Source organism: Peromyscus eremicus, unplaced genomic scaffold (assembly GCF_949786415.1).
Source record: "Peromyscus eremicus unplaced genomic scaffold, PerEre_H2_v1 PerEre#2#unplaced_97, whole genome shotgun sequence".
In the NCBI taxonomy this organism is placed as follows: Eukaryota; Metazoa; Chordata; class Mammalia; order Rodentia; family Cricetidae; genus Peromyscus; species Peromyscus eremicus.
In genome coordinates, this window is record NW_026734336.1 from 425,499 (window position 1) to 569,677 (window position 144,179).

The 144,179-nt window shown below is 40.4% G+C and overlaps 1 protein-coding gene across 6 annotated transcripts; it reads left to right on the forward strand.

Moving 5' to 3' along the window:
- The first annotated feature begins 7,224 nt into the window (after window positions 1-7,224).
- Window positions 7,225-74,541, forward strand: LOC131901507 (FK506-binding protein 5-like). 6 transcript variants are annotated; one of them, XM_059252627.1, is made up of 16 exons: window positions 15,355-15,572; window positions 17,733-17,803; window positions 20,612-20,636; window positions 24,242-24,364; window positions 37,901-37,971; window positions 39,084-39,108; window positions 60,224-60,258; window positions 61,042-61,066; window positions 63,609-63,758; window positions 66,142-66,209; window positions 67,600-67,624; window positions 69,510-69,550; window positions 69,940-69,964; window positions 71,582-71,638; window positions 73,528-73,859; window positions 73,890-74,538. In XM_059252627.1, exons 1-16 carry the CDS (start codon window positions 15,548-15,550, stop codon window positions 74,007-74,009), a joined length of 1,218 nt encoding a protein of 405 aa, XP_059108610.1. In that variant the 5' UTR covers window positions 15,355-15,547; the 3' UTR covers window positions 74,010-74,538. The 6 variants fall into 6 exon arrangements, with proteins under 6 accessions (XP_059108612.1, XP_059108608.1, XP_059108611.1 ...); XM_059252629.1 differs by lacking the exon at window positions 15,355-15,572 and adding an exon at window positions 7,225-7,280 and having other exon boundaries at window positions 73,528-74,541; XM_059252625.1 differs by having other exon boundaries at window positions 15,350-15,572; window positions 24,251-24,364; window positions 73,528-74,541.
- Window positions 74,542-144,179: the final 69,638 nt, after the last annotated feature.

The window sequence follows — 144,179 nt, forward strand, 5'->3', positions numbered from 1 at the left end:
ACAGAGATCTGCCTGCCTCCCTCTGCCTCCTGGGTGCTGAGATAAAAGACTGCCCTACCACCACCACCACCTGGCTCAGGCCTCTTTTATGTTCCCCCCCTTTTTTTTGACACACTGTACATTTTATTTTGCCAAACTCCACTTGTTTGCATTCTATACACCTTTCCTTCATCATTATTAACACAAGATGATTACACTTATTTAAACAGTTAAGGATTTCTCCTCTTATTATACTTTAAAAAAATAGTATTCATGTAGAAACTCATCTGAAGCTGTTTTTCTCTTTCTTTTCTTTTCTTTCTTTCTTTCTTTCTTTCTTTCTTTCTTTCTTTCTTTCTTTCTTTCTTTTTCTCTATTCTCATTTTCAACATTAAATTTTCTCTTGAAATTTACAGATTCAGGAGAATCCAAACAGGGCCCGGAATAGCTATGATGTGGCCCAACACAAAATATTAAACATACTTAAAACATTGTGTGATTAAGATTTTTTTCATTAAATAACTATATTTATGATATTCATTAGTCACATTAAATGTATTAAATGTATTGGGTTTTTTTGTTTTTTTGTTTGTTTTTTTTTGGTTTTTCGAGACAGGGTTTCTCTGTGTAGCTTTGGAGCCTATCTTGGAACTCGCTTTGTAGACCAGGCTGGTCTAAAACTCACAGGGATTCGCCAGGCTCTGCCTCTCCAGTGCTGGGATAGAACTTCTTTTTAAATCTCGGTTAACTCAATAATGTTTTAATACGATATCTTCTTTGTTTGAGTCAAGGTAGTTGCAGCAGCAGTTTTTCTGATTCCTCTAGTTCTTTTTCATTTTGAATTTCTTTGTTTATTTATCTGTTATTTGTTTAGGGATTTAAAAACAAACAAACAAAACAAACAAACCCTGCAACTATTTGATATATAAGACAGCCTACAGCACTAGATAGAGAAACCTTATCTCAACCTAACAGGAAATCACATTAGAGATTTAAAAACACAGTGTGGCTGGTTGATGGTGGCACAGGCCTTTAATCCCAGCACTCTGGAAGCAAGAGGATCTCTTGAGTTGGTGGCCAGCCTGGTCTACAGATTGAGTGCCAGGACAGCCAGGACCACACAGAGAAAACCTGTCTTGAAAAATCTTGAAAACTGAAAAGGAGGAGAAGGAGGAGGAGGAGGAGGAGATCCTTGAACAAAAGGTCCAGAGCAGTGAAAGTACAGGGACCCAGTCATTACACCAGTGACCTCAGAGGTCACTGAAAAGGCACCTACATGCACACACACACACACACACACACACACACACACACAATCTCTTTTTCACTTGACAGATGGGGACAAAATGCTTCCGGGTTGCCTGATGTCTCCTCCCCCCACCTCCCACCGGGGTTTGCCGCTTGGATCCCTTGGAGCAAGTTAGACCCTCGGGGCTTAGGAAGAAAGTCTCAGTCTCTGTCTCAACCGGTGCACTGCCTAAATAAATCATGACAATGAAATCAGACATGTATCTATCTCGCTGTACAAAATCAAGCTCTAAATGTGAAAACTTACACGCCCAAACAGTGAGCATGCAGGCAGCCCAGCAGGCAGGCAAAACACACACACACAAATGAAATAATACAGTCAAAAACGAACAAACAGCAACAAAAGTTCAGCATGAAAGCTGGAGAGAGAGAGAGAGAGAGAGAGAGAGAGAGAGAGAGAGAGAGAGAGGAGAGCTAAGGGCAGACTCAGGGGGTTTAGATCTCTGTGACAAGCCACTGCGGTGGCACTAACACCAAGGTAGTAATAACAGGTTTTTGTTTTTTAATTTTTTTTGGAATAACAGTTTTTTTAAAACTCACAGTAGCCAGGCGGTGGTGGCGCATGCCTTTAATCCCAGCACTCGGGAGGCAGAGCCAGGCGGATCTCTGTGCGTTCGAGGCCAGCCTGGGCTACCAAGTGAGTTCCAGGAAAAGGCGCAAAGCTACACAGAGAAACCCTGTCTGGAAAAACAAAAACAAAAGCAAAAAACAAAAAAAACAAAAGCGCACAGTAAGTGGCTGAAGAGGTGGCTCAGCAGTGAAGAGCACCTGGCTGCTTTCCCAGAGGTCTTTCTGGAGTTCAATTCCCAGCAACAACACAGTGGCTCATCACCACCATCTATAGTCTTTTAAAAAATGCACAATGAGTCCAACATTACACACACAAGAGACTCAGTGCCCACCCATCTATGTAAAGACATCCCCACCCCTGAGCACCAGAGAAATCTCCTTTGCTCTTTGACAACACCACACACATACACACACACACACACAAAAACCCAAACAAAGAAACAGAAGGTCCAGAGACCCTAAAGAGCTGAAAAGATGGAGATCAGTCTCACTCCCACCCACCCCTGAGGATTGGACTTTTTCTTGATTATTCCAGCAGTTTTCCAGCTACTAAGAGACTCTTGCAAACTGTGGCTAAATATGATTCTCTGCTCATTTTGTGTGCTCTCGGTGTCCTGTCTTTTTCTTTCATGATGACAGAACTCAACTTAGGAACTTATACTCCTTTATCCAGACAGACAGACAGACAGACAGATAGACACACACACACACACACACACACACACACACACACACAGACAGAGACAGAGACTTCCAGGAGAATCAAGATGACACAGATAGACCCTGTCTCTAAAAAAACAACCAAAAAGTTAAAATTAAAAAATAGACATAAATACAAATATAATATATAAGTTGATCACTTGGGATCAAACAAACAACAGCTAGCAGTGCTGGGGAAACTGATTTATGAGGGGAAGGGGAAGCCCCGGGCTCCAGGCAACTCCATGTCATTCAGGCCTCTTCCTTTTTTATCTCCCACCCTCCCCCACCCCCACACACCACCCTTTGGTTTTTCAACACAGGGTTTCTCTGTGTAGCTTTGGAGCCTATCCTGGAACTCACTCTGTAGAGCAGGCTGACCTGGAAAGAATAGAGATTGGCCTGCCTCTGCCTTCTGAGTGCCAAGATTAAGGAAGGGCTGCACCACCACCACCACCACCACCACCACCACCACCACCAGACTCAGGCCTCTTTTATATTTTAATGTTTTTTTAAACTCAGATATCCAAGTGCTGGGATGAAAGGCATGCCTCACCATACCAGGCTTCCTTTTATTTCTGTAACTCCGGGAATGTTTTTCACTGTGCCTGTTTTTAATTTCTTATTTATTCCATTATTTTATTGTACATTTACTTTAATCTCAAAAATGTATTCATTTGTCTCTGGGTATGCCTACATGTGCATACAAAGTGTGTGTGTGTGTGTGTGTGTGTGTGTGTGTGTGTGTGTGTGTATTCATGCCTGGGGGGTGGGGGGAAGGATCACAGTTCTAAACTTTTCGGTAAATGCTCTTACCTTGCAAGCATGGCCATGGCCAATTACCTAATGAAAAGCTCCTGCAAACTATGGTAAACTATGATTCTCTGTTCATTGGGTGTACCTGCCCTCAGGGTCCTGTCTCTGTCTTTCATGATCACTGAATTCTCTTTGAACTGTGACAAAATGCACATCTTTACATGGAAACGACAGGTCACCACCCTCTGATTTGTTTGATTCTTTTATTTAAAATAATAAAGATTTCATAATGTAAAAGATTACAAATAGATCCACATCTGTCACCAGGCACAAAACTCAAGTCCAAGTGGCTCAAAGACCTCAACATAAATCCAGTGACACTAAACTTAATAGAAGAGAAAATAGGAAGTACTCTTGAACGCATCGGCACAGGAGATCACCTCCTAAATATAACACCAGCAGCACAGACACACCGAGCAAAACAATTAATACATGGGACCTCTTGAAACCGAGAAGCTTTTGCAGGGCAAAAGACACAGTCAATAAGACCAAAAGACAGACTACAGAATGGGGAAAGGCCTTCCTTCACCAACCCCCACATCTGACAGAGGACTGATCTCCAAAGTATAATAAAGAACTCAAGAAACTAGACATATAAAAATGCTGAACAATCAATCCAATTAAAAAAAAATGGGCTGAAGAGCTAAACAGAGAATTCTCCAAAGAAGGAAAGAATCACAAATGACTGAAAGACATTTAATGACATGCTCAACATCCGTCATCATTAGAGAAATGCCAATCAGGACGACTCTGAGATACCACCTTACACCAATGTCAATGTTGGAGAGGATGCGGAGCAAAGGGAACACTCCTCCTCCACCGCCGGTGGGGGTGCAAACTTGTACAATCGCTGTGGAAATCAGTATGGCGGTATCTCAGAAAACTGGGAATAGATCGACCTCAAATACCCAAGGAACGCTTAAAGATACACAGGCTGTCTTTTGGTCTCACTGACCGTGTCTTTTGCCCTGCAGGACTATCTGCCATAGCCAGAACCTGGAAACAACCTAGATGCCCATCAACCGAAGATCGGATTATGAAAAGGTGGTACATAGACACAATGGAGTAGTACTGCTCCGCAGAGAAAAACAATGACAGCATGAAATTTGCAGGCAAATGAATGGATGGAACTAGAAAATATCATCCCGAGTGAGGTAACCCAAACCCAGAAGGACAAACATGGTATGTACTCACTCACTCATAAGAGGATTCTAGGTATAAAGCAAAGAAAAATCAGACTGCAACCCACAGAACGAGGGAGGCTATATGGGGTGGAGGAGGGAACCCTAGAATGACTGTGGCTTATACTAAGTTTTGGTTTGACTCAATGACCGGGTAAGCCTCCATGAAACATTTCACAATTAGGATAGGATAAGAATTTATACTGTATCAAGCTGATACTAGAAAAATAAAAACCTTTAATCCCAGGCAGATGCAGGTGAATCTCTGTGAGTTTGAGACTAGCCTGGTCTACAAAGCAAGCTCCAGGAGAGCCAGAAATGTTACACAGAGAAACCCTGTCTCAAAAATATCAATCAAAGCCGGGCGGTGGCAGCGCACGCCAGTAATCCCAGCACTCGGGAGGCAGAGGCAGGTGGATCTCTGTGAGTTCGAGGCCAGCCTGGTCTACTACAGAGCTAGTCCAGGACAGGCTCCAAAGCTACAGAGAAACCCTGTCTCCAAAAACCCAAAAAATCAATCAAGAAATCAAAAAACAAAATAAAATAAAACTTCCAGGAGCAACATTTTTCTCTGTGTCTGTTTTTAATTTCTTCTCCCGTTAACTTCATTTTACATTTAGTTTAATTTCAAAATGTATTTATGTGTCTGTGGGTGTGCCTCTCTCTGTGTGTGTATGCATGCCGGGGGGTCGGGGTGGGGGTGGGGGGGTGGGGGTCATAGTTCTAAACTTTTCAGGCACTACTGCTCTTTTCTTGGCTATTGACCTCACCAACATGGAAGCATTAACGAGGATGGCAGGCATCTTGGCCGGAGACCTCACCAAGATGGAAGCCACCATGTCACATGCTATGCAAGGTCCTTTTTGTTCTCTTTGTTTCCTAGCCTCTAGAGGGCCAGAACTGAAAAAAAAAGAAAAAAAGGGAAGGGAAAAAAAAGAAAGAAAGAAAACAGAAGGTCACAAAGCCCCTCTCTCTGCCTCCTGAATGCTGGGATGAAAGGCATTCACCACCACCTCCCTGCAGGCAAGAAATGTGTATTTACAGACCGGGGAAAACAACAACAACCACACACACACACACACACACACACACACACACAGGGAGAGAGACAGAGACTTCCAGGAGAATCAGGATGACACAGATAGAGCCTGTCTCTCAAAAAACAGCAACAACCACAAAAAAGTTGAAATTAAATAAATAGACATGAACACAAATTATAATTCACTTGGGATCAAACAAACAACAGACAGCAGTGCTGGGGAACTGATTTATGAGGGGAAGGGTAAGCCCCGGGCTCCAGAAAACCCCATGCCATTCAGGCCTCTTTTTTCTTAAAAAAAAAAACTCAGAGATCCAGCAAGTTGCTGGGGAGGTGGTTTGAGAGCACTGGCTGCTTTCCTGAAGGTCTTTCTTGAGTCAATTCCCAGCAACCACACAGTGTCTCACAACCAACTATATTTTTTTAAAAACACACAATGAGTCCAACATTCCTTACACAAGAGACTCAGCACCCATCTATATAAAGTGCCCCCACCCCCCATCCCCCCCCATTGAAGTCCCCTTTGCTCTTTGAGAAAGCAGTGTTTTTGTGCTTGTCTCCCTGTTTGTGCTATGTAATAATAGCAGCAGCAGCAGCAGCAGCAGCAGCATATTTAAAATGATTTGGAGTAGCTCACTAGCTCACTATTTTCGTGGCAGTGCTCAGAAAGAAGCCCTGGGATAATTTGTCAGGAGCACAGATAGAGAGACAGACAGGCCCTGTCTCAAAAAAAAAAAAAGAAAGAAAGAAAGAAAAGAAAAGTTAAAATATGACGTAAAGCAAATAAGTTGTTTGTTTTGTTTTGTCCCCCCCCCCCCCCGCAGAAACCTGAAAGTGACTGGATTCTAATTAGCAGTGAAGGTTTTCCCTAACTGCAACAAGAAGGTAGTGCTTAACTGGAAGGCAACAGATATGCATATCTAAGGAGACAAGTGGAGCTGTGGCCTCACCCTTGAGCCTTTCTTCCCTAAAGTTTCTGGCACAAGGTCAAAGGTTAGATGTGACCTTGAACTTTTCTTTCCTGTAAGGCTGTGCACCAAGGCAGGGCGGCAGTGGCACACGCCTTTAATTCCAGCACACCTTTAGGCCAGCCTGGTCTACAGAGTGAGATCCAGGACAGGCACCAAAATTACACGGAGAAAACCTGTCTTGAAAAACAAAAGAAAACAAATTCTGTGTATCACACTTCTGCCTGATGCCCCCAGAGGATAAATGTGGACATCAGGGCCCATGGGACTGGAGATCCAACCCATCATTTATCACTGCATGAGGAATGGGAGAAAACAGAAATCTGAAATAAAAGAGAGGTGGGAGGGGAATCACTCAAGAAAATGAAAACATGGCACTACACAACCTCTGGAACACAGTTAAATCAGTCCTATGAGTACACTTATAGCTCTAACTTCCCACTAAAAAAAAAAAGTCTAAGAGCTGCCCAATTTTCTATCTCACTGTGTCTGACGGCTGGCTGAACCTTGGAAATCCCAAAGGAAGAGGGCTGTCTGGGCAGTAGGAGGAAAGAGGAGCCTGTGAAGGCAGAGCAGGCAAAGTCATGAGAAAGAAGATGAGGCATATATATATATATATATATATATATATATATATATATATATATATATATATATATATATCAAGAAATTCATCTGTTTCTTAGGTTTTCCAGTTTGGTAGAGTACAGAATTTTTAAGGTATGTCCTTATGATTTTCTATGTTTCTTTGGTGTCTGTTGTAATGTTCCCTCTTTTGTTTCTAATTTTATAAATCTTGATCCCCTTCTCTACATTTTAGTTCATTCGGCTAAGGGTTTGTTAATTTTATTGTCTCAAAGAACAACTTCATTTCATTGATTTTTTTGGTGTGTGTGTGTGTGTGTGTGTGTGTGTGTGTGTGTGTGTGTGTGTGCGCATGCGCGCGTACGCGTGTGCTTCTATCTCTTCATTACAGCCATGAGTTGATTATTTTTTGCTGTCTATTCCTTTTGGTTGTTATCTCTTCTCCTCCTCCTCTTCCTCCTCCCTCCTTCTTCTCTTTTTCTTTCTTTTTTCCTTCTCCTTCTTCTGTTGGTCTTTTTCATTAGGACTGTTAGCTCCCCAATAATGACATAGAAACTTATTTAATTATGAAAGCTCAGCCTATAGCTTAGGCTTGTTTCAAACTAGTTCTTATAATTTAAATTAACCAGTTTCTATTAGTCTACATCATGCCATGTGGCTCCTATCTCTTACCTCTCCTTCTGCATGTCTTGTTTGTTTCCTGTCTCTCAGCACCTCTTCCCTTCCTCCCATTGTCCTCTGTGCTCCCCAAATTCTGCCTAGCTATTGGCCATTTTAGCTTATTATTAAACCATTCACAGTGACATATCTTCACACAGTGTAATCAAATATCTTGCAACATTTCCCCCTTCTTGGGAAATAAAAAAGAAAGAGTTTTTAACTCTAACATAGTAAAACTATATACAATAAGAACAATTATCAAGTAAGGATTACATTTACAATACCCAGTCCATTTGTATTTGGCAGATTCAAAGAAAATACTCCATTATTAATCCTATCTTGGTGACTCCAAAGTTTTGTACCTAACTTATTTCTTTCGTAACTAATGAAAAGTATAAATAAAACTATGTAGTCTTCAATTTCATCAAAGACCCCAGAAGTATATATTAGAAGTAATATATACTATTACCCGAGTAAACAGGAAGTGCAGTGCAAGCCACTTCCAAATCTGTAGAAATAACAGACATCTGGCTGCCTGGACAGTCACCCAACATGCCTCTACAATATTGGATCACCCATCTTATGCCTACAGTCTATCTGTCAGACTTTTCTATGAATCAGGAATTTTTGAAGGACTGTCCTATCCTGTCTTGGCAAAGTTCAGTAGTTGCTTTTTTGTATGTCCTACTTGTCCAGTTTAGATAGTGTAGTGACAATAGTAGAGGCAAAGGCAATTTCTTGCCCAAATGGCTATTTTTTTGCCACATGGAAAGCAAATTCCATATGGAGTTTCTTGGATGACCATCATCTTCTCTGAAGTAGATTGGTGCTGCCAGGAACAGATGTGTCTCACTGTCATGAGAAGCCCTATGTTATTAAAACATTAAATACCATATTCTGTAGGTCTCTGAAATGTTGGAACACAGCTATCTATTTAAAATATGTCTCTGATTGACCCTGAAAATATACCTAACTTGACTGTAATTTTGATTGTAATAGAAGACTAACTACTAACCTGTATTTCTTTATTATCCTAAATAGCTTTCAAGGACAAGAACTTTACATTACATTTTTAAATGAGCTCCATAGGTACAATATCTTAAATACGAGTAGAAACATACCTTCAGTATAACAAAAATAACTTTAAATTTGTATCTATGTACCAAAATCCATACCAATGTAAAATATTTGAAGTTAATAATTGTCTTTTTTCACCTATATTCCTATATCCCCACTAAATTATGACAAATATCCATAACCCACTGGATTACCATAAACTACTCACTCCACCTCTTGGGAATGTGGGTGTTATGCTCTCTTAACTTCTTTCTGTTGTCTGGGGGCACTGACATCTTTGGGAGACCTTAAGAAAATTAGAATAATGGTCAAGTGCTGGCTAGAATAGCCTGTAAGGTAAGACCATCTCAGCCAGTAGCCTTGAAGCTGTTCTGGATGCAGAATTCTGAGGAAACTGCAACAGAGGCATTCTGAGAGGCTGGATCACCTGGACCATCCATTTTCCTTGGTGTCTGGTCCCCTTGCTCTGAAAACACATACGCTTTCAAAGGTAATATACATATCTAAATTAACACAAGTATGGCCTCTGTGGTGTGCGAAAGTCAGTTAAAGATAATTTTTTTGTTTTATGTTGTAGAATATTATTTTAAAATGTATTACATTGGTTTGTTCTGTGGAACATTGGTTTAATGATGCAAAGATGTGTTGCATTCTTTTATGTTGTGTTTGTTTGGCTTTGTGAAGTTGTGTTGCTTTGCCTGTCTAGAGTACTTGATATTCTGATGAAGGACTGATGTCTGGTGGCAGGCCAGAAGAAGGATAAGTCCTTCCTTCCAGAGAAGGCTAAGAGGACTTCAGGGGCCAGCCACCCAGCCACACAGCCAGCCATGGAGTAAGAGTAAAAGTAAGCTATACAAAAGTAAGAGAAATGGCCTGATTCCCCAAATTATATGTAATTTTACTTTGTTAAGGTTAAAACCTTCCTTTTTGAAAAAAAAAGGGGGGGAAGTGCTGTGGGATATATGGCAAATGTGTTGCTAATTAATCAATAAAACACTGATTGGCCGTTGGCTAGGCAGGAAGTATAGGCGGGGCAAGGAGGAGAATAAAGCTGGGAAGTGGAAGGCTGAGTCAGAGAGACACTGCCAGCCGCCACGATGAGAAACAGCTTGTGAAGATGCCGGTAAGCCACGAGCCATGTGGCAAGGTATAGATTAAAGGAAATGGATTAATTTAAGCTATAAGAACAGTTAGCAAGAAGCCTGCCACGGCCATACAGTTTGAAAGCAAAAAAAAAAAAAAAAAAAGTAAGAGAAATGTAAAAGCCCAGAGGCAAAAGGTAGACAGGATAATTTCTGTTAAGGAAAGCTGACTAGAAACAAGCCAAGCTAAGGCCAGGAATTTATAATTAAGACTAACTCTCTGTGTGTATTTATTTGAGAGCTGGGTAGCGGTACCCCCAAAAGAACAAAAACAACCAACAACAACAGTTTTCTGATTGAGCAGGTAAAAAATACATCACTTGTCTTTTTTTTTTTTTTTGGTTTTTCGAGGCAGGGTTTCTCTGTGTAGCTTTGCACCTTTCCTGGGACTCACTTGGTAGTCCAGGCTGGCCTCGAACTCACAGAGATCTGCCTGCCTCTGCCTCCCGAGTGCTGGGATTAAACGCGTGTGCCACCACCGCCCGGCTGTCTTGTAGTTTTTATAGGCTTATTTCTTTATGTCTGTAGCCAGGATTTTTATGGGGTTTCCCCTGATCAAATCTGATCCCAGTTATCTTGAATGAATCCACAGCCTTTTATTTCCTTTGGAAACAAAAGCATAACCTCTTCCCCAAAGTAACATATTTTTTTTACTTCAATTTAAGACATTTAAAAAATATACAGACTAGTTTAATGTAGTAGTTTTTATAATCCAGTGTCTCTCAGCAGCTATTGTTTGCTCATCAGCAATCACAAAATTTAAAGTCAATACAACACTATACAGGATCCAGACTTTCTGTATATTTCCCATCTCTGTGTGGCTTATTCTTTTTTTGTTTTTTAACTTTACTTCTCTCTTTAAAGACTTTATTTTATTATTTTTAAACCGTTGCTTTTTTACAACTGTCTATATCCTTTCTTTCCCTTAAGCCTTTGCACATTGTTAAACACACTATAACCTGTTTAGAGGTTTCTTGTATTTGGACCTGGCTTTACTAACCATCTGCAATATTCTCTGATCACATAACATACAGCTCAGCTTAGCCTATGGCACTGGCACATGGTACTAGAGGATGGCAACTGGCTCCATCCCACAGGCAGCAGCCTGTAGCCATGTCTTTTTACACTGCCAAGAACCAGCCTGCCTGAGAGACTACAGGGCTAGTTCTTTGCCCATAATTTTATTTTTTGTTTTCTCAGGCCCTATGTTTGGATATTCATACCCCCACATTAGACGCCATTTATAGACAGATTTTTTTGTTGGGACCATCAGCTCCCCAATAATGACACAGGGATTTCTTATTAATTATTAAAGCTTGGCCAATAGCTTAGGCTTGTTTCTAACTAGTTCTTATAACTTAAATGAACCTATTTGTATTAATCTATGTCCTTCTATGAGTCATGTCTGTTACTTCTCCTACTGCATGTCTTGTTTATTCTCATCTCTCAGCATCTTTGCCCTTCTTTTCAGCATTCTCTGGGCCCCCCAAATCCTGCCTAGCTATTGGCCATTTAGCTTTTTATTAAACTAATCACAGTGACATATTTTCATACAGTGTAATCAAGTATCTCACAATATTCTCCTACTCCTTCTGTTTTAGAGCTTCCAGGTTTACTATTGAGTTGCCAACATTAGATCTTTTTGTTTTTGTTTTGTATGTTTGATTTATATGTGGGCACTTAGTGTTATGAACTTGCATCTTAGAATGCCTTTTTTATGTCTCACAGCTTTGGGCTTGCTGTGTTTTCATTTTCATTCAATTTGAAAAATTACTTTCTTGATTTCTGTTTTGACTCAGTTTTCATCAGTAGTTAGTTATTTAGTTTCCATGTCTTGGTTCACTTTCTGGCGTTTCTGCTGTTGTTTATATCTAGGTTTAATCCATGGTGTTCAGATAAGATACAGAATGTTATTTCCATTTTCTTATATCTATTGAGACTTACTTCATGTCCAGTTGTATGGTCAATTTTGGAGAAAGTTCCATGAGCTGCTGAGAAGAAAGTATATTCTTTTGTGTTTGGATGAAATATTTCCTAGATATCTACTAGATACATATGGTTTATGGCATTATTTAACACCAGCATGTCTCTGTTTAGTTTTTATCTAGATGACCTGTGTATTGAAGAAAGTGTATTGAAGTCACCCACTATTGTTGTGTGAGGGTCACTATGTAATTCTAGCTGGGATTAAAGGTGTGTACCACCACCACCTGGCTTAATCTGTATTTTTAATTATACATTACATTAGATGCACAAGCATAATAACCAAAACAAGAGTAGAAACATACATGCAGTATTACAAAATTAACTTTAAATTTGTATCAATGTATAAAAATTCATACTAATGTAAAATATTTAAGACTGGTAGTTGTATTTGGTTTAAAAATAGATTCAATAATCTATCCTTTTATTCTGTTATTTTTATATCCTCCCTTTTTCTTTTCAGAATGGAATCTTGAATGTAATCTCCTTTGTTCAGCTTTTTTTTCCTGACCATTACCAATAACAACTTGTAATCAACCCCCTAAAATTATAACAAACATCCATAGCCAATACTTTTGGAATGTGGATGTTGTTTTCTCTAGACTTCTTCCTGTTTTCTGGGGGCACTGTTAATCTTTGGGAGAACCTTGAGAAAATCAGGATAATTGTTAAGTCTTGGCTGGAGTAGTCTGTGAGGCTGGATCATCTTAGTCAGCAGCCTTGAAGCTGTTTTGCATGCTAGATCACCTTGGTCCATCCATTTTTATTGGTGTCTGTTCCCCTTGTTCTGAAAATATATAGAATTTTAAAGGTAACATTCATATCTGTATCAATATAAATATAGATTGTGCATTGTACACAAGTCGGCCAAAGATGATTTTTTTGTTATGCATTTGAGCAGGTAAAATATACATCATGTGTCTTGTTCTTTTAGGTTTATTTCTTCATGTCTGTAGTCAGGATTTCAGAAGGTCTTCCTCAATTAAACCTGATTGTCTTTAACCTGGAATGAATCCACAGCCTCTCATTTCCTGTGGAAATAAAAGCATAACTTCCCCCCCAAAGTAACATATCTTGTGACTTAAAATTTGAAGTCAAGATATTTTTAAAATATATAAGTTGGTTGAATCTAGCAGTTTCCATAATCCAATGTCTCTTAGCAGCCAAAAAATTAAAACACAACATAATAGCATATAGGATCCATACTCTCTGTGTATTTCCTATCTTTATTGACTTTTTATATTTTTTAAATTACTCTATTCCTTTTTACAGGACTTTCTCTACACTTTATCTTTCCTATCCCAAGCTTATGCATATTTTAAAACATGCAATTATCCATTTAGAAGTCTTTTTCATCTGAATCTGTCTTTACTGTGTATCTGTAACCTTTTCTGTCTGCAAAAACCCTAAACCTGCCATGCAGTATGGCTCTGGGAGATATCTCTCTGTACCATGTCCCATGTGGTGGGAACGTACCACGTGGCTCAGCTCATAGTGTGCTGGCAGTTGCCAGGAGATTTGTCACTGTACTGCAGCAGGTATGAGAGATACAAGACTAGGAAATCATATCTGGCTCCATTTCTATATGTTTAGAACCTTTTTTTAAAGCTTGCTCAGGCTTTGTGTGGATGAACACGGCCCTGGAAGTTGGGTGCCATTTATAAGGCAGAGTTTTCCTCTCCTGACCCCCTGATCCCAGATAATCAACATGGAGACTTAAGATTGCTTATAAATGTCAGCCAATAGCTCAGGCTTATTACTAACTAGCTCTTACATTTTAAGTTAACCCATATACCTTATTTATGCTCTGCATGTGGTGGTACTTTTATTAGCATGTCACATACATCTCCTGCTCCCTCTGCATCTGGCTGGCAACTCCTCTGACTCCACCCTTTCTCTTCCCAGCATTCTCAGTTTGGCTCTCCTACCTAAGCTTATCCTGTTCAGCTATTGGCCAGTCATCTTCTTTATTAAACCAGTCACAGTGACAAATCTTCATAGTGTACAGAATGGTTACTCTACAGCAGGACTATCTTTGCAGACTGAAGGAAATACCAAAGACCTAATGTGTTGTGGATGTGTTACATTTGTTTATGCTGTGTGATATTTATTTAATAATGCAAAGATGTGTTGCATTCCTTTATATTATATTTGTTTAACTCTGTGAAGCTGTGTTACTTTGTCTCCTTAAAACACCTTATTGGTCTAATAAAGAGCTGAATGTCCAACAGCTAGGCAGGAGAAAGGACAGGCAGGGCTGGAAGGCAGAGAGAATGCATTGGAGGAGAAATCTGAGAAGAAATATCAAGGAGCAAGAAAAGGAGAGGAGAACTCCAGGGGCCAGCCACTCAGCTACACAGTAAGCTGTGGAATAAGAAGTAAAGAAAGGTATATAGAAATAGAGAAAGACAAAAGCTCAGAGGCAAAGGTAGATGGTATAATTTAAGTTAAAAAAGCTGGTTAGAAGCAAGCAAAGCTAAGGCCAGGCATTCATGAGAAAGAATATGCCTCTATGTGATTTATTTAGGAGCTGGATGATGGGCCCCCAAAAAGCAAGGGTAAAAAAACAAAAGAAACTACAGAGATCTTTTCTGGAAAAAAAAAAGAAAGCATAGCAATATAGGACTTTGGTGAGAAAGGCATGAACAGGTATAGTGCGTTCTCAATGCTCCTGTAGTCATTACCCCTATCTTAGCCAGAATTAATAAAGGCTGTACAGATGGTCAATGAGGATGTCACCTAGAAAATGATGTGTACAGGCACTGTTTATTATATTACCAATGCACCTGGCTACTGTTCTTGTCTGTTTGTGATGAGGACATATCCAGGCCTGGCTAGTGGAAGGGAAGTTCCTATTCATCCCAACCATCATGTGACAACTTGGCTTTGATTGACTTTGAATCTGAGCATCTCTAGAAAATATGGAAGCCTTGTTCACCTGTCAGTGTGGTCCTCTAACCAGAGAATCACTAACTGAGAGGCACTAGGCAGGTTGAAAATATTGGAGGAAGACCATATATTTCTGCTAAGCTAGGGCCCTTCTATAGCTCCTTATGTAAACAGTGAAGGTAAACAGTGAAAATAAATACATTCTCTACTGTTAGTTACACGAGTAACCAACACAATCTCATTCTACCTGAGTTCACTCATGTTGCTCACTCTTCTGCCCTTTAACAGACACCACAGAGAAATTCTGTAATGCATCTATTTCCTTGAGGGCAAGTTTTTTTTTTTTTTTGTGTGTGTGTGTGTGTGTGTGTGTGTAGGGAAAACATTTACTTTGTAGTTGGCCATCATGAAGTACAGTACAGTGGCATTTAAAATAACCCAGACTCTAGTCTTGGGCTTAGATGAGCTGACTTGCCTAGACAGCAGCTATTGGATGTCACAGTATGATGAGTTCACAATGAACGTTCTATGACACGCTGCTGACATGTACTTAGATACGTTCATGCCTCAGTGCAGAGTGCCAGTATACTCTGAGGTTTGGCTCATTGTAAATGTTTATAAATACAGCGATAATTGTTTGGAGTTATTAAAATGGGGAACTGCTGTAACAATCCAGGTATGACATTACTAACCATTGAATACTTCTTCAATTAGACTGGTTAATGTTTCTCAAAATATCTTTAAATATTTATAACTTCTGTGTTGTTAGAATTATTTTTATCATGTATAATGTATGTTCTATTCTCTATGAAATACTTTGTAATGCAGTCCAGAGGAGACTAGCTCCCCAGAACTGCTCCAGGGTTGTGAATAGAAGACCTCTTTCAGAGCTATAGCTGTCTTCATGAATTGTTCAAAACCTAAATATAGAGATGTTCATATTTGTGAAGAACTGTTAATTAAGGTTGTATGTTTTCAATGATCTTATAATACTAGACATTTTAATATGTAATGTTAATCCATCAAGAATTCTGGGGCTCATTTCATTAAACAGGTATACACTGACCATGGTAAAGCAGCTAGAATACTCTAGTGAACAATGCTGGCTATTTTTAAGCATGAACATTTGATTGATTGTATACTTAGGACAACATAGGAATCATTTAAAAATCTACACCTCTTTTCAATAGAGATTGGTAAATTTGAAATGTAGGTCTTTAGGACTAGCAGTCATATGCCATTGAATAACAGTGACCTGGGAATTTAAAATTCAGGACTTTGGATAGCAGGATATTTTACAATAACTAACCTTCCCAAGTATTGACACTGCTTGGATTATATTCATTAAATGACTCAGCAACAGCATAGACACATGTTCTTCTTTATTGACTATGTGAATTCCCAGGGTGGAATAAACACACACACACACACACACACACACACACACACACACACAGAGAGAGAGAGAGAGAGAGAGAGAGAGAGAGAGAGAGAGAGAGAGAATATGCTTCTAGGTAGAAGAGCCAAGATGTGAACCCAGACATATTGCCCACTATCCTGAGTCTCTAAAATGTTACTTTATTCACCAAACAAGATGTTCTATCATCTACGTACATGTCAGGGTATCTGCAAGTCTGTAGAAGTCCTAGGTACTATCTACTTTATGACATAGCCCAGGATAGGTATTGTTACATCAGTGTCACATTTCATCCTAGTCATTATAAGGAAGTACCAGTACTTCTCATCAGTTCACAGATACTTAAGGTTGGGACACTCACCTTCACACCTGGCCTAAAGACAATTACAAATGGGGAGATCTTTGATTGATGTCTAATGGCAATACAAATGTGGCTCTTACAAGTGCAGAGACCTTGTGAGCTATACACCCTGAAAGAGTGACACATAAGTACCAAGAATATCTACCCAGTTTTAAGAGTACACATCAACCTTGAAGCAACTCTCATGTAGAACTGTGTTAAAGGACTTGAATGGTTAACAGGATCCAGACAGTCATTCTTCCCCATCACTGCTGGTTTTAAATTGGATGCCACAAAACGCATGAATACAAAGGTTCATAGAATAGTAAGAAAAGACTAGAAGGAGAAACAAGACACAATATGCTTATTATTGCTTTCCACTCTTCAATAAACTATTATTATATGTCAAAGGATGAAGGATCAATACAGTTACACCATATGCCTCATACTAAATTCACTTCCCCAGTAAAATGTATATGTTATCAAGGCTAAAATTCTATGTTCTTTGTAGTGAATGCAGAATCAGAATGTATTAATTGATGGAGGTTGAAATATGTTTGTGAGATATGCTGAAGGGATTGTTAGTTCTCTGGGTTTCAAAACGATCTTAGGAATCGATGGTGATTTGTTGTTTAATTGTGAGATTTATTTTAATGGAGAGAGTGAGATGGCTCAGTAAGTATCAGTGCTTGTCACCAGACCTGATGTTTTGATTCTATCCCCAGAATACACCTAATGGAAGGAGAGACTTGGACACCAAAGGTTGTCCTCTGAAGTGCTCCCTCCCAAACTGAATAAATGTATAAAAGTTTTTCAAAACATGCATTCCATAGTTACATATTGAAACATAGACTTTCACGTTGCTTTAGATTCCTATTCTCTAGAAAGCAGAAAAAAACCTCTGTTTATTATTATTTTTTTAATCTTTGCCTATATTTGCCTTTAGGAAAAAGTCTAGTAGTCGCTTAACTAAGTCTAATCACATGCACTGACGCCATACACTTTTATCCATGTCAAGTAAAGATGCTTGGGTGGGTAAATGGTACCATGAACTGACAGTTATTTTTCTGTCCCTCTAGTTGAACTGGAATATCCAACTGTCACACCTTCCCCAACCGATGTACAAAAGTTCCCGAATTCCTTGGTGAAGGTAAACAGTTTCTTTCCTTTATGAAAGAGTGAAAAGCTGCTTTAATGATTATTCCCTTATGTTTTAGTGGCTATCACATTTGAAAAATAAAGTTGGTTAGGTTATCATGAGTGTTAAATAGTATATTTAGGAAGAGGGGGAAACAGAATTAGACCAGATTAGTGATTGGATAGAACATTCACACATGCTTATGTCAGGTATTGATTCTGAGTCAAGGGAACAGGATGTCTTTGGGAGAATGGTGTTCTGCTTTTGATAAAAGTATGTAAATTTCACTTGGAAGTTGATAGGCATATCATCCATGTAGACTTGAATATTCATGTAAGGGTCCTCTCCTTTTTTTATGACTTCTAGAGCCTCTGGTTTAGGTTGAATTTGATTGTTTCCCAAAGATCAATGTTGTGGAAGCTTCATATGCCCCAGTATAGGGTGTCTAGGTGCTCAGAACTCTAAGTCATGGGATGCACGTACATTATTAGAGTGCCTCATAAAAGGGCATAGTAGTAATATAGTAATCATAATAATCAGTAGAATACAGGAAACTTAGATATTTTTGTACCACTCTAGAAATCATAAGAGAGATGGGGCCATTTTTTTTTTCTCAACACAGAAACACCAACTCATCCTAAGCCTATGAGGTCTTATAAGGGCTATTACAATTCGGAATACCTTAAATATCCTAAAACTATGGCATGTAGGACTCGGTCTCCTACAACCCAGACTTGCCTCAAACTACTGGTCTTCTGAGTGTCTACCACCCTAGTGCAGGAGCTACAGGTGTAGACCAGTATGCCTGACTCAAACAAACACGTAGAAGTGCACGTTATCCTCGGGGACCACTAAACCCTCGGCCTCGACTGGGGTGCGTGTGCGGGTGCGTGTGTGTGCCTGTGTGTGTGTGTGCGTGTGTGTGTGTGTGTGTGTGTGCGCGTGCACACGGGTAAGGGGGTCCTACCCAACTCACGGACACACCCTCCCTCTGATCTTGGCCTCAAGAGGAGGCCGGACAGGGCCTGTTTGGGGCCCTCCTTGAAGAGTGGGGGACATTTTCCAGTCAGAATTTACGTCCTCCTCCAACACCCCGCCCTCAGGCCTAACACACTAGCCATGGGGCCATTTGGGGTCAACAATATTTCTCTTTCTGGAAGCCCCTGCCAACACCATGTGCAAATGGAGCCCTCAAGTTAACCTGGCCCCCCTCAGCTGCCGCCTGGAGAGAAAAGAGACCCCCACGCAGCTACACCCTGCACTTCCAGCTTGAGAAAAACTGCGGGAAGCCAGTGCGTGGGCGTGGCAATTCGTGCAGGCATGGCCATCCCAGAGCACCCCTGCTATTGACTGCACAAGCGCAGAGGGTGGCCCGTGCGGGGAGGCCTCGCAGAGTCACAGGGTGGCTGGAGTTTCTCTGCCTGGAAAGTCAGAAGTGGGGCGAGGGGGGGGTGGGCGGTTTGTTGGCGAGGCGCGCAGCCAGCACAGGCGTGGCACTGCCCCTTTAGCTGTTCTGCCCAGCCCTGCCATGTCAGCCCCTGCTGTGTCAGAAAACCAAGGCCTCGCTCTCCTTCCGCCTTGCCCGGTTCCTAGATGCTAGATATTTCCTAAGATGCTGCTGGCATCCTGGACCGCACGTGCCTGGAAGAGAATGACTCCCAAGGCATCAGAATAAGGTGTGGCCTTTCTGATTGGATGCCCTGGATCAGGAAGGGAATTTAGTCTCCAGGAGGCCGGTAGGAAGCTGAGGCCGCTTTTGAACTAACACCCTCCAAAGCAAACCACAGTGCGGGAGAGCCAGGCGGCGGCAGTTGTTGAGGAGAGCAAAAGAGCACGTGGTGTTGGTTTTCACCAGTGTTGGTTTTTATGTGGTGGCACAATGTCATTCATTAAGCGGCACTGTTACCGTGTGAGGAAAGGTTCGAGACACCACAAAACCCACTATCAGAGTTTATTAGGGAAGGAGGGACAGGAGAGAATGTGCCTAGGCCTATGGAAGACGTGGGGGGAGGAGAAGGGAGAAGGGGGAAGGAGTCTGTGACTAGCTTTTTATGGATTCCAGTGCCCATGCGCATATGTAGCTATGCCACGCATACGCATAGATTGCCTAATGCAGCGCATGGATTACATAGGACATAAAGCCTTGGAATGACTAATCATTTTGGCAGTGCATGCTCAGTCATGTAGCTGGGGAGTGGGGGAAGAGGGAGTGGCCAGTGACCAGGAATTCCAACACATGGGCCACAGAGGGACTCTACAAAGGAAGCTGGTGGTATGACAACCTGAGCTCTGAGCTTCAAGCCTCCTGTGTGGAAAAACTGGGAGTTCTTGGCTCTGTGACTTTGGGCAAACTTACCTTTTCTGTGTCTACATTGCCTTCCTCAATAAAGTAGCAATAACAATATTTACTTAATTGCCTTAAAATATTAAAAGATATTAATCTGTCCTTTCACATAGTAAGTGCTCAATAAAGGTTAATTCTTGTTTCAAACAAACAAACAAATCATAGTAATCAGATATGGAGTTGCTCTGTCATGTCGTGATATACCTTAGCTGACCATCAGTGGAGGTTAAACACATAGGGATACCTGATGTGGCCTCTAGTCAGCAAAAGTGAAAAACAGACTAGTGTTTGTCACAAAGGAGACGTCCTGAGATATTCTGTCAGTATCATATAACATACTAATCCAGAATCTTCCACCCAAGGGCTTGGCAATCCTTGGTGTAATAATGCCCAGCAAATAGGTGAACCAAAGTGTTGTGCAAACAGAACTCACCATAATCTGAGTCTCAAAGTGTTTTCTTTACTGTATGTTGCAGGTGGAACCTGGAATACACAGACATGGTATGTATTCTGGAGTCACTGAAGACATGTTTTAGATGTGAATTGTGTGAATACTGGTTGTCTTTTGTCTAGTGTACCACAGTAAGCAAAAACACATTCATCAATTGACAGTTGGGAGTTCGATTTCTAAAAAAAAGTGATTCCTCAAGTAAGAAACCATACTCATGTGTCTACAGTGGCTACATCTAGCTGTGACCTCTTTAGTTTGGGATTTTGTGCACCAGGCTATGTTTAAACTTCTTTTATCTAGACAGATGTCCATGTCACTGAACCCAATTTTTAGGGAAACTGTTGTGAAAAAAAAATTAAGGACTTGAGCCACTGTGTCAGCTGGCCATGAGTCAACCATGGAGGATCTAGTACAGGCTCCATTCTTGTTCTGGGAGACTTTTTTTTAAAACTTTTTTTAAATTGTATTTTGTTTACTCCATCTATGTTGATTGAGTAAACAAAATATTTTTTTTAGGAGTGGGGGAGGAGAACATAAGGAAACGAAAGGGTCAAGCTGAAACAGGGACAGAGTGGGAGGGCAGGGAGGAAGATACCATGATAGATGAGGACATCATGGGAATAGGAAGAGGCAGAGGGCTGGGGAGGCTCTCAGGAATCCACAAGGTTGACCCCACCTTGGTCTGCTGGCAGTGGTCCAGAGGGTGCCTGGACCGGTCTACTCTGGTGACCAGCCTAGCAAATAACCTAGCTGTCATCATAGAGCCTTTGTCCAGTGAGAGATGGAGGCAGATAGAGAGATCCATGGCCAGGTACCACGCTAAGTTCTGGGAATCCAATTGATGAGAGAAAGCAGAGATACTGCAGGCGAGGGACGTCGAGATCATGATGGGAGGACGTTCAGAGATGACTGGCCACACTAGTGGAAGCTCATGAACTGTGGACTGGTGGCTGTGGAGCCTCCATGGGACTGGTCTAGGCCCTCTGGACATGGAAGACGGTTGTTTGGCTTGAACTGTTTGGGGGGCACCCAGGCAGAGGGATCGGGATCTGTCCCTGGTCTATGGGCAGGCTTCTGGGAATCCAGGGCCTGTGGTGTGACACCTTGCACAGCCTTGGTGCAGTGGAAAGGGGCTTGGACCTGCCTAGGCTCAGTGAACTGGGCTTTGCTGACTCCCCATGGGAGACCTTGATTTGGGGAATGTGGGGATGTGGAGTGGCTTGGGAAAGAGGGCTGGGGATGGGAGGAGGGAGGAGTGGGGGTCTGTGGATAGCATGAAGAGTGAGTAGAAAATTTCTTAATAAAGAAAAATAAAATTTAAAAAAAGTTGTAACTGGAAATGAGCCTTTGGGGATGAATGTCAGCTGGTTTCTATTAAAACTGTAAATTTCTTGAGAAAAAATAGTATTCATAATTTATCTATAACAATGTGTTTAAAGCTCACCACAGCCATATGTAGTGGGTTGATTTCTGTTTTCCTAAACAGATGAATAAACCAATGCCCAGAATAAGTGATGAGGATCTTTACATATGCAGTGCAACAAGTGCATTTAATACCCTGCCTGCACACATTAGCAAGTATGGAAGAAAACAGCCCATGTTGTGGTGTAGATCACAGATTTTATGCTTACCACTACATTGAGACAGGATGGATGTGTGTGAACTGGGTGTGTGCTAGACTTGGTTGGCTCCTTCCAGTGAAACCTGAAAAGCTTTAAGGTGTTTAACAATATTAGTATGGACACAAAAAGCAACACAATCTAGGCACAGTGTCCACTAAGAACTCCAGTCTCCACCTGTATGTTGATCTGTGATGTCTGACTTTTTGGACAATATAGTGGTTTTTTTGTTTTGTTTTTTGCTTTTTTTTTTGAGACAGTATCTCATTATGTATCCATGGCTCTCCTGGAACTAGCTACATATATACCCTTCTGACTTGGATATCACACAGTTCTGCCTGCCTGTGCCTACAGAGAACTGTTATAAAAGGAGTTCACTACCACACTCAGTGAGACTATATATTTAAAAATGGGGTGCACTCTATTATGCTCCAGGAGTTTTCTTCTCAGTGGTGATTGGTCCTCATGTTTTCAGTGTGACCACTAAGATATCTATATCTATATATTCAGCAGTGAATGGCATATGGCTAAGTAACATCATTTCAAAAGTATTTTATGCACAGTGTGTTTACACTTTCAGTACTTTGTTATATGGTAGTTTTTATTAAGAAAAGCTAGTATGCTAATATGGGCTGGAGCTTGTGGCCCAGTTGCCTCAGTGTATGATTAGCATAACCACGGAGTTTGCTAATTAAATGCAGAGTTTGACTCCTAATTCTGCTCAAAATGTGTCAAGGATGTCTCAATCTTATTAGTCCTTGTCCTTGAAAAGTGAAAGAAGGAGAGACATAAGTTCATTATTTGCTGTAGAAATTTCAGGCTAGACTAGAATACAGATCTGTTCTGGAAAAAGAAAACTGCAATATAGAGAAGATAGGACTTTGGTGAGAAAGGCATGAACAGGTATAGTACGTTCTCGATGCTCCTGTAGTCATTACCCCTATCTTAGCCAGAATTAATAAAGGCTGTACAGATGGTCAATGAGGATGTCACCTAGAAACTGATGTGTACAGGCACTGTTTATTATATTACCAATGTTCTTGTCAATTCGTGATGAGGACATATCCAGGCCTGTTTAGTGGAAGGGAAGTTCCTACTCATCCCAACCATCATCTGACAACTTGGCTCTGAGTGACTTTGAATCTGAGCATCTCTACAAAATATGGAAGCCTTGTTCACCTCTCAGTGTGGTCCACTAACCAGAGAATCACTAACTGAGAGGCACTAGGCAGGTTGAAAACATTGGAGGAAGATCATATATTTCTGCTAAGCTAGGGCCCTTCTATAGTTTCTCATGTAAACAGTGAAGGTAATCAGTGAAAATAAATACATTCTCTTCTGTTGGTTGCAAGAGTAACCAACACAATCTCATGCTACCTGGATTCATTTAAATGTAGCTAACTATTCTGCCAATAACAGATACCACAGAGTAATTTGTTATTATATGTACATTTATTTGAGGGCAAGTTGTGTGTGTGTGTGTGTGTGTGTGTGTGTGTGTGCGTGTGCGTGTGTGTGTGTGTGTGTGCGTGTGTGTGTGTGTGTGTGTGTGCGTGTGTGTGTGTGTGTGTGTACATGCATGTATGCATGCATGTGTGTGTATTTGGATGGATATACATGTATATGTGTGTGTATATATATATATATATATGTATATTCATATGTTTTGCACTGAGAAGATTCACAGTATATAGCATCCTAGTAAACACTACTCAGAAAGGAGGGAGTTTATAAAGTTTACCATATTTATGGGTCTCCAAGAGAGACATGGACACTGTTTATCAGGTAAAAGCAAACTTAACACAGTCATGTTGCTCTTCTTTTAACAACATCACATTGACATGAGTTTAGGACTTGCCTACACCACCAATGCAATTCATGCAGGAGTGTGCAGTGCACTCAGTGATTTCCCTGAAACACCACCGTGACTCTGATGACTGTGCCTGGAGAATGGGCATGACATGGGGTGTACTAAAACAGACTGGTTTCCTCTATATTCTGCCATGAAACTGACATAACTGTCTCTGCTGTTAAAGAATTTCCAGATTCCAATGTCTTAGAAGAGAACCATCAACAGCACATGGTTGCTCCTGAGAATGCTGAAATACTGCAAGTCCAGGCAGACACTTCTGTAGATGTATCAGAAAGCGAAGCAGAAGGTACTGTTGAAATGCATTAATCTCACTGGGGGACATATGGTAGTTGTAAATCATTATTGTATGATAGGAGGGAAAGATGATGACCTTAACATTAGTTTCCTATGTAGATAATGTTGACTTGTATAGTTGCTCAGTTGAAATTCAACCACACGATTTAAGAATGAAGTGTAAATTCACCTTTTGCAAACATTGAGTAACAAGAAACAGAGGAAAGGTGAGCTCAATCTTGTCTCTGTCACCGTCCCTTCACCTGGTGTAGGCAGGAACAGGTGAGGTAATGTCTCTGTTACTTTCTCCCAGACACCTGCAGTGTGATGAACTGAATGTAAACAAGCTCAAGATTGACATGTTTATTGTCAAAACTATCAAGAGTTAGCACAAAGTTTCATACAGTTATCAGCATTTCTGGTGTGACCAAAGGGGATTCAGTCCCTGGAGTAGTGTGTCACACCCTGTGCTTATGGGAAAGAACAGAGACAAGGTCATGGAAGGAGGTTTCTGTGTTCTTCCTTTTCAAAGGCATCATGGTAGTCTTGTCAGGTATAATATTCTTGCGTTCATCTCTGTCATTTGAAGGCAGTCTTTCAACACTTAGTGCTCATCAGCATTTATCACTACCAAGTGTCCAAGCCTGTCACTGTGCTTAGTAGCTCTCCATGGAATTTGTGCATAAGGTACTTTCCCTGTTTGTGTGATGAAATACTGTGACCCAAACATGCCAAAGGAGGAGTGCTTGTCTTCCCATGATACCATGAGTATGGTGTGCATATTTGCTGAGCAACCATAGATACAGGAGCCTGAGGCAGAGGTCCAGTGCAACAGAAATAGAGAAAAGGAGTGTTTCTTTATGCTCAGCTCACCTTCTCCTTCTACAGTCATGGATCTCAGTCCCAGGAATAATGCACTAACAGCTGAACTATTTGCTACCTCAGTTAACCTTTTCAAGATAGTGCCATGCAGGCATTACCAGAGCCCTGACCTTATCAGATGACTACTGATATTTGCCATCACAATGCTCACAAACAGTTTGGAGTTTCAGTCTACGATAAAGCCAGTCTCTCTGGTGAGGGACAACTTGCTCCTGTGCATTCAAATGTATGTATAAATTTCTTACCAAGTGGTCCTGGTGATACAGAAAAAGCAGATCCTGTCCCTGGTTCCCCTGGGACATTTGTAGTAGTGCCTTCTTGGTCTTCTGTTGATCATTTAGGCCATCTTTAAAGGACAACCAAAGGTTAGACAGCCAAATAGCTAGCAGGCTTCTCTAGTACGGCCTCATTGCAACACTGGCAATGTAAAACCTCATATGTGTCTTTAGCTTTTACCAGTCTATGTTCCTTGACTTTAAGTGACATGCTAGGTGATTTCAGTCAAGGGAGGTTTCAAGCTAATATCTATCATGGAACCTTTGACTTAATGGATGAGAAAGGGTCTGCCCTTTGGGTGATCTTTCATGCTTTTAGAGGCATCCTTGCTTCAGCCTCCAATATGCAGAGACTGAGTTTGTGAGTTTCCCTAAAATACTGCCCATGTTCCTCATAATATAGGATATAGACCCAAGGGGATCAGCTCTCTAGACACCTATAGGAGGTGTCTGTCCCCTATGCTGTCAGTACTCAAATCTCTCACTCTTGTCCTGGTCTGACTTGTCTCTTCTTTCCTGGGGACATGAGCCTATGCTCTAAGGAGTCTCTCTTCTCTAAGTGGCTTTACTTTTTCTGCTTCAGTAGACTCACAGACCAGGCCCATCCGAACTACGTCTGCTTCTCTTGGATTCTCTCATTCTGCAGCTTTTTTTTTAAACTTCCTATTGTGCACTATATTTGTAGGTTCAATGCATACTGTCCTCTTCTGACCTGTGTGTGGCAGAGAGACAGGATTCTACTTCTAGCCCCCAACTTTCAATTTCCATTCTTGTTACATCTTGCTGACCTCTCTCTCTCTCTCCAGCCACTTCTCTTTCATTATTGGCATGTTTCTTGGTCTGGAAAACCTTGGAGGCCTATGTGGTCCATTTTTCCAGTTACTTTATTGGTTATTTTGTATACTGGAACATGTTTTCCAAACAATGTGGACTAATTCCCACACTGTTCTCATCTTGTCCTGGGTGTTCTAGGTCTTTCTGTAATCATTTATTGTCTCACAAAGCTCATGAGATTGAAAAGATCAATGGAGAGAACAGAAAAGAACCCTTTTCAGAAATATATGTCTGGAAAGTCAGTTGACTCTCTAGAAAGGGTATGGATCAGAACTTTATTACATGTACATAGGTAAAAGTCTGGTGGCCAGCTAAGGTTGATGAGAGTAGCAGTTATCCTGTGCTTAAATCATCTCAGAGACTGATTGAACTCTGTGATTTTTATCATAAGGTTAGCTTTCTGGGGTTGGTGCATAGCAGTAAAAGCACTTGTTGTAAAGACTGAGATCAATACTTTGAACCTGGAACCTACATGTTTGACTGAGAGAACCAGGTACAGAAGGTTCACTTCTGCTAGAGCACTGCCAGCTGTTGAGCCTCCCAAATATAATAAATGTAAAAATAAATTTTTTGAAACATTTATTTAATCTTTACATGATATAACTATTCTTTTACACTGCTTTAGATTCAGATTCCCTAGAAAGAAAAATATATCTGTTCCTAATTTCTCTCCAGACATTCACGAGGCCTTAATTTGTCTTCCTGGAAGACAGTCCAGCAACAACCCAACCATATTTTCCATTAGATTTAGTTGCCATGGAAGAATCCTCTTGTACACTGTAAAGATTTGTCACTTGAATTGATTTAATAAAAGGATAATTGGCCAGTAGCCAGGCAGGGTGACCAAACTAAGAGTGCTGGAAAAAGGAAGGGCAAAGTCAGGAGTCCCAAGCGAGACCCAGAAGAAGGAAGATGAGAATGCTGTATGGAGAAAGGTACCAAGCCACGTGGCTGCCCATAGATAAGAATTATGGGTTAATAAAAGTGAAAGATCAAGTTATTAATAAGCCTAAGCTACCAGCCAAGCATTTGTAAATAGTATTAAGCTTCTGAGTCAATTATTTCAAAAACAACTGCTGAATATTTGGGTGTTGCTGATGGAATAGAAAAGTCTGATTACAATTAATCCCATGTACTAAGTCCATGCAGTTTTATCCACATCAATCAAAAATGCCCTGTAAACAATAATAAGTCCTGTAAGCTGAGAGTTGCTTTCTTTCCCCTAGTGTACCCTGAAACTTCTACCAGTGCCAATTCAACAGCAGCAAACAAAAACTACCAACGAGGACGGTAAAGGTAAGAGGCCTTCCATTGCCTGAGGTAGAAAGGTTACCTCAGTGGTCCCCTTGTGTTTCAGTGGGTATCACATTTCATTCATTAAACTGATCTGAGTCATCACGGACATTAGAGAGTTTATTTAGGAAGAGGAAGGAATGGAACTGTACCAACTTGGTCTTGATCAAGACAGCACACATCACAATGTGGCACAACATTGTGTCCTGCTTTATGAGTGATCCCATCAAGGTGGGTGCCACTAGTTTACACCAGTCCTCATGGTTGAAAGATCCTCTGAACATCCTCAAGCTGGACACACTAAGCTTCCAACTATATACTCAAGTTCTTTGTAAACCATAATCTAGAAACAGAAAATACCTTAGTGAAACATAAAAGTTTTTATAGATGGTATGTGATACAGGTTTTGCAACCCTCTATAGGCCAGATCGGTTTACCTGATCTGCCATTGAATAAGAAAAAGTATGCCCACTACCAGTTTGTATCACAAAGGACAGAGTCCCATATCTCTGTGACATCATCGTATAACGTACCCATTATTATAGTCTCTTTGTTACTGCTCTTCTCTGTCCTGATTTCAATCACTCGATGTTAAGGGGAAAAAGGCTTTGTAGACATTGCTCAGCATGATCATGGCATTAAATATTTTCTTTCCTATTGATTGCAGATGATGACTAAGAAAAACAGACGTGGTATGTATTATGGGATCACTTTCCTAAGACACACCTTAGGTGGGAATTGTGAAAACATTGGTTGTATTTTGTGTGATACACCACTGTGATGTGAGATACCGAACGATATGAGAATTGCTGTGTTAGATTTTTTTCTTAGTTTCTTTTAAAGGCAAGGGCCACACCAAGAAAGTAATCATGGATATGTCTATGGTTCTTGTGTTCAACAGTAATCCTTTGTTATTTGAGGGTATTGTACTTCAATTTTTGTTTAAATCTGTTTTACCCCAAAAGTAGGATGGCTTTTTCACAACCCAATTTCCAGTTAGAGATACGTAAATTGAAAATCAGAATACTGGTAAACTACAAAAATGTGTTCAAACCTCATCTCAGATATGCAGGGTCAGTTACATGCTTGTGTTCCTTCATAAATGAGTTAAGCAGAACTCAAGAGGTAGTGATGAGGCTCCTTAGCTGTGCATCTTAAGAGCCACTTCCTACCTCATCAAGGGCACAATAATCCCCTTGGAGAGTTCTGCCTTCTTACATCTGCCTGCAGTAAGGCAAAAAAATAGGGATCCCAAACTCTGCAATGACTGCTGCAGTGGTTAGAAGTCCTAGGAAGTGTCATTCAGCATGCAGCAGACAGTCACTGCTTTGAAAGGTAGAGAAGCATAGTGCTTCTTTTAAGATGACAGAGTCCCAAAATTAAATAAAGGACATGGGACAGTGGGATGGATATTTCTAAAATGGGTTTTGGATCTGGAGAGAAGCATGAACAAATTAGACAACAGAAACATGGGCCCAAAGAGGAACACAATTTAAGGACAATGTGCACTGAGAACTGCAATCACCAACTGGAGGTTGATGTGTACTACCTCATTCTCTGAGAATACATTGCTTTTAGGGGTGGGGTGCAGGGACTCACAGTTTGTCCTTATCTATACTGGAACTACCTGCTTATGTACCTACCATACTGGCCTAGAACTCACAGAGCTTCACCTTCTCTGCCTACAGAGAACTGTTATGAAAGTAGTGCACTCTATATCCAGTGGGAATACATCTTTAAATGTATTGATTGGGTACACTCTGCTCCATGTGTTTTTCCTCTCAGGGTTGGTCAGTCCCCATGATTTGAAGGTGAGCACTCATTAGGTACATGTATTCAGCAGGGAAACACAACACTGTCACACTGCTATGAACTTAGAACTTGCCTACACCACCAATGTAGTGCATGCAGGAGTGTGCAGTGCACTCAGTGATACTCCTGAAACATCACGGTGACTCTGATGACGGTGCCTGGAGAAAGGGAATGACATGGAGTGTACTAAAACAGACTGGTTTCCTCTATATTCTGCCATGAAACTGACATAACTGTCTCTGCTGTTAATGCATTCTAGTTTCCAAAATTCAAAGGAGACTGTTTTGGAGAGGGAATGTTTCTTCAACGGATGTTGAAGTACCTCAAGTCCAGCTAGGCACTTCTGCACATATGACACGGAGTGAAACAGAAGGTACTGTTGAAATGCATTAATCTCATTGGGTGACATATGGTAGTTGTAAATCATTATTGTATGATAAGAGGGAAAGATGATGACCTTAGCATTACTTTCCTATGTAGATAATGTTGTCTTGTATAGTTCCTCAGTTGAAATTCAACCACACGATTTAAGAATGAAATGTAAATTCACCTTTTGCAAACATTGAGTAACAAGGAACAGAGGAAAGGTGAGTTCAATCTTGTCTCTGTCACTGTCCCTTCACCTGGTGTATGCAGGAATAGGTGAGGCAACGTCTCTGTTACTTTCTCCCAGACACCTGCAGTGTGATGAACTGAATGTAAACAAGCTCAAGATTGACATGGTTATTGTCAAAACTGTCAAGAGTTAGCACAAAATTTCATACAGATAACAGCATTTCTGGTGTAACCAAAGGGTATTCAGTCCCTGGAGTAGTGTGTCACACCCTGTGCTTATGGGAAAGAACAGAGACAAGGTCATGGAAGGAGGTTTCTGTGTTCTTCCTTTTCAAAGGCATCATGGTAGTCTTGTCAGGTATAATATTCTTGCGTTCATCTCTGTCATTTGAAGGCAGTTTTCAATACTTAGTGCTCATCAGCATTTATCACTACCAAGTGTCCAAGCCTGTCACTGTACTTAGTAGCTCTCCATGGAATTTGTGCATAAGGAACTTTCCCTGTTTGTGTGATGAAATACTATGACCCAAACATGCCAAAGGAGGAGTCCTTGTCTTTCCATGATACCATGAGTATGGTGTGCATATTTGCTGAGCAACCATAGATACAGGAGCCTGAGGGCAACAGAAATAGAAAAAGGAGTGTTTCTTTATGTTCAGCTCACACCTTCTCCTTCTACAGTCATGGATCTCAGTCCCAGGAATAATGCACTAACAAATGAACCATTTGCTACCTCAGTTAACTTTGTCAAGATAATGCCATGCAGGCATCACCAGAGCCCTGACCTTATCAGTTGACAACTGATATTTGCCATCACAATGCCCACAAATAGTGGTGATCAGTTTGGGGTTTCAATCTATGATAAAGCCAGTCTCTGGTGAGGGACAACCTGCACCTGGGCATTCAAATATACATTTGAAGCACTTACAAAATGGTCCTGGTGATAAAGAATGAGAAGATCCTGTTCCTGGCTCCCTTGGGACATTGGTAGTAGTGCCTGCTAGGTCCTCTGTGGACTATTTAGTCACTCCGTGTAGGACATCACAGACTGCTAAGTAGTTAGCATGTTTCTCTAGCAACACTAGCCTCGTTCTTACCTTAGCAATGTCCTGAAAGTAGAAGCCTCATGTGTGCTGTTAGCTCTAAGCAGTCTATGCTCCTTAACTTATCTGGCATTCTGTGTAATTTGAGTCAAGGAGGGTTATAGGGTGATGTCCTTCTTTGATCCTTTAAATTAATGGATGACATAGGCAGAAAGGATCTGCCCTCTGGGTGATCTTTGATGCTTTTAGAGGCACCCTTGCCTCAGCCTCCAATATGCAGAGACTGAGTTTGTGAGTTTCCCTAAAATACTGCCCATGTTCCTCAGAATAAAGTGTATGGAGAGGAGAGGATCAGCTCTCTATGCATCATAATGTGTGTCTGTTCCTTACGCTGTCAGTACTCGAGTCTCTCACTTTGGCATGGGCTGACTTGTCTCTTCTTTCCTGCAGACATGAGCTTATGCTCTAAGGAGTCTCTCTTCTCTAAGTGGCTTCCCTGTCACTTCTTCAGTAGGCTCACCGCCCAGGCTTATCAGAACTATGTCTGCTCCTCTAGGATTCTCTCATTCTGCAGATTATTTTGGCTCTCTCTCATAGACTATAACTGTAGATTCAGTGTATAGTTCCTGCTTCTGAGCTGTGTGTGACAGAGAAACAGGATTCCTCTTCTAGTCCCTACTTTTCTGTCTCTCTTCTTATTATCTCCTGCCCCTATCCTTCCCCAGCCACTTCTCTTTCATAATTGCCACAGAAGCTTACGTGGTTCCTTCTTTGTGTTACCTTATTGTGGGTTCTCTGTACGGCAACACACCGTCCATGCAATGGGTCCTAAGTCCCAACCATTGTCCTTATTCTCAGTCCTGGGTGTTCTAGGTCTTTCTGTAATCACTAAATGTCAGTTTCTCACAAAGCTCATGAGACTGAAAAGTTCCTTGGCAGAGATTAGAAAAGAACGCTTTTAAGAAAAAAATGCCTGGAAAGGCAGTTGAGTCTCTAGTAAAGGTGTGGATCAGATCTGTACTACATGTACATAGGTAAAAGTCTGCAGGTGGCCACCTGAAGCTGAAGAGAGTAGCCATTGCCCTACACTGAAAATCATCTCAGGGGCTGATTGTACTCTGTGGTTTTTATCGTAAGATTTGTTTTAGGGGGCCAGTGAGAACTTAGCAGTAAAGGCACTTGCTGTAGAGAATGAGATCAATACTTTGAGCCTGGAACCTACATGGTTGACTGAGAGAACTAGGTACAGAGTTTCACATCTGCTAGAGCACTGCCAGCTGTTGAGCCTCCCAAACAGAATAAGTATAAAAAGAAAATTTTGAATGATTCATTTCATCTTAACACCATATAATAGATTCTTTTACACTGCTTTAGATTACAATTCCCTGCAAACAAAAAAAAATCTGCTCCTCATTTCTCTCCAGAGCTATTCTCTGCCTTTATTTGTCTTCCTGGAAGACAGTCCTGCAACAACCCAACCATATTGTTCATTAGTTTTAGTAAGATGTACCAAGTCCATTTGCTTTTACTCACATCAAGCAAAGATAACTTGTAAATAATACTAAGACCTGTGAGCTGAGAGTCGCTTTCTTTCCCCTAGTGTACCCTGAAACTTCTACCAGTGCCAATTCACCACACAGCAATCAAAACCTACCAACGAGGATGGTGAAGTTAAGAGGTCTTCCCTTGCCTGAGGTAGAAAGGTTACCTCAGTGGTCCCCTTGTGTTTCAGTGGGTATCACATTTCATTCATTAAACTGATCTGAGTCATCACGGACATTAGAGAGTTTATTTAGGAAGAGGAAGGAATGGAACTGTACCAACTTGGTCTTGATCAAGACAGCACACATCACAATGTGGCACAACATTGTGTCCTGCTTTATGAGTGATCCCATCAAGGTGGGTGCCACTGGTTTACACCAGTCCTCATGGTTGAAAGATCCTCTGAACATCCTCAAGCTGGACACACTAAGCTTCCAACTATATACTCAAGTTCTTTGTAAACCATAATCTAGAAACAGAAAATACCTTAGTGAAACATAAAAGTTTTTATAGATGGTATGTGATACAGGTTTTGCAACCCTCTATAGGCCAGATCGGTTTACCTGATCTGCCATTGAATAAGAAAAAGTATGCCCACTACCAGTTTGTATCACAAAGGACAGAGTCCCATATCTCTGTGACATCATCGTATAACGTACCCATTATTATAGTCTCTTTGTTACTGCTCTTCTCTGTCCTGATTTCAATCACTCGATGTTAAGGGGAAAAAGGCTTTGTAGACATTGCTCAGCATGATCATGGCATTAAATATTTTCTTTCCTATTGATTGCAGATGATGACTAAGAAAAACAGACGTGGTATGTATTATGGGATCACTTTCCTAAGACACACCTTAGGTGGGAATTGTGAAAACACTGGTTGTATTCTGTGTGATACACCACTGTGATGTGAGATACCGAACGATATGAGAATTGCTGTGTTAGATTTTTTTCTTAGTTTCTTTTAAAGGCAAGGGCCACACCAAGAAAGTAATCATGGATATGTCTATGGTCCTTGTGTTCAACAGTAATCCTTTGTTATTTGAGGGTATTGTACTTCAATTCTTGTTTAAATCTGTTTTTCCCCCAAAAGTAGGATGGCTTTTTCACAACCCAATTTCCAGTTACAGATATGTAAATTTAAAATCAGAATACAGGTAAACTACAAAAATGTGTTCAAACCTCATCTCAGATATTCAGGGTCAGTTACATGCTTGTGTTCCTTCATAAATGAGTTAAGCAGAACTCAAGAGGTAGTGATGAGGCTCCTTAGTTGTGCATCTTAAGAGCCACTTCTTACCTCATCAAGGGCACAATAATCCCCTTGGAGAGGTCTGCCTTCTTACATCTGCCTGCAGTAAGGCAAATTGATAGGGATCCCAAACACTGCAATGACTGCTGTAGTGGTTAGAAGTCCTAGGAAGTGTCATTCGGCATGCAGCAGACAGTCACTGCTTTGAAAGGTAGAGAAGCACAGTGCTTCATTTAAGATGACAGAGTCCCAAAATTAAATAAAGGACATGGGACAGTGGGATGGATATTTCTAAAATGGGTTTTGGATCTGGAGAGATGCATGAACAAATTAGACAACAGAAGCATGGGCCCAAAGAGGAACACAATTTAAGGACAATGTGCACTGAGAACTGCAATCACCAACTGGAGGTTGATGTGTACTACCTCATTCTCTGAGAATACATTGCTTTTGGGGGCGGAGTACAGGGACTCACAGTTTGTCCTTATCTATACTGGAACTACCTACTTATGTACCATACTGGCCTAGAACTACAGAGCTTCACCTCCTCTGCCTACAGAGAACTGTTATGAAAGTAGTGCACTCCATATCCAGTGGGAATACATCTTTAAATGTATTGGTTGGGTACACTCTGCTCCATGTTTTTTTCCTCTCAGGGTTGGTCAGTCCCCATGATTTGAAGGTGAGCACTCATTAGGTACATGTATTCAGCAGGGAAACACAACACTGTCACACTGCCATGAACTTAGGACTTGCCTACACCTCCAATGCAGTGCATGCAGGAGTGTGCAGTGCACTCAGTGATCCTCCTGAAACACCACCGTGACTCTGATGACGGTGCCTGGAGAAAGGGAATGACATGGAGTGTACTAAAACAGACTGGTTTCCTCTATATTCTGCCATGAAACTGACATAACTGTCTCTGCTGTTAATGCATTCTAGTTTCCAAATTTAAAAGGAAACTGTTTAGGAGAGGCAATGCTTTTCCAAAGGATGTTGAAGTGCCTCAAGTCCAGCATGGCACTTTACCACCAACTGAAGCAGAAGGTACTGTTGAAATGCATTAATCTCATTGGGGGACATATGGTAGTTGTAAATCATTATTGTATGATAGGAGGGAAAGATGATGACCTTAGCATTACTTTCCTATGTAGATAATGTTGACTTGTATAGTTCCTCAGTTGAAATTCAACCACACGATTTAAGAATGAAATGTAAATTCACCTTTTGCAAACATTGAGTAACAAGAAACAGAGGAAAGGTGAGCTCAATCTTGTCTCTGTCACTGTCCCTTCACCTGGTGTAGGCAGGAATAGGTGAGGCAACGTCTCTGTTACTTTCTCCCAGACACCTGCAGTGTGATGAACTGAATGTAAACAAGCTCAAGATTGACATGGTTATTATCAAAACTGTCAAGAGTTAGCACAAAATTTCATACAGATAACAGCATTTCTGGTGTGATCAAAGCGGATTCGGTCCCTGGAGTAGTGTGTCACACCCTGTGCTTATGGGAAAGAACAGAGACAAGGTCATGGAAGGAGGTTTCTGTGTTCTTCCTTTTCAAAGGCATCATGGTAGTCTTGTCAGGTATAATATTCTTGCATTCATCTCTGTCATTTGAAGGCAATCTTTCAACACTTAGTGCTCATCAGCATTTATCACTACCAAGTGTCCAAGCCTGTCACTGTGCTTAGTAGCTCTCCATGGAATTTGTGCATAAGGTACTTTCCCTGTTTGTGTGATGAAATACTATGACCCAAACATGCCAAAGGAGGAGTGCTTGTCTTCCCATGATACCATGAGTATGGTGTGCATATTTGCTGAGCAACCATAGATACAGGAGCCTGAGGGCAACAGAAATAGAGAAAAGGAGTGTTTCTTTATGCTCAGCTCACCTTCTCCTTCTATAGTCATGGATCTCAGTCCCAGGAATAATGCACTAACAGCTGAACCATTTGCTACCTCAGTTAACCTTGTCAAGGTAATGCCATACAGGAATCCTCTGGGATCTGGACACTATGAAGTTGACTACTGATGTTAAAATGACTGGTACATTCATTTTAGGGTTTTAACCTATGGTAAAGCCAATCTCTCTGGTGTGGACAACTTTCTCCTTTGCATTCAAATGTACATATAAATAAAGGGCCAGCCAGGCGGTGGTGGCACACGCCTTTAATCCCAGCACTCGGGAGGCAGAGCCAGGCGGATCTCTGTGAGTTCGAAGCCAGCCTGGGCTACCAAGTGAGTTCCAGGAAAGGCGCAAAGCTACACAGAGAAACCCTGTCTCGAAAAACCAAAATAAATAAATAAATAAATAAATAAATAAATAAATAAATAAATAAAGGCCCTACAAAGTGGTTCTGGTGATGCAGTTCCTGCCCCTGGTTTCCTTGGGACATTTGTAGTAGTACCTCTTTGTTCATTTCTTGACCATTTTGTCTCTTTTTAAAGGACATCCGCAGGGTACTCTTCTAGATAGCTAGTAGGGTTCTCTAGTCTGGCTTCCTTGCAGCACTAGCAATGTCCTGACAATTAAGGATATAATGTATGGCTTTATATTTTTTTAATCTGTGTTCCTCATATTGGCATGCATGTTAGATGTTTGAGTCAAGGAAGGTTAAAGCCTGATGTTTATTTTGGATCCTTTGACTTAATGGATGAGAAAGTGTCTGCACTCTGGTTTGTCCTTAGTGCCAAAGCATTCTTGATTCATCCTCCAAGGCAGAGGCTGGGTTTGAGAGTTCTCCTAAAAGACTGCCCGTGTTGCTCAGGATAATAGAATGGATTCATGGAGATTGGCTATCTCTTGGTACCCATCTGGCCATAGGCTATGTCTGTTCTCTGTGTTTTCAGTACTTGAGTCTCTCACTCTTTGCATGATCTGGCCTGTCACATCTTTTCTGCAACATGAACTTATAATCTAAGGAATCATTTTCCTCAAAGTGCCTTTATTTTAGCTACTTGAGTAGGTTCACAGTCAAGGCTCATCAGAAACATGTCTGCTTCTCCTGGATTTTCTCACTATACAAGTGGTCTGGTATCAATCATAGGCTAGCCCTGTAGGGTTAATGCACAATGTTTATTGATTGTAAATTCAGACTCCTGCTTCTGAGCCATGTGTGCCAGAGACATGGGATTCCACTTCTAGTCCCCACCTTTCAATCTCCCTTATTCCTCTTGCCCCTATCCTTCTCCAACCACTTCTCCTCTTTCATAATTGTCATGTTGACTCAGGACTATAGGTCTGGCAAGCCATGGAGGCCTATGTGATCCCTTATACCTGTTACTTTATTATTGATGCTACATACCAGAACACATTGCCCATGCAATGTGGCCTAACCCCCAAGCATGTCCCCAGCCTCAGCTTTTGGTGTCCTGGGCCTTTTTGTATTCATTATATGTCCCTCCCTCACAAAACTCATGAGACTAACAAAGTCACTGGGAGAGAACTGAACAGAACCCTTCTTGGGGACAATATGCCTAGAAAGGCAGTTGAATCTCAGTAGGTCATCGGGCTCAGATCTTCACTACATGTACAAAGGTGTTGTATGATATTTTGTTTGTGTTCTGACAAATAAAGCTTGCCTGGAAATCAGAGGGTGGAGCTAGCCATGAGTTAACCATAGAGGCCAGGCAGTAATAGTTCACACCTTTAATCCTAGCACTTGGGAGGAGGAAGCAGGAAAATCAGGAGTTCAAGGCCACCCTGGGCTACAGGAGATTTACCAGTCTAAAAGAGAAACAGAGCCAGGTGGTGGTGGTACATGCCTTTAATCCCAGCACTAGGGAGGTGGAGACAGGAATATAAGGTGGGTGGAGATAGGATCTCAGTGCCTAATAAACAAAATATTATACAACATAAAAATACATCTTCATTTTTCTCCAAGTCTTCCCTCTGCCTTAGTTTGCTTTATGGGAAGATAGTCTAGCAGCAGCAGAACCATCTTGTTCAGTAGGTTTAGTCACATGTGCTAAGTCCGTGCACTTTCACCCACATCAAGTAAAGTCCAGTGTAAATAGTAAGCAGTCCCGTGAACTGACAGTCACTTTCTGTCCCCCTAGTGTCCCATGAACCTCCTGATAATACAGTTTCACCAGTAAACCAGCAAAAGTCAACAGTGAGCATGGTCGAGGTAAAAGGGCCTTTTCTTTCTCTGAGGTAGAAAGGTTACCTCGGTGGTCCCCTTATGTTTCAATGGGTATCACATTTGAATTAAGAAACTGATCAGGTACATCATGTGTTGTTGTTTGTTTTTAAAGTGTATTTTGCCTGCATGTGTATATTTGTATCACGTGCGTACTTGGTGCCAATAAGGGCAGAAGCACCATGTAGGTGCTGGAAATCAAATCCCAATATGAGCATGTATGTCTGTGTGAGGGTATCACAAGCCCTGGAACTGGAGTTGCAGACAGGTGTGAGCTGCCACGTGGGTACTGGGAATTGAACCCAGGTCCTCTGGAAGAGCAGCCAGTGCTCTTAACATCTGAGTCATCTTTCCAGCCCAGTACATCATGTTTTTAAAGATCCTCATGTTGTTGGGCACACTAAGCTCCAGACACATCAAACTTTGGGTCATATGCTCAAATTATTTCTACCATAGTCCCTAGAAACAAAAAATATCTTAGTGAAAAATATAAGTTTTCATGAGTTGGCTTTTTGGAGCCCAGTCTGTATGGTGGGATGCCTTGCTCAGCCTTGATGCAGGGTGTGTGTGGGGGTGTTGGTCCTGCCTCAACTGAATGTACCAGGCTTTGTTGACTCCGCATGGAAGGCCTTACCCTTTTGGAGGAGTGGATGAGAGGTAGGGTGGGGGTGGAGGGAGTCGGGGAAATAAAGGAAAAGGGGAGTGGAAGGAGGGATGGAAGGGGGAACTGTGGTTGGTATGTAAACTGAAAAAAACTGTGAACAAAAAAAAACAACAACATTGAAAGATGAAAAAAATAAATGAAAATACAAGTTTTCATAGACGTTATGTGATGTAGATTAGGGAACATTCAGTAGAGGCCAGACAGGTTATCCTGATCAGCCCTTGAATCAGAAAAAATTGTAAAAGGTACTAGTCTTTAGCACAAAGTATAGAGTCCCAGATCTTCTGTTACATCATCAAATAAGGAGTCAATTAATATAGTCTCCACTTGACTACACTTTTATATCCTCATTATGTCAACTACGGAAGGATCAAAGATCTTTACAAATATTCAACATGATCTAAATGTTAAATATTTTCTTTCCTTTCAATTACAGGTACTATTTAATAAATGCAGACGTGGTATGTACTGTAGAACACTCTCTAAGACACAATTTAGATGAGAATTGTGTAAATACTAGTTGTCTTTTATATGATACACCACTGTGATATAAGCTGCTAACTGATAATGAAAATTATATGTTTTTATATTTTTTTTAAGAAAATGACATCCCAAGTAACAAATCATGACCAGGTGTCTATGTTCAACTGTGATTCCTTTAGTTATTTGAAGGATTTGTTCACCAAGTTGTGTCTAAATTTTTTTCCAAAGAAAAATATCCCAACTACCCAACCCAATTTCTAGTTATGAGTTTGTAAATTGAAAAATCAGAATACAGTTTTTCTACAAAAATGTATTCAAACTTGACCACAGCCATGCATGGTTGGGTTACATGCTTGCATTCCTTCATAGACGAATAAACCAGAACTCAAGAGGTAGTGATGAGGGTCCTTAGCTGTGCATCTTAAGAGCCACTTCTTACCTCATCAAGGGCACAGTAATCCCCTTGGAGAGCTCTGCCTTCTTACATCTGCCTGCAGTAAGGCAAATCGATAGGGATCCCAAACACTGCAATGACTGCTGTAGTGGTTAGAAGTCTTAGGAAGTATCATTCAGCATGCAGCAGACAGTCACTGCTTTGAAAGATAGAGAAGCACAGTGCTTCATTTAAGATGACAGAGTCCCAAAATTAAATAAAGGACATGGGAGAGTGGGATGGATAGTTCAAAATGGATTTCTCTTAGATCTGACGTATTCCTGTATGTTCTGGAGAAAAGCATTAACAGATTAGACAACATTGGCATGGGCACAAAGAGTCACAAAATTTAAGGACAGTATGCACTAAGATTTCCAGTCATCATTCGTTTAATGATCTGTGCTGCATCATTATTCCAGAAATACATTTAAATTTTATTTTTTTAATTATTAATATAATTTTATCAATTTTGATATGTTTATGCACTGTATTTCATCTTATTCATCCCTCATGACTCTTACTGTTCATAGATCCTCTCCCTTTTTACATTTTCCCAAATTTTATCCTTAAAAATAACTTGCTAGTCCATTTTGTGCTAAACATATACTCAAACATGTAGGGGAATCCACTGAAACTGGGTTCACCTTGCAGGGACAACACCTTTAATTAAACTCTCCCTCCCTCACACAGAAGCCATAAATTACCAATAGCTTCTTAGTTAGGGGTGAGAAAGGCTTCTGAACCTCTCTTCCTTACATGCCACAGTGTTGATCTCTTTGATCTTGTATGGGTCCTATGTGAGCAACCAACAGTATACTTGTAAAGGAGAGCTAGACTCTGAGCAGTAAGGCTACTTCCTGTCATGGGTAGTTAGACTCCATGTTGCCTATTCCATTTTTGCTCTCAGTGCGTTTACACAGGCAGCAGGGAAGAGTGCCACTGGGCATCATTCTATCCACATTGGTGGTGTCTGCATGCTCGGGCTCTCACCGGTGAGCTAATGTGTTAAGTGGCACTCTTATGGGTATTGGCTTAGTACATGCCTATCGTGTCTAAAAACCTGAGTTTCGTCCCAAGTACTCAATGTAATGTACCCAGGATTACACAGTCTGTAATCTTTGATTTAGAGTGGTAGATTCAAGAAAGACCAGCCTTTTCTAAATAGTGAATTTTAGGCCAGCCTGGGCTAGAGGCCTTTTTCACCAACAAAACATAACAAATAATCAATGAAAAAACAAAAACAATAAACTGAAATAGAAGGTCTGTTGCTGGAAGGAGAGTGTATAGAAGCTGACTCTGCCAGTAGCAGGTTGACTGAATTGCAGAGGTTAGCCACATGCCCATATATATGTGATTAGCACAAATTGAACTTGGTGAATTACTTAGGGAGTCTAAAAAGGGCACAGAGCTGGTAAGGAGTGGAGAGATATGAATGGAATCAAGAGAGTTAGGGTGATGAGTGGAGATGATCAAAATACATTTTATGGAATTCTCAAAGAATCACGTATTTTATTAAAAACTTTGATGAGGGAACAGTGAGCAGATATGATGCACTGTAATGCCTTGGGCAGCCACTGCCTTCCTCTTATCTCTTGGCACCTCAAGAGTAGTTACACCATGAAGCATTAGACCCCTTTTCTTGTCAGTTCATGTTGAGGGTTTATACAGGGTTGGCCAATTTAAAGGAACTTTTTTTTGGTCTAACGTTCATGTGACAATTTCATTTAGAATAGCTTGGACTCTGAGTCATCACGGAAGACACACAAGCATAAGTCACCTCTCAGTCCTTGATGATCAGAGTCACTTGCTGAGAGGTACCTGGTAGGATGAAGATGTTGGAGGAAGGCTGTGTTTACTAATTCAGAGACCTTCTACAACTTATTTTGGAAGAAATACATAATTGGAGTCAAGGATCAAAGGCAGAACATTTATCTCTTTGCTTATATCTGGCAGGGACTTTGATCAGAGCATCATGGATATGACTAATATGGTACCCAAGGTTAAAAAGTTAGAGGAATACACAGCTGCTTACCTTCTGAACCTACTTAAAGTGATACCATATGTCCCGCATGAGCTGTAAAATACACTGGATAAGCAAAGAGTGACATTAAACACCAGTGGTCACTGTTGTGTAGCACACTAAACACTTGCTCAGGATTCAGTCATTCTTGTCTAATTGAATTGTTTTTACATTTCACAAACATCATAGAACACTTGTACAATCCATGTGCTTTTCCTTAGGGTTTAACATATGTTTTACACCAATAAGACTGCTGGGGGTCCTTATGAAATTTTTAGTTCACCGGTGCAAAGATGTGATCACAGCCAGATTGCATGGATTTCACTGTGCCATGATGCTCTAACTGGGATTTGAATGCTGCCTGTCAGTCACCACACCAACGTAACATAGTCACATTGCTCTTCCTTCTCTATTGTCACATCTGCACTAATTTAGACTTTACCTACATCATGTGACCATAATAGACTTTATCTACATAATCATGTGATGCATAATTAATTGGACACTGACACAGTGATCTTCCTGAAGCCCCATTCTAATTACAGTGACTTATCCGAAAATAAATAAGGAGATCAAATGTACAAACACTCAACCATTCTAAGTTTCCTAGGTTTGTCTGCCGTGAAGCTGACCTAACTCTCCCTGTTGTGACTGCATTCCCAGTTTCTGCAGTACTAAACAAAAGGTGTATCAAAACAACCATGATCCCGCTTGATATGGATGGACCTCAAATCATCTCCGGTACCTCCAGAGAAACACCACACATTAAAACAGAAGATACTGAGGGAATTATGTTCAGTTATGTATAATAGATGCCCTTTATACTATGCACTATTTATAAATCTATAGAGACGTTTTGCTGTAGTTTTTAGTGTGTAGATACTGTTAATTTATCTAGCTCATCTGTAGAAATACAACCACAGAATTTAAATAGGATAAACAGGTTTAAAGGTTAAAGGTAACCTTTGCCTTTCATTAAGTAGTGGTAAACCATAGGAAAGCTGAGGCTTGTCTTGTATGAATGAGTATGACTTCACCTGGGGTAGGCATGAGTGACTGAGCCACCCTCTCAGTCACTTTGTCCCAGACATGGATGATGCAGATGTGGAAAGTCTCAAGAGTGATCTGTTTAATGTCCAGAATCTCAAGAGTGAGGATAAAATTTGAGTTAGGCAAAGGCATTCCTAGTCAGGTCCACTGGGAGAGAGCCCTAGGCGTGGTCATCTTAGACCTTGTGCTTGGGAGGCCAAAGGAGTGGGAAAGATCAGTAAGGACACAGAAACCTTCTGTGCTTTTCCTCTTTCCAATGCATAATGGTTAACACTGGCAAGGTTAAGGGTGCTTTGCTTCTGGTTCTGTTATTTAAAGACTGTATTTCCCAGAACACATAGACCATTCCTCCTCTGCCACTCCCAATGCATAAGTGTTTGACTGTTGTTATACCTCTCCTTGGAAGTTTTGTTAGGATTACTTTCCCAGAGGCAGTGAGCAAGGAAAGGTTTACTTTGCCATACAGTTTCAGTTTGGAGTCCATAATTGGGAAGCAGTAGGTAGAGGCAGAAACTTGAGGGAGACTGACCTTGCAACCAGAGCCCACAAGCAAAGAAAAATGAATGAATGTACTCTCCTGACTTTTCTTACTTTTATACTGTCCAGGATCCCATCTCAGGGAATGCTTGTACCCATAGAGAACAGATCTTCCCATCTAACTTAACCTAATCAAGATAAACCCCAAGGGCATGCCCAGAGGACACAGATCTCATCAGTTTGACAGCTGAGTTTCAGCATCATGGAGCCAATGAAGTGTTGTTTTCACTTTTGAGTATAACCTGTATCAAAGCCAGTTTATCTGTAGGGAACAACTTTCTCTCCTCACCAGAACCCATAGGTAAATGTCTTATAGTGTGATCCCAATGATGCAGGAGGAACAGGTTCTCTCTCTTCTTCTCCCAGGTCTTGTAGCAGCACTTCATGGACCCCACAGGGTGGAGTGGCTAAAGACCCAGAATGGCTTTTTGTTCTGTCAAAATCCCAAGGCTACAATGTCCTGGGAGTAAGGGCTCAGTGTATGACTTTAGCTCTTTTTTTTTCTTTTTCTTTTTTTAGTTTCTCAAGACAGGGTTTCTCTGTGTATTTGCTGTAATTATCCTGGAACTCACTTTGTAGACCAGAAGGGCCTTGAACTCATAGAGATCTGCCTGCCTCTGCCTCCTGAGAGCTGGGATTATAGGCATGCACCCACCACCTGGTGACTTTAGCTCTTTTGTAGGCAGTGTTCCTCACCTCAGACTGACAGACATACAGGATGGCCGAGACAAGGGAGATTAGAGGTCTGACATCCATCTTAGATCCTCTGACCTATTAGGTGGGGTGTGATCTGAACTCTAGCACACACTTGGCCCCATTTCAAAAATTCTTGGTTCAGCCTTCAGTATCCAGGGGTTGGGAGTTCTAGTAAACTACATCCATTCCTAGGACTAAAGGACTATAGATAGGCACTTGGGTATCAGCTCTCTTGGCACCTATCTGGTCATAGGGCTGTGTCTGTCCTCTGTGCTGTCACTATTTGTATCTTTCTCATGCTGTAGCCTTACCTGTCTTGTCTCATTTAGGGGAAGGAGTTCATAATCTCAGAAATGAGTTTCCTGTGTCTTCCCTGGAGCCTCTTCATTAGGCTCGAGGCCCTCGCTGCCCACAAGTGTGTTGGATTCTCCTTCATTCTCTCATCATTTAGCTGTGTTTGGCTCCACCATGACAGGCAGTATTTGTAGAATTAATGCATTGTGTTACTCACTGTATACTCTGGCTCTCCTGCTTGTGAGTAGCGTGTCCTACACAGCCCCATGACCCCACCTCTAGCCTCATACACTTCAATATCCCTCCTTACAGTTTCTTGCCTTTTCTCCTTCTCCAGCAGTTTCCCTATTTCCTGGGTGCGATGTTCATTCTGCATTCTGTGCCTGGATATCCATAGAGTCTTGGAGGTTCTCTTCCACCAATTATCTAGTTCCTGACACTGTATAATAGAACACACTGTCCACAGAATATAGCCTAACCCTCTGGCATGCTCCCACCCTCAGTCGAGATAGTTCTTTGCTTTTTGTATTATCTCTAATTATCTCTTCCTCACCAAACTCACGGGAGAGGTAAGACCATTGAGAGCAAAGAGTATAGAACCTTCTTAGGGACAATTTATCCAGAAAGAAAGAAAGATATCAAATCTTAGTAGTTTTTCTGGTTCAGTCCTGGATCTGGTGGGCAAAGCTAAAGGGCTCCTGATGCCTAGCTGTATGGCATGGATATGTGAAGAGAGAAGAAAAGGCTGGACTCAGTCAGCCAGAGGAAGTTCCATAAACAGGGCAAGACTCTGTATATTAGAAGAACCACAAACCCAGAAAAGGTTGTTCCAAACCTTAGGGATTGTAAGGAAGAAAGTGAAGGAGTGACTGACATGTGGTCATCACATTGGCCCTCATGAAACTCTCAGTGCTGTGACAGAAATTAGGAAAGTATCTTGTCTGAAACTTGACCCAACACTCCACTCTCTCTCCACTAGTAACTGGGCTGGAGGCAGCCTATCCTGTACAGAATGCCTCTTTTGCATGGGAGGACAGAAACCCCACTGTAGCTAGAGTTTTGTATGGGAAAAGCCCATATCTGGAGTTCGTACATTTTATACAGATGCCAACAAACAAGGAAAGGCAGGTTACAAATCAGAAAATTTAAGTAAAGTGGTTCAAAGTCCTTATAATTCAGTTCAAAAGTCAGAATTATATGCTATTCTGTTGGTATTAATGGATTTTTCAGAACCTCTCAACATAGTAACTGACTCTCAGTATGCTGAAAGAGTAGTATTACATATTGAGACTGCAGAATTTATCCCTGATGCTTCAGAATTAACTTCACTATTTATTCAATTACAAGATACAATCAGGAAAAGGAGTCATCCTTTATATATAACTCACATTCGATCTCATACTGGTCTGCCAGGCCCTCTAGCACAAGGCAATGATGAGATTGATAAGTTATTAATAGGAAATGTGCTGGAGGCCTCAGAATGTCATAAAAAAACATCATGTCAATAGTAAAGGTTTAAAAAAGGATTTTTCCATAACCTGGCAACAAGCCAAAGAAATAGTAAAGAAATGTCCTACTTGTTCCTTCTACAATCAAACGCCATTACCAGCAGGATGTAACCCAAAGGGTACTCAAAGGAATGAAATCTGGCAGATGGACGTGTTTCACTTTGCAGAATTTGGAAAACTGAAATATGTACACCACACTATCGATACTTATTCAGGATTTCAGTGGGCAACTGCTTTGAGTTCTGAAAAAGCTGATTCTGTAATCACTCATTTGCTAGAAGTTATGGCCATCATGGGTATACCTGCACAAATCAAAACTGATAATGCTCCATCATATGTCTCTGTTAAAATGAAACAGTTTTTTGCTTATTACAATATAAAGCATATTACAGGCATACCACATAATCCTACAGGTCAAGCAGTTATAGAAAGATCAAACAGAACTCTAAAGGATATGCTAAATAAACAGAAAGGGGTAACAAAAACCCCCAGAAACAGACTGCATAATGCTCTATTAACTTTGAATTTTCTTAATGCCAATGAGAAAGGAACAACAGCTGCAGAGAGACATTGGATAATAGAAAAAACTACAGAATTAAATCAGCCTATATATTTTAAGGATGTGCTGACCTCAGAATGGAAACCAGGGTATGTGTTACATTGGGGACGAGGTGTTGCTTTTGTTTCTACAGGAGAAGATAAGTTGTGGGTACCATCAAAATTGATAAAGGTTCGATTTGAACAAGAAAAACCTTTTAATTAGAGGAGGTGATAGCTCATCAACCAACATGAACATCCAATTTAAACTAACTTATACCAGTAACACATGTCTTTTCATTTAATCAGATAATAACTTGACAAAAAGGAACATCCCCAAAATTAGTCTTGGGGAAAGGTTTTTGTTTTTGTCTTTTAGGAGAATGAAGGTTAAGGAATCTGAAGAACACAGAGACTTATATTGGTTACAAACTCTATGGCCATGGCAGGCTTCTTGCTAACTGTTCTTACAGCTTAAATTAATTCATTTCCATAAATCTATACCTTGCCACATGGCTCGTGGCTTACCGGGATCTTCACATGCAGCTTGTCATGGTGGCGGCTGGCAGTGTCTCTCCAACTCAGCTTCCTGTTCTCTCAATTCTCCTCTCTGTTAGTCCCGCTTAAACTTCCTGCCTGGCCACTAGCCAATCAGTGATTTATTTATTGACCAATCAGCAACACATTTGACATACAGACCATCCCACAGCACTTCCCCTTTTCTTTTCTTAAAAAGGAAGGCTTTAACCTTTACACATCTCCAAAGTCAGCTTGGTATATTTGGGAATTTGGGCGTAGCTTCTCTTACTACTTCCTGCTGGAGGGGGGCGCTGTATCTTATGGGAACACAAAGAATATTTTAGGATTATGGAGTAGTCCATGAGGGTGTATCATCTGAGCCAGTTGCCTTGAAACGGTTCTGGATGTTGGATCATCTGGGCCATGGTGTCATCGGAGACCTTTCAGGTGGTCTTGGCTGGTCAAACCTGATGTATCTTAATCTGAAACAAATCCATAGCCTCTGGCTTTCTGTGGAAACAAAAGCAGAGCCTCCTTTCCAAAGCAACATATCTTTATATCCAAATTTTGAAGTCAAGGTACCTTTAAAATATACAATTTGGCATAACTCAGCAGCTTTTGTAATCAAATGTTTTTCTTCAGGTATGAATACAAAGAGAACATAATCCAGATTCTCTGTGTGGTAGCCATCTTTACATGGCTTATTCTTTTATATTATCTTGAGCCTATTGCTTTAAACTGCAGCCTTCTAAGACTGAAACTGCGGTGGTGCTCTGGCTGCTGGCTCCACCCACTTCAGCTTCCCAACATGGCGATGGTACGTTTTCCACCAGCTCTGGGAGTCATCAACTCTCAGAAATAGTGGGTCTATGCTTCTATCAAAGCAGCGTGTAGCCCCGAAACCTCTTTCTTTTTGTACTAGCAAAAGCTAAATCCACCACACAGCCTAATGTGCCACTTGCAGAGGCCTCATTCCCGCCATACTGCAAGTCAAACATGCCCGCCAGGAACCCGCCATAGTAGCTCAAACACGCAGGCTGCTGCTAGCTTGAAAAAGACAACTAGGAGCTGTTTTTAGCTCTGTTTTAGAATCTTTTTACTCAGGTTTTAGGTGGAAACTCTTGCCAACACGTTGGGCGCCATTTGTAGCTAGAGTTTTCCTGCCTGGCCCACGGTCAGGACAAATCTCTCTCACCGGCCAGTCCCACAGCCGCTTAGACCCGACCAAGTAAACACAGAGACTTATATTGGTTACAAACTCTATGGCCATGGCAGGCTTCTTGCTAACTGTTCTTATAGCTTAAATTAATTCATTTCCATAAATCTATACCTTGCCACATGGCTCGTGGCTTACCGGGATCTTCACATGCAGCTTGTCATGGTTGCGGCTGGCAGTGTCTCTCTGACTCAGCTTCCTGTTCTCTCAATTCTCCTCTCTGTTAGTCCCGCCTATACTTCCTGCCTGGCTACTGGCCAATCAGTGATTTATTTATTGACCAATCAGCAACACATTTGACATACAGACCATCCCACAGCACCCCACTGAGATATCTCTCTCCTTATAGCTTTCCCTAAATGAAGTAAAATGAAGGTACATATCCTTGACATTGGCCTTGTGAAAATCCCTACTTATTTGTGTTGTATTTGCAATTTCCTTAAAGACTTGTGCCAGCTGTACAAAGCTTACATGTATACTACATGGCGTAGAAATATTATGAAGTTAAGATTAAAACATACATGCATAATTTACAGGCCATTATCTGTTTTAGTTTATTTCCATAAAATATGTACAAAGTATGATAAAATATTAAATTTGATCATTATTTACACACTTACAGGACATATGGTGAGTTCTGTTTGAGCGATTTGCAACCAAAATCAACATGCCGTTTCAAATAGCTTTATAAGATTATCTTTGAGGTAATTAATGGCTCAATGAGAAGAATAGTTACTGAAAAAGCAGTAGACCTGAGCTTGAATCTGCTCACACACATAAAAAAAGTTGGACAGAACTGTTCATATTTGTAATCCTATGCTGTTGAGTGAATAGACAGGAGTATTTCTAGTGCTTGCTAGCTGTGATCCTATCTACAGCATCTGTGAGAGACTCTGTCTGAAAGAAAGGAAAAAGGGTGATACATCATGGTATGCCATGCCCTCTTTTAGCTCTCATGTTTTAATTGTCAGGCACTTACACACACACACACACACACACACACACACACACACACACACACACGATAAAATTACCTGAAATACATTTTACATTACTGCAACAGTCTCATAACCAACTTCTATTACTACTGCAATAAGGTCAAGTATTTCAAACATATTGTAAAATCCTTGAGATTCTAATCACAAAAGTTGTGATCTTCTGTGGCTTTCTCATATAGTTCCTTACTTCTGATATACATAGCATTTCAGTTGTTGGCCTTAACCCTTAATTTCACCAATAAAGCTGCCAGACCACAAGAAGCTTAATATTAACAGAAAAGATTTTAGGAAGTAGAGTAGTCTATATGTGATTTTTACTTCACGAAAGGTCATATTCCTAGCATTTTGAATTTTCAGGTTACTTATACTTTGCTTAATTTAAATTCCCTTCCCCTTGGGGAAGGGAGAAATATTGTATCTGAATTATAGTTCCAAAAATTAAAATGGGGGTCAGAATCCCCTTCTCCCTGAAATCCAGGTGTGCTGTTTCAGTTTTTTTTAACTTGTTGCAAACTAGAGTCATTTGGGAAGAGGAAACTTTTATTCAGAAAATGCTGCCACCGGATTCACCCGTAGGCAAGCCTGTGGTGCATTTTCTTCATTGATGATTGATATGTGAGGGCCCAGCTCACTGTAGGCAGTGCCACCCCTATGGTGGTGTTACTGGGTGCTATAAGAAAGTAGGCTGAGCGAGCCTTTGTGAGTAAGCATCACTCCTTTATGGCCTTTGCATCCTCTCCTGACTCTGTGTTCTGTTCAGTTCCTGTCCAGAGTTCCCCCAGAAACTGAGTGTAAAGAGAGAATTGTATGCTGAAATAAACTCTTTCCTCTACAAGTTGTTTATGATCATAGTGTTTGGTCACAGCAATAGAAACCCAAAATAAGACACTGTGTAAACTATTAAGGAGCATGGGATTATGTCATTTGCAGAACATAGATGTAAGTGAATATACTTGCCATGTTAAATGTCTTATGTTCATTGAAAAAGACAAGTCCCAGGTAATTTCTTTCATTTGAAGGTCTAGGTTTTTAATGTAAAAATAAAATTACATATGTGTATATGATGTGAACAAAGTAAAGGGAACTAATGAGATGGGAGGAGAAGGCGGTGGTGTGGTACAGTCTTATATACAAGTGCTCTTCTGAGAGCACTACACTGTGTGATAGGGGACTATACTATGCCAACTGAAAAGGATATATTTCTTATTCTGACTTCTGTCCAGTGTTACCTTTAAATTTGAGACGTATGTTAATTTTGCTCTTTTTTGTGTGGTAATTCCATAAATGTTGGTACTTGATAGTTGATAATATCATTGTTGTCAGCTATACCCAAATTGATTGTTTCCCAATTGCTCTACTAACTCAACATTGAACTTAAATTTCTGGAATTTTTGATTGGTTCTTTCACATTGTACTTTGGATGAATTCTTAGATAATGTGAATTTGGAAGGTGGTTCCATGCTTCCTTTACTTCTTTCGTCATGACTTGCAGAGTTGTGTTACTATGTACAGTTGTCTTAGTATTTCCTTAGAATTTTTCCCAGACACCTTAGCACCAATATCTGAAACTAATCAAGCCCTTATATTACACTGTGTCTTATAGGGCTATAACACATACATGTTCTTCATGCTCCTTAGAACCCTGTAGAATACTGACAATACTCAGCACAGTATAACAAATTATAATACATGATATGGTATACTTTAGGGAATAATGTGCACACAACATAGGCAAGAATTTTCTCAGATATGCTCATCCTAGTAAAATTTCCCAAGTAGAATGGATACATTAGCATGGATCATAATTAGATCATAAATTCTGAGTCAACATATGTGGATTGGTGGAGGTTGAAATAGATTTGAGACATGTGCCTCAGGAAGTATCAATTGTTCCCTGCTTTAAAACAGCAAGTGACAGTATTCTGTTGCTTAATCATAAAGCTTCTTTTATTAGAAAAGATAGGTTGGATCAGTGCATAATGACTTTTTCAGCCAAGCCTGCTGACCTAACTGCAGTTGAATCCCAGAACTCACATGGTGAAAGGAGAAAACCAAAACCCTGAAGAGCTCCTCCTAACTCCACCCGACACACATGCATGGTTTCCTCCAACCAGAATAAATGCAGTGTGTATTTTGAAAGATTTATTTACTTTCATGCAGTGAAAGTTTCTTCCACATTGATTTAGATTCCCATTGTCTAGGAAACTAAAAGTTCTGTTCCTCATTTCTCTTCAGTTCTTCTCTTTGACTTTATTTGTATGACAGTAATATAATCCACAGTTCTGGAATAAGCAGAAAGCAAACCATTCTTAACACTTTGCCTGGCTCTTAAGATTCTGTTCCTTATACTGGAATGCCTTGCCCAGCCTTATTGCAAGGGAGGTGCTTAGTCCCATGGCAACTTGATGTGCCATGCTTTGTTGATACCCATGGGAGGCCTGCCCCTTTCTGAACAGAGAAACAGAGGAGGAGTGGATTGGGGGGAAAATTAGATAGTCACATATGCTAGCTACATAGACTTCTATACACATCAAGCAAGGATCCCTGGAGAAATTAAAAACAGTATCATGTGTTGACAAAGTTACTTTCTGTCTTTTTAGTGGTACATAAAAATTCTGACACTGCATCTTCCTCCACAGAACAGGGAGAGCTACCCATGATGATGGTGGAGGTAAGACTGCCTTTTCTCTCTCTAATATAAAAAAGTTACTTTGTCCCCTTACATTGTAGTGGATATGAAATTCAATTAACAAAAGCCAGGTGCATCGTGGGTTAGCTCAGAAAGAAAAGAAAATGGAATTGTACCAGCCTGCTCCTGACTGAACTGAACATAAAAGTGTACAGTCCCATTTATCACAGTTTGTGTGAGAGGATAGTTTCTCCTGAAGAAAAGGGTTCTTCTTTAGATGCATGTATAATTTTCACTCAGAAGTTGACAGCCACTTCTGGTTCCTAAAATCTTGATGCAGTTTGATTATATTCCACAGAGGAAACTGGAGAAAGTTTCTCAGTTTCAGCATGGGGATGTTGAGTGGTAAGACTTTTACTGCATGAGGATTAGTGTAAATAATTGAGGCTCAGCTGTAGGAGGAATTATCTCACAGTCAAGTTACAAAGATTCAGTGTGGCTTAGGGAACATTCAGCAGAGACCAAACAAATAGTGTTAATTTGGCCTTTGATCCAGCAAAAGTTGGAATGGCACAAACTATAGAGTCCCAGTTCTTCTGTGACATTGTCACATAATATACTAACACACAGGACTCTTGCCCATTTTGATTGGCATCATACTATGTCGACATGTGTTCTAAAGACCCATGTAAACAGAATTCAGCATGACCTGTGCCTCAAACTGTTTTCTTTCCTTTAAATTTCAGGTGGAACCTAGAAAACATGGTATGTATTCTGAAATCTCCTTGTTAAGACACATTTTAGAAAAGTATAGTTACTGGGTATCCTCATGTCTAATGCACCACTGTGATCTAAGCCACCTATAAGGAAGAACTTGGATTTTGGTTTTTAAAAAAAGTAGTACCTAAAGTTAAAAAAACTGGGGTTGTCTACTGTCACTGGATTCAGAGCCGATCTCTTTAGATTGTTTGAGATGTTCTATACCAGGCTGTGTCTAAATCTGTTTTTCCCCAAGATAGGTATCCTGATTACCCAGTCAAATCTCCTGTGACGAACTAATGAATTAACAAATTAGGATGCACACTTTACCTACAGTATATGTGTTTAAAGCCCATTACATGTGGTACATTTATTTGTTTGTGTGCTACTCTATGGAAGAATAAACCAGGGCACAGTGGTAAGTGATGAGGCTGTTCATGCAGATCAAGAAACATTTCATAGCCCAAGCACTTAGTAATCCCTAACTTCCAGCATCCCAGTATCTGCCTTCAATAGGTCAAAACTGCAGAGATCAGGACCCTGTAGTGACTACCACAGAGAGCAAATGCCCAGGGCATTACTTCTCATCTACCTACAGACATTCAGAAGAATGAAAGGTTAGAAAGCCCACAGGCTTCTAGTCAGATCAGCGCTTCTGAGAATGAGAGATAGACACTGCATGGGGAGATGAGGCAGGGGTTTTTCACTTAGGCTTTTGCTATACATGGCTCTTTCCAGTATTCTCTATTGTCATGTTGCCATGAATTTAGACTTTACCTACACAGTCCATGTGTTGCTTAACTGATTCAGTGAACCTCCTGAAGCTCCATTCTCACTCTGATGACTGTACCTGGAAACAAGCCAACAGATCAAATGGAAAAACATACAATTGTTTTTTTCTTTTTCTGTCATGAGGCTGACATGACTCCCTGTTATAATGCATTCCCAGGTCCTGAATTCTTAAGGGAAATTTGTCAGGAGCAAGCTGTTGCCCCTCAGGATGTGGAAGGACCTCCCATCCCTGAAGGACCTTCTGCAGAAACAACACCAATAAAAATGGAAGGTGCTTTGAGAATTCCATAATTCTGTCCAGTTGTGTATACTGTTGCTAATTATTTTCTTTCATATATAAATCTATAGAGAAGCTTAAGACTATTTTTCCTATGTAGAATAATACTAATATATCTAAGTCTTCAATGTATATACAACCACAGAATTTAAAATGCATCTGATGTCACCTTGGGCTCTCATTCAGTAGCATGAACTTGTGGAAACTGAGGCTCATCTTGTATGCGTCAGGGTGGCTTCACCTGGTGTAGACAGGAATGGGTGAACCACCCTCTCTCATACTTTCTCTGACAAGTGGGTGATGCAGATAGAGTAGAGCTGATGTTCCTCAAAGTGACCTGGTAAAGTTCCAACGTCTCATGACTGAAGGTGAAATTCACCTTAGATAACAGTGTTCCTGGTTTGATCCAATGAGCAAGGATCCAGGGGTGGTCATGTTACACACTGTGTTTAGAGGATCAGGGAGTGGGAAAGATATAAATAAGGACAAGGAAAATGGGAAGGGGATATCCTTTTTTCTCTTTCAATGGCACAGTGGTAAGCAGAGTCTGGGGAAAGTGTACTTTGCCATTTGAAGACAGTTTTTCCCAGGATGTTACTCTTTTTTCAAGGCTTGCTTTTTAAAATGTAATGTTTTGAATATTTTCCTTTTCTTTCTTGAAAACTTATACAATATATTCTGATCTTGATTTCCCCTTCTCCATCTCTTCCCAGATTCTCCCCACCTCACCACCCATCCACTATCTTTATCTCTCACTGTAGAAAAGAAACAGGCAAATTAAAAAAAGAAAACCAATATATAATCAGTGTAAAAGCACAACAAATACACACACACTCAAAAAAGCAACATAAAAACACCAAATCAGAAACCATAATATACTTGCAAAAGACCAGTAAGACTTTAAAAATGCCCCCCCAAAAGCAATATGAGACCCCAAAAGTCTGCAAAACGGTTAAGTATGTTGTGTGTTGGCCATCTACAGCATTCATTGGGTCTACCCTTAAGTGCGGTTAATATACCTAATGAGACTCTATTGGAGAAAACTGATTTTTCCCTTGGAAGAGTTTGCCAATGAAGATAGCTTCTTGGTTAGGAATGGAAGCTCCTGTCCACTTCTCCCTCTCAGCACTGGGGCCCAGTCTGGCTGGAACCTGTACATGCTGCCATAGTCTCTGTGAGTTCATACATGTGTCAGTCCTGTTATATCTAGAAGACAATATTTCCTTGATGTCATCCAACACTCTGGCTCTTTCAATCTTTCTACTTCCTCTTCCACATAACTCCCTAAAACTGGGGTGAGGGAGTGTTAATGAAGACATTTAGGATTGAGTATGAGAATATCTTTTCAGCCTGTGACACTACCAAATTCCTAAGCTTTTGCTTGTGGTTACTAGCTCTTCATTTTAATTGTGTCTGTCTGAATTATTTTTTCTCAGTTGTGATGAAAACAAACTAAAGAATAATTGGCTTGTTTATTCCATGGAGTCTGAGGTTACAACTGATAATTGCAGGGCAGCCATGTATAGAGGCAGGAGCTTGTGGTAAATAAACAACACCTGTTGAAAGCCAAGATGAATGAATGCTTGGGCTCAGCTCACTTTCTTCTTTTTATATAGTACTTTATCCCTTCTGGATTAGTCAGTTCTCTAGAGTTCTCTAGAGTAACATAATGTGTAGAATGAGTTTCTCTATACATAGACATAGAAGAAGGATCTATTAGAATGACTTACAGGCTACAGTCCAGCAAATCTAACAGTGACTGACTAGCAATGGAAAGTAAAAGAATCCAGAAGTTGCTATGTCCATGATGCTGGATGTCTCAGTAGACACTGGAATACTGAAGAAATAGGCTGTAATGCCAGTGAAGGAATGCACTTATTAACAAGACCAGAACAATCAGGCAAAGAGCAAAAGCTTCCTTCTTCCATGTTCTTATATAGCTTCCAGCAGGAGGTGTGGGCTGGATTAAAGTGTGGCTTCCTGCCTCAAGTTCTGAGTTAAACACATGTGTCTTCATGCCTCAATTGCTTGTCTTTTCCCAGCTCAAAAGATCTAGATTAAAGATGTGTCTTCCTATATCAAAGATCCAAATTTAGAAGTGGGTCTTCCTACTTCAACTTAAGAAAAAAATTTCTCACAAATATGTCCTCCATTTTGGGGACTTAGTACATTCCAGATGCAAACAAGTTGGCAAGCAATAACTATCACACCTTCCTAAGCAATAATGTCAAGAAGAGTTCGTTAGTCGTCCCACCTCAGCTAACCTAATAGATATAATCTCACACTTCCATGCCAAGTACTGGGTATCATCCAATAGACTGTTTGGCTGTTGAGATTAACCATGACAGTGCCCATGAAGTATTGTGTTCACTTTGAGTACTAACATGTGATAGAGCCAATCTGTCTGGTGAAGGACAACATTCTCTCTTATACTCACAGAAACTTGTAGATGATAGTCTAGTGTAGGCAGAGTTTCTCTGTGTGCTAGCAGCTGCTTCATAAAAACCACATTGAGCTTTAACATAAATTATAAATGTTTACCCAATAGCTCAGGCTTGTTACTAACTTGCTCTTACAACTTAACCCATTCCTATTAATGTATATTCTCCCATGAGGCTTAGCGCTTTTACCTCTATCCAATTAGGTATGTCTGACTCGTTCTGCATCTGGCTGGCAATTCCTCTGACACCACCCTTCCATGTCCCATCATTCTCAATTTGGCTTTCCCACCTAACTTTTACCTGTTCAACTATTGGCCATTCAGCTTGTTTATTAAACCAATCATAGCAACATATATTCACACAGTGTACAAAAGGATTATTCAAGAGCAGTCTAGCAGTTAGGGTCCAATGAAGCAGGCATAACAGAGCCCTTCCATTTCATCCTTCAGGACTTGTAGCAGTCTATGCATAGTCCTCTGTTCACTTTTAACAGCTACTTCACGTGGCACCAACAGGGTAGAGTGTTGGCTAAAATGGCTGCTTAGTCTGACAGAACTGCCACATTTGCAATATACTGGCAAGGAAGGGCCTAGTGTTAATGTGTAGCTCATTCCCAGCCTATGCACCTCATCCTGGACTGCCATGCAGGATGACTGAGGTGTAGAGGACGTTAGAGACTTGTCCTTCAGTTCCTTGAGCCTCTGACCTTATGCGTGAGGAGGGATCTGACCTCTGACCCCTGTCTTGGCTCTTTTTCCTGCATTCTTGGTTCTGATTCCAAGACGGAGAGGGTGCCTTAGGAAGTTCCCATAAGCTAATACCCATGTTCCCAGGGCTGAAGGACATGAGCCATTGGGGATCAACCTTCTTGACACACATCTTGCCACATTCTGTGATTGTCCTTAGTGTTCTGTGTATTTGTGGATTTCTTCTGGGAATAGCAAGTTGTCCCACAGAGATTCAGGACCAGTTTCCACCCCCATAATCTTCCATTTCTGTCTTCTCCAGCCACTTTCTCCTGCTTCTGGAGTGCCATGTGGACTCTGTACTCCGTACCTGGTAATACATCAATGTGTGACAATTCCCTTATACCAGGAATCTTTTTCGTGATGTTTCATACTATAAAACATTTCTCAGAGGAATCCCCAGAATGAGTCTCTATGTGTCGTGTCTTTTATATTCCATAATTTTCTCTCCCTCCTTCTCTAAACTTATCAGTCACAAGAGAAGAGTCTGGAACACAAAACTTCTAGTGGACTACATTTGCAGAATGACATTTGAATCTTACTAGGTCATCTGGCTCATCCCTTTACCTGATGGGCATAGGTGGAAGGCTGGTGGTGAGCAACTGAGGCACTTGAACGTGTAAAGACAGAGGAGTTAACCAGAGTCAGCTTGGAGCAGTCACATAAGCAGAGTGACACAAGACACAGTAAAAAACAACAAAAAAAACAACTAAGCAATCCATGCAACTACGTGAGCCAGGCAGTGGTGGTACATGCCTTTAATCTCAGCGCTCAGGAGGCAGAGGCATGTAGATCTTGTGAGTTTGAGGCCAGCCTGGTCTACAGAGTGTGTTCCAGGAAAGGCGCAAAGCTACACAGAGAAACCCTGTCTCAAAAAAAAAAAAAAAAAAACAACAAAACAAAAATAAAACCAACTAAGTGAAACCACACACATAGACACACCAAGACACACCCAGGGATACACACAGACAGACACACACACACACACACACACACACACACACACACACACACACAGAAGAGCATTGTCTGAAATCTTAGGAAGAGTGACAACAGTAAAGTCACTGACATGTGATGGTCATTTGGACCAAACACCTGTAGCTGTGACTCCAATTAGTGGAATATCTGCTCGAATTTACCTGCATCTATATACTGGTGGCAGCCTCGTGTTCACAGGCCCTCATTTTGCATGGAAAGGATCACCTCTGAGAATTCCTAGCCTTTGTGCCTTCTCTAAGAGAAATCTCATGTCTTTGGTCTTCACCTTGCCAAAAATGCACAACTTCTAATCATTATTTAGGAGTTTTGGTAAGTTTAAAGGGCTTGAAGATATATATGTATATATGTTTATATATATATTTCACAAAGCAGAAGTGTTATAAAGACCAGAAAACCATGTTCATAAACACATGTAGATTATCCATTGTGTATTGTTCTTCCATAAAATATGCACCACATATGATGAATTATTGCAATTTATCTCATTATTCATACTTACCAAGATTGCATCATTTTTACCTTTGAGAGATAATGTCATGGGACATGAACATTCACTTTTAAATAGTTGTTTAAAGTTAAATACGTGGTGTACAGATGCTCAGAAGGTGATTAGACCATGCACACACATCGGTACCCTGTTTTGTTTTTTAATTTTTTTAAATCTTATTTTATGATTTAATTTAATTTTGCATATCAGCCACGGATTCCCTTTTCCTCCCCCCGCCAGCCCCCCCCCGCCTTCCCTCCAGCCCCCCCCTCCATTCCCATCTCCTCCCAGGCTGAGCTAAGTGTCCCTGCATAAGCCCCAGGTTCCAGACAGCCAGCTCATGCACTGAGGACAGGTCCTGGTCCCACTGCCTGGATGCCTCCCAAACAGATCAAGCTAATCAACTGTCTCACTTATCCAGAGGGCCTGATCCAGTTGGGGGCTCCTCAGCTATTGGTTCATAGTTCTTGTGTTTCCATTCATTTGGCTATTTGTCCCTGTGCTTTTTCCAACCTTGGTCTGAACAATTCTCGCTCATACAAACCCTCCTCTTTCTCGCCAATTGGACTCCTAGAGCTCCACCTGGGGCCTGACTGTGGATCTCTGCATCCATTTCCCTCAGTCATTGGATGAGGTTTCTAGCATGACAATTAGGGTGTTTGGCCATCAGATCACCAGAGTAGGTCAGTTCAGGCTGTCTCTCGACCATTGCCAGTAGTCTATTGTGGAGGTATCTTTGTGGATTTCTGTGGGCCTCTCTAGCACTTTGCTTCTTCCTATTCTCATGTGGTCTTCATTTATCATGGTCTCTTATTCCTTGTTCTCCCTCTCTGTTCTTGATCTAGCTGAGGTCTCCCACTCCCCTAAGCTCTCTTTCCCTCGACCCTTGCCCTTCATTACCCCCACTCACGTCCAGGTTGTTCATGTAGATCTCATCCATTTCTCTGTCATTGGGCGATCCCTGTGTCTTTCTTGGGGTCCTGTTTTCTAGGTAACCTCCCTGGAGTTGTGAGCAGCAGTCTAGTCATCTTTGTTTTACATCTAGTATCCTCCTCTGAGTGAGTACATACCATGTTTGTCTTTCTGAGTCTGGGTTACCTCACTCAGGATGATTTAATCTCCAGTGCACATATAAAAAAGGTCAGGCAATTCTATGCACACCCCTAACCCCAGCATATTCAGGGGCAAAGAAGGAGGATTCTGGGTCTTGCTGACTATTAGTCTGGGTTTAGCTTCAATGAAAAACCTTGATTGAAGGAAGGAAGACAAAAGTGAAAGACCAGGATTGTTATAATTTACATTTTTAATTTTTTGAGAATTTAATGTGACTACTGTGTTTACATCATTCTATCCCACCTTCTCCTCAATCCAACTCATCCCAAGTCCCCCCTTCAAATATATGAGTTCTTCTCTGATAACTATTATACTTACATAAACAGATGAGTTCATTTAATGATGCTCTTATATATACCTATGTGTGCTCTTGTATGTTTAGTGCAGTTAGTTCAGGATTAGATAACTTATGAGGAGGCTTACCTCTGGAGAAAATTCATCTCTCTGCAACCTCTCTGTAGCTCCTGGTCTAGGGTGCCATATCAGTAGGAGCTGTCATGATGCAGGTCCTATTTGGGGAACTTTGTTGAGATTTCATTGGCTATATCATCCCTGCCATGTCTCGAAGACACTATCTAGCAGCATGTGTCCTGTCCCTGTCCTTCCGGTTCTTATAGTCTTTCCAATCCTCTATCAAAACGTTCCCTGAGCCTTAGGTATAGGTGTTATCTTATGAATCTAAAATTTGGGATCCCACAATTTGTCTTCTGACCTCTACATGCAAACTGAAGCACACCAATGGTCACTCCAAAGAGAATACTTGTGAAGATTTGTATTTGATCTTCAATTGGATAGATTATTTTATGTTGCTTTAGATCCCCTACTGTCTGGAAATACAACAATTCTGTTACTCATATCTCTCCAGGCCTTTTTCTGTTTTAATTTCCTTCAAGAGAAGACAGTTCAGCAGCTGCCCAACCATCCTGTTCAGTAGGTCTAGTCACATTTACTAAGTCCATGCACTTTTAGCCACATCAAGCAAGAATGCTGCATAAGTAGTAAGCAGGATCATGAGCTGACAGTCACTTTCTGTCCCCTTTAGTGTCACCTGAAGAGAAAGAAGTGAAGGTGGAGAAGGTAAGGGGACCTTTCTTTTCTGTAAGATAGAAAGGTTATTCTAGTGATCTTATGTTTCAGTGGATATCCCATTGAACAATGAAACTGAGCAGGGCATCATGAGTTAATTTAGGAAGAGGACAAAGTGGAATTGTACCATCTTGGTCCAGACTGAATCAAATCTTCCAGTGTCAAGTGTCACAGTCTGTATGAGGGGGCCTTTTCTTCTGGAGAAAAAAGGCTCCTCTTTAGATAAATGTGTGTAATATTGACTCAGAAATTAACAGGCATATCATCTATTAAGATGTGTGTTTTTCCTTAAGGGACCTCTCCCAGCCTGTCATCTAGATAGAGTTTGGATTGTTCCCCAAAAATCTATGTGGTGGGAAGCTTCATGCATCCAATAATTGAATATTTAGGGTATAATACATTTAAAATATGTGCACTCATGCAAATAATTGGAGGCCCCCTCATAGAAGGAATTAATCTCCCAGGGCAGGTTGTTAAGTTGGTCTGCCATGCTGGGATGTAGCTTAGGGAGCCCTCAGTGAAGGCCAAACAGAAGAGGTGCTCTGCTCTCACTTTGAGTCAGCATTAGTGTGTGATGTATTAGTTTTTGTCACAAAGTACGTAGCCCTGGTTTTCTGTGACATCATCACATAATGTATGAATACAGTCTTTTTTTTAATGTCTTTTTCCTATCCTGCTTTACACTATGCTGTGTCATAGGGTGAACCAAAGAGCTATGCAAACAGACTCTGTATGACATGAATCTCAAAGTGTTTTCTTTCCTTTCAATTACAGGTGGAGAGTAGAAGTTTTAATTGTTGTATGTATTATGGAATCTCTCAAAACACATTTTAGAATTGTTTAAATGCTGGCTGTCTTTTCTCTGACACAACAATGTGATATAAGACTCCTATTGGGAGTGAAAATTGGGAGTTTAAGTGGGGGAAAAGGCAATGCCCTAAGTAATGAGTCCTACCCATGTGTCTAGAGTCACTGCTTTCAGTTCTGATGCCTCTAGTTATTTTGGCATTTTGTGTACCAGGCAGGGTTTAAATAGATTTTTTTTCCCAATACAGTTATCCCTATGACAGAGTCCACTTTCCAGTGACAAATTTGTCAATTCAAAAAGCAAGATACATATTTTACCTTTAAAAAAGTGTTCAAAGTTCACCATACAGATGTGTGAGACTTGGTTTTGTTTTGGGTTTTGTTGTGCATCTCTCTGGAGAATGATAGGGATAGGTCATTAGTCTTTCCAGTGATAGAGCTCAGGAAGTACTTTTTATTTTGTCAAGGGCTCAGGAATACCTATGTGAGAGACCCAGCTTCCCAGCATCTGCCTGCAATAACCCAGCCCTAGGTAAACACCAGACAATGATGAGCACCAAGTGGGCAGAAAGCCGGGCAGTGCTCTTTAGCTGCCTGCAGACACTCATAAGTATGATAGATGGAAAGTCCATATGTTTGGTCAGATCAGAGCATTTGACTATAGGAGACACTGCACTGAAAAATAGGTCGGATATGTGTGATAACTGGATTTATGGTAGAGATGGCTCATTCCAATAAGAACTATTGTAAAAGCTTAACAGATTAGACAACATTAACATGAGCCCAAAGAGCCACACAATTTATGGGCAACGTCCACTAAGACCTCCAGTCATCCCTTCATTTTTGAGCTGCACTAGATCATTCTTGGCTATATGTCCATCTTTAAAGGTGAGCTCCAGTTTGTGTTCCAGTATTGCTTCTATCACTGGTGGTCAGTCTCCCTGCTGCCTGCTATGTCTGAGCACTCAGTGGAATGATATAAGCAGCAGTGAGTTACACAGTCAGAGTATGGCTGGGTATCATCATTTTGAAGATGCTGGCTGTGTTAGAGTACCCTCACAGCCAGATTTGTCAAAGAAGGTCAATGGGCAGGAATGTAAAGACCAGTTCGCTTTAGTGTGCGTCTACCATGTGCAAAGCCCTGGATTTGATCCCAATGACTGTATAATATGTGTCCATTGTGGCACACTTCTGTAAACCCAATTCTTCAGAGCTAGAGTGAGGAGAACCATAAGTTGAAACTCATCCTTTTATACATAGGGATTTTCAGCCTGATCTTTCATTAGAGGTATTTCTATAGGTTTAAAATAATGGTTAGGGAGTCAGCTTGACTCACTTGCCCCGTAGAGTCTGTGGATAGAAGAGTGTGTAGAAATTAGACTTTGATGAGTCGAGCAGAGCAGGTATGGTGCACACTTGGTGCTAATATAGACTCTGCCCTTCTAGCTACATTTTTCTGGGTTGTCCGTAGAGTGGCTGAGAATATTTGTCATCTAGAAAGCCATGTGCATACTTACCACGCAAATACCAGACTGCTTTTCTTACCTGGTCATGTTGAAGACATCAAGGAAGGCTTGGCCAATTGAAGGGAAGTTTCATTTTTGTCAAACCATCGTGCAATAACAAGATATAGAATGATTTGGACTCTGAGTATTTCTAAGGAATATGCTCGAATCTATAATCTCTCAGTGTGGTTCCCTGGCAATCAAAATTAGTCAGTGGGAGGGATATGACAGGTTGAAGATGCAGGAGAAGGGTCACATATTGGTACTAAGCCAATGCCCTCTACTCCAGTTTTGAGTCAGGGATTGGAAGGTAAAGAATATCTCTCTCAGGCTGCTTCTGTCGGGTGTGGTCACAGTGACAGAAGTGTAACTAATGTGGTACCTGAAGGTGAAAAGATGGGAGTGCACACAGTTTTTACTTCTCAGTCATCTAAGGCAATGCCATATGTTCTCTGTGAGCTACAAGTACCACAGGTAAATAAAGAGTGAAAGTCAGCAACAGCCACCTTCCCATGTTGGATGCAATGGATCGCTCTAAATTCAGTCACTAGCTTCTAGCTGAATTCCTCTGGTATTTAACAAACCTCATCAGAGTATTTCTGCTGTACATGTGCCTTTCCTTATGATTTACCATTTGTAGTTCCCTTTTAGACTAGAGAGTATCATGAGAAGTCCTTCTGAAACTTCCAGTGTTTGTAGAAAAGCATGGAAGAAAGGGGAATCGTATGAACAACAGTGTATTCATGTGATTGTCAGAAGGAAGAGCTCCCATCTGGCACCAAACTCATATAACACATTCAGTCCTGCTGCTCCTTCTCTATTGCACCAGCCACGTAAATGCAGACAGTACTTATAGTGTCTTTATACTGCTTAATCACAAAATGTGGTGATTTTCCACAAGCAACACTCTGACACTGATGACTAGCTGGAACGGGAAATTAGACCATATTTATAAACACACAGCCACGATTAGTTTTCTGGTTTTCTGCCGTAAACTAACATAACTCTCCGTTGTGACTACATTCCCAGTTACTTCAATCTTTAAAAGATTTTATAAGAAGTCTGTCATTCCTGAAGTTATGGAAGAACCTCCAGCTGCTCCAGCTGCTCCAGCTGCTCCAGCTGCTCCAGCTGATGTTGTGCATACATCTGAAGAAATACTACAAACCCAAAGGAAAGGTACTGTACATATTGAGGCTTTGCTTCCATTATATGTAGTAGTCAGTTATCCTCTGTGCCATATGTAAAACTGAACAAATTTACTGGAACTTTCACTATCTGAAATATAGCAGTGTATCCATCTCATCCCTAGAAATACAACCATAGAATTTTAAGATGTATTTAAAACAATTAAATAAAAATAAAAGTCACTTTGGCTCTCGCTGAATAACATGAACTAGAGGAAAGCTGGAGCACATGTATAAGTTGATGTAGCTTCACCTGATGTGAGCAGGAACAGGTGAGTCACCCTATCTGCTACTTAATCCACATGTGGGTGACACAGATGGATTAGATCTAAAGAATCCCCAAAGTACAAGTGAAATTTGAAATATGTAACACTCTTCTTGGCCAGGTTCAATGGGAAAGGGTCCCAGTAGTGGCCATGTCACACCCTGTGCTTGGGAGTGAGAGAGAGCAGGAAAGAGATCTGTAAGTACAAGGAAAATGGGAGGTTCCTGTGCTTTTCCTCTTTTGGAAGCAAATGATCCATTTTATAATTCCATAAAATATATACAAACTATCAAAGAATCACAACATGTCCTCTGAAAAAGACAGATGATCTTTACCTCAGCCTTCTTTTCAGGCTATCAAATGTTTACATGGCAAGCCATGGCATCTGGCATAATTCTCTGTTTGAAGCAATTCCAATTATACATTTTTGTTTGACTATTTGTGTATATATTTAATCTTATAATTTTCCATTTAGCCTTTTCAAACATCCTCAGTGTGTCCCTCCTTGGTTCTACTCTGCCATCCCTTTCCCCACTCAGATCTTCCTCCCTTTACTCCTCCCTTTCCCTTCATGTCACCTGTGTTCTCCAATGACCCCCTTAATATCTTCCTTCCTCCTTACCAATTAATGTTCCCTTTCTAGTTTCCTGAACTCTATAGATTCTCCAAGTTAGTATCTAAATCTTAAGTTTCACACTACGATCAGATGAATATTATGATAACGTCCTTTTAAAGCTACCAATTAGAAACTTTGAGTTTTAGTAGCACATTTATATATATTTCATGTTTTCAAACATACCTTATGTTTTTTTTTTGTTAATCAGACATTGCTATAAAATGGTTTTGACTACCTTGAAATTGATTATTGCTCCTGTGTGTTTTAAATCTTCAGTTTCTTTAGTGACTTTGTGAATGAATAGTTTACAGTGATTATTCTCTTCCTCATGTGTTTCTGGGGGTTTTCCGTAATAGTGAATTAGTGATTGGAGTGAGTTTTAACTGCATACAACCAGCAAGTATCCTGTCTTTGTCATGGGATTCTACTGGTCTGTGGGAGACAGCTTCAATACACTGGAGGGTACAGAATTCTTAGTTTAACCTTCCTATGTGAACAGAACTTCAGTGTCAATGGGAAAATAAAGCCTCATGTCTTGATTGTTCAGAACCACGTGTGTGTGTGTGTGTGTGTGTGTGTGTGTGTGTGTGTATACATTGTCTTCCATTTGTGTGAATCTTGGATTAACCAAAAGAATGTAGGAAGTGTGTAAATTATCTCCATGATACTCATTTTATTGTGATTTCATTTTAAGGAATGTTTGCCCCAGAATATACCTATTACCACAGGAAACCACTGGAAAAACATGGTCTGCCAATGCTTTTAGCAGATGATTTGGGAAAGTGCTTTCTACTCCAAAGAGAAACATTACATAGCTCTATTAGTCTACTCTAAAAATAGTATCTATTCCAGAGAAAAGCTGTGCTGCTCCAACACAACAGCATTTAAGGTTTTCCTGTCCCTGGGATGTGACTGCCCCTTTGTGGTTCATGCACTGAACTAGGGAGTGGAGCATGGTGCCACTAAAGGTTAAAATGCTACATGGTTCATTGAATTATCTCCTGGATTGCTGTGAGCCTTGTTTTGTTTCCAGCATTCTGAGGTACCCAGATGTGCTGCAGAGAGGACACGTTATCATGGTCTTTATTTTCTCCTGTTCACCAATACCACTTCATAAACCATATTCCTTTTGGTACCCTAGAGAGCGTGTACTAGATGGCAACTTAGCATAAATTAAAACTCACATTGTTTCTTGGTTTTAGAAGACCATCTGTCTGGTCTTCAAGTGATTGATAAGAGTAATGGGAAGCTTGTACCATTGGAGGATGATCTTACTGTCTTCTATTCCCATCAGCACACTGCAAGTGTTCCATTTTCCATTTCTTCCCTGCTTCTTGTTGACTCAGTGTCTTCAATGAGGATGCTCCAGCAGCCACTTGGTCTAGCCTTGAGAGCATAGCCATACATATAAGCCTGTTGTGTAAGCTAAGCACTGTTCTCTAAGGAAGCCAGGGCCCACAGTACCAGTGATTAACAGTCACTCTGCCTTCCTAGATACTAAGAATGCTCCTGATATTAAACCGTTATTTTCTAAAGATGAAGAGTTCGACCATCCTAATGAGGTAAGGTGAACTTTCTATGACTGAAATAGAGATGTTGCTGTCTGACTTTCCTATTTCATTTGAGTTTGGCTATTAAAATATGACAGTGTGTATTATATATACTATGCTGTGTTTTCTGGAATAGTAGAACAGTTCCTTGCCAATGGATACCTTATGAGAAAGAGCATTTGTGAATGGCACAGTCAGGGTACAGAATAGATGCTATCACCTGTCCCTCTGGAAAACAATGCTTCTTCTTTAGTTTATTTTGTGGTTGGTGACTGAACGAGGGTTAGAGATACATCATTCTGGAAACAATCATAGGTTTGTCACAGATATATCTTATCTTTGTTTTGTCAGCCATTAATGTTGTCAGTGATTGCCATGCCCTTTCAATACTGACAAAGAAAAATAAAGGCTACACAACTGTCTCACCATGCAAAGGGCCTAGTCCAGTCCCATGTAGGCGCCACAGCCATTGATCCAACTTTCATGAGTTCCCTCTAGTTTGTTTGGTCGTCACTGCATGTTTCCCCATCATGATCATGATGCACTTGCTCATAGAATTCCTCTTCTCTCTCTTTGACTGGACTCCTGGAGCTCGGTCTAGTGATTGGCTGTGGATCGCTACATCTGCTTCCATCAGTTGGAGAAAAGTTCTGTGATGACAGGGTACTCACCGGTCTGATCTCTGGGGCAAGCCAGTTCAGTTCAGGCACCCTCTCTACTATTGCTAGTAGTCCAGGGTGGGGTCATCTTGGGGATTCCTGGCAATTTCCCTAGCACCGGGTTTTTCTCTATCCCCATGATGTCTCTATCATGGTATCTCTTTCATTGCATTCTCCCTCCCTGTTTGAGCTCAACCGTCCCATTCCCTTATGTTATCATCTCCTATCCCCTACCCTTCATTGCCCACTCCTCATACCCAGTTTACTCATGGAGAACTCATTTGTTTCCCCTTCCCAGGGCAGTTAATGTGTTCCTCTTTGGGTCTTCCCTGTTAGTTAGCTTCTCTGGAGTTGTGGGTTGTTGCCTGATTACCCTTTGCTTTATATCTAGTATCCACTTATGAGTGGGTACATAGCAAGTTACCATCTCTGGTGCATGAGCGGGCTTTATGGAGCCCACTGCCTATGATGGAACACCTCGTGCAGCCGTGAAGCAGGGGGAAGGACTTGGACTTGCCTCTACTGAATGTGCCTACACATGGGAGGACTTGCCTTCTTGTGGGTGGAAGTGAGGAGTGGATTGGGAGGGGAGGCTGGGGGCATGGAAGGAGGGAAGAAGCGGATCTTTGATTGGTGTGAAAAATGAATGAAAAAAATTTCTTAATAAAAAAAAAAGAAAAAAAGGCATGTGCCTATATGTCCATGATGTTACCTTCAAAATGTCTTTGTTTCTGTGATTTCAGGGAGCCTTGGAAGAAAATCAAAGTTGTAAGTATTGTTTAACTCTTTGGTGAGGAAAAATGTAAAAGTTAAGATAGGTAGGGTGTCCCTTACTGTCTTTTCTTTGAAAGGCCACCCAACTTGCTGTTTCTGGAGAGAGCAAAAGAGTCAACATGACTTTTTAAAGGTGTTCTAGATGCCCTTGACAGCCAAGTTTCTGCATAGATTTCCATGAGGCTGTGTGCATAAAGAATATTAGGGTTTCATGTGCTTCAATGTCTTGTTTCCCTGTGTGGGTAATGGTCTATGGAGGACATAGTTCGTGGCACCACACATAAATGAACTTTATATTTTATTAGTTCATCTGGTCTTCATGACATTTGTGCTTGGGGATTGTTATAACCCCTGCTTCAGAACAAAAATGAAGACTCTCTGATCAAAGTCAAAAGCAGAAAGTTAAAACATGAATCCATCTGGGCAATCCGTTGCTCTTGCTTCCATGGTTGAGCCTTAAATTTATTTAAGAAAATTTTGAAAGCATTGTCAACAGGGCTGAGGGTTTACCATGTGGTTCAGAGATGCTGCCTGTCCATGACAAATTGCCTCCATGACATGTTAACTACATATTAAACTAGACCACATCCACAGATGCTTGAAATCACTCATGTGTAAAATCCAAAGACTCCCTACTGTGTCTGGTCGTTTCACACAGACTTTTGGAGTTAAAAGCAATCATGAAGGACAAGGTGACTTACTTCTGTAGATTTTGGACTCATGTCTTAGAAGCTGTCCCAAAACAAAACAAACAAACAAAAACAACTGAAATATTATAGTACACTTCCTAATAGCACTATGAGCAATAAGATTTTCCAACCCAGCTTGTCAGTAACCAAAGAAGATTCAGTTGAGCAGCCTGTGCAGTTCTGAGAAACACTTGTTGGTGACACATAGCAAGTGTTAACAATCACACATACTGTGCTTTGAAACATTTTGTTTTTTGAAATTAAATTATATCATTTTCCTCTTTCCTCCCTCTGACCATCCCCATGTGTCACCCCCTTTCTTCCTCAAATTTATGACCTCTGGCCTCCTTTCCTCCAACTGTAGATTGTAGTTACGTGTGTGTGTGTGTGTGTGTGTGTGTGTGTGTGTGTGTGTGTGACAGAGAGAGACAGAGAGAGAGAGCATTTTGTGAACGTGTGTGTGTGTGTGTGTGTATTCCTAAATATATAGATACAATCCACTCTTTCCATACAATGTTACCTGTATTATGAGATTTCAGAGCTGACCAGTTGTTGTTGGAAAACCAACTGGGCTGTTCCCAGGGGAAGAGGATCTTTTTCTCCCACTCTCTGCAGTGTTGGTTGCAGCACTAGTGTTCTAGATGGAAGGTTCAGTCCAGGCCCCCCACAGTCACCTGTTCTCTGCATTTTTATTTGTTGTGGTTTTCTGTTATGATTTCATTCTGATGCAAAGAGAAATTGTTCTGTTGGATGGTAAAAGCTACACTGACCTGTAAGTATAAGGATAAATATTTAGAATACAGTTAGAAATTATGCTGCTTTAGTGTATTTTTATTTTGAGACAGGGACACATTTATCACAGGCTGCCTCTGTCTCACTATATGGTTGAAGCTGAGCCTGGTCTTCCTTCCACTACCTCCTGAATGCTGGGATTATAAGTATATGCCACAAAGTGTGAATCAGCTAGATTTATTTTATATTGTTTAAAGTGGCTTTAATTGAGGAACAAGGATCCTAGGTCTCACATTGAACTGTTTTATTTTTTCTTTTCTGGAACATCCTTCTACACTGGAGGATGGCCCAGCAGCAGCCCAAGCTATCTCCATACACACGCGTGCACATTGAAAATATTCCCTGAGTGTTTTATAATCAGTTGCCAACATCCTCACAGTTACTCTGTTTTCTCCTAGATTTTCCTCGTAGTATTAGTGTTCCAGAATCCAGACAGATGGTAAGCACACCTTTGTGTGTCTTTTATAGAAATACAGCTCTATTTGGGTTCCATGTGTTTTACTTTTTGAAAGACAGTTTCCTCTGTGGAGTTCAGGGTCTCCAGCTCTCTGGTATCATTGACATCACCACATTCATTAAAATTGAAACATAGAAACAGTTCCCTCAGAAACTCCTTTCCCTGTTCTATTAAGGAGTTGCTTGCAGTATTAATGGACTTGGGGAGTACAGTGCAGGGAAAGAAGGCTCTTTCCATCTCTACTGGTGTTATATGCAGCACCAGTAGAGCTCTATTCCCATCGGTCTCTAAGTCATCCAGAGAAAACCAGACCATTGTGAAGGATACAGTATAGCCCAATCTTAACAATGCTTTCTTTTTCATAATTGCAGATGACATCTGTCATGACTGGAGGTAGTAAGTATCTGAAATCCCTCTCTTGTTCAGGAAATATCTAGTGTTTCATTCCTAAGAAGCCTGAATCAGGATTCTTGTTGAGAAGGAGAGTTGAAAGTTAAATGATTAAATGATTCTGCCATAGAGGCTCTGTGGAAAATCCCAAGAAGAACCTGAGTTAATTTTGTGTGAGCTGGTGTGGCTTTACCTAGTACACTCTGTCCTGATGTTATTGCAGATATAGCCCAAGTGGGGGACACAGCTGTTGAAGCGCAGTAAAACATCAGTAGTAAAGAAAGCTTTCCTAGTAAGTAACAGCATGCCCTGTTGGAGTTGATAGGAGAGGATCCAGGAAAGAGTAAGGTTGTACCTTCTGCTTGGCAGGCTGAGGCAGTGGGAAAGGTATCAGTGAGATGTAAATTTGCATGGAGATTTAAATACTACTCCGTCCAGGCATAATGGTAAAGAGAGGTAGAAGCAAACACACCAAACCCCACTGTCAATTAAAGATGATCTAGGGGAGTTGGAGAGATGGCTCTTTGATTAAGAGCACTATCTGCTCTACCAGAGGACCAGATTTGAGCTCCAGCACCCATATAGCTGCTCACAACCATCTGTAACTCAGTTCCAGGGTACCTCATACCCTCTTCTGATCTCGGCTGGCATTGTATGTATGTGATACACAAGCATTCATATGCAGGCATTGCAAATGAAATAAACTTAAAAATAAAAGTATAAGCTGGGTGGTGGTGGCGCACGCCTTTAATCCCAGCACTGGGGAGGCAGAGGCAGATGGATCTCTATGAGTTCGAGGCCAGCCTGGTCTCCAAAGCGAGTTCCAGGAAAGGTGCAAAGCTACACAGAGAAACCCTGTCTCGAAAAACCAAAAAAACAAATAAATAAAAGTATGGTCTTCACCGGAATACCCATTCTTCCTGCCTCTGTCACTGCCAAAGCTCCTAGCCATCGGTTGTAATTAGTAGCTTTCCTTGGAAATTGTGTGTATTCTGATGTAGTCTGGAAATATGTGTATAGCTGGTGCTCACTTTTGATTGGTGAGTTGGGATAGAAGAAACTGTCAATGGATCACAACTCTCGGTAGTCAGTGACATGAACCTGAGTACAAAGGTCTTGTAGTGTGGGCCCAATAATGCAGAAGTGAATCCTCTTCTGGCTGGTCCTGCAGGACTTGTAACAGTACGTCCATGTTTCCATTCAGTCTTCTTTTTCCTTAAAATCTTGAAGTGCCTTCTTCTATCTATTCATTTGTTTGTTTATTTATTTATTTATTATATATGCAGTGTTTTACCTGCATGTATGCCTGTGTGCCAGTAGAGGGCACCAGATCTCATTATAGATGGCTGTGAGCCACCATGTGTTTATTTGGAATTGAACTCAGGACCTCTAGAAGAGCAGCCAGTGCTCTTAACCTCTGAGCCACCTCTCCAGCCCCCATTCAGTCTTTATATAAAGGGCAATCTATGGGTGGGTGGCAGAGTGAGTAGACTGGCCTCACTGAATCACCTTCCATAACCTAAGATGTCAAGGAACCAGTGGGAAGCTGAGGCTGATCTGGTGTGAGCTGATGTGGCTGTATCTTCTGTAGGCAGAATGAGCCACTCTGTTGCTTTCTTCCAGGTGCTTCTAAAATGCAGGTTTGGGAATTGAGGAAAATTCCAAGTCCTGCAAGTCCAGGTAGGTAACAATATTGCATTCTGGGTCTACTCTGTCATGTGGACAAGGTGTCAGTGGGGACAGGAACAGAAGGAAGGCTGTGTGTGAACTCATTTCCAGCCTGTTCTCCTCACACTAGACTGACCTTTAGGTTGAATGAGTCAAATGACACATTGACACCTATCTTGGAGCTTCTGACCTAGTACTTGAGCATGGATCTAGGACTCTGTGGTCCAGATAAGGCCTCCTTTCCAGATATTACTAGTTCATCATGGATGCACAAAATCCCAGGAATTAAAGTGCATGGCCACTTGTATTTTATCTCTTGAGTCCTCTCTGACTTATCCTCTGTATGTCTGAACCTCAGTTTCCTGCCCTGTCTCATCAGATCACCTTGCCATGTCTGTACTCTAAGCGGTCTAGAACTGATACAGCTTCATGCTTAGTCTAGTTCTCACCTGTCTCCACTGGTCTAGAGTATGATTCAAAGGAGAGTATATTCCCCCATTGTCTTTTATGGAACCCCTGCAATAGGGTGAGGGTTTTTCTTCATTGCAAAGTATGTCTGCCTGCCCTGTATTCTTGTACTTCTGATGCATTGATTCTGCCTTGTGTAAACTCAGGGACGACTCTTTCTAATCAATGTGTCCACAGCAAAAAAGGAGCCCACTTCACTGGCCACATCATTTGACCGCTCTTCTGTCCTTTACCTAGAGCTTTCTCCACCCTCCTCCCTATTTCTTGAGTGGAATGGGGACTCTTCTCTTTATGCCTAGTAATCCATGAAATTGTGTCCCTGCTGCCTTATTCCTGATTCTGCATACTGAGTTGATTGGCCCACCTGATCGGACCTAACCATCCATCATGGATCCCTGGATTCATTCCTGTTTTATGCATGTGTACCCAGTTGTCATCCCCTTCCCTTGAAATGTGGCCTCACCTGAGTCCTTTACAGAGTTTATGGGACAACCAAAATCCCAACAGGAAGTATATACAATGGGACATTGCTTAGGGACATGCCCAGCTAGATACAATTGAGTCTTAACAGGTCATCTGTTCACACCATTACTTGTGGAAAAGAGGTGAAGTGCTGTTCTTGCCTAGCTGAGGAAAGCAGGGGAGCTGAACAGAGTGGGAACAGGGATGCTAAGCACAGCACAGTTAGCAAGCAAAGTTTTGTTTCTGATGTGAAAGGAGACCCAAGGGAAACATCCAAAAGTTACAAACAACAGAACAACAGCCAATAGAAAATTGTCCCAAACAATGTTGTTAGCATGGATGGTGGCACCTGTGGGAACAGTCACTCACCTAGGATGGTCAACTAGGTCCCTGCAAGAAATACCAGCAATGTCCCAGAGCTTTGTTGTGGTGATATTGTGTTCCCCAAAATATTGTGTACCCTAATAAACTTATCTGGGGTCAGAGAACAGAAAAGCCACTAGACACTTAGGATAGGTAGTGGTAGCACATGCCTTTAATCCTAGCATTCCAGAGGCAGAAATCCATCTGTTCAAGGATACAGCTAAGCATGGTGACTCACACCTTTAATCCCAGAAAGCAAGCCTTTAATCCCAAGGAGTGATGGAAGACAGCAGAAAGGTATATAAGGCGTGAGGACCAGAAACTAGAAGCATTTGGCTGGTTAAGCTTTTAGGTTTTGAGCAGCACAATTCAGCTGAGAGCCATTCGGATATGAGGACACAGAGGCTTCCAGTCTGAGGAAACAAGAACAGCTGAGAAGTTTGCCAGGTGAGGTTAGCTGTGGCCTGTTCTGTATCTCTGATCTTCCAGCTTCACCCCAATACCTGGCTCACAGGTTTGATTTTATTAATAAGACTCTTTAAGATTCCTGCTACACTTGGTGCCATGACTCCTTCCCTATTTTGAACCTATTCCTACTCTATCCCTAGAGATAAATGTACTGTACCAAGCCCCACCTCAATCTTCAGATGAAGATATGCTTGAAGAGGAGGAGGAGGAGGAGGTGGAGGAGACGGTGGAGGAGGCGGCGGCGGAGGAGGAGGTGGAGGCAGAGGAAGAAGAGTTGGAGGAGGTGGTAGAGTTGGAGGCAGCAGGGGAAGAGGCAGAGAAGGAGGAAGAAGAGGAGGAGGAAGAGGAGACGGCAGCGGCAGAGGAGGAGGCAGAGGAAGAAGAGTTGGAGGAGGTGGTAGAGTTTGAGGCACCAGGGGAAGAGGCAGAGAAGGAGGAAGAAGAGGAGGAGGAGGAGGAGACGGTGGAGGAGGTGGCGGCGGTGGTGGAGGAGGAGGCAGAGGCAGAGGAAGAAGAGTTGGAGGAGGTGGTAGAGTTGGAGGCAGCAGGGGAAGAGGCAGAGAAAGAGGAAGAAGAAGAGGAGGAGGAGGAGGAGGAGTGGGTGAAAAGCTACTACCGATAAAAATATAATGCCTATAATCATGTATAAATGTTTTTTGTTTTTATTTCTATGTCTCTGAGTATGCCCACTGGAGTCACCCCTCCAGGGTGTGAAATTCCCTGGAGCTGTTGTGATAGACAGTTGTGACCCATCCATCCTATGTAGCTACTTAGAACTGAGCTCCAGCTCTCTGTAAGAGTAGCAAGCACACTTAGCTACTGAGCCATCTTTCTAGTACTCAAATCTCTATCTTGAAGGCACATTTGATATTTTGATAGTATCCATCCACAGATACAGATAGGTTTAAAAGCACTCCCTCAGAATACCTCTAACACCTAAGACAGGAGGTGTGGATGTCTCCAAGAGGAGTATATCATCCCTGAACATCCCCTTGTAGTACACCCGGGTCCTGGAGGTCAACATAGGCAAAGTTCCTCTGGAGACACCTCAGAACCTCACTGGGTAGCTGGGGAGCCTAAGATAGCAAATTTCAATGGTGCTCCTTCAGAGGCTGGGCTTGTTCCCTGGGGTACCCTCCAGATCTCCAGTCCTTAGATAAAAGTGACAAAGGCCCTCTCCCTGCCACATGACTGAGGGGACCTGCTTCAGTGGCTTCAGGCTTTGAATATGGCCCACCAAACCAAAGCCCTTCCTTGAAGGGTCCTGTGTACCCTCAACAGGTCCTAGATACTGTGGGGTTGGGTGCCCACTGAGAGGTTGTCCGCACTGGCTGAGCCAAGCAAGTGTGGAGAGAGCTAATTCAGTTGCCTTCGAGAAACTCATGTCTAGGGCCAAAGATCACATGGGCTACCTGTGTGATGCCTCTGAAAGAAGCCCAGGGATTAGCAAAGAAACCCAGTGTTGTAGCACAAATTCTAATTGATCTTAATAATAATAATAATAACAATAATAATAATAACCCAGAGTCAGATGTCATGGTGAAAGCTGAAAGATAAGAGAAGCAGAGCAGCAAGCCACTAGAGTTCTTACCTCTACAAAATCATCAGACTGAAAGGACACTGTGTTCCTGTCTCCTCCCACCTTACATTCTTCTCTCTACCCAGCCATATCACTTCCTGTCTTCACCTCCCTAGTGCTAGGATTAAAGGCATGAGATCCCAAAAGCTGACATCAAAGGTGTATGTCACCACTGACTGGCCTCTATGGCTAACTAGTGGCTGGCTTTGCCCTCTGATCTTTAGGCAAGCTTTGTTAGAGCATACACCAAACATCATCACCCAGTGTGCTAAAGGAAGCAGATTCTGAGTACATAGCTGACTGCTTAGGTTCATGGCCTGGAACTTGGACATCCAGAATCCATCCAGGAAGAGGTTTAGCCCAGTTTTACAATACCTAGAAAACTACAAGTTCCAGCATAGTCAAATGCTGCTGTTAGGGCAAGTTGTCTTCTTCACAGAAGTCTTTTCTTATAGAAGCTCAACTTAAGATTGCAGCCTGGCCCCAAGAGATCACAAAAACTCTCAACATACTGACTGATCTGGAAGCTCACACAGTTGTCCACACCTGTTCAGGTAAGAAGGTAAATCAGGATGTACTCTGTCCTCAGAGCCAGAAGAAGAGAGCAGGCCCAAAGACCCATGAACTGACACTAGGGAGGCTGGGATGATTTGTGCATAGATCTCATGACTGGCAAGGCTCAGAATGACTTTGAGCTCATCATCTATGTCACTGAGTGAGAGACTTGAGACATAGGTAAGACTTTTCTCATGCATCTTCTACACCGTGGTGCCTTTGCCATTGATCATCAACCACTGGGAAGGTGGCCTTGGAGGTAAAGCTTTTTACTAGGTCAGCAATCTGGATTACACAGAAGAGAGCCAAGAGTGTTTAGCATGGACATCATATTTATCATCTTCAGAACCTGATAAGGAGCAGACTCAATCCCTCTTCCCCAATCCATTGTCTAAAAAGTCTGTCCAAAAGGATGGGAGTATATTGGTCAGGTGGTTTGAAAAATATGAATTGGCAAATCTTCACTTCTTCTGCTCCACCAGATTCAGTCCACCCAGTCTCACCCCCAACTCTGTTGCAGAACACCTGCTGCAGTCTCCCCTTCTTCTCTGACCCCATCCCCAGTGGACCACAAAGATCTTTTCCTACAACCTTCCTTCCCCCAACTCATCCCATTATTTCAAGCTCCAGTACCACCAGCAGGCATTCATTTGAAAAACAGCCCAGGTAAACAGTCCAGGGAAACAGCCCTGCAACCATACCACTGTAGACAGACTTTTCTTTCCTGCCCACCAGTTCCCAAATACCTGACATGGAGACTTAATATAAATTATACATGCTTGGTTGATAGCTCAGGCTTATTACCAACTAATTCTTACACACTTAAATATACTCATTTTTATTAATCTATGTATTGCCACATGGCTCATGACTTTATCTGTCCTCCAGTATGTCTTCTTCCCTCTGTATTTCCCAGAGACCTCTCAGACCCTGCTCTCCTTCCCAACATTTTCTCTGCACTGAAAATCCTGCCTCGCTATGGATCAATCAGCTTTTTATTTACAATGAGAGCAATACATATTTACAGTGTAGAAAGATTATTCCATGGCATACCAAAACAGGCACTGAATATTCCAATTTAGCTGAAAGCACTAGAAAAAAGATCTTAAAACAGTCTGTATGAAGATGATAGATGTCCTTAAAGAGGAAATTAATAAGTCCCTTGAAGTCCAGGAAAACAAACAGTGGGAGGAAATGAATAAGTTCCTTAAATACAGGAAAAGACAAGTGGAGGAACAAAATGAATAAGGCAATTCAACACCTGAAAATGAAAATAGAATCGACAACAACAACAACAAACCAAACAGGGAATTCTGTAAATGAAAAACTTAGAAATTTGAAAAGAAACCAGAGGCAGGCTTCACTGACAGAATACAAGAGAGGATGAGAAAATATCAGGTGTTGAAGGTATGATAGAAGAAATTGATACATCAGTCAAAGAAAATGGTAATTCTAAAAAACTGCTGACAAAATATCCAGGAAAGATGGGACACTATGAAAAGACTAAATCTAAGAATAATAGGAATAGAGGAAGGAGAAGAAACCTAGCTCAAATGCCCAGAAAATATTTTCAACCAAACCATAGAATAAAATTTTCCTAACCTAAAAAAGGAGATGTGAATAAAAGGTACAAGAAGCATACAGAGCACTAAACAGGTGGAACCAGAAAAGAAAGTCCCTCTCAGCACATAATAATCAGAATACTAAATATATAGAATAATAAAAAATGTTAAATGCTACAAAGGAAAAAGACGAAGTAACATAAAGGCAGACCAATTAGAATTATACCTGACTTTTTCATGGACACTCTAATAAAAGCCAGAAGAGCCTGGACAGATGTTCTAAAGGCTCTGAGAGACCACAGATACCAGCCTAGACTACTACACCCAGCAAAACTTTCAATCACCATAGATGGAGAAAATAAGATATTCCGTAATAAAGCTGTGGTGGTTTGAAAGAGAAAGGCCCCAAAGGGATTGGCACTATAAGGAGATGTGACCTTGGTGGAGTAGGTGTGATCATGTTGGAGGAAGTATGTCACTGTAGAGGCAGGGTTTGAGGCCTCATATATGCTCAAGATATCGCCCAGTGTTTCAGATCACTTTCTGTTGCTTGCAAGATGTAAATTCTCAGCTACTTCTCCAGTACCATGTCTGCCTGCATTCTGCCATGATGATAATGGACTAAACCTCTGAAAATGTAAGCAAGTCACCTCAATTAAATGTTTTCCTTTTTGTAGAAAGCCGTGCACGGCCGCGCCTCAAAGATGGTGCTGGCGTCCGGCTTCCACCTTCCCAATGGCGGGTGTTCTCTGAGATAAATAACTCCTTATTTGGCTTGGGCGTAGAATCTGGCTTGCTTGTGTATGTCTGACCCTATCGGCATTGTCCACGTGCACTATGGGGTTGGTTGCTCAGTGGCTATAAAGGGCGTGGGCTGGCTTTCCCTAGGGTCAGAAGATTGTTCAAGGTTCCTGAATAAACGGTAGAAAGAAGAGCTCAGTGTTGTGTCTTCCTTGCTGGTCGAGGTGGTCGCAACACCTTTATAAGAGTTTCTGGGTCATGGTGTCTTTTCATAGCAATAGAAACCCTAAATAAGACAAAAGCCAAATTTAATCACTATTTATCTACAAATTTAGCTCTACAGAAGGTGCTAGAAGGAAAATGGCAACCTAAGGAGGTTAACTACAACCATGAAAACATAGGGAATAATCTCATACCAGCAAGACGAAAAGAAGGTAAAACACACATACACACACACACACACAAACACACCACCACCAACAACAACACAATAACAACAACAACACAACAGGAATCAACAATCATTGGTCATTGATATCTCAATAGCTGTGATCTCAACTGCCCAATAAAGGACATAGACATCAATAGAATGGATAAGAAAACAAGATCTATCCTAATGTTGCATTCAAGAAACACACCTCAAAACCAAGAATAGACATTCCCTCTGAGTAAAGATTTGAAAAAAGATATTCCAACAAATGAACCTAAGAAGCAAGGTGGTGCAGCCATTTTACTATCTAACAAAACAGACTTCAAACCAAAACTAATCAGAAGAGATGGGAAAGGACACTACATACCCATCAAAGGAAAACACCAAGATAACATTTCAATTCTTAACAACTATGCCCCAAACACAAGGGCACCAAAGTTTGTAAAAAGCAACACTACTACAGCTTATATTGCATATTGACCCTCATGTGGCGACAGTATGTAACTTCAATACCCCACTCTCACCAATATGCAGGTCATTCAAACAAAAATTAAACAGGGAAATACTTGAGCTAACAAATGCTATAAACTAAATAGACCAAACATGTTTATAGAATACTTCACCCAAACTAAAAAGAATATACTTTCTCTGCACCTCATTGAACTTTCTCCAAAACTGACCACATGCTTGGACACAAATCAAGTCTCAACAGATACACAAAAATTGAAATAACTCACTGCATCCTATTAAGCCACCACAGAATAGAGGTTGATATCAACAGAAAGCTTACAAACTCATGGAAACTGAACAACTCTACCAAATGAAAAATGGGTCAAGACAGAAATAAAGAAATTAAAGACTATATTAGAGTTTCTATTGCTGTAAAGAGACACCATGACCATGGCAACTCTTTTTAAATAAAAACATTTAATTGGGGATGGTTTACAGTTCAGAGGTTTAGTTGATTATCATCATGGCAGTAAGCATGGTGGCACACAGGCAGACATGATATTAGAGAGGTAACAGTTCTACATGTGGTTTGGCAGGCAGCAGGAAGACAGACAGACACTGGGCTTGGCTTGTACTTCTGAAACCTCAAAACGCAGTGGAACACTTCTTCCAAAAGGGCCATACCAGGCCAGATCAATATATAATGTCACTCACTACGAGCCTACATAGGCCATTTTCATTCAAACCACTACAAAAAATTTCCAGAATTAAATGAAAATAAATACACAACATACCCAAAATTATGGAATACAACGAAAGTTATTCTCTCATATAATAATCCTGTCTTTATCTTCCACTCTATCCCCTCCTCATAATCCCCTCACCTCCTCTTTCCCCTAGATCCACTGCTCCTCTATTTCCCTTCAGAAAAGAGCAGACCTAGAGGTTTTAAGAGGCAAGTACATAGCACCAAGTACCTACATAAAAAATTAATTAAAAAAAATAATTGAAGCATGTGGGGGAAGGGCCTATGAAGCCAGGTGCTAGTAAAGCTGGTCCTGAGGGAGAGTGTAGAGGGTGGAACCCAAGTTATTTACAAAAAAATATGATTGGTGCTTCAGGTCAAGAAAGATGATGTTAGTACATAATTCCCTCATAGACACCACTGTAAATTCCGTAGACTAGGCAGGTGCGTTATTGGGTAACCTTTAAGCTGATCCGCACAATGGGGCATTTGCCCCTCCCCCATCTTGGTCTCATTTTCTTTATGCTTTAAAAGAAACTTGTTGTTTTTAAATAAATGAATCCCTACCTGACTTGGCTTCTTGCTGCATCTAATTGTCTCCTGGGTAAAAGGGAGGCTAGTGAGCAGTGCATTTACCTTTCCTCAGTTCCAGGGCTCCCTTCTCAGGGGACCTAGGTTCCCAGTGGGGCAGGACTCCACAGAAGAGTTCTCATGATAGCAATATAACAGAACACCTGAAAGAAAAAGAAGAAATCACACACAAAGGAGTAGATGGCAAGGAATAATGAAAGCCAAGGTTGAAATCAATTAAAATAGAAACAAAGAGAACAATACAAAGAATCAATTAAAGATTGGTTCTTTGAGAAATCCAGTATGATAGATAAACCCTCATTGAAATTAACTAAAAGTCAGAAAGAGAATGTCAAAAGTAACAAAATCAGAAATGAAAGGGAGGACATAACAACAGACAGAGGAAATCCATAGAATCGTGAAGGTGTAGTTTAAAAACTTGTACTCCACTAAATTGAAAAATCTAAAAGAAATGAATAATTTTCTGAATAGGTATCACTTAAATTAAGTTAAATTAAGATCAGGCAAGCAATTTAAACTGGTGCATAACTTCTAGTGAAATAGAAACAGTTATTAAAAGTCTTCCAACTAAAAATAGCCTAGGGCCAGGTATTTTGAGTGCAGAATTCACCAGATATTCAAAGAAGAGTTAATGCTAATACTCTGTAAATTATTCCACAAAATAGAAACAAAAGGAACATAGCCCAATTAATTTTATGTGGACACAGTTTTCCTGATACCCAAACCACATGAATACCCAACAGAGAAAGAGAATTACAGACCACTTTCCCTTATAAACTTAGATACAAAAATACTCAATAAAATAGTTGAAAACCAAATCCAAGAATATATCAAAAAGATCATCCACCATGATCAAGGAGGCTTCATCTGAGAGATGCAGAGATGGAACAACGTGAAAATCAATAGATGTAATCTACCATATAAACGAACTAAAAGAAAAAAAACTACACACGGTCATCTCAGTAGATGGAGAAAAGACCTTTGAAAAAATCTACCACCTTTTTATGATTAAAATCCTGGAGAGTTTAAGGGTACAGGGGACATACTCAAAATAATAAAGGCAGCTCACAGTACACCTGTAGCCAACATTAACTTAAATGGAGAAAAACTCAAAACAACTCCACTAAAATCACAAGCAAGACAAGGCTGTCCACTCTCTATCTATTCAACTTACTACTTGAACTCTTAACTACAGCAATAAGACAAATGAAGGAAATCAAAGGGATGCAAACTGGAAAGAGAGAAGTCAATGAATCTTATTTGCAGATGATATGATAGTATACATAAGTGAACCTAAATATTCCACCAGGGAACTCATACACCTGATAAACCTTTCAGCAAAGTAATTGGATGCAAAATAAACCCACAAAAATCAGTAGCCCTACCATATACAAATGACAAATGGACTGAGAAAACACTCAGAGTAACAACACCTATCCCCATAGCCACTAATAATATAAAAAATCTTGGGGTAACTCTACTCAAGAAAGTAAAAGATTTATATGATGAAAACTTAAAGTCTTTGAAAAAAGAACTTGAAGAAAATATTAGAATATGGAAAGATCTCCCATGCTCATGGATCAGTAGGATTAACATACTAAAAATGGCCATCTTACCAAAAGCAATCTACTGATTCAGTATAATCCCCATCAAAATTCCCAACACAATTCTTCATAGAACTTGAAAGGACAATTTTAAACTTCATATTGAAAAACAAAAATCTAGGATAGTTAAAACAATTTGAACAATAAAAGAACTGCTGGAGATCTCATTATTCCCAATTTTAAGCTGTACTAGAAAGTTATATTAACAAAAACCATATAGTATTGGCATAAAAAACAAAGATGTGTTGATGCATGGAACAGAATTGAAGAACCAGACATAAATCCACACTCTTTTCGCACCTGATTTTTATAAAGAAGCGAGAAATACACTTTGGAAAAAAAGAACAACTTCAACAAATGGTTCTGGTAAAATAGGATGACCGCATGTAGAAGAATGAAAATAGACCCATACTTACAACCCTTCACAGAACAACTTCCAATAGATCAAAGACCTCAACATAAGACCAGATACACTGCACCTTACTGAAGAGAAAATAGGGAATAGTCTTGACTTGTAGACACAAGAGATGACTTTCTGAACAGAACACTGTTAGTGTGGACACAAAATTAAACAATTGATAAATGGGGCCTCATGAAACTGAAAAGCTTCTGTAAGACAAAGGACACCATCATTCTTACAAAGTGACAGCATACAGAATGGGAAAAGTTTATAACAACTCCACATCTAGTAGAAGTTTAATACCCAAATTATATAAAAATCTCAAGACTAACCAAACAACCCAATTAAAAATGTGTTACAGATCTAAACAGAATTCTCAATAGAGAAAACACAAAAGGCTTTACCATTCTTGGGCAAATACTCAAATGACACTTCATCCTACCACAAGGAAACATGTTCAACCATGTTTATTGCTGCTTTTCATGGTAGCCAGAAATTGAAAACAACCTAGATGTCCCTCAACAGAAGAATAGATAAAGTAAATGTGCTACATTTACATAATAGATTATTACTCAGCTGTTAAAAAATAACAGCTTGAAAAATAACATTAGCTGGATAGCCCTGCTCCCTAGGACCTAGCCTCCAGGGGCACATCTCCTGTCTCTACCCTATATACTGACACCTAAGCCCCAGAGATACTACAGCAGCATCTACTTACCTCTAGCCATCCTAGCCTCATCAGTGACCACTAGGACCCCACCTGCACCTGGAGGAGGAGCTACCACAGGAACTGCCTGCACCTAGAGGAGGATGTGAGTGTCTGGGCACCCAGGTGGACAGCCCTGTTCCCTAGACTCTAGTCCCCAGGGGGACTTCTCTTGCCTCTCCCTCACCCTCAGACATCAAAGCCCCAGTGACCTGGCAGCTGCCTCCCAATACCCACAAACATCACCTGAGGCTCAGAGATCATCAGAGCCATAGGCCCCAACTGCACCCAGAAGAAGAGCAACCACCTAAGCCACGGGTCCCACCTGCACCAAGTGGAGGAAGAGATGAGTAGACAACAGTGTAAGAATACATTCAAAAACATAAAGAGCAATATGGCACCACCGGAAACTAGTGGTTCTACAACAGCAAGACCTGAACACCCCAATGTAGAAAAAGCAGAAAAAAACAACCTAAAAAATAACTTTATAAAGATGATAAAGGCCCTTAAAGAGGAAATGAAAAATTTCCTTAAGAAATGGAGGAAAAGACAAAACAGTTGGAAGAAATCAATAAACCCCTTCAAGAAAGCTAAGAAAAAAACAGGTGAAGGAAACAGTTCAAGATTTGAAAATGGAAATAGAGGCAATAAAGAAAACACAAACAGAGGGAATTCTGGAAATGGAAAACCTGGGTAAAAGATCAGGAACTACAGATGCAAGCATAACCAACAGAATGCAAGAGATGAAAGAGAGAATTTCAGGTGTAAAAGATACGATAAAGAAAATAGATACTTTGTTTAAAGAAAATGCTAAATCCAACAAATTCTTAACCCAAAACATCCAGGAAATCTGGGACACCATGAAAAGACCAAACCTAAGAAAAATAGGGATAGAAGAAGGAGAATTCCATCTTAAAGGCACAGAAAATACATTCAACAAAGTCATAGAGGAAAACTTTCCCAACCTAAAGAAGGACAAACCTATGAAAGTACAAGAAGCTTACAGAACACCAAATAGACTGGACCAAAAAAAAATGTCCCCTTGCCTTATAATAGTCAAACCACTAAACATACAGAAAAAAAGAAAGAATACTAAGAGTTGCAAAGGAAAAAGGCCAAGTATAAAGGCAGACCTATCAGAATTACACTAGAATTCTCAGTGGAGACTCTGAAAGCTAGAAGGTCCTGGACAGATGTTCTGCCGACAATAAGAGACCATGGGTGCCAGCCCAGACTACTATACCTAACAAAACTTTCAATCATCATAGATGGAGAAAACAAGATATTCCATGACAAAGCCAGATTTAAACAATACCTATCCACAAAACCAGCCCTGCAGAAAGTACTGCTAAAAAAAAATTCTAACCCAAGGAAATTAGCTGCACCCACAAAAACACAGGCAATAGATAACCAACAAACTCCAAAGAAGGGAAACACACAAACGCTACCACCACCACTACCAAAACCAAAATTAACATGAATTAATAACAATCACTGGCCATTAATATCTCTTAATATCAATTATCTCAATTCATCTATAAAAAGACAAGCTAACAGAATGGGTACAAAAACAGGACCCATTCTTCTGCTGCATACAAGAAACACACTTCAACCTCAAAGACAAATATCACCTCAGAGTAAAAGGTTGGGAAAAGATTTTCCAATCAAATGGACCTAAGAAATAAGCTGGTATAGCTATCCTAATATCTAACAAAATAGACTTCAAACTAAAATCAATCAAAAGAGATGGAGAAGGACATTTCATATTCATCACAGGAAAAATCCATCAAGATGAAGTCTCAATTCTGAACATCTATGCCCCAAATATAAGAGCAACCACATTTGTAAAAGAAACATTACTAAAGCTTAAATCACACATCAAACCACACACACTAATAGTGGGGGACTTCAACACCCCATTCTCACCACTGGATAAGTCTGCCAGACAGAAACGTAACAGAGAAATAAAAGAACTAATGGATGTTATGACTCAAATGGACATCTATAGAACATTTCACCCAAACACACACACACACACAATACCTTCTTTTCAGCACCTCATGGGACTGTCTCTAAAATTAACCACAACCTTGGTAACAAAGCAAACCTCAACAGATACAAAAAAAAATTGGAATAACCTCCTGTATCTTATCAGATCACCATGGCTTAAAGAATTCAAAACAACACTCATGGCAGAAAGCCTACAGACTCATGGAAATGAACAATGTTCAACTGAATCACCACAGGGTCAAGGAATAAATGAAAAAAAATTAAAGACTTCCTAGAATTCAATGAAAATGAATGCACAGGATATTCAAACTTATGGGAAACTATGAAAGCAATGCTAAGAGGAAAGTTTATAGCACGAAGTGCCTACATAAATAATGTGGAGAGATCTCACACTAGTGACTTAACAGCACATCTGAAAGGTCTAGAACAAAAGGAATCAAACTCACCCTGTAGATGACAGGAAATAATCAAAATGAGGGCTAAAATCAATAAAATAGAAACAAAGAGAACAATACAAAGAATCAATGAAACAAAGAGTTGTTTTTTTGAGAAAATCAACAAGCCCTTATCCAAACTAACCAAAAGGCAGAGAGAGAATATCAAAATCAACAAAATCAGAAATGAAAACAGGGGGCATAAGAGACACTGAAGAAATCCAGAGAATCATTTGATCATACTTCAAAAACATGTACTGCACAAAATTGGAAAATATGAAAGAAAGAAATGGACAATTTTCTGGATAGAAATTTACCACATACCAAAATTAAATCAAGACAAGATAAACAATTTAAATATACCTATAACCACTAAGGAAATAGAATCAGTCATCAAAAGTCTCCCAACAACAACAAAAAAAATCCCAGTACCAGATGGTTTCAGCTCAGAATTCTACCATAATTTCAAAGAAATCTAATATCAGTACTCCTCAAGTTGTTCCACACTATAGAAACAGAAGGAACATTGCCAAACTCTTTTTATGAGGCTACAGTTACCCTGATGCTCAAACTACTAAAAGAAACAACTAAGAAAGAGAATTACAGACTAATCTCCCTCATTAACATTGACACAAAAATACTCAATAAAACACTGGCAAACTGAATCCAAGAACACATTAGAAAAATCATGCACCATGATCAAATAGGCTTCATCCCAGAAATGCAGGGATGGTTCAACATACAAAAATCTGTAAATGCAATCCACCATATAGATAAACTGAAAGAAAAAAAAAACCACATGATCATCTCATTAGATGCTGAAAAAAGCCTTCAACAAAACCCAACCCCTTCATGATAAAAGTCTTGGAAAGATGAGGGATACAAGGAACACACTGAAACATAATAAAGTCAATATACAGCAAGCCAACAGCCAACATCAAACTTAATGGAAAAAAACCTCAAAGTGATTCCACTAAAATCAGGAACAAGACAAGGCTGTCTGCTCTCTCCATATCTATTCAATATAATATTCATAGTTTTAGGTAGAGCAATAGGACAACAAAAAGAGATCAAGGGGATACAAATTGGAAAGGAAGAAGTCAAACTTTTGCTAACTGCAGATGATATGATAGTATATATAAATGACCACAAAAATTCTAACAGGGAACTCTTACAGATGATAAACACCTTCAGTAATGTGGTGGTATACAAGATTAACTCAAAAAAATCAGTAGCCCTCCTATGTACAAATGATAAATGGGCTGAGAAAGAAATCAGAGAAACATCATACATTACAACAGCCATAGACAACATAAAATACCTTGGGGTAACTCTAAATAAGCAAGTAAATGACCTGTATGACAAGAACGTCAAGTCTTTCAAGAAAGAAATTGAAGAAGATATCAGAAAATGGAAAGATCTCCCATGCTCTTGGATAGGTAGGATCAACATAGTAAAAATGGCAATCTTACCAAAAGCAATCTACAGATTCAATGCAATCTCCATCAAAATCCCAACATAATTATTGAAAGAATAATACTCAACTTCATATGGAAAAACAAAAAACCCAGGATAGCCAAAACAATCCTGTACCATAAAAGAACTTTCAGAGGCATCACCATCCCTAACTTCAAGCTCTACTGTAGAGCTATAGTATAGTCCAGTGGTTTCTCCCATCCTGCCTGGCCCTGCAGTCCTGAAACCACTAATAAAATCATCATTTAGAGGCTTAATATTATTTACAAACTATATGGTCTATGGCAAACCCCGTGTTAGTTAGCTCTTATATCTTAAATTAACCCATTTCTATTAATCTATGTTTTGCTATGTGTTCTGTGGCTTTACTGGTCTGTTGGCATCTTGTTTTTCCTTCAGTGATGGCTGCTGTCTCCCTAGATTCCACCTCACCCCCTCTTTTTTTTCTCTCTTTGGATTTCCTAACTGTCTCTAAGTTGCCTTGCCACGGCCAAAGCAGCTTATTTATTAACCAATGGGAACAACATATATTTACAATGTACAGAAAAATATCCCCTAGCACTAAAGTATTAAAAAACAGCTTAGTATTGGCATTAAAACAGACATGTGGATCAATGGAAATGAATTGAAGACTCTGACATTAATCCAAACACCTATGAACAACTGATTTTTGAAAAAGAAGCTAAAGTTATGTAATGAAAAACCAAAAGCATCTTCAACAAATGATGCTGGCATAACTGGATGTCAACATGTAGAAGATTGCAAATAGATCCATATCTGTCACCATGTACAAAACTCAAGTCCAAGAAAATCAAAGACCTCAATATAAATCCAGATACACTGAACCTGATAGAAGAGAAAGTAAAAGGTAGTCTCGAATGCATTGGCACAGGAATCTACTTCCTAAATAAAACACCAGTAGCACAGACACTGAGAACAACAATTAACACATGGAACCTCCTGAAACTGAAAAGCTTCTGTAAGACAAAGGACATGGTCCACAAGACAAAACAGCAGCCTACAGATCGGGAAAAGATCTTCACCAACCCCACATGTGACAGAGGGCTGATTTCCAAAATATATAAAAGAACTCAAGAAACTAGACATCAAAATACCAAATAATCCAATTAAAAGTAGGGTACAGAGCTAAACAGAGAATTCTCAACAGAAGAATATCAAATGGCTAAGACATTTAAGGAATTGCTCAACATCCTTAGTCATCAGGGAAATGCAAATCAAAATGACTCTGAGATACCATCTTATACCTGTCAGAATTATTAAGATCAAAACACTGATGACAGCTTATGTTGAAGAGGATGTAGAGTAAGGGGAACACTCCTACACTGTTGGTGGGAGTGCAAACTTATACAGCAATGTTGGAAATCAGTATGGCAGTTTCTCAGAAAATTGAGAATCAATCTACCTCAAGACCCAGCAATACCACTACTGAGCGTGTACTCAAACGATGCTCATACCACAAGGACACATGCTCAACCATGTGCATAGCAGAATTATTGTAATTATTTGTAATAGCCAGAACCGGGAAACAACCTAGATGCCCCTCACCTGAAGAATGGATAAGGAAAATGTGGTACATTTACACAATGGAGTATTACTCAGTGGTTAAAAAAACAAAAAACAAAAAACAATGACATCATGAAATTTGAAGGCAAATGGATAGAACTAGAAACAATCATCCCGAGTGAGGTAACTCAGACCCAGAAAGACACACACAGTATGTACTCACTCTTAAATGGATATTAGATGCAAAGCAAAGGATAACCAGGCTACAGTCCACAACCCCAGAGAAGCTAGGTAAAAAGGACCCTAAGAGGGACACACATGGAGAGCCCCAAGAAAGGAAAATAGTTAAGATCTCCTGGGTAAACTGGGAGGGAGGTTAGATGGAAAGGGATAGTGGATGGGAACAGGAGTGACTGAGATGGCCAAGTGGAGGGAGGGAGAGAGGGAGCACAATGAAAGAGATATCCTGGTAGAGGGAACCATTAGGGGGTTAGGGAGAAACCTGGTACTGGAGAAATCCCCAGAAATTCACAAGGATGACTCCAGCTAAAACTCCTAGCTATAATGGAGAGGGTACCTGAACTTATCTTCCCTTATAATCAGATTAGTGACTACCCTAATTGTCATCATAGAACTACATCCAGTAACAGATGAAAGCAGATACAGTGATCCACAACCAAGCACTGGGCTGAGCTCCTCGACTTCAATTGAAAAGAGGGAGGAGGGATCTCAGGAGCAAGCAAGGTCAAGATCATGATGTGGAAAACCATAGAGACAGGTGACTCAAGCTGGTAGGACCTCATGGACAGCTGGGGAACATGCATGGAGCCTAAATAGGCTCTCTGAATGTGGGCAACAGTTATGTGGCTAGATCTGTTTAGAGAGCCCCTGGCAGTGGGATCAGAACTTATCCCAGGTGCATGAAATGGCTTTTTCAAGCACATTCCCTAGGATGGGATACCTTGCTCAGCCTTGATACAGGAGGAAGGGGCTTGGTCCAGCCTCAACGTAGTATGCCAGACTTTTTTGACTCCCCAAGAGAAGCCTTACCCTGTCTGAGGAATGGAATGGTGGAATGGGGGGGATGGGGAAAGATGGAGGTAGAGTGGGAGAAGGAGAGGGAGAGTGAACTGGAACTGGTATGTAAAATGAAAAACAATGTAAAGACAGAGAGAAAGAGAGATAGAGAGGAAGGAAGGGAGGGAGGGAGAGAGGGAAACAGGGAGGGAGGGAAACAGGGAGGGAGGGAGGAAGGAAGAAAATACAAAAGTCCTTGAAAATTACAACATCTTATGAAAAGAAAAATGAGTAATGAGGAATAAACAGTATAAATTTGGTAAACTAGGTTCAGGTTTTGTTTGAAATTTCTTTCTTTGGTTTATAAATCAGATTTTTATTAAAATCTGTGACTTTGCTAGTTTATTTTTCCTGTAGGTATTCTTTAATACATATGTAACACACTGGGCAAATACTGAATCTAAAACCTAAGCAATAACTGATTCCAGACCCAGGTACAATGCTGACTAAATACATGACTTATAAATCAGATTGTTTTTTCATAGTTTTTACTTTAGCATAGGAATTATAATACCATCTGTATTTTCCTTGTAAGGATTTTTAATTTAAATTTTTATGTTTTGAGAATATCATGCATGAGAACTGTAATTACATCATTTGTCTCTTTAGTCTTCTCCCCAACTCTTCCCACACCCCCTACTCCCTTTCAAATGACCTTTTTCCCCCCATGGATATGCCAGTTTTTATTTATTTATTTTTTATTAAGAGATTTTCTATTTATTTTACATATCAACCACAGATTCACCTGCCCTCCTTCCTCCCACCCTCCCAGCCTTCCCCCCAAACAACCCCCCCATTCCCACCTCCTCCAAGGCAAGGTCTCCCATGGGAGTCAGCAGAGCCTGGTACATTCATTTGAGGCAGGTGCAAGGCCCTCCTTCCTGCACCAAGGCTGCGCAAAGTGTATCACCAAAGGCACTAGGCTCCAAAAAGCCAGCTCATGCACTAAGGTCAGGTCGTGATCCCACTGCCTGGGGGCCTCCTAAACAGTTCAAACTAAACAACTGTTTTGCTTATCCAGAGGGCCTAGTCCAATACCATGGGGGCTTCTCAGCTATTGGTCCACAGTTCATGTGTTCCCACTAGTTTGGCTAGTTGTCTCTGTATTTTCCAATCATGGTCTCAATATCTCTTGCTCATAGAATCTATCCTCTCTCTCATTGATTGGAGCTCTGCCTGGAACCTGGCCGTGGATCTCTGTATCTGCTTGCATCAGTCACTGGATGAGGGTTCTATGATGACAGTTAGGGTATTCAGCTATCTGATCACCAGGGTAGGTCATCTCAGGCACCCTCTTGATCATTGCTAGTAGTCTATGGTGGAGACATCTTTGTGGATTCTTGGGAACCTCCCTAGCACTCTGCTTCTCCCTATTCCCATGGTGCCTTCATTTATCATGGTATATCTTTCCTTGCTCTCCCACTCTGTTCCTGTTCCAGCTTGAACCTCCTGCTCCCCTAAGTTCTCATCCCTGTCCCTTGCCCTCCATTACCCTCCTCATCTCCAGTTTGCTCATGTAGATCTCATCCATTTCTCCATCACTAGGCAATCCATGTGTCCTTCCTAGGGTCCTCTTTATGAGCTAGCCTCCCTGGAGCTGTGGGTTGCAGTCTGGCTGTCCTTTGCTTTACATCTAGTATCCATTTATTAGTGAATATATACCATGTTTGTCTTCTGAGTCTGGGTTACCTCACTCAGGATATTTTCTAGTTCCATCCATTTGCCTGCAAACCTCATGATGTCATTGTTTTTCTCTGCTGACTAGTACTCCATTGTGTATATGTATCACATTTTCTTTATTCATTCTTCAGTTGAGGGGTATCTAGGTTGTTTCCATATTCTGGCTATTACAAATAATGCTGCTATGAAAATAGTTGAGCATGTGTCCTTGTGTTATGATTGAGCATTCCTTGGGTATATGCCCCAAGAGTGGTGTAGCTGGGTCTTGAGGAAGATTGATTCTCAATTTTCTGAGAAACTGCCATACTTATTTCCAAAGTGGTTGTACAAATTTGCATTTTGCACCAACAGTGGAGGAGTGTTCCCCTTGCTCTGCATCCTCTCCAACATAAGCTGTCTTCAGTGTTTTTGATCTTAGCCATTCTGACAGGTATAAGATGGTATCTCAGAGTCATTTTGGTTTGCATTTCCCTGATGACTAAGGATGTTGAGCAATTCTTTAAATGTCTTAAGCCATTTGAGATTCTTCTGTTGAGAATTCTCTGTTTAGCTCTGTACACTATTTTTTAATTGGATTATTTGGTATTTTGATGTCTAGTTTCTTGAATTCTTTATATATTTTGGAGATCAGTCATCTGTTGGATGTGGGGTTGGTGAAGATCTTTTCCCATTCTGTAGGCAGTCGTTTTGTCTTATTGACTGTGTGTTTTGCCCTACAAAAGCTTCTCAGTTTCAAGAGGCCCCATTTATTAATTGTTGCTCTCAGTGTCTGTGCTACTGGTGTTATATTTAGGAAGTGATCTCCAGTGCCAATGCATTCAAGTCTACTTTCTACTTTCTCTTCTATCAGGTTCAGGGATTTATGTTGAGGTTTTGATCCACTTGGACTTAAGTTTTGTGCATGGTGACGGATATGGATCTATTTGCAATCTTCTACATGTTGACATCCATTTTATGCCAGCACCATTTGTTGAAGATACTTTATTTTTTCCATTTCGGAGTTTTGGCTTCTTTGTCAAAAATTAGGTGTTCATATGTGTGTGGATTAATGTCAAGGTTTTCAATTCATTTCCATTGGTTCACATGTTGGTTTTTATGCTGGTGCCAAGTTGTTTTTATTACTGTAGCTCTATAGTAGAGCTTGAAGTCAGGGATCATGATGCCTCCAGAGGTTGCTTTATTGTACAGTATTCTTTTAGCTATCCTGGGTTTTTTTGCTTTTCCATATGGAGTTGAGTATTATTCTTTCCAGGTCTGTGAAGAATTGTGTTGGGATTTTGATGGGGAATGCATTGAATCTATAGATTGCTTTTGGTAAGATTGCCATTTTTACTTTGTTGATCCTTCCTATCCATGAGCATGGGAGATCTTTACATTTTCTGACATCTTCTTCAATTTCTTTCTTGGAAGACTTAAAGTTCTTGTCATACAGGTCTTTTTCTTGCTTATTTAGAGTTACCCCAAGGTATTTTATGTTGTTTATGGCTGTTGTAATGTATGATGTTCCTCTGATTTCTTTCTCAGCCCATTTATCATTTATACATGGGAGGGCTACTAATTTTTTTTAGTTAATCTTGTATACCACCACATTTACTGAACGTGTTTATCATCTTTAGGAGTTCCTTGCTTGAATTTTTGGGGTCACTTATGTATACTGTCATATCATCTGCAAATAGTGAAAGTTTGACTTCTTCCTTTCCAATTTGTATCCCCTTGATCTCCTTTTGTTGTCTTATTGCTCTAGCTAGAACTTCAAGTACTATATGGAATAAATATGGGGAGAGTGGACAGCCTTGTCTTGTCCAAACTAACCAAAAGGCAGAGAGAGAACATCCAAACTAACAAAATCAGAAATGAAAAGGGAGACATAACAACTGACAATGAGGAAATCCAGAGAATCTTCAGGTCATACTTCAAAAACCTGTACTCCACAAAATTGGAAAATCTAAAAGAAATGCTCTTAATTTTTCCTTCACTCGTCTACATCCAAAGTTGAAGACAACTTATACTAGAGGTTTCACTACGCCTTAAATAGAAAACAACATATGTAGGATGAAGTGCTAAACAGTCTTATTAATAAAAAACCTGGAGCCAGATATTTAGGTTAAAACTGAGAGATCAGAAAACAGAAAGAAGTTAGCCACATTCTCACCACTTGGAGATCCTCAGTCAAAGAGACCTACTTCCTGTATACCCACACCTATTTGCCTTTCTGTTCTGCATTTGACTTCCTCTCTCCACCCAGCTACATCACTTCCTCTTTCTGCCAAGCTCTGTCACTTCCTGTCTGTCTGTACAGACCTCCAGACCTTTATGGTTAACTAGTGTTGGAATTCAAGGCATGTGTCACCATGCCTGGTTCTGTTCCCAGTGTAGCCTTGAACTCACAGAGATCCAGACAGATCCCTGCCTCCTGAGTGATAGGATTAAAGGCATGTGCCTGACTTTTATGTTTAACATAGTGGCTAGCCTTTTCCTCTGATCCTCAGATAAACTTTATTTGGGGGGACACACATAAAATATCACCACATTTCCCCTTTTTGTCTAATAAAAATAAAAAAATTATAATTAATATAAGAAATTATATACAATAAGTACAATAACTATATACAATATATACAAGCAATAAATACAATAATAATGTCTAGTCCATTTGCATTTGACAAATTCAGAGAAAATATTACATTATCTATCCTATTTTGGTAAATCCAAAATGTACCTATTTCACTTTCTATCCTAACTTGTATTAACAACCGAAAACTATCTTCTATGTCTTTCAAACTTATACACTTTACACCTCTTAGTGAGTTTCTTTTCTGAAATTGTTAATGAGTAAAACTATAACTATAACTATCTAATCTTCAACTCCCTCAGAGACCTGAGAAGGAAATAATATTACCTAGGAAGTACAAATAAGTGACTTCCAAAATATATGAGTTATGACAGAAACAGCCAGCTACCTGGACAGTCACCTGAGGTTTCTCTGTAACATTGGGGCATCATCTTTGGCCAACAGGCTTAGCATATCTGACAGATTCATCTGTGTAGCAGGGTTTTCTAAAGAGCCTTCCTACCTTGTCTTGGCAAGGATTGGCAGTCAATCCTTGATGCAAGGGGACTTTTTTGCCTAGTGGCTAACTTTTACCACAGTTAAAATAGACTCCATATAGAGGTTCGTCAATGCCCATCTTCTCTGAAGTAGATTGGTGGTGCCAGGAACAGACGTATCTCATAGTCATAAAAAAAAGAAAAAAAAACTGTGTTATTAAACCATCTTAAATGTCGTATTTTATAGACCTCTGAAGGATTTGAAGATGACCTGTCTATCTAAAATATATCTCTGCTTGACCTTGAAAACATACCTAATATGACTACAAGTTTGATTGTAATGACTACTAACTTACATTCCTTTATATCCTAATTAGTTGGTAATAATAACTTTCAAGGATTAGCAGACTGCATTACACTGTTTAATAAGATGTATAGGTTCAATACCTTGAACAAGATTAGAAATATATATACAATATATTCTAACAAAATCAATCTCGAGTTGGTATCAATATACATAATTTGTATACAATATACAAAAATCCAATCCAATGTAAAATATTTATAACTAGTAGTTGCTTTCTAAAAGTACATTAAATACTCTACCTTTTTATCTTATCATATCTATATAAATCAGTCTCAAATTTGTAGCAATATATATAATTTTTATATAATATATAAAAATCCAATCCAATGTAAAATATTTAAAACTAGTAGTTGCCTTTTAAAAGTAGATACAATAATCTACCTTTTTATCTATATCATATCTATATCTGCTTTTTTTTCTTTTCAGAGTAGATTCAATAATCTGCCCTTTATTCTATCATCTCTATATCTTTTTTTCAGAGTAGATTCAATAATCTACCTTTTATCTATATCCTCCTTTTTCTTTTTTCTTTCTTTTTTTTCAAACAAGAACCTTAAATCTAATCTCCTTTGTTTAGCCTTTTTTCTGACCATTAACAATAACAACTTGTAACCAACCATCCTAAATAATGACAATTATCCAAAACCCATTGAAAAACCAAAAACTAGCCACCCTACCTCTTGGGAATGAGGGCATCATATTCTTAAATTTACTTCTTGCTGTTTGGGGGTAAAGGCATCTTTAGGGGATGCTGAAAAGATAAATCTTGGGTTAATTGTCAAGTTCTGGGAGAGGTAGCTGTGACATTTGTTGTCCAGTCTCTGCATAATGCAAAATTGCAGGGCTTATCTCAAGTCCTTGTTCTAGTAGTCTGTGAGGCTAGATCATCTCAGCTAGCCATCTTGAAATTGTCCTGAGCAGTTTGTAGTTCAAAGCTAATCTTTGGGTGACGTTTGTCAGCTTAGTGGTATTATTATTGTCCATGTGGAATCATCATTGTGGAGCCCCATCTACTTTCTGGAGACTTCAAATTTGCTGTTAGGCATGGGTGTTTCCCATACAATGTGAGGCAGAATCCAATCAGCTCTGTTTATAAGTTTAATTCTATCTCTTTGGGGACATTTGCTGTTAATCTCTCCCCAAAAATTACTGTAAGCTCTTTGCCAAGGTTCACTTTCTACCCATAATTTGTCAATGTCATCCTTAGTTAAAGGTACTACAGTTTCTGCTGGGTCTATTCCTGCTAATTGATGAAGTCTCAATTTTTCTTTTAAAATCAACTCAGATCTTTTCCACGTAAGTTTTTAATTTTTTATTCTGTTTATTTGGTAGAAATATCCATTCCAATATAATATCTTCCCTATGCATTAAAATTCCTGTAGAAGAATGTTTAGAAAGTAAAATAAGCAAGTTTTGGATCTACATGATCCACACATGCATCCTGTATTTTCTTTTCCATCAAGGCCAATTCTCTCTCAGAGTCAGCTGATAATTTTCTTGGACTATATAATTCCTGGTCACCTTCTAAGGTTTTAAACAAATTGCTCAGTTCATCATTTTTTACCCCATCAACAGACTGTAGATAGGAAATGTCTCCAAATAATTTTTGAAAGTCAGTAAATGTCTGTAATTGATCTCTCCTAATTTGTACCTTTTGGGGTCTAATTTTTAGTAGACCTATTTTATAGCCTAAGTAATTAATAGAATCTCCTCTCTGCATCTTTTCAGGAGCAATTTTTAATCGCCAACAAGGCAAAATTTTCTTTACTTCCTCAAACTTTCTTTCTAAGATATCTGTATTTAAATCAGCTAGTAAAATATCATCCATGTAATGATAAATTATAGATTTAGGAAATTATTTACATATTACTTCCAATGGCTGTCATACAAAATATTGGCACAAGGTTGGGCTATTTAACATTCCCTGTGGGAGAACCTTCCATAGATATCTCTTAACCGGCTGAGAATTATTATAAGTAGGCACCATGAAGGCAAATCTTCCTCTGTCTTTTTCTTGTAAGGGTCTTGAGAAGAAACAGTCTTTTTAATCAATAACTATAAGAGGCCATCCTTTAGGTAACAAAGTAGGCAAGGAATTCCAGATTGTAGAAAGCCCATTGGCTGAATTACCTTGTTAATTGCTCTTATATCTGTTACCATTTTCCATTTACCAGATTTCTTTTCAATAACAAATACAGGAGAATTCCAAGGACTGGTTGATTCTTCAATATGCTGAGCATTTAACTGCTCTTATACAAGCTCTTCTAGAGCCTTCAGTTTCTCTGTTGTTAAAGGCCATTGTTGAACCCATACAAGCTTGTCTGTTAACCATTTTAAAGGTGGAGCTGTTGGTATCTTTGGAGGATCAGCAATTGTGTGCAGTTCTTATACAATCTGGATGGCCAGTGACTGTTCTCTATAATACCTCTTAATATTCCTCTCAGAAACATGTGTTAGTTTATGGTTTGTTTCTGAGGTTGGAGGAATGTTAATCTGGGTATTCTATTGTTGTAATAGATCATGGCTATATAAATTCATAGCTATATTAGCCACATATGGCTTTAATTTTCATCTCTGTCCTTCTGGCCCTATATATTTGACTCATCTTGTGCTCTGTTTCACTTGAGACGATGTTCCAATACTTAACAGCTGAACATTTACCTCCTGAACAAGCCAAATTGGATGCAAAATGCTGATGCAATTATTGTGACATCCATACCTCTGTCTACAAGACCTTCCAAGAGAACATCATTTATTTGTATTTTTAATTTTGGTCTTTGTTCATTTATAGAAGTTTGTCAAAAAATTAACTTTATGGTTTCTCCTGAATTTCCTGTTCTCTCTGCTATAGCTTTTCTATCACCCCAAGCAGTCTGGTTTATTCCAACTGGCATTTAGTTATTTAATTTCTCGGAGAAGGGGTTTCTTCTATGATGGAAGGAAAAGACTGAACTGAATTTGCCATGGGGGCCTGTGAGAGGCCCCTCAGGGGGTTTCCCAATAGCAAAGGCAAAGAATTACCTTATCTGTCCCTTGTTGATCTACATTTGTTATTTCAATGTTTACCTTTACCACACCTTCTGCGTAATCTAGAAGGGAGGGGCATTCTGTTGCCATTGTTCCCTGAAGAAACATTGTTTCTAGAAATGCCCTGTTTACAGTCTCTTTATAGGTGACCTGGTTTACTGCAATTAAAGCATCTGACATTATTATTTTTCTTCAAAGCTCTTAAAATCACCTCTCCTATCCACATATAATCATGGTCATGAGACTCAATGTTAATTGTGTCCCTGATCTGATTCTCCAAGGGTGCTGGTCTGGTCTTTAATGGCGTGATTATTCTTTTGCATGCTGCATTCATGTTCTCAAAAGCCAAAGATTAAATTATTATCTGTCTAGCTTCTGAATTTGGTGTCATTCTATTTTCTGCTGAAGACAGCCTTTGTAAGAAATCTGTGAAGGTTCTTTCAGGCCCTGTTTAACTTTCTTTAATGACTCTTTTTTTTCCTGCTTCCTGAGTTCTGTCCCATGTATTCATGGCTTCCATGTGGCATAGAATTGGAGTTTGGTTATCATATAAACATTATCTTTGTATATCAGCATAAGCACCTTCTCCAAGAAGCTGATCCTGGGAAATTTCCACACCTCTAGTCCTACATTGTTGTTCTATAATTTTGGCCTCCTCTATCCACTACATTCTCCACTATAACTCTGGACTGACCTCTAGGACAGCTGTAACCAATTCTTTCCAGTCCTGAGAAATAATTCTATTACAAGTTGGGCATGAGTTTAACATTTGCTTTTCAATTGAGAGCCACTGGTAGCAAAAGTTCATGAAATATACAGCAGTGGCAACTAGAGTTCGGAAGATCAACCTATCAGAACTAAGGGTTCTGTTAGAGGAAACCATCATGCAAGGCATTGTGGAATTAGTGCCTTTTGAATGAACTGGCTCTCTCTTGTTGTAAACTTCTTGTGCAATAACAGCTATGATTCTCCCTATTTATCGTGCATCTCCATGTTGTATGTACTTATAATCTCATGATTATATCTCAATCTTGGGCACAACTTTCCCTATACATTTGGGGTAATTGGATAACTGTCCCTAACTGTGTCTATTTTTCATTAACATATATCTAGCCAGGGCCATTCTCTGGACAAAAGTATTTCAGCAAAGATACCTTTTTCCAAGGAAAAATACAGAGAAATAAATATTAGTTCACCTCACCCACAGATAGAGAAAAGAACCACTAACAATTAAATCCTCAACTCCTTATCTTCACCCCAGGTTATTTATACAAGACCCTAACTTAAGAGATTTACTGCTCTCATTCCCTGGATGATGTTTTAGCTATTTGCTAGTTACTGAGTTAAGGCAATTACTTCTCACTGACCCAAGGAGATTGCCTTCAAGGCCAGGCAGGCATAGGTGCCAAGCTTCTTTCTTGTGCAAATTACATTTTAATTTCTCCTCAGTCAGGTGCTATTCCTAGATTTTCTCCTCAGCAATTACTCTGAGTGTAAGTGCTTTTACTAACCAAATGCTACATGCTCTGACATAGGTTGCTTAGCCACCTAGCATATGTTCCCCTTCCTATCAGAAAGCAGCTGCAGCCAGGATGAGCAGGAAAAATGGCGCCAAAGACAGTTTATTTTCTTGTGACTTATTGACGCCTAACATTCTACCTAGCCATTTCTAGGTTATAGTTTGAGCACACAAATTCCCTAATTGATCTTAGGCTTTAGTTGACCCTACCATAGAATTCCCCTTTAGTCACTCCCCTTTTGGGTTGTAATTGGAAGCTGACAATTATTGCTTTATGTGCGGATCCTTATCACCTCTCTCTGCGACCCTGAAAACTTCAAACCTCGCATTGCTTTGCCAAAGAATTACTGTTTGGGTATATATACTGGTTCTCTGAGAGCACTGAAGAGAATTTATTGAGAAGAACAAAGATGAGGATAGAGACAGAAAGAACTAGATAGACATGAGAGAAGAGCAGAAAGGACCAAGACCAGGAGGGACTGAGAGAAGCTAAGTATGAGAACAGAAAAGAAACAGTGTAGATTGAATTGACTTAGAAGAATAAAGTGAATGGACTAAGGAACTCAGTGTGCTTAGATTCATTGGATATCCCTCAGATTAGAATCCTCAGCTGCTTTTTGGACTCTTCCACAGACTATGGGAGCAAACAATATAGGCTGGACCTATTATTGTTTGTGTTACTTTACAAATGAAGAATGCATTCCATATGATACTATAGCTTCTTTAAATCTCCTTAAATCTAATATTTCCACTGGAGTCCAGTTAGCTAGTAGACACCCTTGAGCATTTGGCAGTTCCTGTAAGGTTACTAGGTAGATTAATGTTTTCTGTCTGGTAACCTGAAGCTGTTTCTCTATAACCATATGATTTAACCCTGAGATACATTCACTTTTAAATTCTTCTGTCTGGGTCTGAATTTCTCTATAATTCATTTTAACAGGTTTTTCTAAATCTTTTATCTTGGCACTCAAATTGATCAACCTTTTTATGCTAAAATAAAATGAGAAAGCAAATAATATTCATAATTAATGTTATGTACATCCCATCAACATTAATTATCCTCTCATTTAATTGTTCCATTTTCAGACTGTCTAATGTGTTATCAGAGACCAAATTCCTTCCATTGTAAAAATGTTTCCCACTTTTTATGTGGGAAAAAATCCCTTTTAACTAATTTCTCCTTTTAAGATATCTTAATTGACTTACCAAGTCTGTCAACTTTGTAGAACAGTAGAAGTCTAAGGGAATTTCAAAGAAGCTACCTAATGTGGTAGCAGTCTGAGATGAGAATCCAGAGAAAGCCCACCACCCACCAGGAGAGATAAAGCCAAAGAGACTTCGGCCCATGTGAGGTGAAGATCCAGCCTCATGCAGTTCCGGCCTGAGCTGTAAGGCCACAAGCGGCTTTTTAGGCAATTCTTGCCACAATCCTTGGAGCACCAATTGTAACATGAATCTTAAAAGGTCTTATAAAATAAAAAACATGGAGCCAGAATTTGGGGTTAAAGCTGAGAGATCAGAGGAATAGGACAAGCCAAAAGCCAACCTCACCTCACTGACCTTCAGTCTCCAAAGAGACCTACTTCCTGTATACTCGCACCTATATTCCTTTCTGTTCTGCTAACTCATTTCCTCTCACTGCCCAGCTACATCACTTCCTCTTCCTGTCCAGTTCTGTCACTTCCTGTCTGTCTATACAGACCTCCAGACCTTTATGGTTAACTAGTGTTGGAATTTAAGTCATGTGCCACTATACCTGACTCTGTTCCCAGTGTGGCCTTGAACTCATAGAGATCCAGACAGATCACTGCCTCCCCAGTGATAGAATTATAGGCATGTGCTACCATTGTCTGACTTCTATGTCAAATATAGTGGCTGGCTCTTTCCTCTGACCTCAGATAAACTCTATTGCGGGGGCACAGATGAATTATCACTACAATTGAATATGTTTTTACATCTGTACCATGCTGCTTTTATTAATATGGATCTGTAATATAACTTCAAATCAGGTATGGTGATAACTTCAATGATTTGGTTTTTGCTTGAGATTGTTTTGCCTCTCCAGAGTCTCTTGTGTTTCCATATGGACTTTAAAATTGCTTTTTTGTGTGTGGAGGGGAGTGTGTCTGTTTTGGTTTTTTCAAGACAGGATTTCTCTGTGTAATGGTCTTGGATGTTCTGAAACTCACCCTGTGGAGCAGACTGGCCTCTGCCTCCTAAGTGCTGGAATTAAAGTTGTGAGCTGCCATACCTCACTTAAGATTGCTTTTCTGTTTCTGTGAAGAATGTCACTGGATGTCTGGTTGAGATTGCTCAGTATTGACTCTATATTGGGTTTTGTAAGATACTATTTTCACAATTATTGATCCTTCAAATCAATGAGCATGCTTAACATCTTCTAGTGTCTTACTTGATTTTTTTTTCTTGAGTATTTTGAAGTTTTCATTTTAGAGATCTTTCATATCCTTGGTTAGGTTTTTACAAGGTACATTTTTCGTTTTGATGCTGTTAAAAATTGAATCACTGTCAGTTGGTGGTGGCACACACCTTTAATCCTAGTACTCAGGAGGCAGAGGCAAGAATATCTCTGTGAGTTTGACTCCAGCCAGTTCTACACAGTGAGTTCCAAGACAGCCAAGACTGTCTTGAAAAACCAAAAAAAAATGGATTACTTCCAAGATTTCAGTTTCTTTGTCATTGATATATAGGAATGATTTGTGTGTTGCTTTTGTGTTCTGCCACTGAACGTGTGTATCAGTTCTAAAAGTTTTCTGGTTAGTCTTTAGGGGCTCATGTATAAAATCATAGCAGCTGCAGATAGGGGCCTTTGGAATCTTTCCTTTGCTGTTTGTATCCTTTTATGCGCTTTCCTTGTCTTGCTCTAGCTAAGGCTTCCAGGACTGTTCTGAAGAAGAGTGGAAAAGTTGGACACCTTTGTCTCATTACTTATTTTAGTGGAAAAGCTTTGAGGATTTTCCCCATTTAATATCATGATGGCTGAAGGCTGTCATATGTAGGCTTTATTATTATGATTTTTTTTTCCCAATCCGAGTTGGAACCTTTACCATGAAGGAATGGTAGGTTTTGTGAGCGCTTTTTCTACATCTGTCCAGATGTCCATGGGGTTTCTGTCCTCGGCTCCATTTGTGTGATATAGAACATTTATTGGCTCACACCTGTTGCGTTCCTGTATCTCTGATCAAGTTACACCACAAGCTTCATCATGGTGAATTATCTTTTTGATGTATTTACAAGTATTTAGTTTAAGTTCATCATGGAAATTAGTTTGTTGATTCTTTCACTCCATGTCTTTATCTGCCTTTGGTTTGGAAGTGTTTCTTCCATTTCTATGGAGTGGCTTGAGAAGCATTGGAGGGTTTCATAAACATCACCATGACTGCATCTGGGCCTGGACTGCTTTTTGTTTGGAGAGCTTTAATTACTGCTTAAATCGCATTGCATGTTACAGATCTTTTTAAACTATTTATCTCATTTTGGTTCAATTTTGGTAAGTCACATTGTCTAGAAATTCATCCATTTCTTTTTGATTTTCTGACTTAGTGGAATATGTATTTTGAACATGAGACCTGGTGTTTTGTGGAAGTCATGTTTTTTGTTTGTTTTAGTTTGATGTGTATGGGTGTTTTGCCTGAATGTATGTCTATACATCATATTTTGCAGTGCCCAAGGAGGCCAGAAGAGGCCATCAGATCCTTGGGACTAGACTTATACACCAGCTGTGAGCTACCATGTGGGTGCTGGGGATTGAACCCAGGTCCTCTGGAAAAGCGACCAGTGCTTTAACCCACTGAACCGTCTCTAACCTCCAGACCTGATGTTTTTCATTTCACTGGTATCTGGTGTGATGGTTCCCTTTTCACCTCTAATTGTATAAGTTGGTGTCTTCTTTCTTTTGGTTAGTTTGGTTTGTCAATCTTATTTATCTTTTCAAAGAACCCACTCTTAGTTTCAATGATTATGTTTTTCTTTTCATTTCTATTTCATTAATTTCTGGACTGATCATAAAGATTTCTTTTCATTTACTTACTTGAGGTTTGGCTTATTCTTTTTTTTTCCTTTTTACCCAAAAACCTTTAAGGTGTATCATTCAGTTAGAATTTGCAAATGTTTCTGATTTCTTCATCAACATGTAGAGCTGTAAAGGTCCCTGTAGGACTGCTTTCATTGTGTCCCAGAGGTTCTGAGACATTGTTTTCATTGTCATTTAGTTCCAGGACCCATTGTTCAATAGTATGCTGCTTCTCTTGTACCCATTTCACAAAACTCCCAGAGACAACGAAGGAGTTTGTTTCCAATGCAAGCACATAAAGGTCCTTTTATTCAGGTGTAGGGCCCTGGCCTCCTCCTAATTTGGGTAGCTGTTGCCTGCTTGCTGACCTTGACCAGATATCCTCCCTATGCTGATTCCCTGCTGGTTTCCACCCTCCTGAATGCTTAAGGGAAGTTCCTTGTTTGTGTATCCTGCATATTGGGCATTAACAGCTTAGATGCAAGATTGTAAACATCAATAGCAAACTTCTGCCTTCTAGGGTTCTCCCATTGTGCTGTAAGCCTGTATTTAAGGTTTCTTCCCTCTTTCAATAAACAGCATTAGGCATTCTGCTGAGGCGAATGACCCTCTGTCTTTTGTCTCTGTTTTTCGATCCACAGCCCCTCGCTTGGACATGGTGAATGGGTGGTGTAGTGGGTAGCCATTCCAGCTTTGATCTGGAAGTTCCAACCCCCATTGAGACTTCGGCAACTGTCACACCTACAAGGCAGGGCCAAGGGAGGCGCCTGGAGACTCGATATCTGGATGGGCCAGTGCTCTCTCTGTTCCGGGACCCTGGACAATGGAGGTGGGCCAAGAAGAGCTCCAGAGAACACCGCTGGACTGTGATACACCTTCCCCAGACCCCAAGGCCTACCTATCCCTTAATTTGTAAGTTACACCATTAAATAAATCTCCTTTTAACTACATGGAGTGGCCTTAATAATTTCACCAATATCTGGTGCTCACGTGGGGCAAATTCCAAAAGCCTGGGTGGCTTCCACCTTCAGCCTCCTCCTCGGCTAGTGGGTACCTAAACCCACCTGCAAAGTTCCATATAACCAGGGAACATCTACATGGTTCTTAGCCCCGAGACCAGCGAAAGAGGCACTCCCCTGCTTCCTGAGTGCCGGCTCCGGCTCCCGCCATCTCGACTCCAGAAAGCTGCAGTCAGTCAAGATCACCAGCAGGCCCTGCTTTGGAGCTGTGCCAATGCCACCTGCTGGCTGAAAAGTGCTACTACACCCCCCAAAACCACAAAAGGTAAGCATAATGTTTCAAGTAAAAGTAATTTTACACCTTAAAATTGACTAACAAATTTTGAGTAATTCTTGTAATATGGCTGACAACATTACCTCACAAGAATTTGAAAATCTTTTTGCCTGTATGATGAATGACATCTTCCTGGAAATATACGACCTTCGTAAGGCATATCTGGCCTGTACTGTTTGGCATTCATCGTAATAATTCACACAGTGTTCAAACACTGGTTTAATAACAAGAACAAAGATGAGTCATTATTGGGACTGATACAGGCTTTAAGAGATAGCAATGAAGGCTTGCAGAAAAAGATTCTCTCTCTGGAATCTGCTTTAAAGGATAGCAATGAAAGCTTACAGAAAAAGATTCTTTCTCTGGAATCTGCTGATCAGGATTTACAAAACAGGCTTGTACCGAAAGTTGATCTTATTTATAATAAATGTGAATATTTAATGGACAGAACACTAACTCTCCAGACACTATATAAGGAAGAAAGATTATCATTAATTGATAAGATAAGGTCCATGGAATCATGTGTTTCTGAGGAACATAAAAACTTCTATGATTCCATGAGAAATCTGGAGTCCCTTGCCAGAGAGGCGGTTCACTCCCTAGAACAGGCCCTAGGTGCTCGTTTGCAAGCCTTAGAAGAAACTCTCAGTAAACATGACAAGGGACCTAATAAGCAGAAGGGCAAGACCATAGAGGTTGTAACATCTCCAAATGGCTCTCATACAATGGCTTATCCTGTTACCATCCATGAGAAGCCAGCAGATGACAACACCCTGAGCCATATAATACATATACATTACAACCAATGTCAACAAGGGACTTTAAAAATATAAAGGAAGCAGTAGTTACGTATGGGATATACTCCACATACGTAAAACAGATGTTAAATTCATGGTCTACCTCACATAGAATCATCCCAGATGACTGGCATCAGTTAATTTCAGCTGTTCTAGAATATAGCCAGCAGCTACAGTGGAAAATCTGGTTGAGAGAAGAGGCAAAAAAATTAGAACAACAAGGTAAACTCAGAGGCTTTGTGATCTCCCAAGATCAAATACTTGGTGAGGGACATTTCACTGATAGGAATGTACAAGCCATTTATGATGAGCATACAATATCCCTATGCCGTACAGCAGCTCTAAATGCTTGGGAAAAAATTCCAGAACCTGGAAAACCAACTGAGGTATACCCAAAGATAGTTCAGGGACCGCATGAACCCTTCACCGATTTTTTACAAAGGCTGAACACAGCTATAAAAAAAGCTGTATCAGATAAAGAATTAAGAAAAGTATTAACTGAGTCCTTGGCGTTCGACAATGCTAATGTAGAATGCAGAAGAATACTTACACCATTAAAGATCAGATCAGCTCCTTTGGAAGAATGGATTCAGTATACTAATGGTGTTGAGTCTCGTAACTACAGTAATGAGGCTTGGATAGGAGAGACAAATCCCAGAAGTGAAAGAAGACCCCGTAGTACCAAATGTTTTAAATGTGGTACACCAGGTCATATAAGTAAAAACTGTACGTGGGGTACTCCGAGAAGTAATACTCCTTTTAGGAATAGCCTAAACAAGAGACCCCAACCACCTCCCGGATTATGTAGAAGGTGTGGAACAGGCCGACATGGACCAGTGAGTGCAGATCAAAAATAGATATACGAGGCAACCCTTTACTGGTGGGAAATGCCTCAGGGGGCCTCTTGCAGGCCCCCAAATCAAATGTAGTACAAACATTCCCAGCCACTGTGGAAGAAATTCCTGTCCAGGACAACTGAATAAACCAATGCCTAATGTAAAATCTGATACTGCAATGGATGATAAAACAGCTCTAATAGGTGGATCACAGTTTACAAAGAACAGTATAAAACAAATATTTTGGCAGACTTCCATAAATTAACAAAGACCAAAGCTTAGAATTCGAATTAATGGCCTGGTTATGAAGGGCCTGGTAGACCCAGGTGCAGATGTGACTATAATTACACCAAAATCATGGCATCCGAATTGGCCTCTTCAAGAGGTAGATGTCCAACTTTTAGGGATTGGCACCCTATCTCAGATAAAACAGAGTTCGAGATGGATTGAGTGCATAGGGCCAGAAGGACAGAGAGGAAGGCTAAAGCCATGTGTAGCAAATGTAGCAGTAAATCTTTGGGGCCGAGATCTGTTACAACAGTGGAATACCCAGATTAAAATTCCTACACTTTCAGAAAAGGAACACAGACCAATGCATGTTTCTAGGAATAATATCATGACATGTTATAAAAATCAGGCACCAACCATTCAGGCTGTTCACAAACAGAGCACAACTGCTGTTGAACTCTCAGAAGTACCAACTGCCTTACCTTTAAAATGGCTAACTAATAAACCTGTCTGGGTTGGACAATGGCCTTTGACAAAAGAGAAGCTACAAGCTTTAGAACAGCTGGTTCAAGAGCAGTTAAATGCCCAACACATTGAAGAATCTACCAGCCCTTGGAATTCTCCTGTATTTGTTATTTTAAAAAAAAGTCTGGTAATTGGAGAATGCTGACAAATCTGAGAGTTATTAATAAAGTAATTCAGCCAATGGGCTCCCTACAGACTGGGATGCCCTTGCCCTCTCTGCTACCTAAAGAATGGCCTATAATAGTTATTGGCTTAAAAGACTGTTTCCTTACCATACCCTTACAAGAAAATGATAGAGAAAAATTTGCCTTCACAGTACCTAATTATAACAATTCTCAGCCAGTCAAGAGATATCAATGGAAGGTCCTCCCACAGGAAATGTTAAACAGCGCTACTTTGTGCCAATACTTTGTGCAGAAACCATTGGAGATAATTCGTGTAAAGTTTTCACAATCCATAATTTATCACTATATGGATGATATCCTATTAGTTGATCCAAAGTTAGATACATTAGAAAGCACGTTTGAAGAAGTAAAAAAAGTTTTGCCTTGCTGAGGACTGCAAACTGCTCCTGAAAAAATACAAAGAGGAGATTCTATTACTTACTTAGGATATAAGATAGAGCTACAAAAAATTAGACCCCAAAAGGTACAACTAAGGAGAGATCGATTGAAGACTCTTAATGATTTTCAAAAGTTATTAGGAAGCATTTCCAACTTACTGGGTATCATGGGAATACCCAAAGATGGACTACAAAATTTGTCTAATACTCTAGAAGGGGACAAAGAATTAAATAGTCCAAGAAAATTATCAGTCGAAGCTGAGTAGGAATTGGCTCTAGTAAAAGACAATTCGAGAAGCACATGTGGATCTTGTGGATCCAGAACTTAAATGCATTCTTGTCATATTCCCCTCCAGACATTCCCCAACAGGTATTTTGATGCAGAGGGAAGATATTACATTAGAATGGATATTCCTACCACATAAACCAAATAAGAAATTAAAGACTTATATAGAAAAGATCTCTGATTTGATTCAAAAAGGTAAACTAAGACTTTGCCAGTTGACAGGAATGGACCCAGCAGAAATTGTAGTATCTTTAACTAAAGAGGAAATTTCATCACTATGGAAAGATAATGAATACTGGCAGAGAGCCTGCAGTAACTTTTTGGGAGAAATTAACAACCACTATCCCAAAAGCAAGAGAATAGAATTCATAAAGGAGACTGAATGGGTCCTTCCTCACACTGTATGACAAAAGCCAATTTCTGGAGTCCTCACATTCTATACTGATGCAAATAAATCAGGGAAAGCAGGATATAAATCAGGAGACTTAAGTAAAGTTGTAAAAAGTCCATACAGCTCTGTACAAAAGGCAGAACTGTATGCCATTCTTATGGTACTGATGGATTTCACAGAACCCCTCAATATAGTCACTGACTCTCAATATGCAGAGAGAGTTGTTTTACATATTGAAACTGCTGAATTTATTCCTGATAATACAAAATTAACTTCATTATTCATACAACTGCAGGAAATCATCAGAAAAAGGGAACATCATATATATAACACATATCAGATCCCATACAGGTCTGCCAGGACCTCTAGCACAAGGTAATGATGAGATTGATCAGTTACTAATAGGTAATATGCTAGAAGCCAGGGAATTTCATAAGAAATACCATGTAAAGAGCAAAGGTTTGAAGAAGGATTTCACCATCACTTGGCAACAGGCTAAGGATATTGTGAAAAAATGTCCTACTTGTTTCATCTATAACCAAATTCCATTACCTGCAGGGAGCAATCCAAAAGGTATACAAAGAAATGAAATTTGGCAGATGGATGTGTTTCATTTTGCAGAATTTGGAAGATTAAAGTATGTACATCATACCATTGACACCTATTCAGGATTTCAATGGGCAACTCCTATGAGTTCTGAAAGGCTGATTCTGTGATTACACACCTATTAGAAGTTATGGCCATCATGGGAATACCTGTACAAATTAAGACAGACAATGCCCCAGCATATGTCTCCAAGAAAATGAGACAATTCTTTGCTTATTACAATATAAAGCATATTACAGGTATACCACACAATCCCACAGGCCAAGCAGTCATAGAAAGATCCAATCAAACTTGAAAGGATATGCTAAATAAACAGCAACAGGTTAACAATGACTCCTAGAAATAGATTGCATAGTGCTTTATTAACCTTAAATTTTCTCAATGCTGATGAGAAAGGAACAACAGCTGCGGAAAGACATTGGACGACAGACAAAACTCCTGAGCTAAACCAACCAGTTTATTTCAAGGATGTGCTGACCTCAGAATGGAAACCTGGATATGTTCTACGTTGGGGAAGGGGTTTTGCCCTTGTTTCTGCAAGAGAAGAAAAGCTATGGATACCAACAAAATTAATAAAAATTCGATTCAAACAGGAAAAAACCCTTGATGAGGAGAAGTAAAAGATCATCCACCAATGTGACATCTCTACAAGTTGTAAGAAAAATTTAACAATCAAAGGTTGGGGTAGGGTTCTGTTTTTGTCTTTCCAGGATAATGGAAATACCCATCTTCCAAAAATTATAAGGCTTTGGATATCCGGATGTTTACAGCAGACAGAAAGAATCTATTGGTACCAATCTACACACGGTAAAATCTCACTGTCTAACATCTATCTCTATATCAATCTAGAAAAGTTGTGGTTCCAATTCAATTATAAGCCAAGCTGGCTTTGGAGATGGAATTGGCTCACTCCTTCTCTAAACGCAAGCATATTGCTAAAAGAAAAGTTTGAGAGATTCTTCAGTCTCATATTAGAAGAGCTCTCTGGTGTGGGACAGAAGGAAACCAATAAAAAGGGACCATTGTCTTCTAGATTCTAATTCTCTCCATGCTTATTCTTGATTTTTCAGAATCCTTTCTTACATGCCCTCTTTAAATACAAACCTTCCATTTTGATAACAGATAAGTTTCTCCAATAGCAAACTTGGAAGTCTCCAGAAGGAAGATATGGCCCCAAAAACAGCAACTCTACCCAATCAAGAATGATGTCATGGTAATCATCATCATACTACACTTCTTGCCAGAATTTCAGACAATCTTACCCATTACTGTAAGACTTGCTGCAGAACCTACAGTTAGTCTAACTGAGATTTAACTATCTGAGCTTTCTCACAGTACCGAACAGAGATAACATCACCCCTTAAACAGCAGGAAGCAATTCTAAGAAAATGACGCCCCTTCTCCCTTAGGTTTCATAATTCTCAAGGTTATGGATGATGGTTATAGAGTTTGGGGTGGAAGAAAATATTAGACTCAGTATTCTAAAAAAAAAGAGAGAGAGAAAAAAGGGAAAGGAAGAAATGGAATGGATAGGTATAAGATATTATGGTAGATTATTGTATATACTAGTAAACAAATTTAGTAAAATAGCAGCCTTAGATAATTTGCACTGTAATTTGCACTGTTACGGATTCTTATATGTTGATACAAATGTAAACTATTTTTATATTCCTGTTTAAGATAATTTGTATATTGATACAAATACAGAACTATATTTGTTAATAATGTACATATATTTCTACTCTTATTTGAAATATTTGTATATTGATACAAATGTAAACTTATATCTGTTATACTTTATGTATGTTCTACTTCTGTTCAGGATATTCGGTATATTGATATATATTTAAGATTATTGTCATATTGCATATTGCACTATATATTCCTACCTCTGTTATAAATATCTTGTATATTGTCACAATTTTGAAGTCATCGTTCTTTACCATACATTTGCTTATAGACTGTTTACCTTGTTTACGTGAAGCCTTAGTCCTTAGGTTATTTTGGTATATAAGACTTATAGATTTATAGTAACCTATGCTTGTTATCTCTATAGTTACGTTAGTTAGGTTATCCAGATTTACAGATACATAGGTCAGATGGACAGGTAATCTTCAAACACTTCATAGACCTAAAGAATATGGCATTTAAATAACTTAGAATTCTGTTGACGTGAGCTCCTGGCTGCACCAATTTGATCCCAAGAGAATGTTGGGCTTCTAAGACATTTCCATTTGGAAGTTTGTCTTCTTGGCACAAAATGGCCTACTGGGCAAACAACTGCCCTTGCCTCGATGGCTGACAGTACAAATGCAATGCTGTCCTTTCTGGACAAGCGGGACACAAGGAAAGCGACCACTGTACTTTGCCAAGACAGGGTAAGATGGTCTTTCAGAATCCCTGCTTCTGAAAATGGTCTGTCAGATACTTTAGGCCTGTAGCCAATTTGAATGCACCAACAATGCTGAGAAACATTAGGTGACTGTCCAGGCTGCCAGGTGTCTCGGTCTACTCTTGCAAGATTCCTGAAAGTTGCTTGTATCCATCTACCATTTCTCAGGTACCATTATATTCCTTCTCAGGTCTTTGATGGGATTGAAGACTAGCAGTTATAGTTACAACTTAGTAGATAGAACATATTAAGTATTAGATTCAGGTTCTTTAGGATTGGACACCTTTTGGAATGATCTTTGTAACATGCCATTTACCTATGCTCTATACTTCTCTGGATTTTAGTATGTGTTTCTTGCTTGATATTGTTTACATTGGTTGTAGTTCCATCCTATTTAGGTCATTATCCCTCATTATCCCTGGACAATATTTGATAACCATTCCTTTGTATATGGTCTTGTATTAGGTTAGAACTTTCTTATTTAGACAAAAAGGGGGAGATGTAGTGGGTAGCCATTCCAGCTTTGATCTGGAAGTTCCAACCCCCATTGAGACTTCGGCAACTGTCATACCTACAAGGCGGGGCAAAGGGAGGCGCCTGGAGACTCGAAATCTGGATGGGCCAGCGCTCTCTCTGTTCCGGGACCCTGGACGGTGGAGGTGGGCCAAGCAGAGCTCCAGAGAACACCGCTGGACTGTGATACACCTTCCCTAGACCCCACGATATACCTATCCCTTAATTTGTAAGTTATGCCATTAAATAAATCTCCTTTTAACTGCGTGGAGTGGCCTTAATAATTTCACCAATAGGGTGGTGGTAGCACGGGCATTATTGCTACAAATGGAGGTCCTACTGAGATCTAAGAAAGAAGGGATGTCACTGATGGACACCCAGGTAAGGCTGGCCAGCAATTTAAAGAAAAAAGAAAAGATAAGGGTGAATTGAAATGGGTGCGGCTAGCTTACAGTCAGTTAATTGGACTATTGAAGCAGGAGGGCACCGAAGTTAAGATAGGGCAAGACAGCTAAAGATTTTAAATAAAAACGGAAATCTTCCCAATAGAGAAGAGGGAAGGAAAGGAAATTTCCCATTAGAAAAGGGAGAAAAATTTTAATCAAGAAAAAAGGATTTTCCCGGTAAAAAGGGGAAAAATTTTGAAACTAGGCCTAAAGATTTTTAGGGCCCTGTAGAGGAAGGATGAAGGAAAGAGAAAAGCCTCTCCCCAGTGGTAATGGAGGAAGAAAAGGCTCTTTCCAATTTAAAAATTTTCAAGATAGCTGAAACTCTGAGCTCTTTCTGCCTGCCAGCACCTGAATTACAGATTTGGCAGCATCTGAATTACAAAGAGTTGTAGAAGTTTCATTGTCTGTTTGCTTAATTTTGGTTTAAATGTTCATTTTTCCCTCAGAGTGGGAATAATTCAATATTTAAGATCCCTTAGTGGGAAATGTTTTGTTTTTTTCCCTTAATGGTGGGAATAACTCATTATTAGGTATTCTCTTCATGGGAGTAAGAGAAAGTTTAAACGTGAGTGCGTGTGTGGGGGGCACACACTCAGCATGGCAGCAAAGGCATGTGCAAGATAGCCTGGAGCAGCAGGTGGGCAGGTACATGCAGGCAGGAGGCATAGCCATGAGGCCGATGAGGGGAACACACTTGTGGGCAGGCAAGCAAGCAGAGGCCAGGACAGGGACTAGCACTAAAAGTTTAAACAGGCCCAACTTCTGGTGAAAAATGGTTTCGGTCAGGACATGGAATGCTAAGTCAATGCTGTTTGAATTTCCAGGGATATTAATCATTCATTGTATAAAGGATGTTCTGTTCTTTTGATTGTCTTAATAAACATTTAGATGAATGATTGATTTTCATGGTAGATAAACTAAGGAACAGAATTCATAATTTTGAACTATATATTAAGTATGCTCTTGTCTGTTGATCATTACTGAAAATTTGGCTCTGTTCTTTAAGTTGCTTTCTAGAATTCTATAGAAATATAACACCTGAGCCAGGCGGTGGTGGCGCACGCCTTTAATCCCAGCACTCGGAAGGCAGAGCCAGGCAGATCTCTGTGAGTTTGAGGCCAGCCTGAGCTACCAAGTGAGTTCCAGGAAAGGTGCAAAGCTACACAGAGAAACCCTGTCTCGAAAAACCAAAAAAAAAAAAAAAAAAAAACCAACAACAACACCTGAAATGCATTGAGTTGTTAGCTTATTAAGTAATGTTGCTAAGATAAACCCATAAAAAATAATCTCTTACTGATAAAGAGGTTACAAAATTATTTTTACAGTAAATAAAATATAGGTAAATTGTTTGATCCACATTGTTAATAATTGGCTATTTGTGCTAATGTGTTACTTGAAGATTTTATTAAAATACTCCAGAGTATTGCCAAAAGTTACCTCTTCAAATCCTATGGAGATTGTATTTAATGCTTTTATAATTGGCATATGTAAAAAGGACCATGGAAATAGAGGCTGGTGATAGAACTGCTCAATTATTATTGCTTTCATATTTTAAATGCAAAATGGTGCCTATATACAGAACTGGAGGCTTTGGAAGTACAAGAGAAAAGGTGATTTGACAAAAAGTTATCAATAATAAATAGCCTAAATTAAAAATAAAATTATATGGGATTGAGATTGAAAGATTACTGGATTCTGGTGCTGGACATATATATAATTTCACAAGAATACTGAGATCCCAACTGGCCGCTACAAGAAGTCAGGAAAATAGCGGCTATTACAAGATCTTAGAGCTGTAAATAAAATCATGCTTCTCATGGGAGCAACACAGCCTGGCTTGCCTGCCCCTGTGGCAATTCCTAAATATTGACATTTAATTGTGATTGACTTATATGGATGATATTTTAAAGATAAAAAACTTGTTTTTGATGCCTTTTCTAAATTTCAAGAGGTTCTTAGCCTGGCTAATTTACAGATAGCCCCTGAAAAAGTACAGGTATCCTTTCCCTATCATTATTTAGGTCATGAATTGTTACACACAGACATACATCCACAAAAGATTACTCTCCGTACAGATCAGCTATGCACACTTAATGATTTCCAAACCTTTCTGGGAGATATTCAATGGCTTCGGTCCACTTTAAAGATTCCAATAGATCAACTTAGTCCTTTGTATGATGTCTTAAAGGGTGACCCTAACCCTTTATCTCCCTGTGAATTAACAGCTGAAGGGCGTACAGCCCTACAATGTGTGCAAGAGGCCCTGGAACAGGCTCACATGCATTATATAGATCTTTCTTCTCCCTTATTGTATTTGATATTTTGTTTTTCTCATTCACCTACTGGAGTGTTTTGGCAAACAGGTCCTATTCTATGGGTACATTCCCCAGCTTCTCCAGTGAAAACCATTATTCCTTATCCTCAGGTTGTTACTCAGATTATATTTAAGGGAATCCAGAGCAGTGTTCAAATTTTGGTAAGGAGCCAGATATTGTGGTGACCCCATACACCCAGTTCAAATAGCATGGTTGTAAGCTAATGATAATGATTGGGCCATATTGACATGCTCCATGCAGGGTCAGATTGATAATCACTACCCCTCTAATGATGTGTGTCAATTTTTTAAATTGCATCCTGTTATATTTCCCAAGATAGTTCAGATGACTCCTATTCCTCAGGCCCATGTGGTATTTACTGATGGCACTTCACGTGCTTTTGTTGTGGTAGTTTCTGGTAACATAGTGAAGAGAATGAAAGCCCAAGGCACTTCTGCCTAGATGGTGGAGGTACAGACACTGTTACTTGCTTTTCAGATGTTTTCTGATGAGCTTTTAAACATTTATGCTGAGAGCCAATATGTGGCACATGCCATTATGCCTTTGGAGACAGCAGCCTACAAACCATCCATTTCTCTCATTCATGAATATTTATTGCAAGTGCAAGGACTCATATGGTCCCGCTCACATAACATTTATGTGGGCCATAGTAGAGCTCATACTCAATTGCCTGGACCTCTAAGTGAAGGTAATCAGAGGGTTGATGCCATTACTCGTATGGCTGTCACATTAGTTTGTTCTGCCTTTGAAAAGGCTACTCAGTTTGCATCAACGTTATCATCTTAATGCTGGATCTCTTCGTCATCATATGGGCATAACCCAGGAACAAGCCATCCAGATAGTTAAATCATGTCCTATTTGTGCTGAATTTTTAACTGTTCCTCATTTGGGAGTTAATCCCTGAGGACTTTTACTTAATCATGTGTGGTAAATGGGCATCACACACGTGCCTTCATTTGGAAAATTACAATATGTCCATGTGTCTATTGATACATACTCTCCTCTAATTTTTGCTTCTGCCCATTCAGGGGAAAAGGTTAAAGATGTAAAGAATCATTGTCTTCATGCTTTTGCTTACATGGGAGTGCCAAAATGCATAAAAACTGATCATGGTCCTGCCTACAGCAGTACGGGATTTTCAAAATTCTGCTAAGATTTTTCTATCATTAATAAGACTGGTATTCCTTATAATCCTCAAGGACAGGCTATAGTAGTACCTTAAAAACATATATTGCTAAAGTAAAAAGGGGGAGCTACGGGTTCATCTCTCCTCTCCACATTCTATTCTTTCTCTTGTTTTATATATTTTAAAATTTTTATTGGTGGATTCTGCTGGAGAATCTGCTGCAGATAAGCACTGGAGGGCTCCTGTTGCAAATCATCCTCTGGTGTGATGGAAGGATCTTTCTACTGGCACTTGGAGGGGACCGGATCTGGTATTGGTGTGGGCCCGGGGATCTGTTTGCGTCTTTCTGCAGGACTATGAGGTTCCTCTTTGGGTTCCTGAGTGCTGTGTGTGCCCTGTGGCTGCTGCTGAATCCCAACATGACAGAGACCTATTGGGCCTTCATGAAGAACTCTCCCCTTCTGATGCCAATGGCGATTGAGAGCCCAATATGGCCAGCCTTGGCAAGCATTAATGTAAGCCTTGGAACTGTAGCCATGCGGTTGGATTCTTCAGAAGGTAATGTATGGTAACTGCTTTTTCAAGTATGTTTGAGAATGTGTCACCCAGACACACTGGAGATTAAAGATAACCCTGAAGGTCACTGACCTCCATTTTTTAACAGTAGCATGCCAGCTAAGTCTTTTCACATTTTGTAACCCTCTTCAAGCTGGTGTAGTACCTACTTTTCTTTTTTTTTCTTTTTTTTTATGGTTTTTTGAGACAGGGTTTCTCTGTGTAGCTTTGCGCCTTTCCTGGAACTCACTTGGTAGCCCAGGCTGGCCTCGAACTCACAGAGATCCGCCTGGCTCTGCCTCCCGAGTGCTGGGATTAAAGGCATGCACCACCACCGCCCGGCTAGTACCTACTTTTCAGGAGTGGCTCTGTGCAACATTTATTGGCCTCCTGAAATTCATCTAGCCTCTTTTGAAGATACCTTAAAATTTGTGAGCCTGAGTGCAGCCATTATTGAGACCATTAGTTCTGCTCCTTGTATGCTGTCTGTTTTTTCTTTATGATTCTTAGTTGTTCTTTTGCAGAGCTGCCAGCTTAAGTTGTGCTGGGATCAAGAAAAATGACCCTATGCTAATTCCCTCCTGGGTTCCACACTCCTGAATGCTTAAGGGAAGTTCCTTGTTGGTGTATTCTGCATGTTGGGTATTAACAGCTTAGATGCAAGATTGTAAACATCAGTAGCGAACTTCTGCCCTCTGGGGTTCTTCCATTGTGCTGTAAGCCTGTATTTAAGGTTTTCTCTCTCTTTCAATAAACGGCATTTGGCATTCTGCTGAGGCGAATGACCCTCTGACTTTTGTCTCTGTTTTTCAATCCACAACCCCTCGCTCGGACATGGTGAATGGGTGGTGGTAATGTGGGCATTATCGCTACATTCAGGTTCAACATGGGCCGCTGCAGGGCAAATGGAAGGAAATGTGGCGATGGCCACAAGCCTTGGTGTAGAGGGTTTTTATAGGGAAAAACCACAAGCTGGGAATTGGCAATTTGGGATTGGGTAGAAGGAGCAAGGTGATTTGTGATTTTTTTAAACTATTGGTCTAGACTTTTAGCAAGGAATGACAACCTACTGAACAGGACTATCTGGACTGCTCAGCAGGATTATGTAGATATCTCCAAGGGCCATAAACCACAGACAGGATCCTGTTAAGCTTTCCTTTAAACAGCAGACAGGATGTCTGCAGGAGGCTACTGCTCTGTATCTATTCAAGTTATCATGGCATATTCCTGAGCCTGAAAAGTTAAGTCTAGGCCTTCACAGTTCTTCCACATCAGTTTGTGTGTGCCTTAGGGTTTCTCTTGATGTTCACTTGTAGACATATTCCATTGTGATGAATAGGATACAAGGAATTACTTCTGTTTTCCTAGGTTTGTTAAGACTAAACTTGGGTATTGAATTCCTGCCATTTAATTTGTTTTGTACTGTTTGGGGTTGTCCTTCCTTAGTATTTAATTCTAGCATGGTTCATCTGGCCTGAGCCTCATGGGTAGATTTTTTTTCTCTTTAGTCAGGATCCATTTAACTGTCATCTGCAGAGTTGGCTTGGTATAGTCATAAATTACTTTTATCTTTATCAGAATTTTTTAATTTTCCTTCAATAATGGTAGGTAACTTTGCCTACCATTTTGCCTAATTTGCGTATATTATTCTACATTGGCAGTTAACTTTCAGAACTTGATAAAATATCCCAAGCTCTTCTGGATTTTAAAGTTTGTTGACTAATTGGTGTGGTGGTATTGTGTTCCCCAAAATATTGTGCACCCTAATAAACTTATCTGGGGTCAGAGACAGAACAGAAATTCTATAAAAAGACAGATACACAGGAAGTAGCTCTCTTGCTGAGGAGGCCAGCAGCAACAGTGAAGGGTAAGGTTTTTAGCTCTTAGCTATTGCTCTGACCTCTTGGGCTTTTAACTCTGCAATTGGTTCTGTGTTTCTTATTTAATAAGATTGTTCATCTACATCTGGTGCCCAACGTTCATGGTACAAATTCATGAAAAAGCTTCTTGCCTATGGCCTTAAGGGCCCCAGCGCAGGCCCAAGCTACACTCGGCCAGTTGCACTGGCACACTGGTTGGATTTGCTGAAGGAGGCAGAGGCAGGAGGATCCCGAGTTTGGCCGGGACCTAGCCACCATGGAGGCAGCGGCTACTGCTCTGAGTTGCTGGCTCCTCCTCATCGTGTTGGTGACTGCAGTGATTCTGCTACTGGAATGAAAAGTTTACTGTTGCTTGTTCAGAGAAGAATTGCCAGGACCATCATGTTACAAGAAAGCACTGGCAAAGGTCAGTTTGGAAAAGTTTGGCAAGACAAATGGTGGGGAGCAATTGCTGTGAAGATATTCTCTTCTAGGGAAGAACATTCATGGTTCCTAGAGACAGACTGTGATTGCTCCAAACCACAGAGAAGGCACACACACACACACACAAAAAAAAAGTCTAAAGGGAACCATGACCACGCCTAATAGCAACTTTGAAATCTTCAAAAGGATGATGGGACCCCACATGATGATTCCACATGACTATGGTAAAGCCATTAAGCTGATTAACACCATGGAAAGATCGACTTTGGCCTACAAACTGGTCAGGACAGTTTTGAGATGGCTAGCTGATGATGACCCAGCCTGACAGACTACCTTGAACAAAGACTTGAGACAAGCCTTGCATTTTCCCATTACACAGAGACTGGACAATGATACAGGACTTGACAATTAACCCAAAAATTTTCTTTTCAGGATCCCCTAAAGATGTCTTCACCCCCAGAAAGCAGGAAGTAATTTTAAGAAAATGACACCCACATTCCCAAGAGGTGGGATGGGAGGCTTTTGGTTGTTTAATAAGTTTGGATAGTATCATTGTTTACAGTGGTTGATTACAAGTTGTTAATTGTTAATGGTCAGGAAAAAAGCTGAACAAGGAGATTAGATTCAGAGTTTTCGTTAAAAAAGAAAAAGAAAAGAAAAAGAAAAAAGAGAATATAGATATGAGGTAGATCACTGAATCTACTCTGAGAAAAAAGATAAAGAAATAATAGGATAAATGGTAGATCATCAAATCTACTCTAAAAAGAAAAAGGGGAAGATATAAAAATGACAAAAGGTAGATTACTGTATCTATTATGAAAAGAAAAAAGAGAGAATATGGATATAATCAGATAAAAAGGAGATTACTGAATCTACTTTTAAAAAGGAACTATTTGTTTAAATAGGATAAGTAATGAAAATTTTTTGTCTGAGTTTATCAATTATTGGACTGGGCATTGTCAAAATATGTAATGGAGATTTTATCTGAATCTGTCAAATGTTAATGGACTAGACATCGTTAATGTAATTCTTGACTGTATATATTGTATATACTTATTGGGTATAGTTTTTCTTGTATTAGCTATAAGCTTTTTTAATTTTAGACAAAAGGGGAAATGTGGTGGTATTGTGTTCCCAAAATATTGTGCACCCTAATAAACTTATCTGGGGTTAGAGACAGAACAGAAAGTCTATAAGAAGACAGATACATAGGAAGTAGCTCTCTTGCTGAGGAGGACAGCAGCAGCAGTGAAGGGTAAGGTTTTTAGCTCTTAGCTATTGCTCTGACCTCTTGGGCTTTTAACTCTGCAATTTGCTCTGTGTTTCTTATTTAATAAGATTGTTTCATCTACAAATTGGTATTATTTGTGGGGGTCCAGCTCCCACCTTTAAAGGGTTCTTAGGTAGAGGAGAGAGGAATTAAGAAATGTCAAATAGAAAGAGAGATCTAGATGACAAAAATAAAGACAGAAACACAGGATAGCTTCAGGAGAGCCTGGTCAATACCTACCAGCCTTGTCCTTTATTGAAAAGGGCTTTTATAACATGCCATGGGGGTGAAGCAAAAAACCTCCTGCTTGCAAGATCAAAGCACACCATACAGCCAAGTGTATTCACACCAGTGGTCATATCATCCCATTATGCAGCCCTGCTGGTGAAGCAGCTCAGATTCTCTGACCCTGAGTAAGTTCTCACTAAGGAAGCCTCTGTGGGATCCCACAGTTAGTGAGATGGGCTGCGGCGTGGTGTTCTCTCTTGCCTCCCACCTTCAGTATACTTCCTGTATGTGTCTGTAGCATTCTAACTGTAATATGACCAGGGAGGGACTTTTCTGGTTTGTTCAGTCCTATATGCCTCCTGTATCTAGGTTGGCATTTGTTTTCCTAACTCTAGGAAATTTTCTGTTATTATTCTTTTGAAAATGGCTTCTGTGCCTTTAGAATGAGATTTCTCCTTCTCTCCTTATAATCCATAAATTGGATCTTTTCAGAATGTCACATATATCTTGGACTTCCCACCAGTACCTTTTTATTGTTTGATCTTTATCCTTGTGGGATTGTTTCATTTCCTCTTCTGTCCTCTTTTTAACTCGTTTTGTTGTTGAGACTTCCACAGTTTTAAATTTTGACTTGCCAGGGTTTATTTCCAGCATTTCTGCTTGGCTTTCTTCAGTGTCTCTCTTTTTGTTGATTTTTTTTCTTTTATAACATCCATCACTTATGGATTGCCCAGAGTCCAGGGAAGATGCTGTCTGGTGTGGGACAGCTAAGGGGAAAAAATCTATGTACATTATGCTCTTATGTCTGTTAACTTTATTCCTCTAAGATAAAATTTTATCAATTCAGCTACAGCTCCATCAGGCATTCAAGGTAGGAATAAATCAAGACACACCAAGCTCTTTGTACGTCTACTTTATTTCTCTGGGATGAAATCCTGTTTACATAGCTTCAGTTCCATCCTGACACTCAGTTCCTCTTTGTCCCCTCTTTCACTGTTCTCTCATAGTCCTGCTAATGACTAAGCTCTTATGCTTCCAGCCCCATCTTCATCCTCTGTTTCTACACCCTCCATCTCTACTTGCTCTCTATTCCTGGCTCTGATGAATTCTACAAGAGTTCTGCCTTACCATCTATGAAATCTCTGTGTTCTTCCCTTCTCCTGGGTGTTGTTGTTCTGTCTCCTCTACAGAAAATGTCTGTCCCTTCTTCCCATGGCCATGTGGTTCTTTGCCCCTTCAGGAATGTTGCTTCACCCTACTTTCTACCTTGATATGTAAAAACTTCTTTTGTTCTCAGTCAGCTGCTCTGGAGAGCCACTAGGCCTCAAGGCTAGGGCATGGCCTGAGCTTCATTTGCACAAAAAACAAAGCTATGTGTCTTCAGCCAGCTTGTCTCCTAGGCTTATAGGGGGAGTTAGTTACCTAGAAGTTCAGCAAGTCTGAGGAGCTGACCTGTTTGCCAAATGGTCTGGGAATATTTGGGCACACACAAATTTCATAGCAGAAGACAGCTGAAATACTAAAAGCTGGATAACACCAAATATTCATAATAAATGGCTTGCCTTTTGACGGACCCTTGGCCAGTCAAATTATAGCTTTAATACACAACTGAATCTCTATAATATATTCTTGTGGCTCACCACAATCACCTTTATTTTATTCATCTGTTTGTGTTCTTGAACATGTTTGTTATCATTATCTTGGATTTTCTGGGATTTCATCAAAATCACTCTTACTAGATACCATTACTCTATGGTTAATCAGTAATACAGTAATTCTAGAGGAGTTATGCTGTCTTGATTTTTTTTTCTGTTCCTCTTTAATGCATTGAGGTTTACACATCTGGTGTTATTTCTTTGCTTGCTTATTTAATTTTTTTTATTTAACTTTGTTGGTTGGTTTTAGAGGTTTTTGTTTTTTTTTTTAAGTAGGCATGCATGATGATTACCTTTCAACATGTATAATTTTTACTAGCAGGAAAGGAAAACCTAAAACTCAAAATCAAAATATAATTACATTTCTAAAAAGCAAATAGATCCAGATTTGAGAATGACATCCCTGCTGAACAAGTCCCTTTCAATCACAGCGAGTGGTCTCCTGGGCCTTCAGTGATACATTCATTATTTGTTTTTGTTTTCTTTAGTCAATATTTGCAGGATGAAAGTAAGACCAAAAGATCTCAATCTCTTAGAGTGGACCCACTGTAAGGATTCCGTCCTTATTACATCATCAGCCTGCGATGGTGTCCCAGCCTAAAGAGCAGACATGCTCTCCCACTCTCTCTATATGTTCTCTTTGTCCTATGCACAGTCTCTCTCTCTCTCTCTCTCTCTCTCTCTCTCTCTCTCTCTCTCTCTCTCTCTCTCTCCTTCCTCCTAATAAAGTTCTAAAAAGGTAACCATGGCTCGTAATTCTTCTGCCACCACAGCATCCAGTGCTCTCTTCCACTGCAGAGGCCGTTGCCATAGCCACAGCCAGGAATGACTGCTGCTCTAAACCCCTCCATTGGTGCCATTCAGACTTGGGGAGATCACCAAGGACCTGCTGTGACCACCGCCGCCACCACCACCTCCTCCCCCACCAGCAAGACCACAAGACCGTGAGACCACGAGCGTGCGCATGCATCCCTCACCTCTGCTGGACCCCCACACCACTACTGCTACTGCCATGTTTCTTCACTACACAGTGAGTCCCTCCATCATTCTCGTGGCTGTAGTCTGACCTATATTCTTTGCGACGGACACCCTGGGAGTTGTCTTTGGGCTGCGCTGGCAATGACACATTTTTGCTCCTGACAAGGGGGTAAATGCTGTCTCAGTCCATCGGGTGGACGACCTGCAGCATACACCTCAGCCCTTAGCATCCCATGATGAAGAGGGTGGCTAACCTGAGCTGATTCATAGATCTTTCTTCTCTCCTCGGGGATGCCTGAGATTGGAGTCTGATCCCAGTTTGTTATTTTAATTTTTTATTTTTCTCTTGGCTACAGCGGTGGGACAAAGGGGCAGATACATTTACCATTTACATTGGCAGATACCAGTAAATCTGGCTGCATAACAGCTTTGCGGGAACTTCTGCCAGCGAATGAACAAAAGTCATGGGACAAAGGGGCGGGTACCAGTAAATCTGGCCACATAACAGTTTCGCTAGAACTTCTGCCAGCGAATGGGTAAATAAAAGAGTTACTTTATTCCCAAGCTTTCTGCTAAAGCTCTGAACCCTTCTCCCTCCCCATTTCTGATGTTTTCTTTTCCTCTACCACATGCAACCTTTTCTGTCTGACTTCTGCCAGCAGTTGGCGGGCTCAAATGGGAGGGCTTGGGTGGCTTCTACTGACTCTCGCCCTGACTCACCTTAACTCCACCCATTCATTCTCAAACTGCCTTGAGAGGCACAAACGGGTCTGGAAGCAGCTAAGATCCAAGCAAATAAGTTTACAGTAGTCAGGATGTCTCTTATGCCAAAAATCAACTTATAGCCTCAGGCAAGTCTTCCAAAAGGATTGGTTTATAGTCTGCCTCCTGGCAGATCTTCCAAAAGCTGTCCTTAAGCCATCAATCATTAGAAAAAAAATTAGAACACAGAGTAAAATCCGTTTCTTTTTCCCCACACAACCCTGACTAAAAATGAAGCATCTGGAGAGCAAGGTTCCTGACCCCACAGGCAAAAGAGTCATCTGTGGCATTTAAGGTGTGCCAGGGAAGAGATAAAAACCTGAAAACAAAATTGCCAAGTGCTGGCACTCACTGATTCCCAAAAGCTGTTGGGTCCCTGTTTTTAGTGAGGAAAAAGGCCACGGACTAGTGAGTGCCCTGCCATACCATCAACAGCCTTGTTAAAAGTGCCACCTATAAAGACAACCAGTCAGCTGACTGTCCCCAGGCGCCAAGACGCATGGGTACATCAAGCTAAGACATCCAGCAGACCTAGGCTTAGCTACAGACATGGCAGGGAACCCAGAACGCAACAGGGAAGTGATCTGTTTCTTTCCTTCTCAACACCAAAACCACTGATGCAGTCCTGAAAGTTTTTGGATGCCACCTCTCCTCGTTTCCCTATTGTTGGGTTACAAAAGACACCTTTACCCACCTCACCAGATTTAATTGCACTTTCAGAGTTACTTAATGGGAAAATATTTCCAACTAAGATAGGAGTTTTCATTTCATTGCCTCACTCCAGATCTACTGCCTATGTTTCTCACATGCACATAGACTGGGCCCTGATCTTTACCTCGTCTCTAATTCCAAAATAACAAGTTCTCATGCACCACAAGCTTTTCTCTTCCCAGTTCCTTGTTCTAACTCCCTGTTCAGCTAATGATACAGGACCACCACAGAACTGGAGTCCAGAGATCATCAAGTAAGAAACTGTAACAGCTAAAAGGTATTTACACTCCCAGACCCAAAAGCATCTGGGCGCTACAAAAAAGACTTTAATATAAACATCTTTTACTACAAAATGCTTTTAATAATTGATCATCTGTCTCCTGGATGCCAAACTAGTAAAGGAAATAGGTGCTTTAATATAATCTGTCTCTGATAAAGCTTATCGTGTTTCAAAACCAGCTTAAATCCATCTGGACAGGCTGGATCAACCTCAGATAAGTGCCAACTCCCTTGGTCTAAAAACACTCCAAAAAATAAAATAATAATGATTCTTTTCTCTCTAAGCCTTTTTCTGTGGCACCAGCATCTTGTCGGACAGAAGGTTCCCAGCCACAGCCAAGAGGGATGCATGTCTCCAGAGCAATGGACAGCAGACAGTATCTCACAACACCTGTCTACCTTGGAAGACCCCCCTTTCCCATTCCCCCCAGAGCCAACTGATGTCCAAAAGTCAGCTGGAAGCAGCTTTTGAGAGAAACAATGCCCCTATTCCCATCTACCTGCTTTTTTTATAATAAGCAAAGTCCAGGATGTAAGGATTCTGTCCTTAATATGTTATCAGCCTGCGATGGCATTGATAGACCCCAGACTCAGGGTACTACCTTCTCAGGTGGGTGCCCCAAGAACCCAGACTCCGGTCCAGTTGATGCAAACAGCAAGAGGTTTATTGATGCGGCTGTACAGTCAGGCTCCTCTCCTCCCCAGAGCAAGAGTCGCACCCTACTGCAGCCACATAGGTACTTTTAAAGGGAAAAAAACCACAAAAGCCATAAGATTACAATTCCCATGCAATTTTGTTCTGATTGGCTCATGTCTAGGGGCTAATTTCACAAGATCATGGCCTAATCACAGGGTAGGTACAATCACGTCCATATGCATATTTTTCCCGGAACCTCAAAGGGGGGGTAATCAGGGCAGGAGTGAAGGTTACACAAAGGTTATAGTGGTCTTTCCTGGAACACTTGCAATTATCCCAGTCACAGTTGATCAACATATCTTAACGAAAATCTCCATACATTGTGGTAAGGGTGGTTCAGTAATGGCTGAGTCAGTCTGCCCTTGGAACTAGCTTTTTAGTTCCTCATTCTCCTGGGGCTTGGGGGGTGTAAGCCTGAAGGGTTAGGGTCTTTCAGGCATCCCAGCCTAAAAAGTGAACGTGCTCTCCCACTCTCTCGCTCTGTATTCTTTCTGTCCTCTGCACAGTCTCTCTCTCTGTGTCTCTCTCTGTCTCTGTCTCTCTCTCTGTGTTCTTTCTGTCCTCCATGCAGTCTTTCTCTCTGTGTCTCTTTGTCTCTGTCTCTGTCTCTGTCTCTCTGTCTCTCTCTCTCTCTCTCTTTCTCTCTCTCTCTCTCTCCTTCCTCCTAATAAAGCTCTAAAAACGTAACCATGGCTCATGATTCTTCCACTACCACAGCATCCAGTGCTCTCTTCCGCCACCACAGCCACTGCTGCGGCCAGCCACAATCACTGCTCTAAACACCTTCACTCACTACAGCATGAAGCCACATGTAAGTGACACTTGTCTGTGTTTCTTTCTTGTTTCACTCATTCTGTAAGCACACAATTTCTGGAAGTGTGGTTGGTGTGTGTGTGTGTGTGTGTGTGTGTGTGTGTGTGTGTGACACTAAAGATTAAATTTAGGCTCTGTGGATACAATCTCAGTCCTAAGGTTTATATTTCTTTTTTTTATAATAATTTATTTTTATTTTATCTGCAGTGATGTCATTCCTGCCTACATGTCTGTGTGAGGGTGTCAGGTCTCCTGGAACTGGAGTTACAGACAGGTGTGAAATGTCTTGTGGGTGCTGGGAATTGAACCCAGTTTCACTGGAAGAAGAAGTGCTCCTAACTGCTGAGCCATCTCTCTAGCCCCAGCTTATATTTCTTAAGTAGCCTATTTCTGAACCTATAGCCATCAGTATAGCCAAGATAGTTGCTTCTTGTCTTTTATCTTGCTTTAAATATAAACTGTTTTGGGAAAATCCAGTCTCATGTCTAAAAATGGGCCCCAGGGTACTGTGAGATCAAAGGCAGGCAGACACGTGACTACAGACTGCAGCTTATAATCTATATGGACAGAAGCATGGCACTAAGTGGCAGCAGGCCCAGTGGCTACCTCTGATTGGCTCAGAAGGTTAGGTCACAATAGAAATGGCCCCATCTAACAATACTTATCTGGTTTTTCTTGAGCTAATGTTAGCGACTAAAGGCACATTCTCTGTATTCCCAGTGTCAAAGTCTGGTCCTACAGTTCCCATACATACCACTCCAACGGCTTTACCTGCCACAGTATGCTAGGAAACTATATGCTGGGAAAACTGACCAGGTTTAACTCAGGTTCAGTTAGGGTCACATTTCAAGATGGCCACGGTCATGTCAAGCCAAGATTGAGATGATACAGACCTGAGCATCCGTATGAGTTTATCTTCTGATGTTCTTAGAGCTGCTTGCTCCTAGTTGTGTTTCTGCCTCAGGGACATAACTCAAGGAGTGATCCTAGTTGGTTAAAACCTCTGAGATGGTTTTCTCATCTCACTTGAAACTTTAGGGATCCTAAGCAGCAGGCAGTTGTCCTGGTTGTTAAGACTGTGTAACCTCTGCAGTATTTGTTATGCCTGTGTCATGAGCCCCCAGAGACCAGGAGTCAGAGTTCACATGCAAAAGCAAAGAACCTTTATTGCAAGCTCAAGCTTGAACTTCCCATCCGTTCCGACAGAGCAGTTGGATCAGGGAGAGCATTGAGCTCAGTTGAATCAAACAGTGACTGGTACTGGCATTGCTGCAAGGAAATTGGCAATCTATAGACAGATTATGTAAGCTATCCTTTATGTTCTAGAGCATTTAGTACTTGTTTGTCTCAATTCTGATAGTCCCCCACAAGGTAAAGTTTGTGGCTTTTCCTGGTTGTTGTAATGGTGAGGCCTAGTCCCAGTAGTGTTAGTCTGCAGCTTGTCATGGCTGCACTAATGTTAAGTTAGACCTCTTCATGTTGAAGTAAATATGCTTCATATTCAAGCATATTTAAAGTTTATGATAATCTGAAATAATCATCACTAGTATTCCTGTAATGATCAAATGCTGTTCCTTCTTTTCCCACCTCCATCATGTTTGATGGGTTCGGTTTTGCTTAGAACTCTCACCTGCTTTACTTCTTTATTCTGTCAGATGTTTCTATGGGGCCTCATATGCTGTATCATGATTAGGATTTTTATATAACAAAGAATAAGAGTGATTGTGTTTGTGTGTGCATCTGTGTTTGTGCAACACCAAATTTATCTACCATCATCATACTGTTTTTCCATGGTGATGTTTAGAGAGGGACTAAGGGTGTGTATGTAATGATATTTTACCTTTTCTCCTTTCTGTTTGTTTTGTTTTAGGAGATTCCTCAACAGTTGAATGGGAGTGATTGTGGAATGTTTACTTGTAAATATGCAGATTACATTTTTAGGGATAAACCTATCATGTTTACTCAGGTGAGTCCAAGCTGCTTCTCATGTCCTTGCTTGTTCCTGTCCTTTGGCAGTGCCTGGCCCACTACAGGCTCTTCTAACAGACTATTCTAGGAACCTTAGGTGAGGCCCCACTCAGAATCAGTGATGTGCATGCTCGGTCGTGGGCTGTATTCCTGGACTTGACCAAGAATTCTTGACAACCGGTGGTATAATTTGCTTATCCTTGAACTCCATTTTTGATTGGTTCATATGTGTTACTGTTTTTAGCTAAAGGGAGGCATGTGAGAATAGATGACAGTGAGGAGAAGCCCCGCCTTGTGAGGACTTCAACCCCAGGTCTAAGATGGGAGCATAAATGAACATGCTTTCCTTTCTGAAAGATGTCAGACTTGATAGGAAATTCAAGTATATCAGGAACCCTTAAGTTTCTGTTTGATAGTGGACTCTCAATCTTTCTACAGCCAGAGTTAACCCCAATTAGAAATATTTCTCATCCATAGACCTCTGTTTAATAGCTCCTGTATGCCAAACAAACTGTTTATTGACTAGTAGAACTAAATGCTTTGGAGGAACATGAAGTAACCAGGGCTGCCCTGCTGAATTCATATCTTTCTGATCTCAGAGAATACACTCTCAGCTTTACTAGGAATAAAGTAATGTTTTATGTGAGGTTTTTTTTTTTTTTTTTTGAGAGACACAGGGTCTTCTATAGCACAGGCTGGCCTGGAAATCACTATGTAGCCAAGGATGACCTTGGTACTTCTCATCCTCCTGCCTTGGTCTCCTCATTGCTATGATTATAAGGGTGCACCACTGTGCATATTAGGCAAATAGTCTGCTGAGCCCTTGGATGACTTGAACTATTTAAAATAACTTAAGAATCATGTTAAGGCTGGGCATATGGTACATGCCTCTAATCTCAGCACTAGGGAGGCAGAGACCTGAGGGTCTCTGTAGCTGGAGAGTTTTCTCTCTGGGTCCCACCAAGCTCTGGCAGTCTGACAGCCCACTTATAAAATAAACACACAGACACTTATATTATTTAAACTGTTTGGCCTAATGGCTAAGGCTTCTAGCGATCTAGTTCTTACATCTTAAGTTAATCCATTTCTATAAATATATACCTTTCCAGTGGCTCATGGCTTACTGGCGTCTTCACATGCTGCTTGTCATGGCGGCAGCAGGCAATGCTCCCTCTGCCTTCCTGTTCTCTCAATTCTCCTCCCTGTTAGTCCTGCCTATACTTCCTACCTGGCTACTGGCCAATCAGTGTTTTATTTATTGACCAATCAGAGCAACACATTTGACATACAAACCATCCCACAGCAGGTCTCTGTGAGTTTCAGGGCAGTCTGGTTTGCATAGTGAGTGCCAGGCCAGCCAGAGCTACATAATAAAAGACCTTGTCTCAAAAAAAATTGTATGATCATGTATTAAGACTTTTGACATACACATCCTTCGGAAACCCAGTTGTGTGTAACAGAGAGATAGCTCCCCCTATGTATAGCAATGCACCACAAATAAGCCAAAGGTGGGACTGTCTATTTATTTCATTCTTGTTTGTTTGTTTTCATTTTTTGAGAGAGGGTTTCTTTGTGTGGCCCTGGCTGTCTAGGAACTCACTCTGTAGACTAGGCTAGCCTTGAACTCAAAGAGATTTGCCTGCCTCTGCCTCTGCTTCCGGAGTGCTGGGATTAAAGAAATATGCCACCACCACCTATCTTTTTCTTGCATTTTAAATAAAGGTCATTTAAATTGAAACCAGGGCCTCATAAATACTAGGCAAGACCTCTCCCAGTGAGCCATACCATCATGCCCTAAGGTCATTTTTTTTAATATAAAAGTGAATGAAAAGTGTTAAAGAGTTATTTCCATATGAATGTGGGAAATGCAGGATTTGTTCTATGAATTGTTGTTTTCTGTATATTTGTTCACATGTATTCATTCACTCACTCACTTGCAAACATTGGGCAGTGCCCTTTTCTCACTGCTCTTTTATAATTAACTATAAATAATTTGTTTGAACTATTTATTTCTGAAAAGAATGTAATCTAACTGCCACTCCCTGCTGCAGAGGGACCTCAGCAGGGGGAGGAAGGGAGTGTTGACTAGCTTCTCTAGTGCTGGAGTAGGAACTGCCCACATGAAGTTAACATTCTCCCTTTAGAGGCTTGAAAATGCCAGAAGAAATGATGATGCTGTGTTGTAGGGATCTAGCTGCCTCTTAGAGAGTCTGCTGCTATGACACGGGCACAGTTCATGGAAATGTGGCCAAGGACCTCAGTCTCTGTGTCCTCAGAGCAGTGCGTGCTCATCTTAGAGACTTTCTTTTTTAGAACTGAAGTAGCTTGGCTTCCTCTCAAAACTCGATTCAAAGTAACTGTGACCATAAATGTTTCATCCTAGGTGTGGTTGAGTATAACCCTCACAATGGTAGAGGGCTGGCCTGAACTGTCTGTTTCAGAAGATGCTCCTCAATTTAAGCCTATTTTTCCTCAGAGTTTTTTTTTAATATATAAATATATAAAAAGCTGAAATTAAGTTCTTGGTTCATTAGCATGCCCTACTCCAGTCCCACTGAGCCTCTGGAGTGAGATTTAGTACGTGGCTCTGAGGTCATCTTTTACAGTCATCTATTTTGCATATGAAAGTTTGTATTTAACTTTTTTGTTCATTAAATTCTTACAGATGTGGTTATGCATTTTTAATTTCAGAAAGTTGGTCAGAGCATATTTTACAAGATCTAGTGCCTAGTGTTGCTTTTATCATGTAATAAAAGACTGTCTGGCAGAACCTAGAATATGCTGATAATTTCTCCTCTTTTTTTTAAAGATTTATTTATTTATTTTGTATACAGCATGTATGACCAGAAGAGGGCACCAGATCTCATTACAGATGGTTATGAGCCACCATGTGGTTGCTGGGAGTTGAACTCAGGACCTCTGGAAGAGCAGTCAGTGCTCTTAACCTCTGAGCCATCTCTCCAGCCCTAATTTCTCCTCTTTTGTCAGCTTCAATTTTCCAAACTTGTTCTGGAAACAAACAAAAAGAAGAGATAAACTTGGAAAAGCTGCACGCATGTTAGATACAGATGTACATATCTGCTCTTGAGAATCCTGGGTAAGCTGCTTAGAGGTTGTAACAGTTGAAATATGCTTTTTCTGAGACTTGAAGTAGCCTTGGTATGGAAGCTGGGCCTGTGATGTGGACCCAAATGACTGAGCCTACCCAACGAGACCTGATGGCCTGGCCAGACCTGAGAGCATGTGGTCCAGTGATTCAGGGGTGAACTGTTTGTGCTTCTTCCTCCACAAGGACAGACTGTACAGAGATCCCCTCCTCTAGCCTAGACCCTTTTCCTGCCCCACCCCCAGGAGCTGTGCCAGTGATGCTGGGATCTGGCAGCTGGTATAACCAAAGGAGCTCAGAAGTTGACTGTGTCTACACTGCTGAAAATTGGATGCTAGAATTCTACCTGAGAGTTTATGGCTCAGACCTACTGAGATAACTGCCTGACCTGAATTTAATCCCTTGCACCCACCATGGAAGAAAAAAACTGACTCCCCTAAATTATCCTCTAACCTGCACACTGGCACACACCAACAGGTACACCATAATAGTAATAAGTAGATTTTAAAAGGAATTAAGGGCCTTGGATAAGGTTTGTTTCTGTTGGCTTTGTTCTCTTGGATGGTGATTTGTTCTCCACTCAGGTGAGTGGTGCTGTGGTTCATGTGGTATTTGAGAGACATCCTCTGAGCTTACCACCAATGTTTGCTCTTGAGAGCTATTCTTAATTCAGAACATGAAGCTAGAGAGAATTCACTCTCAGTCTCAGCCCAGCACCCATGTCATAAGCTGAGGAGCTGCTCACATCTGCAATCCCAGTTCTGAGGGAATAGAGGCAGGAGGACCAAACCCTGAGGAACAGGAGAAGTGATGGAGGATACTGACCCCTCTTCCAGCCGCCTTGTGTGCACATCTGCAGGCAGTGCACACACCACACTCATGCAGACACACAGTAAGTCTTTACAGAACAGCAAAGTAGGGGTACAGACGTGAAGCTACAGGTGTACTACTCTGTCTGAATTCCGGGATCTAGGCTAAGGCACCACAACCCGTGGTTCTCTGATACGTCTCCCTTGGTGTGAGGACATGTGTGGGTAATAGAATTGTTACAGTCAAACAGATTATGAAATAAAAATAGGTGATAAAAACAGCTATTGGTGTAACTAGTGAGACAGCAAAATTAAAGCCAGTGATTTGTGTGTGTGTGTGAAATTTCAATTTTGGGACCTGAAAAAGTGTTGCATTGGTCTGTTTAGCCCAGTCTCTGAAAATGAGTAAATTTTAAGAAATTCATAGTGTTGGTGACTTCTCTTTCTGCAGTTGACTGCTTTACGCTTGTGCTTTACCTGGAGTTGGGGTGGAGGAAAGCTGTCCAACCACCCCTGCAGATTTCATTGTACATAAATTTCTAAATGGTCTTATTAAATACATGGAGCCAGATATAGGGGTGAAAGCCTTAGAGAGATCAGGGAAATAGGGAAAGCCACAGTTAACCTTACCTCACCAACTCTGCAGCTTCCAAATGCGAGTTCCTTCCTGTCTACCCATGTCTATATGTCTTGCTGTTCTGCCATCTGATTTGCTCTCTCTGTTCAGCTACATCACTTCCTCTTCCTACACAGCTCTGTCACTTCCTGTCTGTTTGTACAGACCTCCAGACTTCCATGGTTAACTAGTTTTGGAAATTAAGTCATGTGCCACCACACCTGGCTCTGTTTCCAGTGTGGCCTTGAACACACAGAGATCCTGCCTGCCAAGTGATAGGATTAAAGGCATGTGCTAACGTTGCATGACCTCTGTGTTGTAGCTGGCATTTTCTTCTGATCTCCAGGCAAGCTTTATTTATTAAAGCACAAATAAAATATCACCACATTTCAGTACAAATAAAATATCACCACACTTTGTATCCTACCCAAGTTGATTAAGGCTGTTAGAACCCCCACTCCTTCTCTCCCGACACAACTTGGGGATTGATGAGAGGATGCTGGGTGTTCACCTATGCCAAGAAGATGCACATGATGCTGGACCTTGTGTGGGTGAGGGGAGTCTTCCTGAAGATACAGTAAACCCCAAATACATAAACAACATAAAATACTGTAGTAAACCCACATTATTTACATGGCTTTGTGAACTGATTTTGAGAAGACCTCCATATCAAATAAGTTTTTAGAACTTATTTGTAAAGTAGGGATACAGCTGGCTTGCTAACTTATTGTTTTAATTATGTAATATGCACAAGAATGATTTTGGGTGTGTTGGAATAGATACTAATTTTATCTATTTACCAGTAAATTAATCTCTTAAGTGGCTTTTTAGATTTTGTATTGAAACTCATTAATATATTTTATCCTATGATCAATACATAATACGCATGTACACAATTATTTTGTAAAATAAAGGTTTGCTTTTTTGGGCTAAAGAGAGGGCTCAGCAGTTAAGAGCCCTTGCTGTTTTTGTAGAGGACCATAAATTTAAATCCCAGAATCCACACTGGACAGCTAAGAATGGCCTATAATTCTGACTCCAGGGAATCCACCACCCTTTCTGGGCCCTGCACACTCATACATGGTATACACTCACATAGACAAACACACAGTCCGACCAGCTACAGAGATGGCTCAGTTGTTAAAGAGCACTTGCTTCAAGCCTCAGGGGATCCAGTGCTCTCTTCTGGCCTCTTTTGGCACCCGTACTCACATGCACAAACCCCACACAGATAATTAAAAATAAAAATTTTGAGAAAGTGCCCCACCTGTCCTAAATATATAAATCAGGCTGGCCTGGAATCCACAAAGGTCTGCCCACCTCTTCCTAACCAGTGCTGGGATTAAAAGTATGCACCAGTATGTCTAGATCTAAATTTTCTTTTTCATTTCAAAGTGCTGCAGGCAAATCCAGGGGCTTTGGTGTGCTGGGCAAGTTTGCTATCACAGAATAGACTCCCCAGCCATAGTTGAAAACACTGCTCTTAATGACTTGAAAGCAAAATGAAAGGTTTTTAAAGACATGAAATGGGCAAAGAGGGAGGAAGGGAAGGAGGGTGAAAGAGAGGCACAAGCTGATTCAAAATCATCCATCTAAACCTAGGCAAACAGGCTAGAAGCTTCCAGATCCTTAATGGAAATCTGTAGGCTAATCAGTTGTTTGTACATTGGCATTTCCAGTGCAAGTCCTGTTACTTCTCTACATAGGTGATAAGACAGGGAATCTGGGATTGACAGGATGGCCCAACAATCAGCTGAGTTCACTCCCTAGAACCTGTGGGGGAAGGAGAGAACCACCATCCAAAAGCTGTCCTCTGACCTCCATATGCAACACCAACACACACACACACACACACACACACACACACACACACACACACCCCACAAACAAATTCAGATTTAGAAACAAAAAGGAGTCTGGCTGAGTCGATGTGAGAAGTGTGTCTTCCTGGAGATGCATAGCCAACACGAAGGTTTTACATTAATAAATTATGTCTTTGTTTTTATTTTGTTTTGAGAAAGGTCTCTCTCTATAACTCGGGATGGCCTGGAACTCACTTTAAAGTCCAGATTGTCCTCAAGCCTACTACAACCCTTTTGTCTCAGCCTCCTGAGTGCTGGGATTATAGGCACACACAACTATGCCTAGCTAAATGTCTTAGCCTATCATCTTTCAAATGTAGATTGAGTCTTTGTCTCCAAGACACCTATGGAACTGTTTACATGAAACTGTTAGAACTACAGAGTTCTTGGGGGCATGTGATTCAAATATATAAAAAAAACTTCTATACCCCTGCTGTAAACACCCTCCCATACACACACACTACATGTCATATGTCAAACATGTTACACACATATTTGGCAGTCATAAAGTGTGATTCCTAAGTACCCGATACCTTTTATAATTTCATTTAATAATGTCAATAAAAAGTACTTAGGGTAGAAAAATACTGATAGAAGGTAAAAAATAAAAGTTCTGGCCACCTACTACCCAACTTCATACCTAGACTTCCCACATCTTCCAGGGTCCCACAGCCAGTCCCACCACCTTCTCTTTTGAAGTCAACCTCTAGACATCCACTAAGACTTGCCCTACCTACATCCATCCACAAGACCCTTTGCCCTGCCTGCACCACCCCACACTATACACCAACCAGTTCATAGTAGGCAATTTCACTGGCCCACTTTCTCCAGTAGATCATCTGAACAAAAAAATAAACATCTGAATTAATTGACACCATACATTAAATGGACTTAACATATCTACAGAATAGTCTATCCAAACACCAAAGAATATACTGCTGTGGGATGTTCTTCTGTGGGATGTATGGCAAATGTGTTGCTGATTAATCAATAAAACACTGATTGGCCGTTGGCTAGGCAGGAAGTATAGGCGGGGCAAGGAGGAGAATAAAGCTGGGAAGTGGCAGGCTGAGTCAGAGAGACACTGCCAGCCACCACGATGAGAAACAGCATGTGAAGATGCCGGTAAGCCACGAACCACGTGGCAAGGTATAGATTAATGGAAATGGATTAATTTAAGCTATAAGAACAGTTAGCAAGAAGCCTGCCACGGCCATACAGTTTGAAAGCAATATAAGTCTCTGTGTTTACTTGGTCGGGTCTGAGAGGCTGTGGGACTGGCAGGTGAGAGAGATTTGTCCTGACTGTGAGCCAGGCAGGAAAACTCAAGCTACAAATGGCGTCCAACGTGGTGGCAAGAGTTTCCACCTAAAAACTGAGAAAAAAGATTCTAAAATGGAGCTAAAAACAGTTCCTAATTGTCTCTCTCAAATGAGCGGCAGCTGCCAGTTTGAGCTACTTGTGGGTTCCTAGCATGCGCGCTTGACCTGCAGTATGGTGGGAATGAGGCCTCTGCAAGTGGCACATTAAGCTGCGTGGTGGATTTAGCCTTTGCAGGTACAAAACAAAAAAAGAGGTTTTTGGGCTACACGCTGCTTGTATAAAAGCATAGACCCACGATAGCTCCCAGAGCTGGTGGTAAATGTAGCCATGTTGGGAAGCTGAGGTGGGCAGAGCCAGCAGCCACAGCTGCTGCAGTTTAAAGCAATAGATTCACAATAAGACAGATTCAGATGTAATAGTTTACAATGTGTGTAAAAATGTACATAGGCTTGGAAGAGAGAGAAAAAGGAATATATACAGTTGTATAAAGAAATACATAGTTTTTAAAAATAAAGTCTTTAAAGAGACAGTAAATTTAATATAAAAAATAAGCCATGTAAAGATGAATATTACACAGAGAATCTGGATTGTGTTGTGTTTGGGATTTTTAACTGCAGAGAGATATTTGATTGTAACAGAAGCTGACTTAAACCAATATGCATATTTTAAAGATATCTTGACTTCAAAATTTCAATGTAAGGATATGTTACTTTGGAAAGGAGACTCTGCTTTTGTTCCCACAGAAGGCCAGAGGCTATGGATTTGTTCAAGATTAAGATACATCACGTTTGACCAGCCAAGACCCCCTGAAAAGTCTTCAATGACACCATGGCCCAGATGATCCAACATCCAGAATGGTTTGAAGGCATCTGGCTCAGACGATACAGCCTCATGGACTATTCCATAATTATAAAATTTTCTTTGTATCCCCATAAGATACAGCGCCCCTCTCCAGTAGTAAGTAGTAAGAGAAGCTACGCCCAAATTCCCAAATTATATGTAATTTTACTTTGTTAAGGTTAAAACCTTCCTTTTTGAAAAAAAAGGGGGAAGTGCTGTGGGATGTATGGCAAATGTGTTGCTGATTGATCAATAAAACACTGATTGGCCGTTGGCTAGGCAGGAAGTATAGGCGGGGCAAGGAGGAGAATAAAGCTGGGAAGTGGAAGGCTGAGTCAGAGAGACACTGCCAGCCACCACGATGAGAACCAGCATGTGAAGATGCCGGTAAGCCACGAGCCACGTGGCAAAGTATAGATTAATGGAAATGGATTAATTTAAGCTATAAGAACAGTTAGCAAGAAGCCTGCCACGGCCATACAGTTTGAAAGCAATATAAGTCTCTGTGTTTACTTGGTCGGGTCTGAGAGGCTGTGGGACTGGCAGGTGAGAGAGATTTGTCCTGACTGTGAGCCAGGCAGGAAAACTCAAGCTACAATGTTCTGTATGTTAAATGTGTTGCTCTGATTGGTTAATAAATAAAACACTGATTGGCCAGTAGCCAGGCAGGAAGTATAGGCAGGACAAGAAGAGAAGAGAATTCTGGGAAGTAGAAGGCTGAGGCAGAGAGACACTGCCAGCTGTCACCATGGAAAGTGAGATGTAAGGTAGCAGTAAGCCACGAGCCACATGGCAACATATAGATTAATGGAAATGGGTTAATTTAAGATATAAGAACTGCTAGCAAGAAGCCTGAGCCATTAGGCCAAACAGTTTAACTAATATAAGTCTCTGTGTGTGTTTACTCGGTTGGGTCTGAGCGACTGTGTGACTGGCAGGTGAGAGAGATTTGTCCTGACAGTGGGCCAGGCAGGACTGGAAAACTCTAGCTACAATATACATTCTACTAAACATCACATGGAAGCTTTTCTAAAAACAGGCCACATCCTGGGTCACCAATGATTACAAATTCAAAAAGATTGAAATAACTTCTTGTATCCTATCTGACCACAAAGCAATAAAACTTAAAATTGATGCTGGAGAGTGGTGATGCATGCCTATAATCTCAGCACATGGGAGACAGAGACAAGTGGATCTCTGAGTTTGAGGCCAGCTTGGTCTACAAAGTGAGTTCCAGGACAGTCAGGGCTATTACACAGAGAAACCCTGTCTCAAAAAACAAAATAAGAAAAAAACAAAAAGTCCAGGACCAGATAAATTCACAGCAGAATTCTAGACATTCAAAGAAGATCCTTCTTAAGCCATTCAAAAGAGTGCTCCAAACTCCTCCTATGAAGTCAGTATCACTCTGATACCTAAACCAGGTAAAGGCAAAACACAAAAAGAAAACTACAGGCCAATATCCCTGATGAACATAAACTCAAAAATAATAAATACTTGCAAACAGAATACAGACATAACATCAAAAAGATTATCCACCAAATTGGAATTATCCCTGAAAAGCAGGGATGGTTCAACACATGCAAGTTGATAAATAAATGATATAAATGGACTTAAAAGCAAAAATCACATGATCATCTCAATAGATGCATAAAAAATATTTGACAGGATCCAACATTCATGATAAAAGTACTAGAGAATAGAAGGATAGAGTAAGTAAAAGCTATATACAAGTAATCCACAGACAACATCTTTCCTGATGGAGAAAAGCTTGAAGCAATCCCACTGAAGTCAGGAACAAGACAGGTCTCCTATCCCAACTCCTTCTCAACGCTGGGCTTGAAGCACTAGCTGCAGCAATAAGGCACGAGAAGGAAATTAAAGGGACACAAATAGGGAAAGAAGTCAAACTATCCATTTGCAGATGACACACTATACATGAGAGATCCCCAAAATGAAAATCCTACCAGAAAACTTCTAGAGACAAGGAACACAGCAATGTGGCAGGATACAGAATCAATTTGCACAAATCAATAGCTTTTCTATTGGTATTTTATATCAACAACACACATACAGAGAAGGTGGTTATAGACACACACTCATCCACAACAGCCTCAAAGAAAATACAGTATCTAGGGGTACACCTAACCAAGGAAGGAAGGGACCTCCACATGAAAAAAGAGATGGAGACACAAGAAAATGGAAAGACACCCCATGACTGTGGGTTAGTAGAATTAACATTGTGAAAATGACCATTCTACCAAAGACCATTTATAGGTTCAATCCCAATCAAAATCTGTACCTCATTCTTCACAGAAATAGAAAAATATATCCTAAAGTTCATATGAAACCACAAAAGACTATGGAGAGACAAAACAACCCTTGGTAAAAAGATTAATTAATGCTGAGGGATTACAACTCCAGATCACAAGATATATTACAGAGACATAGTAATAAAAACAATGTGTATTGGCAAAAAAACAAAAGACATGTGGACCAAAAGAACAAAATTGGACATCTAATGTAACTGAACGGTCATGACATGGGTGTGTGGGTTCGTGCGGGTACATGGAATGAAGACTCAGAGGCATCTTAAGAATGAATCTAGCCTTTCATGGCTGCAGGGGGCACTTTCCCTTTACCTAGGGCATTTTTATGTACTTTCTATTATATTTTAGCCAGTTAATTGATGTACCTTCAAAGCAACCTAAAAGGAGCTCCCAGAGACCAAATGTCAAGTGCAAATTACTTGATTTATCAGGTACCATGGTTTTTCGTGTTTCCTGAACCAAGTTTTGCATAGGCCTTTGATCCTTGGGGGACTCTCTGATCCTTGACTCTCAGACAAGATTCACATAGGGGATAAGAGAAACAAAAGGTAAGAGAAACAAAGGTGTGGTTAAACAAAGGAAGGATTAGGGCTAGGTGCTGCTCTCTGGAATCAGACCAGGAGCTCAGCAGGAATACACTACAGATCCCCTTTTTCATTTAAAAAATCAATTATCTCAAAGGTTATGCAGCCTTATACTAAATATAGTCTTTTTTCTATCTGTCTTACAATCTTATGTAAGTAGACCAAAACACATTTTAAAGCCAATAAAGTTACTATTGCTAGAACAAGGGTAACACCTGCTAGGATAAGAAGTCTATTAAAGTGATTCGTAGGATTGAATGAGGCTACAGTACCTGCAAGACTTTCCATACTGTCCATTCCTGCCGTATCAGGTAACTTTTTTGCAAAAGTTTCTTTGATTTATTTTTGTAAATCAAAAACCATTTCAGAAGAATTAGGGTTACCCAACAAATGCATCCTAACCTTTTCCCAATCATATTTGCTTTCATTAAATCTTAAGGGTGTGATACAATAACAAGAAACATTCCAATCACATTTTAATTTTATCTGCTCCTTCAAAATCTCTAACTGATCCCCTAACTGTAGCTTGAGAGTTTCTCTCCAACTCCCACCAAGCCCCAGCTGTCCCACAGCCCACTTATAAAATAAAAATACGGAAACATATTATTTAAACTGTTTGGCCTAATGGCTCAGGCTTCTTGCTATCTAGTTCCTATATCTCAAATTAACCCATATCTATTAGTCTATAAGTTGCCACATGGCTCATGGCTTACCAGTACCTTACATCTTGCTTTTCATGGTGGTGGCTGGCAGCATCCCTCTGCCTCAACCTTCCACTTCCCAGCCTTCTCCTCTATCCTTGTCATGCCTATACTTCCTGCCTGGCTACTGGCCAATCAGTACTTTATTTATCAATTAATCATCCACAGCACTTCCCCTTTTCTTTTTTCACAAAGGAAGGTTTTAACTTTAACAGTAAAATTACATGTAACAAAACAATTATAAAGTAAGAATTACAATTACAAGGTCTAGTTTATATATAATATCTAGTCTATTTGTATTTGGCAAAATTAAAGAAGATATCTTATCTATCCTATATTTGTGAGTCTAAGGTTTCATATCTAACTTATCTTTTATCCATGATGACTAAGGAAATTATAACTATCTAGTCTTCAACTACATCAATGACCTCAGAAGGATACAATATTACCTGAGAAATGGGAGAAGGACACAAGCAACTTTCAGGAGTCTCACAAGAATAGACAGAGACAGCTGGCATCCTGGACAGTCATCCAAAGTTTTTCTGTAAAGTTGGGGCATCTTGTCTTCAGCCCACAGGCCTTGAGTCTCTCAGTCACTTCCCTCTGTGTCCTGTAGAATGTCTGGCAGTTTCCGCTGAAAAGCAGGAACCTGAAGGGCCATTTTGCCAAGCAAAGTTCAGTGGTCACCTTCCTATGGGTCCTGCATGTCCAGTCTATCAAGCAGTCCAGCCAAAAACAGTTTCTTGCCCAAATGGCTATTTTTGCCAAGAAGAAGCAAAGCTCCATATAGAGTGTCTTTGATGCCCATCCTCCTCTCTGAAGTAAATTGGTGCTGCCAGGAGCAGACATGTCTCAATGTCCAGAAAGTCTAAATTTTTTTAAAACATTTTAAATGCCATATTCTGTAGGTCTTTGAAGTGTTTGAAGATTAACTACCTAACTGAATTATATCTATGTATACCTAGAAAACTTAACATGGCTATAAGTTTGACTATCATAGAAGACTAATTATTAATCTGTATTTCTTAATTATACATTACAATCTAAATAAATTGCATAAACATAATACCTTAAACAAGAATAAAAATATATATAGTAGAACAAAACCAACTCTAAATTTGTATCAATAAACTAAAATCTATACCAATGTAAGACATTTTTAAACAAGTTGTTACTCTTTAAAAGTAGGTTCATTATGCCGGGCGGTGGTGGCGCACGCCTTTAATACCAGCACTCGGGAGGCAGAGCCAGGCGATCTCTGTGAGTTCGAGGCCAGCCTGGCCTACCAAGTGAGTTCCAGGAAAGGCGCAAAGCTTCACAGAGAAACCCTGTCTCGAAAAACCAAAAAAAAAAAGTAGGTTCATTAATCTACCCTTTCATCCTATCATATCTAAACTATCCCCTTTTCTTCTTTAGAAAGAGATTGCATTTATAGTCAACCTGCTTTAAATAAAAATTTTGGTTTTTCTCTGTCCCAAACCAGAGGGCTCTTTTGATATGGGACACAAGAATCTCTCAACCTTATCTTTTAGGAATATGCTTGGGTTTAGAGAAGGAGTGAGCCAATTCCATCTCCAAAGCCAGCTTGGTATATTTGGGAATTTGGGCGTAGATTCTCATACTACTTCCTGCTGGATGAGGACACTGTATCTTATGGGGACACAAAGAAAATTTTAGGCATATGGGGTAGTCCGTGAGGGTGTATTGTCTGAGCCAGTTGCCTTGAATCCATTCTAGATGTTGGATCATCTGGGCCATGGTGTCATTGGAGACCTTTCAGGGGGTCTTGGCTGGTCAAACCTGATGTATCTTAATCAGGAACAAATCCATAGCCTCTGGCTTTCTATGGAAACAAAAGCAGAGCCTCCCTTCCAAAGCAACATATCCTTAGATGTAAATTTTGAAGTCAAGGTATCTTTAAAATATACATATTGGCATAACTCAACAGCTTTTACAATCAAATGTTTTTCTGCATTTAAGAATCTCAAAGACAACACAATCCAGATTCTCTGTGTAATATCCATCTTTACGTGGCTTATTTTTATACTTCCTTTACTGTCTCTTTAAAGACTTTATTTTTAAAACTATCTCTTTTTTATATAACCGCATATATTCCTTTTTATCTCTCTTCCAAGCCTATGTACATTTTTATACACATTGTAAAGCATTTAAAGTCTTGTTCTTTCTGAATCTGGCTTATTGTGTAGCTATTGCTTTAAAATGCAGCATTACTAGGGCTAAAATAGCATCTTTGGCTGGTGGCTCTGCCCACCTCAGCTTCCCAACATGGAGATGATATGTTTACCCCCAGCTTTGGAGGAACCATGCTCACCACCGGAGGCACTGGGTCTATGCCTCTATCAAAGCAGTGTGTAGCCCAGAAACCTTTTTTTTTTTTTGTACTAGCAAAGGCTAAGTCCACCACGCAGCATAATATGCTGCTTGGGAGACTCCTCATTCCCACCATACTGTAGGTCAAGCTCGCACACCATAGTAGCTCAAACCCTCAGGCTGCCACTAACTTGAGAGAGACAACTCAGAAGCTGTTTTCAGCTCTGTTATAGAATCTTCTTTCTCAGGTTTTAGGTGGAAATTCTTGCCCCACATTCTGGCACCATTTGTAGCTTGAAAGTTTGTCTCCAGCTCCTGCCAAGCCCCAGCAGTCCTGCAGCCCACTTATAAAATAAACACACAGACACTTATATTATTTAAACTGTTTGGCCTAATGGCTCAGGCTTCTTGCTATCTAGTTCCTATATCTCAAATTAACCCATATCTATTAGTCTATAAGTTGCCACATGGCTCGTGGCTTACTGGTACCTTACATCTCACTGTTCATGGCAGTGGCTGGCAGCGTCCCTCTGCCTCCGCCTTCCTCTTCCCAGCCTTCTTCTCTCTCCTTGTCCCATCTATACTTCCTGCCTGGCTACTGGACAATCAGTACTTTATTTATTAATCAATCATCCACAGCACCTAAGAATAAAACAGCTTGCCTTAATTCAGCTAATTCATTTACTATCTCATTATCAATTTTATTTTGTTCAGTCCAAAGTTCTTCTGAATGTTTATGCCAGTCTGTAGTGAATTCAGCAGTTTGGATTTCTTTATGAAGTGCCACTCAGCTGTTGCTGCCATAGCTGTCAATGCAATGATTCCCATAATAACTGCAACCACCAGTCCAACCATTTGAAATGTTCTTTTTAATATTCTCTCAGAGAGCTTCTATACCAAGATCATCACAGGAGAGTCTTGCCATGGCCTCAACAACTTCACCGGTATCCAGATTGCTGGCCTTGTACTAAGAATATATAAACTTTCAAAGGTCAAATTTAAAAACATACTAGAATTAACACAGGTATGAAGGGTACACAATTCACAAGTGATGCTGTAATTATTTGGGTGCCATTGTACAGGCCCCTTTTATAGCAAGTAAGGTAATGGTGCACATGACATAATAGGATGACTTTGATTTAGTCTAAAAGACAGAGTGTACTTATCATCCTTAATGTTTATTTTTCCTTCCCATGCCTTAAGCGGCTGGAAGGCACTTGTCCATTTCCACAAGTTAGTCTTAAATGAATCACCAAATTGCAGGAGAGGACTTGACATTCCAAATCTATGCCACTGAGTAGGTTCATTAATAGAAGCACTGATTTCCACAATTGTGGGGCGTTTACCCAACCACCCCCACAGTTCCCCAGAGTTTTCTTGAGTGCGAGCAGCAGGAAATATTAGATAGAAGGATTTATTCCAGAGAATATCGCAGAGATAAACAGACAGAAAATAAAGGATAGCCTCGAGAGGGCCTGGAACATATTCCAACGGGCCCCGACTGTCTCTGCCCCAGGGTTTTTATAGAGACGCCAAGGGGTGGAGCAAAAGACCTCCTCCCCCAGCACAGCCAAGTGCAGACCATCTCAGACACCTGCACTCAGGCCCATGGTCCAATCATCCTCTATGCGGACCTGTTGGGTAAAGCCACGAGGAACCCGAGAACGGGCTCCCACAGGCCCCCTTTCTTAATAGATAAAAAAAATAACTATTAATGGCTTACAGCAATCTCCAAGCTGTTACACCTCCCAATATGGAGTAGAGGATGATAAAGATAGCATTTCTCTTTTAAATTAGGTCCAAGGTGACTATAGCAGTCTTAGCTGCCTCAAGCCCTTTCTAAACCAAAAACTCTTAAGGCGACTACAAACTTAAAGAATCCCTTAGCTTCATCATTACCATTAACAGGTTAACATAAATATTGCTATACATAGTCACAATTCTCTCAATCTTACAACTCAAAGCAAACTCTTAACAGAACCATTTGAATTAGCATATATGGTGCTAAATATAGTTAACAATTTTCTCCGTCTTACAACTTTAACTCAATCATTTGAATTTTCTTGCTAACAGAACATAGGAAAAACTTTGATGTATTCACATCAAACTTAAATATTCCTTAACTCCACAAAACCAGGGTGCATTAATATCAATAGGGTAAACAATTTCTGCAAAC

Excerpts from the sequence above, each read along its gene's own strand:
- LOC131901507 (XM_059252624.1), top strand. The coding sequence starts at position 15,548 with ATGGGGAACTGCTGTAACAATCCAG. Across the intron at positions 39,109-60,223 it reads ATTTAATAAATGCAGACGTG|TGTCACCTGAAGAGAAAGAA; the intron begins GTATGTACTGTA and ends TGTCCCCTTTAG. Across the intron at positions 69,551-69,939 it reads TTCCAGAATCCAGACAGATG|ATGACATCTGTCATGACTGG; the intron begins GTAAGCACACCT and ends TCATAATTGCAG.